Genomic DNA, 138,489 nt, shown 5'->3' with positions numbered 1-138,489 from the left:
TGCTGCTTCTGCTGCTTCTGCTTCTGCTTGTGTCTGGCCGCTGTTGGAGCGTCCAGGCACAGGACTTCTGCTGCTGCTGACTAAATGGCCTCCTTAATTGGATCATTTGAGTAGCCAGCACACCTGTGCAGGTAGGGCATGACATGATAGGCAGCTGCCTTGATAGCGGGTGGGTCCTGAATGTTCCTAATTGACAAAATAAGATTAATGCTTATGAAGAAATATAAAATCTCATCCCTTCCCCAATATCGCGCCACACCCCTACCCCTTAATTCCCTGGTTGAACTTGATGGACATATGTCTTTTTTCGACCGTACTAACTATGTAACTATGTAACATAACATGGGGGGGGGGGGGGGTCTCCTGGCTGTTCACACAGGTGTGTCATTGCTGTACATTGACCATGCATTGCTTCTGTGGTATTGCAAAGGCAAAGACAAATGCTTCCAGCCATCCATTGCACTAATGGATTGGTCATCAGCTGTCTGTCTATGTCCCGCATCAATATAGACCAAAGTACAGAGGGTTAGGCTATGCTATTGTGCACCTACCTGATGCATCAGAAGGTGCGAGGCCCTTGCTAAATTCTGTGCACAGACTTTGAGATCTATACTTTAGACTGTATCTAAACCTGCTCCAACATGGACTGACATTCTGGCCTACTTTCAGCCGATGCGACTTGTCTGTCGCTGAACAGTCGCTTTTTATGTATTCAGCACCTATGTATAATGTTGTAAAAATGCTCTAGAAGCTAAAGTCGCAGAAATGTCACACATATTTGGCCTGCAACTTTCTGTGCGACAAATTCAGACAGGAAAAATCAGTATAAATCCTTAGAAAATTATCCCCCAGTGTCTCCATCTGCTGGCGGTATTGAATAAGCATTGCTGCACTGATGGGGTATGCATTAGACGAAAAAAAAGAAGAAAAAGAAGAATAATACGCCCAGAAAAGAGGCGAAAAGGAGAAAAACGTGAAAAAAAAGTAAGAGGAAGAGAAGGGAAAAAAAGGTGGAAATGGGTTTAAAAGTGATTTCGGCGGAGAAATATATATATATATATATATATATATATATATATATATATACGCGCACACACACACATATATATAAACGTATTCTCCGTTGAGATATTGCAGCCGCTGCTGTGTCCAGGCCCAGGAGCCTTAGCACTGTGCTGTGATGTCACTCAATACCACTGACATCACTAGGTGTAAACAACATCTCTCCTTTGCTGTGTATGTGACTATGGAGCTGTTTGGTGATGTCGTCTATTATGGCCTTCATAGAAGCAACAGGAGATTGTTGCATCCATCTAGAACCCTCAGAACTACAGTGCTATGATGTCACTCACTTCCACAGGCCTTGCAGAGTGTAAACAACAACAACCCAGCTTTGTTGTGTATGTAACCATAGGGATTTGTGATGTCACCTAGAACCTTCACAGCAGCGACAGCTTTATGAGGAGCATCAGCACTGCTCTGCCTGAGCAGAACCATCACCGCCATAGGTTGTCAAATAACCCGGGTTTAACCCACACAGGTAAGTCCAATGGGGTGCAGGCATGTCCTTTATGCTTACAGCTTCCCGTGGGTGTTGGTTTGATACCGTTTGGGGACAGCCAAGGAGGCATCTGCAGGCAACAAAGGTAGGTGTGTGCTTGTGTGTGTGTTTCCTATGCAGATCCTCAGCCCAGTGTCACATGCAAGTAGGAGGAGTAAGAAGGGTTCCTGGCAAATCCGGGTTATGGATTGCATTTAAAAAGGCCCCGTGGGAGTGCAATGGGCCCCTGTCTTGCTGCTTAGCAATAATGGTATGGGTTTAGGTTCTGCTGTGTGTACTGGTGGTTGACTGCCCCCCAGCCCAGAGTGTGCATGGAAAATTGTCTGGCAGCCTCCCTGACAGCAAGCAGTGATAGTGCCCATGAAGGGCACCTTGTTGGGCCCGCCCCTTTCACGGTTATCGCTTCTCGGCCTTTTGGCTAAGATCAAGTGTAGTATCTGTTCTTATCAGTTTAATATCTGATACGTCCCCTATCTGGGGACCATATATTAAATGGATTTTTGAGAACGGGGGCCGATTTCGAAGCTTGCTTCCGTCGCCCTATGCATTGACCCGATATGGCAGTATCTTCGGGTACAGTGCACCACCCCCTTACAGGGTTAAAAAGAAAGATTCCTACTTTCATTGCTACCTGCTTGCTGGCTAGCCAGCTAGCCAGCCCTGTGGGCCTTGCTGCTGCTGCAGCCAAAAAACAAAAGGTGGTGCTGCTGCTGCTTCTGCTGCTTCTGCTTCTGCTTGTGTCTGGCCGCTGTTGGAGCGTCCAGGCACAGGACTTCTGCTGCTGCTGACTAAATGGCCTCCTTAATTGGATCATTTGAGTAGCCAGCACACCTGTGCAGGTAGGGCATGACATGATAGGCAGCTGCCTTGATAGCGGGTGGGTGCTGAATGTTCCTAATTGACAAAATAAGATTAATGCTTATGAAGAAATATAAAATCTCATCCCTTCCCCAATATCGCGCCACACCCCTACCCCTTAATTCCCTGGTTGAACTTGATGGACATATGTCTTTTTTCGACCGTACTAACTATGTAACTATGTAACATAACATGGGGGGGGGGGGGTCTCCTGGCTGTTCACACAGGTGTGTCATTGCTGTACATTGACCATGCATTGCTTCTGTGGTATTGCAAAGGCAAAGACAAATGCTTCCAGCCATCCATTGCACTAATGGATTGGTCATCAGCTGGCTGTCTATGTCCCGCATCAATAAAGACCAAAGTACAGAGGGTTAGGCTATGCTATTGTGCACCTACCTGATGCATCAGAAGGTGCGAGGCCCTTGCTAAATTCTGTGCACAGACTTTGAGATCTATACTTTAGACTGTATCTAAACCTGCTCCAACATGGACTGACATTCTGGCCTACTTTCAGCCGATGCGACTTGTCTGTCGCTGAACAGTCGCTTTTTATGTATTCAGCACCTATGTATAATGTTGTAAAAATGCTCTAGAAGCTAAAGTCGCAGAAATGTCACACATATTTGGCCTGCAACTTTCTGTGCGACAAATTCAGACAGGAAAAATCAGTATAAATCCTTAGAAAATTATCCCCCAGTGTCTCCATCTGCTGGCGGTATTGAATAAGCATTGCTGCACTGATGGGGTATGCATTAGACGAAAAAAAAGAAGAAAAAGAAGAATAATACGCCCAGAAAAGAGGCGAAAAGGAGAAAAACGTAAAAAAACGTGAAAAAAAAGTAAGAGGAAGAGAAGGGAAAAAAAGGTGGAAATGGGTTTAAAAGTGATTTCGGCGGAGAAATATATATATATATATATATATGTATATATACGCGCACACACACACATATATATAAACGTATTCTCCGTTGAGATATTGCAGCCGCTGCTGTGTCCAGGCCCAGGAGCCTTAGCACTGTGCTGTGATGTCACTCAATACCACTGACATCACTAGGTGTAAACAACATCTCTCCTTTGCTGTGTATGTGACTATGGAGCTGTTTGGTGATGTCGTCTATTATGGCCTTCATAGAAGCAACAGGAGATTGTTGCATCCATCTAGAACCCTCAGAACTACAGTGCTATGATGTCACTCACTTCCACAGGCCTTGCAGAGTGTAAACAACAACAACCCAGCTTTGTTGTGTATGTAACCATAGGGATTTGTGATGTCACCTAGAACCTTCACAGCAGCGACAGCTTTATGAGGAGCATCAGCACTGCTCTGCCTGAGCAGAACCATCACCGCCATAGGTTGTCAAATAACCCGGGTTTAACCCACACAGGTAAGTCCAATGGGGTGCAGGCATGTCCTCTATGCTTACAGCTTCCCGTGGGTGTTGGTTTGATACCGTTTGGGGACAGCCAAGGAGGCATCTGCAGGCAACAAAGGTAGGTGTGTGCTTGTGTGTGTGTTTCCTATGCAGATCCTAAGCCCAGTGTCACATGCAAGTAGGAGGAGTAAGAAGGGTTCCTGGCAAATCCGGGTTATGGATTGCATTTAAAAAGGCCCCGTGGGAGTGCAATGGGCCCCTGTCTTGCTGCTTAGCAATAATGGTATGGGTTTAGGTTCTGCTGTGTGTACTGGTGGTTGACTGCCCCCCAGCCCAGAGTGTGCATGGAAAATTGTCTGGCAGCCTCCCTGACAGCAAGCAGTGATAGTGCCCATGAAGGGCACCTTCTTGGGCCCGCCCCTTTCACGGTTATTGCTTCTCGGCCTTTTGGCTAAGATCAAGTGTAGTATCTGTTCTTATCAGTTTAATATCTGATACGTCCCCTATCTGGGGACCATATATTAAATGGATTTTTGAGAACGGGGGCCGATTTCGAAGCTTGCTTCCGTCGCCCTATGCATTGACCCGATATGGCAGTATCTTCGGGTACAGTGCACCACCCCCTTACAGGGTTAAAAAGAAAGATTCCTACTTTCATTGCTACCTGCTTGCTGGCTAGCCAGCTAGCCAGCCCTGTGGGCCTTGCTGCTGCTGCAGCCAAAAAACAAAAGGTGGTGCTGCTGCTGCTTCTGCTGCTTCTGCTTCTGCTTGTGTCTGGCCGCTGTTGGAGCGTCCAGGCACAGGACTTCTGCTGCTGCTGACTAAATGGCCTCCTTAATTGGATCATTTGAGTAGCCAGCACACCTGTGCAGGTAGGGCATGACATGATAGGCAGCTGCCTTGATAGCGGGTGGGTGCTGAATGTTCCTAATTGACAAAATAAGATTAATGCTTATGAAGAAATATAAAATCTCATCCCTTCCCCAATATCGCGCCACACCCCTACCCCTTAATTCCCTGGTTGAACTACTTGATGGACATATGTCTTTTTTCGACCGTACTAACTATGTAACTATGTAACATAACATGGGGGGGGGGGGGGGTCTCCTGGCTGTTCACACAGGTGTGTCATTGCTGTACATTGACCATGCATTGCTTCTGTGGTATTGCAAAGGCAAAGACAAATGCTTCCAGCCATCCATTGCACTAATGGATTGGTCATCAGCTGGCTGTCTATGTCCCGCATCAATATAGACCAAAGTACAGAGGGTTAGGCTATGCTATTGTGCACCTACCTGATGCATCAGAAGGTGCGAGGCCCTTGCTAAATTCTGTGCACAGACTTTGAGATCTATACTTTAGACTGTATCTAAACCTGCTCCAACATGGACTGACATTCTGGCCTACTTTCAGCCGATGCGACTTGTCTGTCGCTGAACAGTCGCTTTTTATGTATTCAGCACCTATGTATAATGTTGTAAAAATGCTCTAGAAGCTAAAGTCGCAGAAATGTCACACATATTTGGCCTGCAACTTTCTGTGCGACAAATTCAGACAGGAAAAATCAGTATAAATCCTTAGAAAATTATCCCCCAGTGTCTCCATCTGCTGGCGGTATTGAATAAGCATTGCTGCACTGATGGGGTATGCATTAGACGAAAAAAAAGAAGAAAAAGAAGAATAATACGCCCAGAAAAGAGGCGAAAAGGAGAAAAACGTAAAAAAACGTGAAAAAAAAGTAAGAGGAAGAGAAGGGAAAAAAAGGTGGAAATGGGTTTAAAAGTGATTTCGGCGGAGAAATATATATATATATATATATATATATATATATATATATATATACGCGCACACACACACATATATATAAACGTATTCTCCGTTGAGATATTGCAGCCGCTGCTGTGTCCAGGCCCAGGAGCCTTAGCACTGTGCTGTGATGTCACTCAATACCACTGACATCACTAGGTGTAAACAACATCTCTCCTTTGCTGTGTATGTGACTATGGAGCTGTTTGGTGATGTCGTCTATTATGGCCTTCATAGAAGCAACAGGAGATTGTTGCATCCATCTAGAACCCTCAGAACTACAGTGCTATGATGTCACTCACTTCCACAGGCCTTGCAGAGTGTAAACAACAACAACCCAGCTTTGTTGTGTATGTAACCATAGGGATTTGTGATGTCACCTAGAACCTTCACAGCAGCGACAGCTTTATGAGGAGCATCAGCACTGCTCTGCCTGAGCAGAACCATCACCGCCATAGGTTGTCAAATAACCCGGGTTTAACCCACACAGGTAAGTCCAATGGGGTGCAGGCATGTCCTCTATGCTTACAGCTTCCCGTGGGTGTTGGTTTGATACCGTTTGGGGACAGCCAAGGAGGCATCTGCAGGCAACAAAGGTAGGTGTGTGCTTGTGTGTGTGTTTCCTATGCAGATCCTAAGCCCAGTGTCACATGCAAGTAGGAGGAGTAAGAAGGGTTCCTGGCAAATCCGGGTTATGGATTGCATTTAAAAAGGCCCCGTGGGAGTGCAATGGGCCCCTGTCTTGCTGCTTAGCAATAATGGTATGGGTTTAGGTTCTGCTGTGTGTACTGGTGGTTGACTGCCCCCCAGCCCAGAGTGTGCATGGAAAATTGTCTGGCAGCCTCCCTGACAGCAAGCAGTGATAGTGCCCATGAAGGGCACCTTGTTGGGCCCGCCCCTTTCACGGTTATCGCTTCTCGGCCTTTTGGCTAAGATCAAGTGTAGTATCTGTTCTTATCAGTTTAATATCTGATACGTCCCCTATCTGGGGACCATATATTAAATGGATTTTTGAGAACGGGGGCCGATTTCGAAGCTTGCTTCCGTCGCCCTATGCATTGACCCGATATGGCAGTATCTTCGGGTACAGTGCACCACCCCCTTACAGGGTTAAAAAGAAAGATTCCTACTTTCATTGCTACCTGCTTGCTGGCTAGCCAGCTAGCCAGCCCTGTGGGCCTTGCTGCTGCTGCAGCCAAAAAACAAAAGGTGGTGCTGCTGCTGCTTCTGCTGCTTCTGCTTCTGCTTGTGTCTGGCCGCTGTTGGAGCGTCCAGGCACAGGACTTCTGCTGCTGCTGCTGACTAAATGGCCTCCTTAATTGGATCATTTGAGTAGCCAGCACACCTGTGCAGGTAGGGCATGACATGATAGGCAGCTGCCTTGATAGCGGGTGGGTGCTGAATGTTCCTAATTGACAAAATAAGATTAATGCTTATGAAGAAATATAAAATCTCATCCCTTCCCCAATATCGCGCCACACCCCTACCCCTTAATTCCCTGGTTGAACTTGATGGACATATGTCTTTTTTCGACCGTACTAACTATGTAACTATGTAACATAACATGGGGGGGGGGGGGGTCTCCTGGCTGTTCACACAGGTGTGTCATTGCTGTACATTGACCATGCATTGCTTCTGTGGTATTGCAAAGGCAAAGACAAATGCTTCCAGCCATCCATTGCACTAATGGATTGGTCATCAGCTGGCTGTCTATGTCCCGCATCAATATAGACCAAAGTACAGAGGGTTAGGCTATGCTATTGTGCACCTACCTGATGCATCAGAAGGTGCGAGGCCCTTGCTAAATTCTGTGCACAGACTTTGAGATCTATACTTTAGACTGTATCTAAACCTGCTCCAACATGGACTGACATTCTGGCCTACTTTCAGCCGATGCGACTTGTCTGTCGCTGAACAGTCGCTTTTTATGTATTCAGCACCTATGTATAATGTTGTAAAAATGCTCTAGAAGCTAAAGTCGCAGAAATGTCACACATATTTGGCCTGCAACTTTCTGTGCGACAAATTCAGACAGGAAAAATCAGTATAAATCCTTAGAAAATTATCCCCCAGTGTCTCCATCTGCTGGCGGTATTGAATAAGCATTGCTGCACTGATGGGGTATGCATTAGACGAAAAAAAAGAAGAAAAAGAAGAATAATACGCCCAGAAAAGAGGCGAAAAGGAGAAAAACGTAAAAAAAACGTGAAAAAAAAGTAAGAGGAAGAGAAGGGAAAAAAAGGTGGAAATGGGTTTAAAAGTGATTTCGGCGGAGAAATATATATATATATATATATATATATATATATATATATATACGCGCACACACACACATATATATAAACGTATTCTCCGTTGAGATATTGCAGCCGCTGCTGTGTCCAGGCCCAGGAGCCTTAGCACTGTGCTGTGATGTCACTCAATACCACTGACATCACTAGGTGTAAACAACATCTCTCCTTTGCTGTGTATGTGACTATGGAGCTGTTTGGTGATGTCGTCTATTATGGCCTTCATAGAAGCAACAGGAGATTGTTGCATCCATCTAGAACCCTCAGAACTACAGTGCTATGATGTCACTCACTTCCACAGGCCTTGCAGAGTGTAAACAACAACAACCCAGCTTTGTTGTGTATGTAACCATAGGGATTTGTGATGTCACCTAGAACCTTCACAGCAGCGACAGCTTTATGAGGAGCATCAGCACTGCTCTGCCTGAGCAGAACCATCACCGCCATAGGTTGTCAAATAACCCGGGTTTAACCCACACAGGTAAGTCCAATGGGGTGCAGGCATGTCCTCTATGCTTACAGCTTCCCGTGGGTGTTGGTTTGATACCGTTTGGGGACAGCCAAGGAGGCATCTGCAGGCAACAAAGGTAGGTGTGTGCTTGTGTGTGTGTTTCCTATGCAGATCCTAAGCCCAGTGTCACATGCAAGTAGGAGGAGTAAGAAGGGTTCCTGGCAAATCCGGGTTATGGATTGCATTTAAAAAGGCCCCGTGGGAGTGCAATGGGCCCCTGTCTTGCTGCTTAGCAATAATGGTATGGGTTTAGGTTCTGCTGTGTGTACTGGTGGTTGACTGCCCCCCAGCCCAGAGTGTGCATGGAAAATTGTCTGGCAGCCTCCCTGACAGCAAGCAGTGATAGTGCCCATGAAGGGCACCTTGTTGGGCCCGCCCCTTTCACGGTTATCGCTTCTCGGCCTTTTGGCTAAGATCAAGTGTAGTATCTGTTCTTATCAGTTTAATATCTGATACGTCCCCTATCTGGGGACCATATATTAAATGGATTTTTGAGAACGGGGGCCGATTTCGAAGCTTGCTTCCGTCGCCCTATGCATTGACCCGATATGGCAGTATCTTCGGGTACAGTGCACCACCCCCTTACAGGGTTAAAAAGAAAGATTCCTACTTTCATTGCTACCTGCTTGCTGGCTAGCCAGCTAGCCAGCCCTGTGGGCCTTGCTGCTGCTGCAGCCAAAAAACAAAAGGTGGTGCTGCTGCTGCTTCTGCTGCTTCTGCTTCTGCTTGTGTCTGGCCGCTGTTGGAGCGTCCAGGCACAGGACTTCTGCTGCTGCTGACTAAATGGCCTCCTTAATTGGATCATTTGAGTAGCCAGCACACCTGTGCAGGTAGGGCATGACATGATAGGCAGCTGCCTTGATAGCGGGTGGGTGCTGAATGTTCCTAATTGACAAAATAAGATTAATGCTTATGAAGAAATATAAAATCTCATCCCTTCCCCAATATCGCGCCACACCCCTACCCCTTAATTCCCTGGTTGAACTTGATGGACATATGTCTTTTTTCGACCGTACTAACTATGTAACTATGTAACATAACATGGGGGGGGGGGGGGTCTCCTGGCTGTTCACACAGGTGTGTCATTGCTGTACATTGACCATGCATTGCTTCTGTGGTATTGCAAAGGCAAAGACAAATGCTTCCAGCCATCCATTGCACTAATGGATTGGTCATCAGCTGGCTGTCTATGTCCCGCATCAATATAGACCAAAGTACAGAGGGTTAGGCTATGCTATTGTGCACCTACCTGATGCATCAGAAGGTGCGAGGCCCTTGCTAAATTCTGTGCACAGACTTTGAGATCTATACTTTAGACTGTATCTAAACCTGCTCCAACATGGACTGACATTCTGGCCTACTTTCAGCCGATGCGACTTGTCTGTCGCTGAACAGTCGCTTTTTATGTATTCAGCACCTATGTATAATGTTGTAAAAATGCTCTAGAAGCTAAAGTCGCAGAAATGTCACACATATTTGGCCTGCAACTTTCTGTGCGACAAATTCAGACAGGAAAAATCAGTATAAATCCTTAGAAAATTATCCCCCAGTGTCTCCATCTGCTGGCGGTATTGAATAAGCATTGCTGCACTGATGGGGTATGCATTAGACGAAAAAAAAGAAGAAAAAGAAGAATAATACGCCCAGAAAAGAGGCGAAAAGGAGAAAAACGTTAAAAAACGTGAAAAAAAAGTAAGAGGAAGAGAAGGGAAAAAAAGGTGGAAATGGGTTTAAAAGTGATTTCGGCGGAGAAATATATATATATATATATATATATATATATATATATATATATATACGCGCACACACACACATATATATATAAACGTATTCTCCGTTGAGATATTGCAGCCGCTGCTGTGTCCAGGCCCAGGAGCCTTAGCACTGTGCTGTGATGTCACTCAATACCACTGACATCACTAGGTGTAAACAACATCTCTCCTTTGCTGTGTATGTGACTATGGAGCTGTTTGGTGATGTCGTCTATTATGGCCTTCATAGAAGCAACAGGAGATTGTTGCATCCATCTAGAACCCTCAGAACTACAGTGCTATGATGTCACTCACTTCCACAGGCCTTGCAGAGTGTAAACAACAACAACCCAGCTTTGTTGTGTATGTAACCATAGGGAATTGTGATGTCACCTAGAACCTTCACAGCAGCGACAGCTTTATGAGGAGCATCAGCACTGCTCTGCCTGAGCAGAACCATCACCGCCATAGGTTGTCAAATAACCCGGGTTTAACCCACACAGGTAAGTCCAATGGGGTGCAGGCATGTCCTCTATGCTTACAGCTTCCCGTGGGTGTTGGTTTGATACCGTTTGGGGACAGCCAAGGAGGCATCTGCAGGCAACAAAGGTAGGTGTGTGCTTGTGTGTGTGTTTCCTATGCAGATCCTAAGCCCAGTGTCACATGCAAGTAGGAGGAGTAAGAAGGGTTCCTGGCAAATCCGGGTTATGGATTGCATTTAAAAAGGCCCCGTGGGAGTGCAATGGGCCCCTGTCTTGCTGCTTAGCAATAATGGTATGGGTTTAGGTTCTGCTGTGTGTACTGGTGGTTGACTGCCCCCCAGCCCAGAGTGTGCATGGAAAATTGTCTGGCAGCCTCCCTGACAGCAAGCAGTGATAGTGCCCATGAAGGGCACCTTGTTGGGCCCGCCCCTTTCACGGTTATCGCTTCTCGGCCTTTTGGCTAAGATCAAGTGTAGTATCTGTTCTTATCAGTTTAATATCTGATACGTCCCCTATCTGGGGACCATATATTAAATGGATTTTTGAGAACGGGGGCCGATTTCGAAGCTTGCTTCCGTCGCCCTATGCATTGACCCGATATGGCAGTATCTTCGGGTACAGTGCACCACCCCCTTACAGGGTTAAAAAGAAAGATTCCTACTTTCATTGCTACCTGCTTGCTGGCTAGCCAGCTAGCCAGCCCTGTGGGCCTTGCTGCTGCTGCAGCCAAAAAACAAAAGGTGGTGCTGCTGCTGCTTCTGCTGCTTCTGCTTCTGCTTGTGTCTGGCCGCTGTTGGAGCGTCCAGGCACAGGACTTCTGCTGCTGCTGACTAAATGGCCTCCTTAATTGGATCATTTGAGTAGCCAGCACACCTGTGCAGGTAGGGCATGACATGATAGGCAGCTGCCTTGATAGAGGGTGGGTGCTGAATGTTCCTAATTGACAAAATAAGATTAATGCTTATGAAGAAATATAAAATCTCATCCCTTCCCCAATATCGCGCCACACCCCTACCCCTTAATTCCCTGGTTGAACTTGATGGACATATGTCTTTTTTCGACCGTACTAACTATGTAACTATGTAACATAACATGGGGGGGGGGGGTCTCCTGGCTGTTCACACAGGTGTGTCATTGCTGTACATTGACCATGCATTGCTTCTGTGGTATTGCAAAGGCAAAGACAAATGCTTCCAGCCATCCATTGCACTAATGGATTGGTCATCAGCTGGCTGTCTATGTCCCGCATCAATATAGACCAAAGTACAGAGGGTTAGGCTATGCTATTGTGCACCTACCTGATGCATCAGAAGGTGCGAGGCCCTTGCTAAATTCTGTGCACAGACTTTGAGATCTATACTTTAGACTGTATCTAAACCTGCTCCAACATGGACTGACATTCTGGCCTACTTTCAGCCGATGCGACTTGTCTGTCGCTGAACAGTCGCTTTTTATGTATTCAGCACCTATGTATAATGTTGTAAAAATGCTCTAGAAGCTAAAGTCGCAGAAATGTCACACATATTTGGCCTGCAACTTTCTGTGCGACAAATTCAGACAGGAAAAATCTGTATAAATCCTTAGAAAATTATCCCCCAGTGTCTCCATCTGCTGGCGGTATTGAATAAGCATTGCTGCACTGATGGGGTATGCATTAGACGAAAAAAAAGAAGAAAAAGAAGAATAATACGCCCAGAAAAGAGGCGAAAAGGAGAAAAACGTAAAAAAACGTGAAAAAAAAGTAAGAGGAAGAGAAGGGAAAAAAAGGTGGAAATGGGTTTAAAAGTGATTTCGGCGGAGAAATATATATATATATATATATATATATATATATATATACGCGCACACACACACATATATATAAACGTATTCTCCGTTGAGATATTGCAGCCGCTGCTGTGTCCAGGCCCAGGAGCCTTAGCACTGTGCTGTGATGTCACTCAATACCACTGACATCACTAGGTGTAAACAACATCTCTCCTTTGCTGTGTATGTGACTATGGAGCTGTTTGGTGATGTCGTCTATTATGGCCTTCATAGAAGCAACAGGAGATTGTTGCATCCATCTAGAACCCTCAGAACTACAGTGCTATGATGTCACTCACTTCCACAGGCCTTGCAGACTGTAAACAACAACAACCCAGCTTTGTTGTGTATGTAACCATAGGGATTTGTGATGTCACCTAGAACCTTCACAGCAGCGACAGCTTTATGAGGAGCATCAGCACTGCTCTGCCTGAGCAGAACCATCACCGCCATAGGTTGTCAAATAACCCGGGTTTAACCCACACAGGTAAGTCCAATGGGGTGCAGGCATGTCCTCTATGCTTACAGCTTCCCGTGGGTGTTGGTTTGATACCGTTTGGGGACAGCCAAGGAGGCATCTGCAGGCAACAAAGGTAGGTGTGTGCTTGTGTGTGTGTTTCCTATGCAGATCCTAAGCCCAGTGTCACATGCAAGTAGGAGGAGTAAGAAGGGTTCCTGGCAAATCCGGGTTATGGATTGCATTTAAAAAGGCCCCGTGGGAGTGCAATGGGCCCCTGTCTTGCTGCTTAGCAATAATGGTATGGGTTTAGGTTCTGCTGTGTGTACTGGTGGTTGACTGCCCCCCAGCCCAGAGTGTGCATGGAAAATTGTCTGGTAGCCTCCCTGAGAGCAAGCAGTGATAGTGCCCATGAAGGGCACCTTGTTGGGCCCGCCCCTTTCACGGTTATCGCTTCTCGGCCTTTTGGCTAAGATCAAGTGTAGTATCTGTTCTTATCAGTTTAATATCTGATACGTCCCCTATCTGGGGACCATATATTAAATGGATTTTTGAGAACGGGGGCCGATTTCGAAGCTTGCTTCCGTCGCCCTATGCATTGACCCGATATGGCAGTATCTTCGGGTACAGTGCACCACCCCCTTACAGGGTTAAAAAGAAAGATTCCTACTTTCATTGCTACCTGCTTGCTGGCTAGCCAGCTAGCCAGCCCTGTGGGCCTTGCTGCTGCTGCAGCCAAAAAACAAAAGGTGGTGCTGCTGCTGCTTCTGCTGCTTCTGCTTCTGCTTGTGTCTGGCCGCTGTTGGAGCGTCCAGGCACAGGACTTCTGCTGCTGCTGACTAAATGGCCTCCTTAATTGGATCATTTGAGTAGCCAGCACACCTGTGCAGGTAGGGCATGACATGATAGGCAGCTGCCTTGATAGCGGGTGGGTGCTGAATGTTCCTAATTGACAAAATAAGATTAATGCTTATGAAGAAATATAAAATCTCATCCCTTCCCCAATATCGCGCCACACCCCTACCCCTTAATTCCCTGGTTGAACTTGATGGACATATGTCTTTTTTCGACCGTACTAACTATGTAACTATGTAACATAACATGGGGGGGGGGGGGGGGGGTCTCCTGGCTGTTCACACAGGTGTGTCATTGCTGTACATTGACCATGCATTGCTTCTGTGGTATTGCAAAGGCAAAGACAAATGCTTCCAGCCATCCATTGCACTAATGGATTGGTCATCAGCTGGCTGTCTATGTCCCGCATCAATATAGACCAAAGTACAGAGGGTTAGGCTATGCTATTGTGCACCTACCTGATGCATCAGAAGGTGCGAGGCCCTTGCTAAATTCTGTGCACAGACTTTGAGATCTATACTTTAGACTGTATCTAAACCTGCTCCAACATGGACTGACATTCTGGCCTACTTTCAGCCGATGCGACTTGTCTGTCGCTGAACAGTCGCTTTTTATGTATTCAGCACCTATGTATAATGTTGTAAAAATGCTCTAGAAGCTAAAGTCGCAGAAATGTCACACATATTTGGCCTGCAACTTTCTGTGCGACAAATTCAGACAGGAAAAATCTGTATAAATCCTTAGAAAATTATCCCCCAGTGTCTCCATCTGCTGGCGGTATTGAATAAGCATTGCTGCACTGATGGGGTATGCATTAGACGAAAAAAAAGAAGAAAAAGAAGAATAATACGCCCAGAAAAGAGGCGAAAAGGAGAAAAACGTAAAAAAACGTGAAAAAAAAGTAAGAGGAAGAGAAGGGAAAAAAAGGTGGAAATGGGTTTAAAAGTGATTTCGGCGGAGAAATATATATATATATATATATATATATATATATATATATATATACGCGCACACACACACATATATATAAACGTATTCTCCGTTGAGATATTGCAGCCACTGCTGTGTCCAGGCCCAGGAGCCTTAGCACTGTGCTGTGATGTCACTCAATACCACTGACATCACTAGGTGTAAACAACATCTCTCCTTTGCTGTGTATGTGACTATGGAGCTGTTTGGTGATGTCGTCTATTATGGCCTTCATAGAAGCAACATGAGATTGTTGCATCCATCTAGAACCCTCAGAACTACAGTGCTATGATGTCACTCACTTCCACAGGCCTTGCAGAGTGTAAACAACAACAACCCAGCTTTGTTGTGTATGTAACCATAGGGATTTGTGATGTCACCTAGAACCTTCACAGCAGCGACAGCTTTATGAGGAGCATCAGCACTGCTCTGCCTGAGCAGAACCATCACCGCCATAGGTTGTCAAATAACCCGGGTTTAACCCACACAGGTAAGTCCAATGGGGTGCAGGCATGTCCTCTATGCTTACAGCTTCCCGTGGGTGTTGGTTTGATACCGTTTGGGGACAGCCAAGGAGGCATCTGCAGGCAACAAAGGTAGGTGTGTGCTTGTGTGTGTGTTTCCTATGCAGATCCTAAGCCCAGTGTCACATGCAAGTAGGAGGAGTAAGAAGGGTTCCTGGCAAATCCGGGTTATGGATTGCATTTAAAAAGGCCCCGTGGGAGTGCAATGGGCCCCTGTCTTGCTGCTTAGCAATAATGGTATGGGTTTAGGTTCTGCTGTGTGTACTGGTGGTTGACTGCCCCCCAGCCCAGAGTGTGCATGGAAAATTGTCTGGCAGCCTCCCTGACAGCAAGCAGTGATAGTGCCCATGAAGGGCACCTTGTTGGGCCCGCCCCTTTCACGGTTATCGCTTCTCGGCCTTTTGGCTAAGATCAAGTGTAGTATCTGTTCTTATCAGTTTAATATCTGATACGTCCCCTATCTGGGGACCATATATTAAATGGATTTTTGAGAACGGGGGCCGATTTCGAAGCTTGCTTCCGTCGCCCTATGCATTGACCCGATATGGCAGTATCTTCGGGTACAGTGCACCACCCCCTTACCGGGTTAAAAAGAAAGATTCCTACTTTCATTGCTACCTGCTTGCTGGCTAGCCAGCTAGCCAGCCCTGTGGGCCTTGCTGCTGCTGCAGCCAAAAAGCAAAAGGTGGTGCTGCTGCTGCTTCTGCTGCTTCTGCTTCTGCTTGTGTCTGGCTGCTGTTGGAGCGTCCAGGCACAGGACTTCTGCTGCTGCTGACTAAATGGCCTCCTTAATTGGATCATTTGAGTAGCCAGCACACCTGTGCAGGTAGGGCATGACATGATAGGCAGCTGCCTTGATAGCGGGTGGGTGCTGAATGTTCCTAATTGACAAAATAAGATTAATGCTTATGAAGAAATATAAAATCTCATCCCTTCCCCAATATCGCGCCACACCCCTACCCCTTAATTCCCTGGTTGAACTTGATGGACATATGTCTTTTTTCGACCGTACTAACTATATAACTATGTAACATAACATGGGGGGGGGGGGGGGTCTCCTGGCTGTTCACACAGGTGTGTCATTGCTGTACATTGACCATGCATTGCTTCTGTGGTATTGCAAAGGCAAAGACAAATGCTTCCAGCCATCCATTGCACTAATGGATTGGTCATCAGCTGGCTGTCTATGTCCCGCATCAATATAGACCAAAGTACAGAGGGTTAGGCTATGCTATTGTGCACCTACCTGATGCATCAGAAGGTGCGAGGCCCTTGCTAAATTCTGTGCACAGACTTTGAGATCTATACTTTAGACTGTATCTAAACCTGCTCCAACATGGACTGACATTCTGGCCTACTTTCAGCCGATGCGACTTGTCTGTCGCTGAACAGTCGCTTTTTATGTATTCAGCACCTATGTATAATGTTGTAAAAATGCTCTAGAAGCTAAAGTCGCAGAAATGTCACACATATTTGGCCTGCAACTTTCTGTGCGACAAATTCAGACAGGAAAAATCAGTATAAATCCTTAGAAAATTATCCCCCAGTGTCTCCATCTGCTGGCGGTATTGAATAAGCATTGCTGCACTGATGGGGTATGCATTAGACGAAAAAAAAGAAGAAAAAGAAGAATAATACGCCCAGAAAAGAGGCGAAAAGGAGAAAAACGTAAAAAAACGTGAAAAAAAAGTAAGAGGAAGAGAAGGGAAAAAAAGGTGGAAATGGGTTTAAAAGTGATTTCGGCGGAGAATATATATATATATATATATATATATATATATATATATATATATATGCGCACACACACACATATATATAAACGTATTCTCCGTTGAGATATTGCAGCCGCTGCTGTGTCCAGGCCCAGGAGCCTTAGCACTGTGCTGTGATGTCACTCAATACCACTGACATCACTAGGTGTAAACAACATCTCTCCTTTGCTGTGTATGTGACTATGGAGCTGTTTGGTGATGTCGTCTATTATGGCCTTCATAGAAGCAACAGGAGATTGTTGCATCCATCTAGAACCCTCAGAACTACAGTGCTATGATGTCACTCACTTCCACAGGCCTTGCAGAGTGTAAACAACAACAACCCAGCTTTGTTGTGTATGTAACCATAGGGATTTGTGATGTCACCTAGAACCTTCACAGCAGCGACAGCTTTATGAGGAGCATCAGCACTGCTCTGCCTGAGCAGAACCATCACCGCCATAGGTTGTCAAATAACCCGGGTTTAACCCACACAGGTAAGTCCAATGGGGTGCAGGCATGTCCTCTATGCTTACAGCTTCCCGTGGGTGTTGGTTTGATACCGTTTGGGGACAGCCAAGGAGGCATCTGCAGGCAACAAAGGTAGGTGTGTGCTTGTGTGTGTGTTTCCTATGCAGATCCTAAGCCCAGTGTCACATGCAAGTAGGAGGAGTAAGAAGGGTTCCTGGCAAATCCGGGTTATGGATTGCATTTAAAAAGGCCCCGTGGGAGTGCAATGGGCCCCTGTCTTGCTGCTTAGCAATAATGGTATGGGTTTAGGTTCTGCTGTGTGTACTGGTGGTTGACTGCCCCCCAGCCCAGAGTGTGCATGGAAAATTGTCTGGCAGCCTTCCTGACAGCAAGCAGTGATAGTGCCCATGAAGGGCACCTTGTTGGGCCCGCCCCTTTCACGGTTATCGCTTCTCGGCCTTTTGGCTAAGATCAAGTGTAGTATCTGTTCTTATCAGTTCAATATCTGATACGTCCCCTATCTGGGGACCATATATTAAATGGATTTTTGAGAACGGGGGCCGATTTCGAAGCTTGCTTCCGTCGCCCTATGCATTGACCCGATATGGCAGTATCTTCGGGTACAGTGCACCACCCCCTTACAGGGTTAAAAAGAAAGATTCCTACTTTCATTGCTACCTGCTTGCTGGCTAGCCAGCTAGCCAGCCCTGTGGGCCTTGCTGCTGCTGCAGCCAAAAAACAAAAGGTGGTGCTGCTGCTGCTTCTGCTGCTTCTGCTTCTGCTTGTGTCTGGCCGCTGTTGGAGCGTCCAGGCACAGGACTTCTGCTGCTGCTGACTAAATGGCCTCCTTAATTGGATCATTTGAGTAGCCAGCACACCTGTGCAGGTAGGGCATGACATGATAGGCAGCTGCCTTGATAGCGGGTGGGTGCTGAATGTTCCTAATTGACAAAATAAGATTAATGCTTATGAAGAAATATGAAATCTCATCCCTTCCCCAATATCGCGCCACACCCCTACCCCTTAATTCCCTGGTTGAACTTGATGGACATATGTCTTTTTTCGACCGTACTAACTATGTAACTATGTAACATAACATGGGGGGGGGGGGGTCTCCTGGCTGTTCACACAGGTGTGTCATTGCTGTACATTGACCATGCATTGCTTCTGTGGTATTGCAAAGGCAAAGACAAATTCTTCCAGCCATCCATTGCACTAATGGATTGGTCATCAGCTGGCTGTCTATGTCCCGTATCAATATAAACCAAAGTACAGAGGGTTAGGCTATGCTATTGTGCACCTACCTGATGCATCAGAAGGTGCGAGGCCCTTGCTAAATTCTGTGCACAGACTTTGAGATCTATACTTTAGACTGTATCTAAACCTGCTCCAACATGGACTGACATTCTGGCCTACTTTCAGCCGATGCGACTTGTCTGTCGCTGAACAGTCGCTTTTTATGTATTCAGCACCTATGTATAATGTTGTAAAAATGCTCTAGAAGCTAAAGTCGCAGAAATGTCACACATATTTGGCCTGCAACTTTCTGTGCGACAAATTCAGACAGGAAAAATCAGTATAAATCCATAGAAAATTATCCCCCAGTGTCTCCATCTGCTGGCGGTATTGAATAAGCATTGCTGCACTGATGGGGTATGCATTAGACGAAAAAAAAGAAGAAAAAGAAGAATAATACGCCCAGAAAAGAGGCGAAAAGGAGAAAAACGTAAAAAAACGTGAAAAAAAAGTAAGAGGAAGAGAAGGGAAAAAAAGGTGGAAATGGGTTTAAAAGTGATTTCGGCGGAGAAATATATATATATATATATATATATATATATATATATATATATACGCGCACACACACACATATATATAAACGTATTCTCCGTTGAGATATTGCAGCCGCTGCTGTGTCCAGGCCCAGGAGCCTTAGCACTGTGCTGTGATGTCACTCAATACCACTGACATCACTAGGTGTAAACAACATCTCTCCTTTGCTGTGTATGTGACTATGGAGCTGTTTGGTGATGTCGTCTATTATGGCCTTCATAGAAGCAACAGGAGATTGTTGCATCCATCTAGAACCCTCAGAACTACAGTGCTATGATGTCACTCACTTCCACAGGCCTTGCAGAGTGTAAACAACAACAACCCAGCTTTGTTGTGTATGTAACCATAGGGATTTGTGATGTCACCTAGAACCTTCACAGCAGCGACAGCTTTATGAGGAGCATCAGCACTGCTCTGCCTGAGCAGAACCATCACCGCCATAGGTTGTCAAATAACCCGGGTTTAACCCACACAGGTAAGTCCAATGGGGTGCAGGCATGTCCTCTATGCTTACAGCTTCCCGTGGGTGTTGGTTTGATACCGTTTGGGGACAGCCAAGGAGGCATCTGCAGGCAACAAAGGTAGGTGTGTGCTTGTGTGTGTGTTTCCTATGCAGATCCTAAGCCCAGTGTCACATGCAAGTAGGAGGAGTAAGAAGGGTTCCTGGCAAATCCGGGTTATGGATTGCATTTAAAAAGGCCCCGTGGGAGTGCAATGGGCCCCTGTCTTGCTGCTTAGCAATAATGGTATGGGTTTAGGTTCTGCTGTGTGTACTGGTGGTTGACTGCCCCCCAGCCCAGAGTGTGCATGGAAAATTGTCTGGCAGCCTCCCTGACAGCAAGCAGTGATAGTGCCCATGAAGGGCACCTTGTTGGGCCCGCCCCTTTCACGGTTATCGCTTCTCGGCCTTTTGGCTAAGATCAAGTGTAGTATCTGTTCTTATCAGTTTTCATGCTGGTGGGGATGGGTGCTGCATGGAGGATGCAGGTGTACCAGGGCTTTCCGGGGCTGGTTCTGAGGAATCAGCTCGACGGCTGCCCCGATGTGACCTGTTCCCTCCGGGTCTCGCCATGAGGCTGAGAGGGTCTAGAGCCGAGGTACTTTTGTGCCTCGGGGAGTGGTGACCCCGAGGTGCCGAAACTCACTGGGAGAATAGGCTCACTGAGTTGAAGCACGGGCACCATAATCTCTTCACCTTGTGGCACTCACCTCTTGATTCCCGGCCTTCTGGCTAGGATCAGAGAAATTTTTATAGATCCGGCCGGATGTCCGGGCAGTATATCTGCACACATTCACTTATTTATTTCTTTTTTGTCTCACTGTGTCACTTTTTGCGTGTTGTGTGTTCACAGGATTTGTCAGGATGCGGTAGCCCTTCTGGGTGTCCCTCCTGGCGGTCTAGGGGAGGTGTGTGTGGCCATTAGGTTCCGCACCTCCCTGCAAACACCCCGGGTACTCCTGCTTTGGCAGGGTACCTACCGTAATCGGCTCTGCGGGCAGATACCTTGGCCAACGCCAAGGGGGATGCCGGGAGCATTTGTGGGGTCCCCTAGTAGCTTCGGCGAAAAGGGACATCGAACCTGGAACCTCGCAGGTACCTTTTGGTCCGGAGGTGAAGGGTAAGGTTTGTTGGGGGGCCTCTCTCCTATCGGAGAAGGGCTTGCGATAGACCGCATCCTTTGTGCACGTTTTTTTTTAGTGTAACACGTTTGCACTTTTTCTTGCACTTTGGGTGAATCGAAAGCACGTTCCTCGGCTTTAGATAAAAAAAAAAAAAAAAAAATCTGTTCTTATCAGTTTAATATCTGATACGTCCCCTATCTGGGGACCATATATTAAATGGATTTTTGAGAACGGGGGCCGATTTCGAAGCTTGCTTCCGTCGCCCTATGCATTGACCCGATATGGCAGTATCTTCGGGTACAGTGCACCACCCCCTTACAGGGTTAAAAAGAAAGATTCCTACTTTCATTGCTACCTGCTTGCTGGCTAGCCAGCTAGCCAGCCCTGTGGGCCTTGCTGCTGCTGCAGCCAAAAAACAAAAGGTGGTGCTGCTGCTGCTTCTGCTTCTGCTTGTGTCTGGCCGCTGTTGGAGCGTCCAGGCACAGGACTTCTGCTGCTGCTGACTAAATGGCCTCCTTAATTGGATCATTTGAGTAGCCAGCACACCTGTGCAGGTAGGGCATGACATGATAGGCAGCTGCCTTGATAGCGGGTGGGTGCTGAATGTTCCTAATTGACAAAATAAGATTAATGCTTATGAAGAAATATAAAATCTCATCCCTTCCCCAATATCGCGCCACACCCCTACCCCTTAATTCCCTGGTTGAACTTGATGGACATATGTCTTTTTTCGACCGTACTAACTATGTAACTATGTAACATAACATGGGGGGGGGGGGGTCTCCTGGCTGTTCACACAGGTGTGTCATTGCTGTACATTGACCATGCATTGCTTCTGTGGTATTGCAAAGGCAAAGACAAATGCTTCCAGCCATCCATTGCACTAATGGATTGGTCATCAGCTGGCTGTCTATGTCCCGCATCAATATAGACCAAAGTACAGAGGGTTAGGCTATGCTATTGTGCACCTACCTGATGCATCAGAAGGTGCGAGGCCCTTGCTAAATTCTGTGCACAGACTTTGAGATCTATACTTTAGACTGTATCTAAACCTGCTCCAACATGGACTGACATTCTGGCCTACTTTCAGCCGATGCGACTTGTCTGTCGCTGAACAGTCGCTTTTTATGTATTCAGCACCTATGTATAATGTTGTAAAAATGCTCTAGAAGCTAAAGTCGCAGAAATGTCACACATATTTGGCCTGCAACTTTCTGTGCGACAAATTCAGACAGGAAAAATCAGTATAAATCCTTAGAAAATTATCCCCCAGTGTCTCCATCTGCTGGCGGTATTGAATAAGCATTGCTGCACTGATGGGGTATGCATTAGACGAAAAAAAAGAAGAAAAAGAAGAATAATACGCCCAGAAAAGAGGCGAAAAGGAGAAAAACGTAAAAAAACGTGAAAAAAAAGTAAGAGGAAGAGAAGGGAAAAAAAGGTGGAAATGGGTTTAAAAGTGATTTCGGCGGAGAAATATATATATATATATATATATATATATATATATATATATATACGCGCACACACACACATATATATAAACGTATTCTCCGTTGAGATATTGCAGCCGCTGCTGTATCCAGGCCCAGGAGCCTTAGCACTGTGCTGTGATGTCACTCAATACCACTGACATCACTAGGTGTAAACAACATCTCTCCTTTGCTGTGTATGTGACTATGGAGCTGTTTGGTGATGTCGTCTATTATGGCCTTCATAGAAGCAACAGGAGATTGTTGCATCCATCTAGAACCCTCAGAACTACAGTGCTATGATGTCACTCACTTCCACAGGCCTTGCAGAGTGTAAACAACAACAACCCAGCTTTGTTGTGTATGTAACCATAGGGATTTGTGATGTCACCTAGAACCTTCACAGCAGCGACAGCTTTATGAGGAGCATCAGCACTGCTCTGCCTGAGCAGAACCATCACCGCCATAGGTTGTCAAATAACCCGGGTTTAACCCACACAGGTAAGTCCAATGGGGTGCAGGCATGTCCTCTATGCTTACAGCTTCCCGTGGGTGTTGGTTTGATACCGTTTGGGGACAGCCAAGGAGGCATCTGCAGGCAACAAAGGTAGGTGTGTGCTTGTGTGTGTGTTTCCTATGCAGATCCTAAGCCCAGTGTCACATGCAAGTAGGAGGAGTAAGAAGGGTTCCTGGCAAATCCGGGTTATGGATTGCATTTAAAAAGGCCCCGTGGGAGTGCAATGGGCCCCTGTCTTGCTGCTTAGCAATAATGGTATGGGTTTAGGTTCTGCTGTGTGTACTGGTGGTTGACTGCCCCCCAGCCCAGAGTGTGCATGGAAAATTGTCTGGCAGCCTCCCTGACAGCAAGCAGTGATAGTGCCCATGAAGGGCACCTTGTTGGGCCCGCCCCTTTCACGGTTATCGCTTCTCGGCCTTTTGGCTAAGATCAAGTGTAGTATCTGTTCTTATCAGTTTAATATCTGATACGTCCCCTATCTGGGGACCATATATTAAATGGATTTTTGAGAACGGGGGCCGATTTCGAAGCTTGCTTCCGTCGCCCTATGCATTGACCCGATATGGCAGTATCTTCGGGTACAGTGCACCACCCCCTTACAGGGTTAAAAAGAAAGATTCCTACTTTCATTGCTACCTGCTTGCTGGCTAGCCAGCTAGCCAGCCCTGTGGGCCTTGCTGCTGCTGCAGCCAAAAAACAAAAGGTGGTGCTGCTGCTGCTTCTGCTGCTTCTGCTTCTGCTTGTGTCTGGCCGCTGTTGGAGCGTCCAGGCACAGGACTTCTGCTGCTGCTGACTAAATGGCCTCCTTAATTGGATCATTTGAGTAGCCAGCACACCTGTGCAGGTAGGGCATGACATGATAGGCAGCTGCCTTGATAGCGGGTGGGTGCTGAATGTTCCTAATTGACAAAATAAGATTAATGCTTATGAAGAAATATAAAATCTCATCCCTTCCCCAATATCGCGCCACACCCCTACCCCTTAATTCCCTGGTTGAACTTGATGGACATATGTCTTTTTTCGACCGTACTAACTATGTAACTATGTAACATAACATGGGGGGGGGGGGGGGTCTCCTGGCTGTTCACACAGGTGTGTCATTGCTGTACATTGACCATGCATTGCTTCTGTGGTATTGCAAAGGCAAAGACAAATGCTTCCAGCCATCCATTGCACTAATGGATTGGTCATCAGCTGGCTGTCTATGTCCCGCATCAATATAGACCAAAGTACAGAGGGTTAGGCTATGCTATTGTGCACCTACCTGATGCATCAGAAGGTGCGAGGCCCTTGCTAAATTCTGTGCACAGACTTTGAGATCTATACTTTAGACTGTATCTAAACCTGCTCCAACATGGACTGACATTCTGGCCTACTTTCAGCCGATGCGACTTGTCTGTCGCTGAACAGTCGCTTTTTATGTATTCAGCACCTATGTATAATGTTGTAAAAATGCTCTAGAAGCTAAAGTCGCAGAAATGTCACACATATTTGGCCTGCAACTTTCTGTGCGACAAATTCAGACAGGAAAAATCAGTATAAATCCTTAGAAAATTATCCCCCAGTGTCTCCATCTGCTGGCGGTATTGAATAAGCATTGCTGCACTGATGGGGTATGCATTAGACGAAAAAAAAGAAGAAAAAGAAGAATAATACGCCCAGAAAAGAGGCGAAAAGGAGAAAAACGTAAAAAAACGTGAAAAAAAAGTAAGAGGAAGAGAAGGGAAAAAAAGGTGGAAATGGGTTTAAAAGTGATTTCGGCGGAGAAATATATATATATATATATATATATATATATATATATATATATACGCGCACACACACACATATATATAAACGTATTCTCCGTTGAGATATTGCAGCCGCTGCTGTGTCCAGGCCCAGGAGCCTTAGCACTGTGCTGTGATGTCACTCAATACCACTGACATCACTAGGTGTAAACAACATCTCTCCTTTGCTGTGTATGTGACTATGGAGCTGTTTGGTGATGTCGTCTATTATGGCCTTCATAGAAGCAACAGGAGATTGTTGCATCCATCTAGAACCCTCAGAACTACAGTGCTATGATGTCACTCACTTCCACAGGCCTTGCAGAGTGTAAACAACAACAACCCAGCTTTGTTGTGTATGTAACCATAGGGATTTGTGATGTCACCTAGAACCTTCACAGCAGCGACAGCTTCATGAGGAGCATCAGCACTGCTCTGCCTGAGCAGAACCATCACCGCCATAGGTTGTCAAATAACCCGGGTTTAACCCACACAGGTAAGTCCAATGGGGTGCAGGCATGTCCTCTATGCTTACAGCTTCCCGTGGGTGTTGGTTTGATACCGTTTGGGGACAGCCAAGGAGGCATCTGCAGGCAACAAAGGTAGGTGTGTGCTTGTGTGTGTGTTTCCTATGCAGATCCTAAGCCCAGTGTCACATGCAAGTAGGAGGAGTAAGAAGGGTTCCTGGCAAATCCGGGTTATGGATTGCATTTAAAAAGGCCCCGTGGGAGTGCAATGGGCCCCTGTCTTGCTGCTTAGCAATAATGGTATGGGTTTAGGTTCTGCTGTGTGTACTGGTGGTTGACTGCCCCCCAGCCCAGAGTGTGCATGGAAAATTGTCTGGCAGCCTCCCTGACAGCAAGCAGTGATAGTGCCCATGAAGGGCACCTTGTTGGGCCCGCCCCTTTCACGGTTATCGCTTCTCGGCCTTTTGGCTAAGATCAAGTGTAGTATCTGTTCTTATCAGTTTAATATCTGATACGTCCCCTATCTGGGGACCATATATTAAATGGATTTTTGAGAACGGGGGCCGATTTCGAAGCTTGCTTCCGTCGCCCTATGCATTGACCCGATATGGCAGAATCTTCGGGTACAGTGCACCACCCCCTTACAGGGTTAAAAAGAAAGATTCCTACTTTCATTGCTACCTGCTTGCTGGCTAGCCAGCTAGCCAGCCCTGTGGGCCTTGCTGCTGCTGCAGCCAAAAAACAAAAGGTGGTGCTGCTGCTGCTTCTGCTGCTTCTGCTTCTGCTTGTGTCTGGCCGCTGTTGGAGCGTCCAGGCACAGGACTTCTGCTGCTGCTGACTAAATGGCCTCCTTAATTGGATCATTTGAGTAGCCAGCACACCTGTGCAGGTAGGGCATGACATGATAGGCAGCTGCCTTGATAGCGGGTGGGTGCTGAATGTTCCTAATTGACAAAATAAGATTAATGCTTATGAAGAAATATAAAATCTCATCCCTTCCCCAATATCGCGCCACACCCCTACCCCTTAATTCCCTGGTTGAACTTGATGGACATATGTCTTTTTTCGACCGTACTAACTATGTAACTATGTAACATAACATGGGGGGGGGGGGGGGGTCTCCTGGCTGTTCACACAGGTGTGTCATTGCTGTACATTGACCATGCATTGCTTCTGTGGTATTGCAAAGGCAAAGACAAATGCTTCCAGCCATCCATTGCACTAATGGATTGGTCATCAGCTGGCTGTCTATGTCCCGCATCAATATAGACCAAAGTACAGAGGGTTAGGCTATGCTATTGTGCACCTACCTGATGCATCAGAAGGTGCGAGGCCCTTGCTAAATTCTGTGCACAGACTTTGAGATCTATACTTTAGACTGTATCTAAACCTGCTCCAACATGGACTGACATTCTGGCCTACTTTCAGCCGATGCGACTTGTCTGTCGCTGAACAGTCGCTTTTTATGTATTCAGCACCTATGTATAATGTTGTAAAAATGCTCTAGAAGCTAAAGTCGCAGAAATGTCACACATATTTGGCCTGCAACTTTCTGTGCGACAAATTCAGACAGGAAAAATCAGTATAAATCCTTAGAAAATTATCCCCCAGTGTCTCCATCTGCTGGCGGTATTGAATAAGCATTGCTGCACTGATGGGGTATGCATTAGACGAAAAAAAGAAGAAAAAGAAGAATAATACGCCCAGAAAAGAGGCGAAAAGGAGAAAAACGTAAAAAAACGTGAAAAAAAAGTAAGAGGAAGAGAAGGGAAAAAAAGGTGGAAATGGGTTTAAAAGTGATTTCGGCGGAGAAATATATATATATATATATATATATATATATATATATATATACGCGCACACACACACATATATATAAACGTATTCTCCGTTGAAATATTGCAGCCGCTGCTGTGTCCAGGCCCAGGAGCCTTAGCACTGTGCTGTGATGTCACACAATACCACTGACATCACTAGGTGTAAACAACATCTCTCCTTTGCTGTGTATGTGACTATGGAGCTGTTTGGTGATGTCGTCTATTATGGCCTTCATAGAAGCAACAGGAGATTGTTGCATCCATCTAGAACCCTCAGAACTACAGTGCTATGATGTCACTCACTTCCACAGGCCTTGCAGAGTGTAAACAACAACAACCCAGCTTTGTTGTGTATGTAACCATAGGGATTTGTGATGTCACCTAGAACCTTCACAGCAGCGACAGCTTTATGAGGAGCATCAGCACTGCTCTGCCTGAGCAGAACCATCACCGCCATAGGTTGTCAAATAACCCGGGTTTAACCCACACAGGTAAGTCCAATGGGGTGCAGGCATGTCCTCTATGCTTACAGCTTCCCGTGGGTGTTGGTTTGATACCGTTTGGGGACAGCCAAGGAGGCATCTGCAGGCAACAAAGGTAGGTGTGTGCTTGTGTGTGTGTTTCCTATGCAGATCCTAAGCCCAGTGTCACATGCAAGTAGGAGGAGTAAGAAGGGTTCCTGGCAAATCCGGGTTATGGATTGCATTTAAAAAGGCCCCGTGGGAGTGCAATGGGCCCCTGTCTTGCTGCTTAGCAATAATGGTATGGGTTTAGGTTCTGCTGTGTGTACTGGTGGTTGACTGCCCCCCAGCCCAGAGTGTGCATGGAAAATTGTCTGGCAGCCTCCCTGACAGCAAGCAGTGATAGTGCCCATGAAGGGCACCTTGTTGGGCCCGCCCCTTTCACGGTTATCGCTTCTCGGCCTTTTGGCTAAGATCAAGTGTAGTATCTGTTCTTATCAGTTTAATATCTGATACGTCCCCTATCTGGGGACCATATATTAAATGGATTTTTGAGAACGGGGGCCGATTTCGAAGCTTGCTTCCGTCGCCCTATGCATTGACCCGATATGGCAGTATCTTCGGGTACAGTGCACCACCCCCTTACAGGGTTAAAAAGAAAGATTCCTACTTTCATTGCTACCTGCTTGCTGGCTAGCCAGCTAGCCAGCCCTGTGGGCCTTGCTGCTGCTGCAGCCAAAAAACAAAAGGTGGTGCTGCTGCTGCTTCTGCTGCTTCTGCTTCTGCTTGTGTCTGGCCGCTGTTGGAGCGTCCAGGCACAGGACTTCTGCTGCTGCTGACTAAATGGCCTCCTTAATTGGATCATTTGAGTAGCCAGCACACCTGTGCAGGTAGGGCATGACATGATAGGCAGCTGCCTTGATAGCGGGTGGGTGCTGAATGTTCCTAATTGACAAAATAAGATTAATGCTTATGAAGAAATATAAAATCTCATCCCTTCCCCAATATCGCGCCACACCCCTACCCCTTAATTCCCTGGTTGAACTTGATGGACATATGTCTTTTTTCGACCGTACTAACTATGTAACTATGTAACATAACATGGGGGGGGGGGGGGGGGTCTCCTGGCTGTTCACACAGGTGTGTCATTGCTGTACATTGACCATGCATTGCTTCTGTGGTATTGCAAAGGCAAAGACAAATGCTTCCAGCCATCCATTGCACTAATGGATTGGTCATCAGCTGGCTGTCTATGTCCCGCATCAATATAGACCAAAGTACAGAGGGTTAGGCTATGCTATTGTGCACCTACCTGATGCATCAGAAGGTGCGAGGCCCTTGCTAAATTCTGTGCACAGACTTTGAGATCTATACTTTAGACTGTATCTAAACCTGCTCCAACATGGACTGACATTCTGGCCTACTTTCAGCCGATGCGACTTGTCTGTCGCTGAACAGTCGCTTTTTATGTATTCAGCACCTATGTATAATGTTGTAAAAATGCTCTAGAAGCTAAAGTCGCAGAAATGTCACACATATTTGGCCTGCAACTTTCTGTGCGACAAATTCAGACAGGAAAAATCAGTATAAATCCTTAGAAAATTATCCCCCAGTGTCTCCATCTGCTGGCGGTATTGAATAAGCATTGCTGCACTGATGGGGTATGCATTAGACGAAAAAAAAGAAGAAAAAGAAGAATAATACGCCCAGAAAAGAGGCGAAAAGGAGAAAAACGTAAAAAAACGTGAAAAAAAAGTAAGAGGAAGAGAAGGGAAAAAAAGGTGGAAATGGGTTTAAAAGTGATTTCGGCGGAGAAATATATATATATATATATATATATATATATATATATATATATATATATATATATACGCGCACACACACACATATATATAAACGTATTCTCCGTTGAGATATTGCAGCCGCTGCTGTGTCCAGGCCCAGGAGCCTTAGCACTGTGCTGTGATGTCACTCAATACCACTGACATCACTAGGTGTAAACAACATCTCTCCTTTGCTGTGTATGTGACTATGGAGCTGTTTGGTGATGTCGTCTATTATGGCCTTCATAGAAGCAACAGGAGATTGTTGCATCCATCTAGAACCCTCAGAACTACAGTGCTATGATGTCACTCACTTCCACAGGCCTTGCAGACTGTAAACAACAACAACCCAGCTTTGTTGTGTATGTAACCATAGGGATTTGTGATGTCACCTAGAACCTTCACAGCAGCGACAGCTTTATGAGGAGCATCAGCACTGCTCTGCCTGAGCAGAACCATCACCGCCATAGGTTGTCAAATAACCCGGGTTTAACCCACACAGGTAAGTCCAATGGGGTGCAGGCATGTCCTCTATGCTTACAGCTTCCCGTGGGTGTTGGTTTGATACCGTTTGGGGACAGCCAAGGAGGCATCTGCAGGCAACAAAGGTAGGTGTGTGCTTGTGTGTGTGTTTCCTATGCAGATCCTAAGCCCAGTGTCACATGCAAGTAGGAGGAGTAAGAAGGGTTCCTGGCAAGTCCGGGTTATGGATTGCATTTAAAAAGGCCCCGTGGGAGTGCAATGGGCCCCTGTCTTGCTGCTTAGCAATAATGGTATGGGTTTAGGTTCTGCTGTGTGTACTGGTGGTTGACTGCCCCCCAGCCCAGAGTGTGCATGGAAAATTGTCTGGCAGCCTCCCTGACAGCAAGCAGTGATAGTGCCCATGAAGGGCACCTTGTTGGGCCCGCCCCTTTCACGGTTATCGCTTCTCGGCCTTTTGGCTAAGATCAAGTGTAGTATCTGTTCTTATCAGTTTTTCATGCCGGTGGATAGTAACGCCGGTATGGGGCTGGTGGGGATGGGTGCTGCATGGAGGATGCAGGTGTACCAGGGCTTTCCGGGGCTGGTTCTGAGGAATCAGCTCGACGGCTGCCCCGATGTGACCTGTTCCCTCCGGGTCTCGCCATGAGGCTGAGAGGGTCTAGAGCCGAGGTACTTTTGTGCCTCGGGGAGTGGTGACCCCGAGGTGCCGAAACTCACTGGGAGGATAGACTCACTGAGTTGAAGCACGGGCACCATAATCTCTTCACCTTGTGGCACTCACCTCTTGATTCCCGGCCTTCTGGCTAGGATCAGAGAAATTTTTATAGATCCGGCCGGATGTCCGGGCAGTATATCTGCACACATTCACTTATTTATTTCTTTTTTGTCTCACTGTGTCACTTTTTGCGTGTTGTGTGTTCACAGGATTGGTCAGGATGCGGTAGCCCTTCTGGGTGTCCCTCCTGGCGGTCTAGGGGAGGTGTGTGTGGCCATTAGGTTCCGCACCTCCCTGCAAACACCCCGGGTACTCCTGCTTTGGCAGGGTACCTACCGTAATCGGCTCTGCGGGCAGATACCTTGGCTAACGCCAAGGGGGATGCCGGGAGCATTTGTGGTCCCCTAGTAGCTTCGGCGAAAAGGGACATCGAACCTGGAACCTCGCAGGTACCTTTTGGTCCGGAGGCGAAGGGTAAGGTTTGTTGGGGGGCCTCTCTCCTATCGGAGAAGGGCTTGCGATAGACCGCATCCTTTGTGCACGTTTTTTTAGTGTAACACGTTTGCACTTTTTCTTGCACTTTGGGTGAATCGAAAGCACGTTCCTCGGCTTTAGATAAAAAAAAAAAAAAAAAAATCTGTTCTTATCAGTTTAATATCTGATACGTCCCCTATCTGGGGACCATATATTAAATGGATTTTTGAGAACGGGGGCCGATTTCGAAGCTTGCTTCCGTCGCCCTATGCATTGACCCGATATGGCAGTATCTTCGGGTACAGTGCACCACCCCCTTACAGGGTTAAAAAGAAAGATTCCTACTTTCATTGCTACCTGCTTGCTGGCTAGCCAGCTAGCCAGCCCTGTGGGCCTTGCTGCTGCTGCAGCCAAAAAACAAAAGGTGGTGCTGCTGCTGCTTCTGCTGCTTCTGCTTCTGCTTGTGTCTGGCCGCTGTTGGAGCGTCCAGGCACAGGACTTCTGCTGCTGCTGACTAAATGGCCTCCTTAATTGGATCATTTGAGTAGCCAGCACACCTGTGCAGGTAGGGCATGACATGATAGGCAGCTGCCTTGATAGCGGGTGGGTGCTGAATGTTCCTAATTGACAAAATAAGATTAATGCTTATGAAGAAATATAAAATCTCATCCCTTCCCCAATATCGCGCCACACCCCTACCCCTTAATTCCCTGGTTGAACTTGATGGACATATGTCTTTTTTCGACCGTACTAACTATGTAACTATGTAACATAACATGGGGGGGGGAGGGGGGGGGTCTCCTGGCTGTTCACACAGGTGTGTCATTGCTGTACATTGACCATGCATTGCTTCTGTGGTATTGCAAAGGCAAAGACAAATGCTTCCAGCCATCCATTGCACTAATGGATTGGTCATCAGCTGGCTGTCTATGTCCCGCATCAATATAGACCAAAGTACAGAGGGTTAGGCTATGCTATTGTGCACCTACCTGATGCATCAGAAGGTGCGAGGCCCTTGCTAAATTCTGTGCACAGACTTTGAGATCTATACTTTAGACTGTATCTAAACCTGCTCCAACATGGACTGACATTCTGGCCTACTTTCAGCCGATGCGACTTGTCTGTCGCTGAACAGTCGCTTTTTATGTATTCAGCACCTATGTATAATGTTGTAAAAATGCTCTAGAAGCTAAAGTCGCAGAAATGTCACACATATTTGGCCTGCAACTTTCTGTGCGACAAATTCAGACAGGAAAAATCAGTATAAATCCTTAGAAAATTATCCCCCAGTGTCTCCATCTGCTGGCGGTATTGAATAAGCATTGCTGCACTGATGGGGTATGCATTAGACGAAAAAAAAGAAGAAAAAGAAGAATAATACGCCCAGAAAAGAGGCGAAAAGGAGAAAAACGTAAAAAAACGTGAAAAAAAAGTAAGAGGAAGAGAAGGGAAAAAAAGGTGGAAATGGGTTTAAAAGTGATTTCGGCGGAGAAATATATATATATATATATATATATATATATATATATATACGCGCACACACACACATATATATAAACGTATTCTCTGTTGAGATATTGCAGCCGCTGCTGTGTCCAGGCCCAGGAGCCTTAGCACTGTGCTGTGATGTCACTCAATACCACTGACATCACTAGGTGTAAACAACATCTCTCCTTTGCTGTGTATGTGACTATGGAGCTGTTTGGTGATGTCGTCTATTATGGCCTTCATAGAAGCAACAGGAGATTGTTGCATCCATCTAGAACCCTCAGAACTACAGTGCTATGATGTCACTCACTTCCACAGGCCTTGCAGAGTGTAAACAACAACAACCCAGCTTTGTTGTGTATGTAACCATAGGGATTTGTGATGTCACCTAGAACCTTCACAGCAGCGACAGCTTTATGAGGAGCATCAGCACTGCTCTGCCTGAGCAGAACCATCACCGCCATAGGTTGTCAAATAACCCGGGTTTAACCCACACAGGTAAGTCCAATGGGGTGCAGGCATGTCCTCTATGCTTACAGCTTCCCGTGGGTGTTGGTTTGATACCGTTTGAGGACAGCCAAGGAGGCATCTGCAGGCAACAAAGGTAGGTGTGTGCTTGTGTGTGTGTTTCCTATGCAGATCCTAAGCCCAGTGTCACATGCAAGTAGGAGGAGTAAGAAGGGTTCCTGGCAAATCCGGGTTATGGATTGCATTTAAAAAGGCCCCGTGGGAGTGCAATGGGCCCCTGTCTTGCTGCTTAGCAATAATGGTATGGGTTTAGGTTCTGCTGTGTGTACTGGTGGTTGACTGCCCCCCAGCCCAGAGTGTGCATGGAAAATTGTCTGGCAGCCTCCCTGACAGCAAGCAGTGATAGTGCCCATGAAGGGCACCTTGTTGGGCCCGCCCCTTTCACGGTTATCGCTTCTCGGCCTTTTGGCTAAGATCAAGTGTAGTATCTGTTCTTATCAGTTTAATATCTGATACGTCCCCTATCTGGGGACCATATATTAAATGGATTTTTGAGAACGGGGGCCGATTTCGAAGCTTGCTTCCGTCGCCCTATGCATTGACCCGATATGGCAGTATCTTCGGGTACAGTGCACCACCCCCTTACAGGGTTAAAAAGAAAGATTCCTACTTTCATTGCTACCTGCTTGCTGGCTAGCCAGCTAGCCAGCCCTGTGGGCCTTGCTGCTGCTGCAGCCAAAAAACAAAAGGTGGTGCTGCTGCTGCTTCTGCTGCTTCTGCTGCTTCTGCTTCTGCTTGTGTCTGGCCGCTGTTGGAGCGTCCAGGCACAGGACTTCTGCTGCTGCTGACTAAATGGCCTCCTTAATTGGATCATTTGAGTAGCCAGCACACCTGTGCAGGTAGGGCATGACATGATAGGCAGCTGCCTTGATAGCGGGTGGGTGCTGAATGTTCCTAATTGACAAAATAAGATTAATGCTTATAAAGAAATATAAAATCTCATCCCTTCCCCAATATCGCGCCACACCCCTACCCCTTAATTCCCTGGTTGAACTTGATGGACATATGTCTTTTTTCGACCGTACTAACTATGTAACTATGTAACATAACATGGGGGGGGGGGGGGGGGGGTCTCCTGGCTGTTCACACAGGTGTGTCATTGCTGTACATTGACCATGCATTGCTTCTGTGGTATTGCAAAGGCAAAGACAAATGCTTCCAGCCATCCATTGCACTAATGGATTGGTCATCAGCTGGCTGTCTATGTCCCGCATCAATATAGACCAAAGTACAGAGGGTTAGGCTATGCTATTGTGCACCTACCTGATGCATCAGAAGGTGCGAGGCCCTTGCTAAATTCTGTGCACAGACTTTGAGATCTATACTTTAGACTGTATCTAAACCTGCTCCAACATGGACTGACATTCTGGCCTACTTTCAGCCGATGCGACTTGTCTGTCGCTGAACAGTCGCTTTTTATGTATTCAGCACCTATGTATAATGTTGTAAAAATGCTCTAGAAGCTAAAGTCACAGAAATGTCACACATATTTGGCCTGCAACTTTCTGTGCGACAAATTCAGACAGGAAAAATCAGTATAAATCCTTAGAAAATTATCCCCCAGTGTCTCCATCTGCTGGCGGTATTGAATAAGCATTGCTGCACTGATGGGGTATGCATTAGACGAAAAAAAAGAAGAAAAAGAAGAATAATACGCCCAGAAAAGAGGCGAAAAGGAGAAAAATGTAAAAAAACGTGAAAAAAAAGTAAGAGGAAGAGAAGGGAAAAAAAGGTGGAAATGGGTTTAAAAGTGATTTCGGCGGAGAAATATATATATATATATATATATATATATATATATATATACGCGCACACACACACATATATATAAACGTATTCTCCGTTGAGATATTGCAGCCGCTGCTGTGTCCAGGCCCAGGAGCCTTAGCACTGTGCTGTGATGTCACTCAATACCACTGACATCACTAGGTGTAAACAACATCTCTCCTTTGCTGTGTATGTGACTATGGAGCTGTTTGGTGATGTCGTCTATTATGGCCTTCATAGAAGCAACAGGAGATTGTTGCATCCATCTAGAACCCTCAGAACTACAGTGCTATGATGTCACTCACTTCCACAGGCCTTGCAGACTGTAAACAACAACAACCCAGCTTTGTTGTGTATGTAACCATAGGGATTTGTGATGTCACCTAGAACCTTCACAGCAGCGACAGCTTTATGAGGAGCATCAGCACTGCTCTGCCTGAGCAGAACCATCACCGCCATAGGTTGTCAAATAACCCGGATTTAACCCACACAGGTAAGTCCAATGGGGTGCAGGCATGTCCTCTATGCTTACAGCTTCCCGTGGGTGTTGGTTTGATACCGTTTGGGGACAGCCAAGGAGGCATCTGCAGGCAACAAAGGTAGGTGTGTGCTTGTGTGTGTGTTTCCTATGCAGATCCTAAGCCCAGTGTCACATGCAAGTAGGAGGAGTAAGAAGGGTTCCTGGCAAATCCGGGTTATGGATTGCATTTAAAAAGGCCCCGTGGGAGTGCAATGGGCCCCTGTCTTGCTGCTTAGCAATAATGGTATGGGTTTAGGTTCTGCTGTGTGTACTGGTGGTTGACTGCCCCCCAGCCCAGAGTGTGCATGGAAAATTGTCTGGCAGCCTCCCTGACAGCAAGCAGTGATAGTGCCCATGAAGGGCACCTTGTTGGGCCCGCCCCTTTCACGGTTATCGCTTCTCGGCCTTTTGGCTAAGATCAAGTGTAGTATCTGTTCTTATCAGTTTAATATTTAATACTTACCTGGCAGGGGAGATACCATGATCGCTACGGTCTGAAGAACTCCAAGCATTGTGGTAGAGATTTTGCGTAGTACGATTGCAGTACTTTTCGTTCTTATTAGAACCGCATTTCTCTAGAGCATACCACCTGAAGATCGTCTCCTGCCTGCCTCGGAACATCTGAAGAAGGAGAAGATCTTGAAGACTGCAGCTCCGGAAGAAGCCGACGAAGAACCTGGAAGAAGGGAATCGGCGGTGAATTCCGGAACAGCGGCGAAGAGGAAGGCGGCGCAGAATCTTTTCGAAGAAACTCGCTGCCTCTGGAGAAGGATTTGCATAGCTCCTCCCACCGGGACCGGATCTGCATAGCTCCTCCCACCCGGGAAAGAAGACTTTGCGAAGCCTCTCTCCACAAGTAAGCAAGGAAGCGGAAAAGAGCCTGCTGGAAGAAGCCATGGCCTCAACCAGCAAGTCCACCCAGGAGGCTGCAGGGCAAGGCCTGGAGGTCCAGCCCCAACCACAGCAAGCTTCAACCTCCACCACGGCAAGGCAGAAGGGCGGCAGAATTCCTAACCTGGAAGCTCCAACCCTGGAGCCCTGGATGAGGCAGACTGTTGCCTTGAAGCTCAAGCCCGTGGATGGAAGGGTGCCGGACATGTCCCACGACGTGTTCTGCAAGAAGATGCTGGCGGATCAAGGCTTCCCCACGGCTGACACCCTGGGAATAGCAACCTTCTTTTCGGGAATCTTCTACATCACCTTTGCCACCATTGGGACCTGTAGAAGATACTGGGAGGTGGTGAAAGCGGCGAGTCCCGAATCCCCTTTCTCTCGCTTTGTGGGCAACTGCCTTATTCAAAGAGAGGAGAGGCGGGTGACGGTCTCAATGCGGAACCCACACACCCCAGGCACGGACATCTCGACCTTCCTGAAGCGCTTCTGCACCGTGGTGAGGGAGCCCACCCGCATCCTGAACTCACTCGGATACTGGACCTGCAAGTGGTCTGTGGTCGTCAGACTCAACAAGAACCCTGCTTCTCCAGACGGACTACAGCACCTGCCAACGACATTTTCCTTGGGCAACTCCACAGGACTTATCTTCTACCCGGACATGCCGCAGACCTGCAGGAGATGCGGCAAGATGGGCCACGAGGGCAAGGACTGTACGGAGGATGCCTGCAGGTATTGCCGTGTGACAGGTCACACGACCAAGGACTGCCCCAAGAGCAAGACCTGCAACCTCTGCGGACTGGCAGCCCACAGCTACAAGGACTGCCCCCAGAGGGAGAGAACATGGGCATCTGTGGCAGCGAGAGCACCGAAGCCAGCCCCAGCTCCGGAGCCAACACCACGGATGGCCAAGCCGACCAAGGAGGGTAAGAAGGCGAAAGCCACCACCCCTGCCCCATCCCCCCCCTCCCCTGCCCCTCCCGCCCCATCCCCTGCCCCTCCCGCCCCATCTCCTGCCCCATCCCGCCCCACCCCTGCCCCATCCCGTCCCACCCCTGCCCCATCCCGTCCCACCCCTCCCCCTCCTGCCCCATCCCGTCCCACCCCTGCCCCTCCTACCCCATCCCGTCCCACCCCTGCCCCTCCTGCCCCATCCCGCCCCACCCCTGCCCCCCGTACCCCACCCCGGCCCACCCCTGCCCCGTCCTCCCCTGCCCGGCCCACCCCTGCCCCGTCCTCCCCTGCCCGGCCCACCCCTGCCCCGTCCTCCCCTGCCCGGGCACTCTCTCCTGCCCCCCGCCCCACCCAGCCTCCTTTCTCTCCTGGCCCAGCAGCACCTAACCCCCCTCCAGCTGCTGGTGCCCGCCCTTCGGAGGACTTTCCTGTGCTTCCTCCCCCAGGTACCATACAGAGGAAGAGGAAAGGAAGGGACAACGTATCAGAAGAGTCCCACAAAAGAAAGATAATCGAGACCTGCGAGACCCCTCAAGCTTCAGATGAGGAGGAGGAGATGGAGCAGGTCTGCGAGAGCCTTGAGGCTTCAGAAGGAGAGGAGGTGATGGAGCAGGCCCAAGTGGAGCAGGTCCAAGCAGAGCCAGTCCAAGCTCAATCTATGGAGGAGCTGCTGCAGGACCCAGAGGTTAAGAAAATCCTAGACACTCCGTCCAACACGGTCTACGACGAGTTCTTGGAAGGGCGCTACGAGAAGCCACAGGAGCCGACAGGCGCCAGAGAAGAGGACCCGTCCGACCAGACTGGTAACTAGTATCAGAACTAACCTCTCTTTTTATTCCCATGGCTGATCTCAACATCTTCTGCATTAATGTGAGGAGTATTAGAGCTTGGTTCAGATTTCAGACTGTTCTTACGTTCTTAGATTCCCAGAGGTGTGATGTTTACATGTTGCAGGAATGTGCTTTGTCTGCTTCTAGGTCTTACAACCATCTGGCCAGGCAGTGGCCTCACGGCCCTTCCTACTGGTCTGGTGGGGGCGACAATAGGTCTGCGGGGGTGGCCATCCTGATCAGGGGAGGTAACTTTGCACTTGATTCCGTCCGGGAGCTCGTCTGTGGCAGACTTCTTGTCGCAGACGGTTCCTGGGCGGGTGAGCCCGTGCGGCTCATCAACGTGTATGCCTCCCCTGAGAGGGATGTCCGACTGGAGGTTCTCCAGGCCCTGCGGGCTGAACTCGCCACCACTAGAGCAGTAGTGTTGGGTGGTGACTTCAACTGCCCCATTGAGGTGGAAGGGCGCAGTTCTGGCACATCCGCCAACCTGGACGTGACGTCTAAACTGCTGATTGAGATGGTGACGGAGGCATCCTTGCAGGACGTTGTCGGGTCCATCGGGAACGGCTCCGTAAACTATACGTGGAGCCGCCCCGATGGCTCGCTCCGTTCTCGGATAGACTTCATCTTCACTTCGAGAACAGTCAGAAAGGTGTCGTACTCTATGGTCCCCTGCTTCTTCTCTGACCACAGGGCCATTCGATTCCGGGGGACTCTGGGCCATGGATTCCCACCTGGCCCGGGCTCCTGGAAGTTGAATTGTGCCCTGTTGGAGCAGAGGGAGGTCATGGAGGAACTTAGGGATGCTTACCTTGTATGGCGAAATGACAAATGTCTGTTCAAGTGCATCAGCGATTGGTGGGAATATGTTAAAGTCGAATTCCGTTGTTTCTTTCAGGCAAAAGGCAGACAACAGGCGTGTGCGAAGAAGTGGGACTTGAGGAAACTGCAGCGCGAGCTGCGGTCCCTGCAGGACCTGCTCCAGTGTGGCTGGGACGTCAGGGAGGAGCTGGAGGAGACCAAAAAGAGCTTGAAAAGGCACTTTGAGGAGGAATCCAAGCGAATCGTCTTTCGTTCCAAGGTGGAGAACCTGGAGAAGGGTGAGAAATGTAACTCTTTCTTTTTCAGGAAGCTCCATGCCGGCCACACGCCCCTGACTGAGCTACGAGATGAGACCGGACACATGAGGAGCGGCAAGGAGGAAGTGGTGGGGGTCGTCCACGACTTCTACAGCAACCTCTACGCCCCCAAGTCATCCGACCCCGAAGCCGCCGAGAGGTTCCTGTCAGGTGTCACTAACGTTGTTGATCCCGCAGGTGCGGCGGCTATGGACGATCCCTTGACGGTGGGGGAGCTGCTCTCTGCCGCTAAATCCTTTAAGCCCGGCAGGACCCCGGGCAGTGACGGTCTCCCGGCCGAGCTCTACGTAGCGCTGGGTGACCTGATCTGTCCGGACCTGTTGGAGGTGTACGAGGAGATGGTGGTGGGGGGCAGAATGCCTCCGTCGTTGAGGGAAGGGATGATCACGATCTTGTATAAGCGGAAGGGGGAGAGATGTGACCTGAAAAACTGGCGTCCCATCTCTCTCCTGAACGTGGACTACAAGATCCTCGCCAAGGTGCTGGCCAACAGGCTGAAACCTGTCATGGGGCAGATCGTCCATCCGGACCAGACCTGCAGCATTCCTGGCCGCAGGATTGCCGACAGCCTTGCCCTTGTGAGAGACACGGTCCATTACATCCAGGACCGCGGGGGCCGCGCCGCCCTGGTCAGCTTAGATCAGGAGAAGGCGTTCGACCGTGTCTCCCACGCATTCATGGACAGGGTTTTGCGCAGGCTGGGTCTGGGGAAGATGTTTTGCTCTTTTGTTAACGTTATGTATTTTGACATTTACAGCACGGTGTTGGTGAACGGCTGGAAGACTGACCCCTTTCCTATTCTTTCAGGGGTTAGACAAGGCTGCCCTCTTTCACCTCTCCTTTTTGTTTGTGTTATAGAGCTCTTCGCTGAGACTATCCGGCAGAATGGAGAGATCAGAGGGATCACCGCACCAGGACCAGATCGCCACGAGGTCAAGTGCTCGCTCTACATGGACGACGTGACCGTCTTCTGCGCTGACCAGCGTTCGGTGACTGCACTCGTCCAGACCTGCGAGGACTTCGGCAGAGCTTCGGGGGCAAAAGTCAACTGCGGGAAGTCGGAGGCCATGCTCTTCGGGAAGTGGCACATGGCTTCTTCCGCCCCCTTCCCCTTTGCCGTTAAGCCGGACTTCATTCAAATTCTTGGAGTCTGGTTCGGGAAGGAAGGAGCGGCCCTTAAGTCTTGGCAAGACCGACTAGGAAGGATAAACTCAAAGATCGGACTGTGGAGCTCCAGAAAGCTCACGATGGAAGGCAAGGCACTTGTCCTGCGGAGTGAAGTTTTGCCTGTGCTCCAATATACCGCACAGGCCTGGCCTCCCCATACCACCGTTTGCAAGGCCATCACCCGGACAGTGTTTGGCTTCGTCTGGGGCAAAATGGACAGAGTCAAGAGGACCGTGATGTACAAGGAACCCCGCAAGGGTGGGAAGGGAATACCCGACATCCCCGCTCTGCTGAGGGCCTCCTTTGCATGTGTCACGGTGCAGCGGACTCTTGTTGAAAAGACTGGCTCAGCGGGCAGGTCCATGTCTCGCTTGCTTCTCATGCCCCTCTGGAGACAGCTGGGCTGGGACAAGTGGGACAGCTCCATCCCTTACAACTGGAACACTCCCTGGTTCTATGGGGATGTTGTCCGGTTTGTGAGGGAGCACCAGCTGGAAGGACTGAAACCAGACCTATGGAAGCCAAAGACAATCCACAAGCTCATCCGAGCTAAGGACTCGACCGAGCTGGTTCCGGGACTCCCCGCAGCCACTGCAGAGACAGTTTGGAACAATGTGGCCTCAAAGCGGCTTACCAATGGACACAAGGACTTGTCGTGGATGGCCGTCATGGGAGGTCTCTCTCTCAGGTCATTCATGCATGCCCGCAACCTGTGCAAGACCCGGTACTGCCCCCGTTGCCCCTACGTGGAGGAAACATCTTTCCACGTGTTTTGGCAGTGCCCCTTTGCACAGGGTCTGTTGGACGCCCTAGAACAGGAACTCAGAGACTCAGTGCCCAGGAGCTGCCTATCGTACCATTCGGTGCTTTACGGCCTGTTCCCTGGGACCCACGACGTGGAGGCCATCCAGGAGGCCTGGCGCCTTATGAACTGTTTTAAGGACGCAGTGTGGCTTGCCAGGAACCGCCTCGTGATCAACAGGGAAAACATGTCCGTCCGGGACTGCCGCAGGTTCATCAAGAACCTGCTTAGAGACTATTACATCTTGGACAGCTCGGCCGTTGATGAGGAAGAAGAGGAGTGAAGACCCCTCTCCTTCTCCCATGTCTCCCTGAAGATACAGCCCAACAGTTTGGCCCTGTGATCCGCCCCCTCCCTACCCCCACATAGTCGCCCACACCCCTACCCCGATCACAGATTGTATTATTTGGTTTTTGTTTGATCTCTTGTGCTTTTCTATTGCAGGATTGAGCTGAATGTTAGAGTAGCATGGTGTGCGATGTATAGCTTAGGGAACCTTTGCTGTGTATTGTACTATCATGCTTTGTGTGACTGTAATTTATTGTACGACTTGTAATGACTGAACGGAATATATATACGCGCACACACACACATATATATAAACGTATTCTCCGTTGAGATATTGCAGCCGCTGCTGTGTCCAGGCCCAGGAGCCTTAGCACTGTGCTGTGATGTCACTCAATACCACTGACATCACTAGGTGTAAACAACATCTCTCCTTTGCTGTGTATGTGACTATGGAGCTGTTTGGTGATGTCGTCTATTATGGCCTTCATAGAAGCAACAGGAGATTGTTGCATCCATCTAGAACCCTCAGAACTACAGTGCTATGATGTCACTCACTTCCACAGGCCTTGCAGACTGTAAACAACAACAACCCAGCTTTGTTGTGTATGTAACCATAGGGATTTGTGATGTCACCTAGAACCTTCACAGCAGCGACAGCTTTATGAGGAGCATCAGCACTGCTCTGCCTGAGCAGAACCATCACCGCCATAGGTTGTCAAATAACCCGGGTTTAACCCACACAGGTAAGTCCAATGGGGTGCAGGCATGTCCTCTATGCTTACAGCTTCCCGTGGGTGTTGGTTTGATACCGTTTGGGGACAGCCAAGGAGGCATCTGCAGGCAACAAAGGTAGGTGTGTGCTTGTGTGTGTGTTTCCTATGCAGATCCTAAGCCCAGTGTCACATGCAAGTAGGAGGAGTAAGAAGGGTTCCTGGCAAATCCGGGTTATGGATTGCATTTAAAAAGGCCCCGTGGGAGTGCAATGGGCCCCTGTCTTGCTGCTTAGCAATAATGGTATGGGTTTAGGTTCTGCTGTGTGTACTGGTGGTTGACTGCCCCCCAGCCCAGAGAGTGCATGGAAAATTGTCTGGTAGCCTCCCTGACAGCAAGCAGTGATAGTGCCCATGAAGGGCACCTTGTTGGGCCCGCCCCTTTCACGGTTATCGCTTCTCGGCCTTTTGGCTAAGATCAAGTGTAGTATCTGTTCTTATCAGTTTAATATCTGATACGTCCCCTATCTGGGGACCATATATTAAATGGATTTTTGAGAACGGGGGCCGATTTCGAAGCTTGCTTCCGTCGCCCTATGCATTGACCCGATATGGCAGTATCTTCGGGTACAGTGCACCACCCCCTTACAGGGTTAAAAAGAAAGATTCCTACTTTCATTGCTACCTGCTTGCTGGCTAGCCAGCTAGCCCGCCCTGTGGGCCTTGCTGCTGCTGCAGCCAAAAAACAAAAGGTGGTGCTGCTGCTGCTTCTGCTGCTTCTGCTTCTGCTTGTGTCTGGCCGCTGTTGGAGCGTCCAGGCACAGGACTTCTGCTGCTGCTGACTAAATGGCCTCCTTAATTGGATCATTTGAGTAGCCAGCACACCTGTGCAGGTAGGGCATGACATGATAGGCAGCTGCCTTGATAGCGGGTGGGTGCTGAATGTTCCTAATTGACAAAATAAGATTAATGCTTATGAAGAAATATAAAATCTCATCCCTTCCCCAATATCGCGCCACACCCCTACCCCTTAATTCCCTGCTTGAACTTGATGGACATATGTCTTTTTTCGACCGTACTAACTATGTAACTATGTAACATAACATGGGGGGGGGGGGGGGGTCTCCTGGCTGTTCACACAGGTGTGTCATTGCTGTACATTGACCATGCATTGCTTCTGTGGTATTGCAAAGGCAAAGACAAATGCTTCCAGCCATCCATTGCACTAATGGATTGGTCATCAGCTGGCTGTCTATGTCCCGCATCAATATAGACCAAAGTACAGAGGGTTAGGCTATGCTATTGTGCACCTACCTGATGCATCAGAAGGTGCGAGGCCCTTGCTAAATTCTGTGCACAGACTTTGAGATCTATACTTTAGACTGTATCTAAACCTGCTCCAACATGGACTGACATTCTGGCCTACTTTCAGCCGATGCGACTTGTCTGTCGCTGAACAGTCGCTTTTTATGTATTCAGCACCTATGTATAATGTTGTAAAAATGCTCTAGAAGCTAAAGTCGCAGAAATGTCACACATATTTGGCCTGCAACTTTCTGTGCGACAAATTCAGACAGGAAAAATCAGTATAAATCCTTAGAAAATTATCCCCCAGTGTCTCCATCTGCTGGCGGTATTGAATAAGCATTGCTGCACTGATGGGGTATGCATTAGACGAAAAAAAAGAAGAAAAAGAAGAATAATACGCCCAGAAAAGAGGCGAAAAGGAGAAAAACGTAAAAAAACGTGAAAAAAAAGTAAGAGGAAGAGAAGGGAAAAAAAGGTGGAAATGGGTTTAAAAGTGATTTCGGCGGAGATATATATATATATATATATATATATATATATATATATATATATATATATATTATACGCGCACACACACACATATATATAAACGTATTCTCCGTTGAGATATTGCAGCCGCTGCTGTGTCCAGGCCCAGGAGCCTTAGCACTGTGCTGTGATGTCACTCAATACCACTGACATCACTAGGTGTAAACAACATCTCTCCTTTGCTGTGTATGTGACTATGGAGCTGTTTGGTGATGTCGTCTATTATGGCCTTCATAGAAGCAACAGGAGATTGTTGCATCCATCTAGAACCCTCAGAACTACAGTGCTATGATGTCACTCACTTCCACAGGCCTTGCAGAGTGTAAACAACAACAACCCAGCTTTGTTGTGTATGTAACCATAGGGATTTGTGATGTCACCTAGAACCTTCACAGCAGCGACAGCTTTATGAGGAGCATCAGCACTGCTCTGCCTGAGCAGAACCATCACCGCCATAGGTTGTCAAATAACCCGGGTTTAACCCACACAGGTAAGTCCAATGGGGTGCAGGCATGTCCTCTATGCTTACAGCTTCCCGTGGGTGTTGGTTTGATACCGTTTGGGGACAGCCAAGGAGGCATCTGCAGGCAACAAAGGTAGGTGTGTGCTTGTGTGTGTGTTTCCTATGCAGATCCTAAGCCCAGTGTCACATGCAAGTAGGAGGAGTAAGAAGGGTTCCTGGCAAATCCGGGTTATGGATTGCATTTAAAAAGGCCCCGTGGGAGTGCAATGGGCCCCTGTCTTGCTGCTTAGCAATAATGGTATGGGTTTAGGTTCTGCTGTGTGTACTGGTGGTTGACTGCCCCCCAGCCCAGAGTGTGCATGGAAAATTGTCTGGCAGCCTCCCTGACAGCAAGCAGTGATAGTGCCCATGAAGGGCACCTTGTTGGGCCCGCCCCTTTCACGGTTATCGCTTCTCGGCCTTTTGGCTAAGATCAAGTGTAGTATCTGTTCTTATCAGTTTAATATCTGATACGTCCCCTATCTGGGGACCATATATTAAATGGATTTTTGAGAACGGGGGCCGATTTCGAAGCTTGCTTCCGTCGCCCTATGCATTGACCCGATATGGCAGTATCTTCGGGTACAGTGCACCACCCCCTTACAGGGTTAAAAAGAAAGATTCCTACTTTCATTGCTACCTGCTTGCTGGCTAGCCAGCTAGCCAGCCCTGTGGGCCTTGCTGCTGCTGCAGCCAAAAAACAAAAGGTGGTGCTGCTGCTGCTTCTGCTTCTGCTTGTGTCTGGCCGCTGTTGGAGCGTCCAGGCACAGGACTTCTGCTGCTGCTGACTAAATGGCCTCCTTAATTGGATCATTTGAGTAGCCAGCACACCTGTGCAGGTAGGGCATGACATGATAGGCAGCTGCCTTGATAGCGGGTGGGTGCTGAATGTTCCTAATTGACAAAATAAGATTAATGCTTATGAAGAAATATAAAATCTCATCCCTTCCCCAATATCGCGCCACACCCCTACCCCTTAATTCCCTGGTTGAACTTGATGGACATATGTCTTTTTTCGACCGTACTAACTATGTAACTATGTAACATAACATGGGGGGGGGGTCTCCTGGCTGTTCACACAGGTGTGTCATTGCTGTACATTGACCATGCATTGCTTCTGTGGTATTGCAAAGGCAAAGACAAATGCTTCCAGCCATCCATTGCACTAATGGATTGGTCATCAGCTGGCTGTCTATGTCCCGCATCAATATAGACCAAAGTACAGAGGGTTAGGCTATGCTATTGTGCACCTACCTGATGCATCAGAAGGTGCGAGGCCCTTGCTAAATTCTGTGCACAGACTTTGAGATCTATACTTTAGACTGTATCTAAACCTGCTCCAACATGGACTGACATTCTGGCCTACTTTCAGCCGATGCGACTTGTCTGTCGCTGAACAGTCGCTTTTTATGTATTCAGCACCTATGTATAATGTTGTAAAAATGCTCTAGAAGCTAAAGTCGCAGAAATGTCACACATATTTGGCCTGCAACTTTCTGTGCGACAAATTCAGACAGGAAAAATCAGTATAAATCCTTAGAAAATTATCCCCCAGTGTCTCCATCTGCTGGCGGTATTGAATAAGCATTGCTGCACTGATGGGGTATGCATTAGACGAAAAAAAAGAAGAAAAAGAAGAATAATACGCCCAGAAAAGAGGCGAAAAGGAGAAAAACGTAAAAAAACGTGAAAAAAAAGTAAGAGGAAGAGAAGGGAAAAAAAGGTGGAAATGGGTTTAAAAGTGATTTCGGCGGAGAAATATATATATATATATATATATATATATATATATATATATATACGCGCACACACACACATATATATAAACGTATTCTCCGTTGAGATATTGCAGCCGCTGCTGTGTCCAGGCCCAGGAGCCTTAGCACTGTGCTGTGATGTCACTCAATACCACTGACATCACTAGGTGTAAACAACATCTCTCCTTTGCTGTGTATGTGACTATGGAGCTGTTTGGTGATGTCGTCTATTATGGCCTTCATAGAAGCAACAGGAGATTGTTGCATCCATCTAGAACCCTCAGAACTACAGTGCTATGATGTCACTCACTTCCACAGGCCTTGCAGAGTGTAAACAACAACAACCCAGCTTTGTTGTGTATGTAACCATAGGGATTTGTGATGTCACCTAGAACCTTCACAGCAGCGACAGCTTTATGAGGAGCATCAGCACTGCTCTGCCTGAGCAGAACCATCACCGCCATAGGTTGTCAAATAACCCGGGTTTAACCCACACAGGTAAGTCCAATGGGGTGCAGGCATGTCCTCTATGCTTACAGCTTCCCGTGGGTGTTGGTTTGATACCGTTTGGGGACAGCCAAGGAGGCATCTGCAGGCAACAAAGGTAGGTGTGTGCTTGTGTGTGTGTTTCCTATGCAGATCCTAAGCCCAGTGTCACATGCAAGTAGGAGGAGTAAGAAGGGTTCCTGGCAAATCCGGGTTATGGATTGCATTTAAAAAGGCCCCGTGGGAGTGCAATGGGCCCCTGTCTTGCTGCTTAGCAATAATGGTATGGGTTTAGGTTCTGCTGTGTGTACTGGTGGTTGACTGCCCCCCAGCCCAGAGTGTGCATGGAAAATTGTCTGGCAGCCTCCCTGACAGCAAGCAGTGATAGTGCCCATGAAGGGCACCTTGTTGGGCCCGCCCCTTTCACGGTTATCGCTTCTCGGCCTTTTGGCTAAGATCAAGTGTAGTATCTGTTCTTATCAGTTTAATATCTGATACGTCCCCTATCTGGGGACCATATATTAAATGGATTTTTGAGAACGGGGGCCGATTTCGAAGCTTGCTTCCGTCGCCCTATGCATTGACCCGATATGGCAGTATCTTCGGGTACAGTGCACCACCCCCTTACAGGGTTAAAAAGAAAGATTCCTACTTTCATTGCTACCTGCTTGCTGGCTAGCCAGCTAGCCAGCCCTGTGGGCCTTGCTGCTGCTGCAGCCAAAAAACAAAAGGTGGTGCTGCTGCTGCTTCTGCTGCTTCTGCTTCTGCTTGTGTCTGGCCGCTGTTGGAGCGTCCAGGCACAGGACTTCTGCTGCTGCTGACTAAATGGCCTCCTTAATTGGATCATTTGAGTAGCCAGCACACCTGTGCAGGTAGGGCATGACATGATAGGCAGCTGCCTTGATAGCGGGTGGGTGCTGAATGTTCCTAATTGACAAAATAAGATTAATGCTTATGAAGAAATATAAAATCTCATCCCTTCCCCAATATCGCGCCACACCCCTACCCCTTAATTCCCTGGTTGAACTTGATGGACATATGTCTTTTTTCGACCGTACTAACTATGTAACTATGTAACATAACATGGGGGGGGGAGGGGGGGGTCTCCTGGCTGTTCACACAGGTGTGTCATTGCTGTACATTGACCATGCATTGCTTCTGTGGTATTGCAAAGGCAAAGACAAATGCTTCCAGCCATCCATTGCACTAATGGATTGGTCATCAGCTGGCTGTCTATGTCCCGCATCAATATAGACCAAAGTACAGAGGGTTAGGCTATGCTATTGTGCACCTACCTGATGCATCAGAAGGTGCGAGGCCCTTGCTAAATTCTGTGCACAGACTTTGAGATCTATACTTTAGACTGTATCTAAACCTGCTCCAACATGGACTGACATTCTGGCCTACTTTCAGCCGATGCGACTTGTCTGTCGCTGAACAGTCGCTTTTTATGTATTCAGCACCTATGTATAATGTTGTAAAAATGCTCTAGAAGCTAAAGTCGCAGAAATGTCACACATATTTGGCCTGCAACTTTCTGTGCGACAAATTCAGACAGGAAAAATCAGTATAAATCCTTAGAAAATTATCCCCCAGTGTCTCCATCTGCTGGCGGTATTGAATAAGCATTGCTGCACTGATGGGGTATGCATTAGACGAAAAAAAAGAAGAAAAAGAAGAATAATACGCCCAGAAAAGAGGCGAAAAGGAGAAAAACGTAAAAAAACGTGAAAAAAAAGTAAGAGGAAGAGAAGGGAAAAAAAGGTGGAAATGGGTTTAAAAGTGATTTCGGCGGAGAAATATATATATATATATATATATATATATATATATATATATATACGCGCACACACACACATATATATAAACGTATTCTCCGTTGAGATATTGCAGCCGCTGCTGTGTCCAGGCCCAGGAGCCTTAGCACTGTGCTGTGATGTCACTTAATACCACTGACATCACTAGGTGTAAACAACATCTCTCCTTTGCTGTGTATGTGACTATGGAGCTGTTTGGTGATGTCGTCTATTATGGCCTTCATAGAAGCAACAGGAGATTGTTGCATCCATCTAGAACCCTCAGAACTACAGTGCTATGATGTCACTCACTTCCACAGGCCTTGCAGACTGTAAACAACAACAACCCAGCTTTGTTGTGTATGTAACCATAGGGATTTGTGATGTCACCTAGAACCTTCACAGCAGCGACAGCTTTATGAGGAGCATCAGCACTGCTCTGCCTGAGCAGAACCATCACCGCCATAGGTTGTCAAATAACCCGGGTTTAACCCACACAGGTAAGTCCAATGGGGTGCAGGCATGTCCTCTATGCTTACAGCTTCCCGTGGGTGTTGGTTTGATACCGTTTGGGGACAGCCAAGGAGGCATCTGCAGGCAACAAAGGTAGGTGTGTGCTTGTGTGTGTGTTTCCTATGCAGATCCTAAGCCCAGTGTCACATGCAAGTAGGAGGAGTAAGAAGGGTTCCTGGCAAATCCGGGTTATGGATTGCATTTAAAAAGGCCCCGTGGGAGTGCAATGGGCCCCTGTCTTGCTGCTTAGCAATAATGGTATGGGTTTAGGTTCTGCTGTGTGTACTGGTGGTTGACTGCCCCCCAGCCCAGAGTGTGCATGGAAAATTGTCTGGCAGCCTCCCTGACAGCAAGCAGTGATAGTGCCCATGAAGGGCACCTTGTTGGGCCCGCCCCTTTCACGGTTATCGCTTCTCGGCCTTTTGGCTAAGATCAAGTGTAGTATCTGTTCTTATCAGTTTAATATCTGATACGTCCCCTATCTGGGGACCATATATTAAATGGATTTTTGAGAACGGGGGCCGATTTCGAAGCTTGCTTCCGTCGCCCTATGCATTGACCCGATATGGCAGTATCTTCGGGTACAGTGCACCACCCCCTTACAGGGTTAAAAAGAAAGATTCCTACTTTCATTGCTACCTGCTTGCTGGCTAGCCAGCTAGCCAGCCCTGTGGGCCTTGCTGCTGCTGCAGCCAAAAAACAAAAGGTGGTGCTGCTGCTGCTTCTGCTGCTTCTGCTTCTGCTTCTGCTTGTGTCTGGCCGCTGTTGGAGCGTCCAGGCACAGGACTTCTGCTGCTGCTGACTAAATGGCCTCCTTAATTGGATCATTTGAGTAGCCAGCACACCTGTGCAGGTAGGGCATGACATGATAGGCAGCTGCCTTGATAGCGGGTGGGTGCTGAATGTTCCTAATTGACAAAATAAGATTAATGCTTATGAAGAAATATAAAATCTCATCCCTTCCCCAATATCGCGCCACACCCCTACCCCTTAATTCCCTGGTTGAACTTGATGGACATATGTCTTTTTTCGACCGTACTAACTATGTAACTATGTAACATAACATGGGGGGGGGGGGGGGTCTCCTGGCTGTTCACACAGGTGTGTCATTGCTGTACATTGACCATGCATTGCTTCTGTGGTATTGCAAAGGCAAAGACAAATGCTTCCAGCCATCCATTGCACTAATGGATTGGTCATCAGCTGGCTGTCTATGTCCCGCATCAATATAGACCAAAGTACAGAGGGTTAGGCTATGCTATTGTGCACCTACCTGATGCATCAGAAGGTGCGAGGCCCTTGCTAAATTCTGTGCACAGACTTTGAGATCTATACTTTAGACTGTATCTAAACCTGCTCCAACATGGACTGACATTCTGGCCTACTTTCAGCCGATGCGACTTGTCTGTCGCTGAACAGTCGCTTTTTATGTATTCAGCACCTATGTATAATGTTGTAAAAATGCTCTAGAAGCTAAAGTCGCAGAAATGTCACACATATTTGGCCTGCAACTTTCTGTGCGACAAATTCAGACAGGAAAAATCAGTATAAATCCTTAGAAAATTATCCCCCAGTGTCTCCATCTGCTGGCGGTATTGAATAAGCATTGCTGCACTGATGGGGTATGCATTAGACGAAAAAAAAGAAGAAAAAGAAGAATAATACGCCCAGAAAAGAGGCGAAAAGGAGAAAAACGTAAAAAAACGTGAAAAAAAAGTAAGAGGAAGAGAAGGGAAAAAAAGGTGGAAATGGGTTTAAAAGTGATTTCGGCGGAGAAATATATATATATATATATATATATATATATATATATATATATATACGCGCACACACACACATATATATAAACGTATTCTCCGTTGAGATATTGCAGCCGCTGCTGTGTCCAGGCCCAGGAGCCTTAGCACTGTGCTGTGATGTCACTCAATACCACTGACATCACTAGGTGTAAACAACATCTCTCCTTTGCTGTGTATGTGACTATGGAGCTGTTTGGTGATGTCGTCTATTATGGCCTTCATAGAAGCAACAGGAGATTGTTGCATCCATCTAGAACCCTCAGAACTACAGTGCTATGATGTCACTCACTTCCACAGGCCTTGCAGAGTGTAAACAACAACAACCCAGCTTTGTTGTGTATGTAACCATAGGGATTTGTGATGTCACCTAGAACCTTCACAGCAGCGACAGCTTTATGAGGAGCATCAGCACTGCTCTGCCTGAGCAGAACCATCACCGCCATAGGTTGTCAAATAACCCGGGTTTAACCCACACAGGTAAGTCCAATGGGGTGCAGGCATGTCCTCTATGCTTACAGCTTCCCGTGGGTGTTGGTTTGATACCGTTTGGGGACAGCCAAGGAGGCATCTGCAGGCAACAAAGGTAGGTGTGTGCTTGTGTGTGTGTTTCCTATGCAGATCCTAAGCCCAGTGTCACATGCAAGTAGGAGGAGTAAGAAGGGTTCCTGGCAAATCCGGGTTATGGATTGCATTTAAAAAGGCCCCGTGGGAGTGCAATGGGCCCCTGTCTTGCTGCTTAGCAATAATGGTATGGGTTTAGGTTCTGCTGTGTGTACTGGTGGTTGACTGCCCCCCAGCCCAGAGTGTGCATGGAAAATTGTCTGGCAGCCTCCCTGACAGCAAGCAGTGATAGTGCCCATGAAGGGCACCTTGTTGGGCCCGCCCCTTTCACGGTTATCGCTTCTCGGCCTTTTGGCTAAGATCAAGTGTAGTATCTGTTCTTATCAGTTTAATATCTGATACGTCCCCTATCTGGGGACCATATATTAAATGGATTTTTGAGAACGGGGGCCGATTTCGAAGCTTGCTTCCGTCGCCCTATGCATTGACCCGATATGGCAGTATCTTCGGGTACAGTGCACCACCCCCTTACAGGGTTAAAAAGAAAGATTCCTACTTTCATTGCTACCTGCTTGCTGGCTAGCCAGCTAGCCAGCCCTGTGGGCCTTGCTGCTGCTGCAGCCAAAAAACAAAAGGTGCTGCTGCTGCTTCTGCTGCTTCTGCTTCTGCTTCTGCTTGTGTCTGGCCGCTGTTGGAGCGTCCAGGCACAGGACTTCTGCTGCTGCTGACTAAATGGCCTCCTTAATTGGATCATTTGAGTAGCCAGCACACCTGTGCAGGTAGGGCATGACATGATAGGCAGCTGCCTTGATAGCGGGTGGGTGCTGAATGTTCCTAATTGACAAAATAAGATTAATGCTTATGAAGAAATATAAAATCTCATCCCTTCCCCAATATCGCGCCACACCCCTACCCCTTAATTCCCTGGTTGAACTTGATGGACATATGTCTTTTTTCGACCGTACTAACTATGTAACTATGTAACATAACATGGGGGGGGGGGGGGTCTCCTGGCTGTTCACACAGGTGTGTCATTGCTGTACATTGACCATGCATTGCTTCTGTGGTATTGCAAAGGCAAAGACAAATGCTTCCAGCCATCCATTGCACTAATGGATTGGTCATCAGCTGGCTGTCTATGTCCCGCATCAGTATAGACCAAAGTACAGAGGGTTAGGCTATGCTATTGTGCACCTACCTGATGCATCAGAAGGTGCGAGGCCCTTGCTAAATTCTGTGCACAGACTTTGAGATCTATACTTTAGACTGTATCTAAACCTGCTCCAACATGGACTGACATTCTGGCCTACTTTCAGCCGATGCGACTTGTCTGTCGCTGAACAGTCGCTTTTTATGTATTCAGCACCTATGTATAATGTTGTAAAAATGCTCTAGAAGCTAAAGTCGCAGAAATGTCACACATATTTGGCCTGCAACTTTCTGTGCGACAAATTCAGACAGGAAAAATCAGTATAAATCCTTAGAAAATTATCCCCCAGTGTCTCCATCTGCTGGCGGTATTGAATAAGCATTGCTGCACTGATGGGGTATGCATTAGACGAAAAAAAAGAAGAAAAAGAAGAATAATACGCCCAGAAAAGAGGCGAAAAGGAGAAAAACGTAAAAAAACGTGAAAAAAAAGTAAGAGGAAGAGAAGGGAAAAAAAGGTGGAAATGGGTTTAAAAGTGATTTCGGCGGAGAAATATATATATATATATATATATATATATATATATATATATATATATACGCGCACACACACACATATATATAAACGTATTCTCCGTTGAGATATTGCAGCCGCTGCTGTGTCCAGGCCCAGGAGCCTTAGCACTGTGCTGTGATGTCACTCAATACCACTGACATCACTAGGTGTAAACAACATCTCTCCTTTGCTGTGTATGTGACTATGGAGCTGTTTGGTGATGTCGTCTATTATGGCCTTCATAGAAGCAACAGGAGATTGTTGCATCCATCTAGAACCCTCAGAACTACAGTGCTATGATGTCACTCACTTCCACAGGCCTTGCAGAGTGTAAACAACAACAACCCAGCTTTGTTGTGTATGTAACCATAGGGATTTGTGATGTCACCTAGAACCTTCACAGCAGCGACAGCTTTATGAGGAGCATCAGCACTGCTCTGCCTGAGCAGAACCATCACCGCCATAGGTTGTCAAATAACCCGGGTTTAACCCACACAGGTAAGTCCAATGGGGTGCAGGCATGTCCTCTATGCTTACAGCTTCCCGTGGGTGTTGGTTTGATACCGTTTGGGGACAGCCAAGGAGGCATCTGCAGGCAACAAAGGTAGGTGTGTGCTTGTGTGTGTGTTTCCTATGCAGATCCTAAGCCCAGTGTCACATGCAAGTAGGAGGAGTAAGAAGGGTTCCTGGCAAGTCCGGGTTATGGATTGCATTTAAAAAGGCCCCGTGGGAGTGCAATGGGCCCCTGTCTTGCTGCTTAGCAATAATGGTATGGGTTTAGGTTCTGCTGTGTGTACTGGTGGTTGACTGCCCCCCAGCCCAGAGTGTGCATGGAAAATTGTCTGGCAGCCTCCCTGACAGCAAGCAGTGATAGTGCCCATGAAGGGCACCTTGTTGGGCCCGCCCCTTTCACGGTTATCGCTTCTCGGCCTTTTGGCTAAGATCAAGTGTAGTATCTGTTCTTATCAGTTTAATATCTGATACGTCCCCTATCTGGGGACCATATATTAAATGGATTTTTGAGAACGGGGGCCGATTTCGAAGCTTGCTTCCGTCGCCCTATGCATTGACCCGATATGGCAGTATCTTCGGGTACAGTGCACCACCCCCTTACAGGGTTAAAAAGAAAGATTCCTACTTTCATTGCTACCTGCTTGCTGGCTAGCCAGCTAGCCAGCCCTGTGGGCCTTGCTGCTGCTGCAGCCAAAAAACAAAAGGTGGTGCTGCTGCTGCTTCTGCTGCTTCTGCTTCTGCTTCTGCTTGTGTCTGGCCGCTGTTGGAGCGTCCAGGCACAGGACTTCTGCTGCTGCTGACTAAATGGCCTCCTTAATTGGATCATTTGAGTAGCCAGCACACCTGTGCAGGTAGGGCATGACATGATAGGCAGCTGCCTTGATAGCGGGTGGGTGCTGAATGTTCCTAATTGACAAAATAAGATTAATGCTTATGAAGAAATATAAAATCTCATCCCTTCCCCAATATCGCGCCACACCCCTACCCCTTAATTCCCTGGTTGAACTTGATGGACATATGTCTTTTTTCGACCGTACTAACTATGTAACTATGTAACATAACATGGGGGGGGGGGGGTCTCCTGGCTGTTCACACAGGTGTGTCATTGCTGTACATTGACCATGCATTGCTTCTGTGGTATTGCAAAGGCAAAGACAAATGCTTCCAGCCATCCATTGCACTAATGGATTGGTCATCAGCTGGCTGTCTATGTCCCGCATCAATATAGACCAAAGTACAGAGGGTTAGGCTATGCTATTGTGCACCTACCTGATGCATCAGAAGGTGCGAGGCCCTTGCTAAATTCTGTGCACAGACTTTGAGATCTATACTTTAGACTGTATCTAAACCTGCTCCAACATGGACTGACATTCTGGCCTACTTTCAGCCGATGCGACTTGTCTGTCGCTGAACAGTCGCTTTTTATGTATTCAGCACCTATGTATAATGTTGTAAAAATGCTCTAGAAGCTAAAGTCGCAGAAATGTCACACATATTTGGCCTGCAACTTTCTGTGCGACAAATTCAGACAGGAAAAATCAGTATAAATCCTTAGAAAATTATCCCCCAGTGTCTCCATCTGCTGGCAGTATTGAATAAGCATTGCTGCACTGATGGGGTATGCATTAGACGAAAAAAAAGAAGAAAAAGAAGAATAATACGCCCAGAAAAGAGGCGAAAAGGAGAAAAACGTAAAAAAACGTGAAAAAAAAGTAAGAGGAAGAGAAGGGAAAAAAAGGTGGAAATGGGTTTAAAAGTGATTTCGGCGGAGAAATATATATATATATATATATATATATATATATATATATATATACGCGCACACACACACATATATATAAACGTATTCTCCGTTGAGATATTGCAGCCGCTGCTGTGTCCAGGCCCAGGAGCCTTAGCACTGTGCTGTGATGTCACTCAATACCACTGACATCACTAGGTGTAAACAACATCTCTCCTTTGCTGTGTATGTGACTATGGAGCTGTTTGGTGATGTCGTCTATTATGGCCTTCATAGAAGCAACAGGAGATTGTTGCATCCATCTAGAACCCTCAGAACTACAGTGCTATGATGTCACTCACTTCCACAGGCCTTGCAGAGTGTAAACAACAACAACCCAGCTTTGTTGTGTATGTAACCATAGGGATTTGTGATGTCACCTAGAACCTTCACAGCAGCGACAGCTTTATGAGGAGCATCAGCACTGCTCTGCCTGAGCAGAACCATCACCGCCATAGGTTGTCAAATAACCCGGGTTTAACCCACACAGGTAAGTCCAATGGGGTGCAGGCATGTCCTCTATGCTTACAGCTTCCCGTGGGTGTTGGTTTGATACCGTTTGGGGACAGCCAAGGAGGCATCTGCAGGCAACAAAGGTAGGTGTGTGCTTGTGTGTGTGTTTCCTATGCAGATCCTAAGCCCAGTGTCACATGCAAGTAGGAGGAGTAAGAAGGGTTCCTGGCAAGTCCGGGTTATGGATTGCATTTAAAAAGGCCCCGTGGGAGTGCAATGGGCCCCTGTCTTGCTGCTTAGCAATAATGGTATGGGTTTAGGTTCTGCTGTGTGTACTGGTGGTTGACTGCCCCCCAGCCCAGAGTGTGCATGGAAAATTGTCTGGCAGTCTCCCTGACAGCAAGCAGTGATAGTGCCCATGAAGGGCACCTTGTTGGGCCCGCCCCTTTCACGGTTATCGCTTCTCGGCCTTTTGGCTAAGATCCTGTGCGGTTTACCGGGCAGGGTAGGAGTCGGAAGGGGTGGTGATCGGGGCCCTCTTTTGCGGGGGGGCCCTGGATTGTTACTGGGTTGCGATAGTGGGTATCTTAACCTGCAAAAATGAGCGGAGAGAGGACTCGAGGACTCGAGGATACGGTGCGGATTTACGTTCCTGGCGAACACCGGGGGACGATTGGATTGGATCAAGTTGTGCTGGAGATTCTTCGCAAGCTCCAGTACCTTCAGGTATGGCATGTAATCGCTATGCAAGACTTCCCTAGGCAAGGGATTTACGATATAACCTTTTATGATTCTGAGGTTTGCCAGAGGGTCTACATGGACTTAGAAGTGATGAAGAGGAGGAATGAGCCAGCTATAATGAGTAAGGTGAAAGTGGAGCCATTATTCATGAATATGTCTAAGGTTGTTATAGTCCATATGTACAACCCGAAGGTTTCGGATGAGATGGTGACCAATTTTTTGTACCGATATTGTGATGAAGTTAAATTTCTTGGAAGACTCAAGAACAGACATGGGTACTTTAATTGTAAAAGGAAATTTGTTGTAAAATTTAAAAAGGACGAAGGAATGGAAGAGGGAAGGAAGAGTATACCACAGGTATTTTCTATTGGAGGAGAAAGAGGTTTTTGTTTTTATGAAGGACAGTTGCAGTACTGTAGACGTTGTCACGCTTATGGACATGTACAGGAGTCTTGCCCTGAGCAAGGAGTATGCTGCAGGAATTGTGGGAAATCAGGTCACAACTCGGGTGAATGTACTGAGAAGAAAACGTGTGATATCTGTGGTAGTGAGGAGCATTTGGCTAGAGGATGCAGTTTATGGTATAGAAAGAAAATGAGCTATGCTGACGCAGCAGGAAATAGAAGAGAGGAAAGAGGAGAAAGGCCATTTCCACGTGTTTTTGGTGTGAATGCTGAGGTGACTCAGGTGATTGACGAGAACTCTGTAAAAGGGAGTGCAGCAGGTGTGACAGTGCAGCACATGAATACTCAGGAAAAATCTGGAAAAGGGGAGGAGGGTGACTCCACTGGTGTGCATTGTGAGGAGACTGGTGTTGGTGAAGAGTTTACTGAGGTCAGTAAGAAGAAAGCACGTAAAGGGAAAAAAGAGAAAGTGGTGGAGAGTGTGGAGACTGTGTGTAGGGAGGTTCCCCCATGTGAAGAAACAATTGAGGATTTTGAATGCCCAAACCCAGTGGTGGGGGAGGAGGAGGGGATGGAGTTTCAGGAGAATGAGAGTGAGAGATCCCTAACACCTGGGCAGAGGGTGATTAGTGGGGAGGAGAATGTAACATCTGAAGAGGAGGAGAAGGAGGAGGAGGAGGGGGAAGATGAAGATGAAGATGCAAATGGAGGCTTTCAAGGTAAAAGTAAAAGGTGTAAGAAAGGGAGTTGGTCAGGGGATCAGACGGATCCTGTGTATGGAGGTGAGAAAATGATGGACAGGGACTCTCAAGTGGGGTCGCCTGATTGCTATGGGATGCTGCTAAGGAAGGTTGAAGGTCAGAATACTAACTTCTAGTTAAAATGGATGTTAAGAAAATGGATTGCCTTCTTTCCTTTTTAATGGCATTGGTTGTGGCTACTCTTAATGTTCGGAGTATAGGAACAACCATCAGAAGAGCAGCAGTTTTTGATTTTTTGGAGAATGTGAAGGGAGATATATTTTGTTTACAGGAGTGTGCAATTAAGTCTGCACCTTATGTAGATGAATGGAAGAGAGGGCAGTCTTTTTGGTCTACATGCACAGAGAATAAAAATGAAGGTGTGGGGATTTTATTGTGTAACAGGGACATTAAAGTTTTAAATTGCCAAGTTTTAGTACCAGGTCGTTGTATGGTTTTAAATTTTCAGTTTTTAGGCCAGAGAATGAGAGTTTTTAATGTATATGCGCCAGCAGAAAAACAGGCACGTGTGTTATTTTTAGAGTCTCTTAAACTTTTTATTCCTGGTCGTGATGGTACTATTATTGTTGGTGATTTTAACTGCATTAGATCCGTCAATGATCGTGAGAGCTCTGCTAAGGTTAGAACTGATATTACTTCAAATGTTTTAAACCAAATTATTCAAGACTTACATTATTCTGATGTTGGACTGATGGTTAGCACTGATGAAAGATACACCTATATATCAGATAGTGGCCGCTGTAAATCCCGGATTGATTACATTCTTGTCTCTGAGGGGATTAAGGTGGTCCGGTGCAATCAAATGATGTCAACTTTCTCAGATCATAAGATGGTGTCGGCAGAAATAAGTATTGCAGAGTCCTTTCATTTTGGTAGAGGGCTCTGGAAATTAAATGTAAGTCTATTAGAAGATGAAGAAGTAATGGCCGGTTTTAAAGATTTTTTTTTATCTTGTACTTCTAAACAATCTGTTTTTAGTAATGTTTTAGCTTGGTGGGATTGGGCAAAAAGTGAGTTTGCTAAGTATTTTAAGTTCATTTGCATAAGGAGGGCACAAGAAAAGAGGAGGGGTTATGAAAGGCTTATCTCACGTTTAGAAACTCTCTTTAAGTTTAAACATGTTGGTGTGGAGGTGGAGGAGGAAATTGAGAAGGTGAAAATTGAGATGAAGAACAGGTTGTTGGAAAGAGGTAGAAATATTGTTTTTAAATCCAAAGTTCAACATTTGGAGGAAAATGAACAATGTACAAGATATTTCTTTAAAAAATGTTTTAATGCTAGGGGTGTTTTTAAGTCTGTTTTAACTCCTACAGGGGAAGTTGTTGGTGATGAGATGGTGAAGGAGATTGGCAGATTTTATGAAACACTTTTTAGTAATAAGAGCAGAGCCAGTGAGACGGAGATGAATGATTATTGTAATATTTTAGAGAATAATGTCCCTGAAGGAAAAAGTGCATTTTTAATTGAGGAAGTTTGTGAAGGGGAGATCAAGCAGGCTCTGGACAAGACAGCGAAAGGGAAGACACCGGGCTGTGATGGCCTCCCCTTTGAGTTTTATTCAGTTTTTTGGCATATTTTAAAGCAAGATTTTACACGGGTGGTGCAATATGTTTTTAACTCAGGTATTTTAGCGGAGTCTATGAAGAAAGGAGTTATTACCTTGATACATAAGAAAGGTGATGAAAGAGATTTGAAAAACTGGAGGCCGATCACATTATTGAATACAGATTATAAGATCATTGCAAAGATTGTGGCGAACAGGATGAGTGACATAGTTGAGCACCTTGTTGGAGAATACCAAGTTTGTGCAGTGCCAAATAGGAGAATAACTGATAATTTATTAGTTTTAAGAGACTCTATTTATTATAGTAATTTTAATAAGAATGCACTTTTTGTGGAATCCATTGATTTTGAAAAAGCTTATGACAGAGTTGCTCATGATTTTTTGTTTATGGTTTTAAAGCATATGGGTATTCCTGAGAAGCTACTGTTTGTGATTAAAAGTTTTTATTATGGGGCAACAAGTCAGATTTTAGTCAATGGACATGTGGGGCCGGGTTTTAATATTTTATCAGGAGTACGACAGGGATGCCCACTCTCCCCAATTTTATTCATTTGTGTCATTGAGGCCTTGCTCAAAAATGTACAGAAGGACAAATGTGTGAGTGGTGTTTTTATCCCGGGAAGTAATGGAAGGAATTTGAAGGTTTTAAGTTACATGGATGATGTGGTTTTTACTTGCACTTCCCAAGCTGATCTTAATAGAGTGAATTTGCATGTAAAGATTTTTTGTTGTATTGCTGGTATGAAAGTCAATTGGGGGAAGTGCCAATTGAGTAATTTTGGAAAGCAAGGAAAAGTGGTGGTGGATGGCGTGGATGAGAAGGAAGATATTGAAGTGTTAGGGGTTGTTTTTGAAAAAAATCTAAAAGGAGGGAAAAGTTATGAGAAGTTGGAGGAGAAGATAGAGAAGAAATTATCTTTTTGGAAATTGAGAAACTTGTCCCTTAAAGGTAAAGTTCTGATTTTAAAGGCAGTAATTTTGCCACTACTATTATATACTGCAATGGTTTTCCCACCCGGCAAATTATGGACCAGAAGGATGACAAGGAAGTTGTTTATTTTTTTCTGGGGTTCAAAGATGGAAAAGATGAAGAGGGAGGAAGTGATGAAGAGCGTGAAGAAAGGCGGATATAATTTCCCGGATATTAATCTGTTTTTAAAGACTCATTACTTTCTTTTAATTTATAAAGTGTCTCAGTGCAATAATTGGGTGGCAGACATGAGCAGGTATTTGGCAGGATGGTTGTTTTCCAAATGGGGCTGGTGTGAGAAGGATCTGAGGAGACCAATAGCGCAAGTTATACCTACCTTCTATGTGGTTCTCAGATCTTTCAGTGATCAATTTGGTTTGAGTTCCCTGGGAAAACCTGAGAAAAAGAAAATTGAAAATGAAATAAGAAAAAATGAGAGATTATATGAAGTACCATTCTGCACTACTGCTCAGTCTGTGAAGATCTGGAATCTTTTTAATGTTAGAGGATTATCCAATAGACAGAGAGATGTAAACTGGATGACTTTTCATGGCTGCCTCCCAACCAGAGCTTTCCTGAATGGACGAGGAATAAGAGTGAGCGAGAAATGTCCAAGAGAGGGTTGTGGAGGCAGGGAGGATACAGTGCACTTATTTTGGAACTGTTTTTATGCAAGAGAATTTTTTATGCTTCTACAGAGGTTTTTTTCTGCAATCACGGGATATGTTGATTTTAATTTTGAGAAGATTTTTATTGGTCAGGATTTTAGCAGGAGAGAGGACACACGTGAAAGCTGGATTGTATTTTCTGTTTTTAAAGAAGTTTTATGGGATTCTAGAAACCTGCTTGTTTTTAAAAATGTGTGTATTTCTCCAAGGGAGTTGAAGAGACTTTTTTTTGGAAGGTTGTTTATTATTTTTCTATTTGACAAGAAGAGAATGGGAGAGGAAGAGGCTGAAAAGATTTGGAGATACAAGGAATGGAGAAAGTTGTAAGTATCCTGATCAAGGTTTTGAATTTGTGCTTCTCTTATAGTTTTCTTATTGAGATATTTTTCCGCATGATGTTTTTTCAGACTTTGTTTAGAAGTGATGAGTTTTGGTAGGTGACCTGATGATCGCTTGAACAATAGTCTGTAACTGAGGAAAAAAAAAAAAAAAAAATCTGTTCTTATCAGTTTAATATCTGATACGTCCCCTATCTGGGGACCATATATTAAATGGATTTTTGAGAACGGGGGCCGATTTCGAAGCTTGCTTCCGTCGCCCTATGCATTGACCCGATATGGCAGTATCTTCGGGTACAGTGCACCACCCCCTTACAGGGTTAAAAAGAAAGATTCCTACTTTCATTGCTACCTGCTTGCTGGCTAGCCAGCTAGCCAGCCCTGTTGGCCTTGCTGCTGCTGCAGCCAAAAAACAAAAGGTGGTGCTGCTGCTGCTTCTGCTGCTTCTGCTTCTGCTTGTGTCTGGCCGCTGTTGGAGCGTCCAGGCACAGGACTTCTGCTGCTGCTGACTAAATGGCCTCCTTAATTGGATCATTTGAGTAGCCAGCACACCTGTGCAGGTAGGGCATGACATGATAGGCAGCTGCCTTGATAGCGGGTGGGTGCTGAATGTTCCTAATTGACAAAATAAGATTAATGCTTATGAAGAAATATAAAATCTCATCCCTTCCCCAATATCGCGCCACACCCCTACCCCTTAATTCCCTGGTTGAACTTGATGGACATATGTCTTTTTTCGACCGTACTAACTATGTAACTATGTAACATAACATGGGGGGGGGGGGGGGTCTCCTGGCTGTTCACACAGGTGTGTCATTGCTGTACATTGACCATGCATTGCTTCTGTGGTATTGCAAAGGCAAAGACAAATGCTTCCAGCCATCCATTGCACTAATGGATTGGTCATCAGCTGGCTGTCTATGTCCCGCATCAATATAGACCAAAGTACAGAGGGTTAGGCTATGCTATTGTGCACCTACCTGATGCATCAGAAGGTGCGAGGCCCTTGCTAAATTCTGTGCACAGACTTTGAGATCTATACTTTAGACTGTATCTAAACCTGCTCCAACATGGACTGACATTCTGGCCTACTTTCAGCCGATGCGACTTGTCTGTCGCTGAACAGTCGCTTTTTATGTATTCAGCACCTATGTATAATGTTGTAAAAATGCTCTAGAAGCTAAAGTCGCAGAAATGTCACACATATTTGGCCTGCAACTTTCTGTGCGACAAATTCAGACAGGAAAAATCAGTATAAATCCTTAGAAAATTATCCCCCAGTGTCTCCATCTGCTGGCGGTATTGAATAAGCATTGCTGCACTGATGGGGTATGCATTAGACGAAAAAAAAGAAGAAAAAGAAGAATAATACGCCCAGAAAAGAGGCGAAAAGGAGAAAAACGTAAAAAAACGTGAAAAAAAAGTAAGAGGAAGAGAAGGGAAAAAAAGGTGGAAATGGGTTTAAAAGTGATTTCGGCGGAGAAATATATATATATATATATATATATATATATATATATATATATATACGCGCACACACACACATATATATAAACGTATTCTCCGTTGAGATATTGCAGCCGCTGCTGTGTCCAGGCCCAGGAGCCTTAGCACTGTGCTGTGATGTCACTCAATACCACTGACATCACTAGGTGTAAACAACATCTCTCCTTTGCTGTGTATGTGACTATGGAGCTGTTTGGTGATGTCGTCTATTATGGCCTTCATAGAAGCAACAGGAGATTGTTGCATCCATCTAGAACCCTCAGAACTACAGTGCTATGATGTCACTCACTTCCACAGGCCTTGCAGAGTGTAAACAACAACAACCCAGCTTTGTTGTGTATGTAACCATAGGGATTTGTGATGTCACCTAGAACCTTCACAGCAGCGACAGCTTTATGAGGAGCATCAGCACTGCTCTGCCTGAGCAGAACCATCACCGCCATAGGTTGTCAAATAACCCGGGTTTAACCCACACAGGTAAGTCCAATGGGGTGCAGGCATGTCCTCTATGCTTACAGCTTCCCGTGGGTGTTGGTTTGATACCGTTTGGGGACAGCCAAGGAGGCATCTGCAGGCAACAAAGGTAGGTGTGTGCTTGTGTGTGTGTTTCCTATGCAGATCCTAAGCCCGGTGTCACATGCAAGTAGGAGGAGTAAGAAGGGTTCCTGGCAAATCCGGGTTATGGATTGCATTTAAAAAGGCCCCGTGGGAGTGCAATGGGCCCCTGTCTTGCTGCTTAGCAATAATGGTATGGGTTTAGGTTCTGCTGTGTGTACTGGTGGTTGACTGCCCCCCAGCCCAGAGTGTGCATGGAAAATTGTCTGGCAGCCTCCCTGACAGCAAGCAGTGATAGTGCCCATGAAGGGCACCTTGTTGGGCCCGCCCCTTTCACGGTTATCGCTTCTCGGCCTTTTGGCTAAGATCAAGTGTAGTATCTGTTCTTATCAGTTTAATATCTGATACGTCCCCTATCTGGGGACCATATATTAAATGGATTTTTGAGAACGGGGGCCGATTTCGAAGCTTGCTTCCGTCGCCCTATGCATTGACCCGATATGGCAGTATCTTCGGGTACAGTGCACCACCCCCTTACAGGGTTAAAAAGAAAGATTCCTACTTTCATTGCTACCTGCTTGCTGGCTAGCCAGCTAGCCAGCCCTGTGGGCCTTGCTGCTGCTGCAGCCAAAAAACAAAAGGTGGTGCTGCTGCTGCTTCTGCTTCTGCTTGTGTCTGGCCGCTGTTGGAGCGTCCAGGCACAGGACTTCTGCTGCTGCTGACTAAATGGCCTCCTTAATTGGATCATTTGAGTAGCCAGCACACCTGTGCAGGTAGGGCATGACATGATAGGCAGCTGCCTTGATAGCGGGTGGGTGCTGAATGTTCCTAATTGACAAAATAAGATTAATGCTTATAAAGAAATATAAAATCTCATCCCTTCCCCAATATCGCGCCACACCCCTACCCCTTAATTCCCTGGTTGAACTTGATGGACATATGTCTTTTTTCGACCGTACTAACTATGTAACTATGTAACATAACATGGGGGGGGGGGGGGGGTCTCCTGGCTGTTCACACAGGTGTGTCATTGCTGTACATTGACCATGCATTGCTTCTGTGGTATTGCAAAGGCAAAGACAAATGCTTCCAGCCATCCATTGCACTAATGGATTGGTCATCAGCTGGCTGTCTATGTCCCGCATCAATATAGACCAAAGTACAGAGGGTTAGGCTATGCTATTGTGCACCTACCTGATGCATCAGAAGGTGCGAGGCCCTTGCTAAATTCTGTGCACAGACTTTGAGATCTATACTTTAGACTGTATCTAAACCTGCTCCAACATGGACTGACATTCTGGCCTACTTTCAGCCGATGCGACTTGTCTGTCGCTGAACAGTCGCTTTTTATGTATTCAGCACCTATGTATAATGTTGTAAAAATGCTCTAGAAGCTAAAGTCGCAGAAATGTCACACATATTTGGCCTGCAACTTTCTGTGCGACAAATTCAGACAGGAAAAATCAGTATAAATCCTTAGAAAATTATCCCCCAGTGTCTCCATCTGCTGGCGGTATTGAATAAGCATTGCTGCACTGATGGGGTATGCATTAGACGAAAAAAAAGAAGAAAAAGAAGAATAATACGCCCAGAAAAGAGGCGAAAAGGAGAAAAACGTAAAAAAACGTGAAAAAAAAGTAAGAGGAAGAGAAGGGAAAAAAAGGTGGAAATGGGTTTAAAAGTGATTTCGGCGGAGAAATATATATATATATATATATATATATATATATATATATATATATACGCGCACACACACACATATATATAAACGTATTCTCCGTTGAGATATTGCAGCCGCTGCTGTGTCCAGGCCCAGGAGCCTTAGCACTGTGCTGTGATGTCACTCAATACCACTGACATCACTAGGTGTAAACAACATCTCTCCTTTGCTGTGTATGTGACTATGGAGCTGTTTGGTGATGTCGTCTATTATGGCCTTCATAGAAGCAACAGGAGATTGTTGCATCCATCTAGAACCCTCAGAACTACAGTGCTATGATGTCACTCACTTCCACAGGCCTTGCAGAGTGTAAACAACAACAACCCAGCTTTGTTGTGTATGTAACCATAGGGATTTGTGATGTCACCTAGAACCTTCACAGCAGCGACAGCTTTATGAGGAGCATCAGCACTGCTCTGCCTGAGCAGAACCATCACCGCCATAGGTTGTCAAATAACCCGGGTTTAACCCACACAGGTAAGTCCAATGGGGTGCAGGCATGTCCTCTATGCTTACAGCTTCCCGTGGGTGTTGGTTTGATACCGTTTGGGGACAGCCAAGGAGGCATCTGCAGGCAACAAAGGTAGGTGTGTGCTTGTGTGTGTGTTTCCTATGCAGATCCTAAGCCCGGTGTCACATGCAAGTAGGAGGAGTAAGAAGGGTTCCTGGCAAATCCGGGTTATGGATTGCATTTAAAAAGGCCCCGTGGGAGTGCAATGGGCCCCTGTCTTGCTGCTTAGCAATAATGGTATGGGTTTAGGTTCTGCTGTGTGTACTGGTGGTTGACTGCCCCCCAGCCCAGAGTGTGCATGGAAAATTGTCTGGCAGCCTCCCTGACAGCAAGCAGTGATAGTGCCCATGAAGGGCACCTTGTTGGGCCCGCCCCTTTCACGGTTATCGCTTCTCGGCCTTTTGGCTAAGATCAAGTGTAGTATCTGTTCTTATCAGTTTAATATCTGATACGTCCCCTATCTGGGGACCATATATTAAATGGATTTTTGAGAACGGGGGCCGATTTCGAAGCTTGCTTCCGTCGCCCTATGCATTGACCCGATATGGCAGTATCTTCGGGTACAGTGCACCACCCCCTTACAGGGTTAAAAAGAAAGATTCCTACTTTCATTGCTACCTGCTTGCTGGCTAGCCAGCTAGCCAGCCCTGTGGGCCTTGCTGCTGCTGCAGCCAAAAAACAAAAGGTGGTGCTGCTGCTGCTTCTGCTGCTTCTGCTGCTTCTGCTTCTGCTTGTGTCTGGCCGCTGTTGGAGCGTCCAGGCACAGGACTTCTGCTGCTGCTGACTAAATGGCCTCCTTAATTGGATCATTTGAGTAGCCAGCACACCTGTGCAGGTAGGGCATGACATGATAGGCAGCTGCCTTGATAGCGGGTGGGTGCTGAATGTTCCTAATTGACAAAATAAGATTAATGCTTATAAAGAAATATAAAATCTCATCCCTTCCCCAATATCGCGCCACACCCCTACCCCTTAATTCCCTGGTTGAACTTGATGGACATATGTCTTTTTTCGACCGTACTAACTATGTAACTATGTAACATAACATGGGGGGGGGGGGGGGTCTCCTGGCTGTTCACACAGGTGTGTCATTGCTGTACATTGACCATGCATTGCTTCTGTGGTATTGCAAAGGCAAAGACAAATGCTTCCAGCCATCCATTGCACTAATGGATTGGTCATCAGCTGGCTGTCTATGTCCCGCATCAATATAGACCAAAGTACAGAGGGTTAGGCTATGCTATTGTGCACCTACCTGATGCATCAGAAGGTGCGAGGCCCTTGCTAAATTCTGTGCACAGACTTTGAGATCTATACTTTAGACTGTATCTAAACCTGCTCCAACATGGACTGACATTCTGGCCTACTTTCAGCCGATGCGACTTGTCTGTCGCTGAACAGTCGCTTTTTATGTATTCAGCACCTATGTATAATGTTGTAAAAATGCTCTAGAAGCTAAAGTCGCAGAAATGTCACACATATTTGGCCTGCAACTTTCTGTGCGACAAATTCAGACAGGAAAAATCAGTATAAATCCTTAGAAAATTATCCCCCAGTGTCTTCATCTGCTGGCGGTATTGAATAAGCATTGCTGCACTGATGGGGTATGCATTAGACGAAAAAAAAGAAGAAAAAGAAGAATAATACGCCCAGAAAAGAGGCGAAAAGGAGAAAAACGTAAAAAAACGTGAAAAAAAAGTAAGAGGAAGAGAAGGGAAAAAAAGGTGGAAATGGGTTTAAAAGTGATTTCGGCGGAGAAATATATATATATATATATATATATATATATATATATACGCGCACACACACACATATATATAAACGTATTCTCCGTTGAGATATTGCAGCCGCTGCTGTGTCCAGGCCCAGGAGCCTTAGCACTGTGCTGTGATGTCACTCAATACCACTGACATCACTAGGTGTAAACAACATCTCTCCTTTGCTGTGTATGTGACTATGGAGCTGTTTGGTGATCTCGTCTATTATGGCCTTCATAGAAGCAACAGGAGATTGTTGCATCCATCTAGAACCCTCAGAACTACAGTGCTATGATGTCACTCACTTCCACAGGCCTTGCAGACTGTAAACAACAACAACCCAGCTTTGTTGTGTATGTAACCATAGGGATTTGTGATGTCACCTAGAACCTTCACAGCAGCGACAGCTTTATGAGGAGCATCAGCACTGCTCTGCCTGAGCAGAACCATCACCGCCATAGGTTGTCAAATAACCCGGGTTTAACCCACACAGGTAAGTCCAATGGGGTGCAGGCATGTCCTCTATGCTTACAGCTTCCCGTGGGTGTTGGTTTGATACCGTTTGGGGACAGCCAAGGAGGCATCTGCAGGCAACAAAGGTAGGTGTGTGCTTGTGTGTGTGTTTCCTATGCAGATCCTAAGCCCAGTGTCACATGCAAGTAGGAGGAGTAAGAAGGGTTCCTGGCAAATCCGGGTTATGGATTGCATTTAAAAAGGCCCCGTGGGAGTGCAATGGGCCCCTGTCTTGCTGCTTAGCAATAATGGTATGGGTTTAGGTTCTGCTGTGTGTACTGGTGGTTGACTGCCCCCCAGCCCAGAGTGTGCATGGAAAATTGTCTGGCAGCCTCCCTGACAGCAAGCAGTGATAGTGCCCATGAAGGGCACCTTGTTGGGCCCGCCCCTTTCACGGTTATCGCTTCTCGGCCTTTTGGCTAAGATCAAGTGTAGTATCTGTTCTTATCAGTTTAATATCTGATACGTCCCCTATCTGGGGACCATATATTAAATGGATTTTTGAGAACGGGGGCCGATTTCGAAGCTTGCTTCCGTCGCCCTATGCATTGACCCGATATGGCAGTATCTTCGGGTACAGTGCACCACCCCCTTACAGGGTTAAAAAGAAAGATTCCTACTTTCATTGCTACCTGCTTGCTGGCTAGCCAGCTAGCCAGCCCTGTGGGCCTTGCTGCTGCTGCAGCCAAAAAACAAAAGGTGGTGCTGCTGCTGCTTCTGCTGCTTCTGCTTCTGCTTGTGTCTGGCCGCTGTTGGAGCGTCCAGGCACAGGACTTCTGCTGCTGCTGACTAAATGGCCTCCTTAATTGGATCATTTGAGTAGCCAGCACACCTGTGCAGGTAGGGCATGACATGATAGGCAGCTGCCTTGATAGCGGGTGGGTGCTGAATGTTCCTAATTGACAAAATAAGATTAATGCTTATGAAGAAATATAAAATCTCATCCCTTCCCCAATATCGCGCCACACCCCTACCCCTTAATTCCCTGGTTGAACTTGATGGACATATGTCTTTTTTCGACCGTACTAACTATGTAACTATGTAACATAACATGGGGGGGGGGGGGTCTCCTGGCTGTTCACACAGGTGTGTCATTGCTGTACATTGACCATGCATTGCTTCTGTGGTATTGCAAAGGCAAAGACAAATGCTTCCAGCCATCCATTGCACTAATGGATTGGTCATCAGCTGGCTGTCTATGTCCCGCATCAATATAGACCAAAGTACAGAGGGTTAGGCTATGCTATTGTGCACCTACCTGATGCATCAGAAGGTGCGAGGCCCTTGCTAAATTCTGTGCACAGACTTTGAGATCTATACTTTAGACTGTATCTAAACCTGCTCCAACATGGACTGACATTCTGGCCTACTTTCAGCCGATGCGACTTGTCTGTCGCTGAACAGTCGCTTTTTATGTATTCAGCACCTATGTATAATGTTGTAAAAATGCTCTAGAAGCTAAAGTCGCAGAAATGTCACACATATTTGGCCTGCAACTTTCTGTGCGACAAATTCAGACAGGAAAAATCAGTATAAATCCTTAGAAAATTATCCCCCAGTGTCTCCATCTGCTGGCGGTATTGAATAAGCATTGCTGCACTGATGGGGTATGCATTAGACGAAAAAAAAGAAGAAAAAGAAGAATAATACGCCCAGAAAAGAGGCGAAAAGGAGAAAAACGTAAAAAAACGTGAAAAAAAAGTAAGAGGAAGAGAAGGGAAAAAAAGGTGGAAATGGGTTTAAAAGTGATTTCGGCGGAGAAATATATATATATATATATATATATATATATATATATATATACGCGCACACACACACATATATATAAACGTATTCTCCGTTGAGATATTGCAGCCGCTGCTGTGTCCAGGCCCAGGAGCCTTAGCACTGTGCTGTGATGTCACTCAATACCACTGACATCACTAGGTGTAAACAACATCTCTCCTTTGCTGTGTATGTGACTATGGAGCTGTTTGGTGATGTCGTCTATTATGGCCTTCATAGAAGCAACAGGAGATTGTTGCATCCATCTAGAACCCTCAGAACTACAGTGCTATGATGTCACTCACTTCCACAGGCCTTGCAGAGTGTAAACAACAACAACCCAGCTTTGTTGTGTATGTAACCATAGGGATTTGTGATGTCACCTAGAACCTTCACAGCAGCGACAGCTTTATGAGGAGCATCAGCACTGCTCTGCCTGAGCAGAACCATCACCGCCATAGGTTGTCAAATAACCCGGGTTTAACCCACACAGGTAAGTCCAATGGGGTGCAGGCATGTCCTCTATGCTTACAGCTTCCCGTGGGTGTTGGTTTGATACCGTTTGGGGACAGCCAAGGAGGCATCTGCAGGCAACAAAGGTAGGTGTGTGCTTGTGTGTGTGTTTCCTATGCAGATCCTAAGCCCAGTGTCACATGCAAGTAGGAGGAGTAAGAAGGGTTCCTGGCAAATCCGGGTTATGGATTGCATTTAAAAAGGCCCCGTGGGAGTGCAATGGGCCCCTGTCTTGCTGCTTAGCAATAATGGTATGGGTTTAGGTTCTGCTGTGTGTACTGGTGGTTGACTGCCCCCCAGCCCAGAGTGTGCATGGAAAATTGTCTGGCAGCCTCCCTGACAGCAAGCAGTGATAGTGCCCATGAAGGGCACCTTGTTGGGCCCGCCCCTTTCACGGTTATCGCTTCTCGGCCTTTTGGCTAAGATCACGTGTGGATTTCTGTGCGTGGTTTGGGTTGAAAGGAGTGGTGATCGGGGCCCTCTTTACGGGGGGCCCTGGATTGTTGCTGAGCTGCGATCGTGGGTTTTACCTGCAAAAATGAGCGAGAAGGCGCGTGGACTTGAGGACACGGTGCGGATCTACGTTCCTGGCGAGCACCGGGGGACGATCGGACTTGACCAAATCGTTGTGGAGATTCTTCGCAAGCTTGATTACCTACAGGTATGGAATGTATTGGCTATACAGGATTTTCCTAGGCAAGGAATTTATGATATTACTTTTTGTGGTTCTGAGATTTGCCAGAGAGTCTATATGGATCTTGAAGAAATGAAGAGGAAAAGTGAGCCTGCTATAATGAAGAAGATTAAAGTGGAACCGTTATTTATGAATACAACAAAGGTAGTAATTGTCCACATGTATAATCCTAAGGTTTCTGATGAAATGGTTACAAACTTTTTGTTCCGGTATTGCGAGGAAGTGAAATTTATAGGAAGACTTAAGAACAAGTTTGGGTACTTTAATTGTAAGAGAAAGTTTATTGTAAAATTTAAAAAAGATGAAGGAATGCAAGATGGAAGGAAGAGCATACCACAGGTGTTTTCTATCGGAGGAGAGAGAGGTTTCTGCTTTTATGAAGGCCAGTTGCAATATTGTAGAAAGTGCCATGCCTATGGCCATGTGCAGGATTATTGCTCTGAGAAAGGAGAATGTTGCAGAAATTGTGGGAAAACTGGTCATGAAGCAAGTATCTGTACAGAGAAGAAGACATGTGATATCTGTGGAAGTGAGGAACATTTGGCAAGAGGCTGTGATATGTGGTATAAAAAGAAGAGAAGTTATGCTGATGCAGCTGGGAATAGAGGAGAACAAAGAGAAAAAGGGGGAGGGAGGTTTGTTCCTGGAGTTGGTGAGAGTGTGAGTGTGAGTGTTAATGTGGCACAGGTGGCTGAGGAAAGTTCTGTGATAGTGGAGCACATTAGCACTCAGGAGAGGTCAGGGGAGGAGGGTGTTTCCACTGCTGTGACTGGTGAGGAGACAGGTGTGGGAGGTGAATTTACCTTGGTGAAAAAGAAAAAAGCAAAAAAAGTGAAAGTGGTGGAGAAAATTGAGACAGTGTATGGTGATGTTCTTTCTAGTGAAGAGGCTATGGATGATATTGAATGTCCAAACCCAATTGTGGGGGAGGAGGAGGGAATGGAAGTTGTTGGGTCATCTCAGAGATCTCTAACACCTGGTCAGAGAGTTTCTCGCAGTAAGGAAGAAGAGGAGGAGGAAGATGAGGATGTGCAGGTTGTGAATAAAAGGTGTAAGACAGGGAGCTGGTCTGAGGATCAGGAAGCCCTTGTTCTTGGTAGTGATAATGAAATAGACAGGGACTCTAACATAGGGTCGCCTGATTGTTTTGCAAGTTTACATAGGAAAGTTGAAGGCCAAAATGTTAATTTCTAAGTTAAGATGGATTTTAAAGCATTTGGTTTTCTTTTCCTAGTTATTATGACTTTGGTTGTAACAACTATTAATGTAAGAAGTATTGAGTCTGAAATTAGGAGAGCTGCAATTTTTGATATTCTTGAGAATGTTAGAAGTGATGTGATATGTTTACAGGAGTGTGCAATAAAGTCAGCACCTTATGCAAATGAGTGGAAGTGTGGGCAGTCCTTCTGGTCCACATGTGCAGAAAACAAAAATGAAGGTGTTGGGATTTTATTGCGAAACAGGGACATTAAAGTTTTAAATTGCCAAACTTTAGTACCTGGTCGTTGTATGGTTTTAATTTTTGAGGTTTTGGGCCAGAGGATGAGAATTTTTAATGTGTATGCTCCAGCAGAAAAACAAGCACGTTTGTCTTTTTTAGAGTCCCTTAAGTTTTTTATCCCTGGTCGTGAAGATACTATTATTGTTGGCGATTTTAACTGCATTAGATCCGTCAATGATCGTGAGAGCTCTGCTGAGGTTAGAACTGATATTACTTCCAATGTTTTAAATCAAATTATTCAAGACTTGCATTTTACTGATGTTGGACTGATGGTTAGCACTGATGAAAGATATACGTACATATCAGATAGTGGCCGCTGTAAATCCCGGATCGATTACATCCTGGTCTCTGATGGGATTAAGGTGGTCCGGTGCAATCAAATGATGTCAACTTTCTCAGACCACAAGATGGTGTCGGCTGAGATAAGTGTCACAGAGTCCCTTCATTTTGGGAGGGGGCTCTGGAAATTAAATGTAAGTCTATTGGAAGATGAGGAAGTAATGGCTGGTTTTAATCATGTGTTTTTATCCTGTGTTTCTAAACAACCTGATTTTAGTAATGTCTTAGTGTGGTGGGAATGGGCTAAAGGAGAGTTTTCTAATTTCTTTAAGATGTTTTGCATAAAGAGAGCACAAGAGAAGAGGAGGAGTGATGAAAGGCTTGTATCCCGGTTAGAGACTCTCTATAAGTTTAAACGTGTTGGTGTGGAGGTGGAGGATGAGATTGTTAAGGTGAAGGGGGAGATGAAAAAAAGGTTGTTGGAAAAGGGAAGGAATATTGTATATAAGTCTAAAGTGCAGCACCTAGAAGAAAATGAGCAGTGTACACGGTATTTCTTTAAAAAATGTTTTAATGCTAAAGGTGTTTTTAAATCTGTTTTTACCCCTACGGGGGAAGTTTTTGGAGAGGAGATGGTGAAGGAGATTGGCAGATTTTATGAGACACTCTTTAGTAATAAGAGCAGAGCCAGTGAGACGGAGATGAATGATTATTGTAATATTTTGGAGAATAATGTTCCTGTTGAAAAAGTAGATTTTTTGATTGATGATGTTAGTGAAGGGGAGATCAAGCAGGCCCTGGATAAGATGGCCAAAGGGAAGACACCAGGCTGTGATGGTCTCCCCGCTGAGTTTTATTCCGCGTTCTGGAATATTTTAAGTAAAGAGTTTACACGGGTGGTGCAATATGTTTTTAACTCAGGTGTTTTAGCTGAATCTATGAAGAAAGGGGTCATAACATTAATTCATAAAAAAGGTGATGGCAGAGATCTTAAAAATTGGAGACCTATAACTTTATTAAATTGTGACTACAAGATAATTGCTAAGATTGTGGCTAATAGACTGAGTGATGTAGTGGACCACCTTGTGGGAGAATACCAAGTTTGTGCAGTACCGAAAAGAAAAATAACAGATAATTTATTGCTTTTAAGAGACTCTATTTATTACAGTAACTTTAACAAGAATGCACTGTTTGTTGAGTCCATAGATTTCGAAAAGGCTTATGATAAGGTTGCACATGATTTTATGTTCATTGCTTTAAAACACTTAGGTATTCCAGAAAAGTTATTATCTGTTATTATGAGTTTTTATCATGGGGTGACAAGTCAGATTTTAGTAAATGGGCATGTGGGGCCTGCTTTTAATGTCTTGTCTGGAGTCAGACAGGGATGCCCACTCTCCCCAATTCTGTTTATATGCGTTATAGAGGGCCTGTTGAAGAATGTGCAGAAAGATAAATGTGTGAGTGGTGTTTTTATTCCAGGTAGTGATGGTAGTAAGTTAAAGGTTTTAAGTTATATGGACGATGTGGTTTTTACTTGTACATCCCAAGCAGATCTCAACAGAGTAAATTTGCATGTGAGGATTTTTTGTTGTGTGGCTGGGATGAATGTGAACTGGGGGAAGTGCCAATTATGCAGTTTTGGGAACCAAGAGAATATAGTAGTGGATGGTGTTAAGGAAAAAGAAGACATTGAAGTGCTGGGAGTGATATTTGATAAAGACCTCAAAGGAAAGAAAAGTTATGAGACTTTGGACAGTAAAATTGAGAAGAAGCTATCCTTCTGGAGGTTAAGGAACTTGTCACTTAAAGGGAAAGTTCTTATCATTAAGTCTGTAATCCTACCGCTTCTCTTGTATACGGCTATGGTGCTTCCTCCAGGGAAGTTATGGACTAGGAGAGTCACAAGGAAGCTTTTTGTGTTCTTCTGGGGGTCTAAGATGGAGAAAATGAGAAGAGAAGAAGTGATGAAGAGTATGAATTTGGGCGGATATAACTTTCCAAACATTGATCTGTTTTTAAAGGTGCACTATTTTCTTTTAATTTTTAAATTGATACAGTGCAATAATAGGGCGGCAGACATGAGTAAATACCTTGCAGGATGGTTGTTTTCCAAATGGGGCTGGTGTGAGAGGGATTTGAGGAGACCCATAGCACATGTGATACCTACCTTCTATGTGCTCCTCAGGTCTTTCAATGATCAATTTGGTTTGAGCTCTTTAGGTGAACCTGATAAAAAGAAAATAGAACAAGAAATAAGGAAAAATGAGAGATTATATGAAGTACCATTCTCCACTAATGCTCAGTCTGTGAAGATTTGGAAGTTTTTTAAAGTTATTGGACTATCAAACAGACAAAAAGACGTTAGTTGGATGTCCTTTCATGGCTGCCTCCCAACCCGATCTTTTTTAAATGGAAGAGGTTTGAGAATAAGTGACAGATGCCCAAGAGAGGGTTGTGGAGGTAGAGAAGACTTAGTGCACCTTTATTGGGACTGTTTTTATGCAAAAGAATTTTTTATGTTTTTAAAGAAGTTTTTAATCCAACTCACTGGATATAACAGTTTTTCTTTTGAGAAAGTTTTTATTGGTCAAGATCTTAGTAAAAAGGAAGATACACGTACTAATTGGATTCTTTTTTCTGTTTTTAAAGAGGTTTTATGGGACTCACGCAATTTGCTTGTTTTTAAAAATGTTGTTATTTCTCCGAGGGAATTGAAAAGATTGTTTTTAGGAAGGATTTTTACTATCTTTCTACTGGACAAAAAGAGAATTGGTGAAGAAGAAGCGGAGAAAATCTGGATGCATACACGATGGAAAAATTTATAAGAAGTACGTAAAGGAGAAAGCTGTAAGTTTTTGACCAATTTCTGTGATTGTTTTTGACATGTTTTTTTGTTTTGTTGTTTGGTCACTTTTTCTTGGCACTCGGTTCCCTTAGTTAGTTTTTTCCGTATGATGTTTTTTCAGATATTGTTTTAAGTGACGAGTCTTGGTAGGTGACCTGATGATCGTCCAAACAATAGTCTGTAACTGAGGAAAAAAAAAAAAAAAAAAAAAAAAAAAAAAAATCTGTTCTTATCAGTTTAATATCTGATACGTCCCCTATCTGGGGACCATATATTAAATGGATTTTTGAGAACGGGGGCCGATTTCGAAGCTTGCTTCCGTCGCCCTATGCATTGACCCGATATGGCAGTATCTTCGGGTACAGTGCACCACCCCCTTACAGGGTTAAAAAGAAAGATTCCTACTTTCATTGCTACCTGCTTGCTGGCTAGCCAGCTAGCCAGCCCTGTGGGCCTTGCTGCTGCTGCAGCCAAAAAACAAAAGGTGGTGCTGCTGCTGCTTCTGCTGCTTCTGCTTCTGCTTGTGTCTGGCCGCTGTTGGAGCGTCCAGGCACAGGACTTCTGCTGCTGCTGACTAAATGGCCTCCTTAATTGGATCATTTGAGTAGCCAGCACACCTGTGCAGGTAGGGCATGACATGATAGGCAGCTGCCTTGATAGCGGGTGGGTGCTGAATGTTCCTAATTGACAAAATAAGATTAATGCTTATGAAGAAATATAAAATCTCATCCCTTCCCCAATATCGCGCCACACCCCTACCCCTTAATTCCCTGGTTGAACTTGATGGACATATGTCTTTTTTCGACCGTACTAACTATGTAACTATGTAACATAACATGGGGGGGGGAGGGGGGGGGTCTCCTGGCTGTTCACACAGGTGTGTCATTGCTGTACATTGACCATGCATTGCTTCTGTGGTATTGCAAAGGCAAAGACAAATGCTTCCAGCCATCCATTGCACTAATGGATTGGTCATCAGCTGGCTGTCTATGTCCCGCATCAATATAGACCAAAGTACAGAGGGTTAGGCTATGCTATTGTGCACCTACCTGATGCATCAGAAGGTGCGAGGCCCTTGCTAAATTCTGTGCACAGACTTTGAGATCTATACTTTAGACTGTATCTAAACCTGCTCCAACATGGACTGACATTCTGGCCTACTTTCAGCCGATGCGACTTGTCTGTCGCTGAACAGTCGCTTTTTATGTATTCAGCACCTATGTATAATGTTGTAAAAATGCTCTAGAAGCTAAAGTCGCAGAAATGTCACACATATTTGGCCTGCAACTTTCTGTGCGACAAATTCAGACAGGAAAAATCAGTATAAATCCTTAGAAAATTATCCCCCAGTGTCTCCATCTGCTGGCGGTATTGAATAAGCATTGCTGCACTGATGGGGTATGCATTAGACGAAAAAAAAGAAGAAAAAGAAGAATAATACGCCCAGAAAAGAGGCGAAAAGGAGAAAAACGTAAAAAAACGTGAAAAAAATGTAAGAGGAAGAGAAGGGAGAAAAAGGTGGAAATGGGTTTAAAAGTGATTTCGGCGGAGAAATATATATATATATATATATATATATATATATATATATATATATATATATAAATTTATACGCGCACACACACACATATATATAAACGTATTCTCCGTTGAGATATTGCAGCCGCTGCTGTGTCCAGGCCCAGGAGCCTTAGCACTGTGCTGTGATGTCACTCAATACCACTGACATCACTAGGTGTAAACAACATCTCTCCTTTGCTGTGTATGTGACTATGGAGCTGTTTGGTGATGTCGTCTATTATGGCCTTCATAGAAGCAACAGGAGATTGTTGCATCCATCTAGAACCCTCAGAACTACAGTGCTATGATGTCACTCACTTCCACAGGCCTTGCAGAGTGTAAACAACAACAACCCAGCTTTGTTGTGTATGTAACCATAGGGATTTGTGATGTCACCTAGAACCTTCACAGCAGCGACAGCTTTATGAGGAGCATCAGCACTGCTCTGCCTGAGCAGAACCATCACCGCCATAGGTTGTCAAATAACCCGGGTTTAACCCACACAGGTAAGTCCAATGGGGTGCAGGCATGTCCTCTATGCTTACAGCTTCCCGTGGGTGTTGGTTTGATACCGTTTGGGGACAGCCAAGGAGGCATCTGCAGGCAACAAAGGTAGGTGTGTGCTTGTGTGTGTGTTTCCTATGCAGATCCTAAGCCCAGTGTCACATGCAAGTAGGAGGAGTAAGAAGGGTTCCTGGCAAATCCGGGTTATGGATTGCATTTAAAAAGGCCCCGTGGGAGTGCAATGGGCCCCTGTCTTGCTGCTTAGCAATAATGGTATGGGTTTAGGTTCTGCTGTGTGTACTGGTGGTTGACTGCCCCCCAGCCCAGAGTGTGCATGGAAAATTGTCTGGCAGCCTCCCTGACAGCAAGCAGTGATAGTGCCCATGAAGGGCACCTTGTTGGGCCCGCCCCTTTCACGGTTATCGCTTCTCGGCCTTTTGGCTAAGATCAAGTGTAGTATCTGTTCTTATCAGTTTAATATCTGATACGTCCCCTTTCTGGGGACCATATATTAAATGGATTTTTGAGAACGGGGGCCGATTTCGAAGCTTGCTTCCGTCGCCCTATGCATTGACCCGATATGGCAGTATCTTCGGGTACAGTGCACCACCCCCTTACAGGGTTAAAAAGAAAGATTCCTACTTTCATTGCTACCTGCTTGCTGGCTAGCCAGCTAGCCAGCCCTGTGGGCCTTGCTGCTGCTGCAGCCAAAAAACAAAAGGTGGTGCTGCTGCTGCTTCTGCTGCTTCTGCTTCTGCTTGTGTCTGGCCGCTGTTGGAGCGTCCAGGCACAGGACTTCTGCTGCTGCTGACTAAATGGCCTCCTTAATTGGATCATTTGAGTAGCCAGCACACCTGTGCAGGTAGGGCATGACATGATAGGCAGCTGCCTTGATAGCGGGTGGGTGCTGAATGTTCCTAATTGACAAAATAAGATTAATGCTTATGAAGAAATATAAAATCTCATCCCTTCCCCAATATCGCGCCACACCCCTACCCCTTAATTCCCTGGTTGAACTTGATGGACATATGTCTTTTTTCGACCGTACTAACTATGTAACTATGTAACATAACATGGGGGGGGGGGTCTCCTGGCTGTTCACACAGGTGTGTCATTGCTGTACATTGACCATGCATTGCTTCTGTGGTATTGCAAAGGCAAAGACAAATGCTTCCAGCCATCCATTGCACTAATGGATTGGTCATCAGCTGGCTGTCTATGTCCCGCATCAATATAGACCAAAGTACAGAGGGTTAGGCTATGCTATTGTGCACCTACCTGATGCATCAGAAGGTGCGAGGCCCTTGCTAAATTCTGTGCACAGACTTTGAGATCTATACTTTAGACTGTATCTAAACCTGCTCCAACATGGACTGACATTCTGGCCTACTTTCAGCCGATGCGACTTGTCTGTCGCTGAACAGTCGCTTTTTATGTATTCAGCACCTATGTATAATGTTGTAAAAATGCTCTAGAAGCTAAAGTCGCAGAAATGTCACACATATTTGGCCTGCAACTTTCTGTGCGACAAATTCAGACAGGAAAAATCAGTATAAATCCATAGAAAATTATCCCCCAGTGTCTCCATCTGCTGGCGGTATTGAATAAGCATTGCTGCACTGATGGGGTATGCATTAGACGAAAAAAAAGAAGAATAATACGCCCAGAAAAGAGGCGAAAAGGAGAAAAACGTAAAAAAACGTGAAAAAAAAGTAAGAGGAAGAGAAGGGAAAAAAAGGTGGAAATGGGTTTAAAAGTGATTTCGGCGGAGAAATATATATATATATATATATATATATATATATATATATATATATATACGCGCACACACACACATATATATAAACGTATTCTCCGTTGAGATATTGCAGCCGCTGCTGTGTCCAGGCCCAGGAGCCTTAGCACTGTGCTGTGATGTCACTCAATACCACTGACATCACTAGGTGTAAACAACATCTCTCCTTTGCTGTGTATGTGACTATGGAGCTGTTTGGTGATGTCGTCTATTATGGCCTTCATAGAAGCAACAGGAGATTGTTGCATCCATCTAGAACCCTCAGAACTACAGTGCTATGATGTCACTCACTTCCACAGGCCTTGCAGAGTGTAAACAACAACAACCCAGCTTTGTTGTGTATGTAACCATAGGGATTTGTGATGTCACCTAGAACCTTCACAGCAGCGACAGCTTTATGAGGAGCATCAGCACTGCTCTGCCTGAGCAGAACCATCACCGCCATAGGTTGTCAAATAACCCGGGTTTAACCCACACAGGTAAGTCCAATGGGGTGCAGGCATGTCCTCTATGCTTACAGCTTCCCGTGGGTGTTGGTTTGATACCGTTTGGGGACAGCCAAGGAGGCATCTGCAGGCAACAAAGGTAGGTGTGTGCTTGTGTGTGTGTTTCCTATGCAGATCCTAAGCCCAGTGTCACATGCAAGTAGGAGGAGTAAGAAGGGTTCCTGGCAAATCCGGGTTATGGATTGCATTTAAAAAGGCCCCGTGGGAGTGCAATGGGCCCCTGTCTTGCTGCTTAGCAATAATGGTATGGGTTTAGGTTCTGCTGTGTGTACTGGTGGTTGACTGCCCCCCAGCCCAGAGTGTGCATGGAAAATTGTCTGGCAGCCTCCCTGACAGCAAGCAGTGATAGTGCCCATGAAGGGCACCTTGTTGGGCCCGCCCCTTTCACGGTTATCGCTTCTCGGCCTTTTGGCTAAGATCAAGTGTAGTATCTGTTCTTATCAGTTTTCATGCTGGTGGGGATGGGTGCTGCATGGAGGATGCAGGTGTACCAGGGCTTTCCGGGGCTGGTTCTGAGGAATCAGCTCGACGGCTGCCCCGATGTGACCTGTTCCCTCCGGGTCTCGCCATGAGGCTGAGAGGGTCTAGAGCCGAGGTACTTTTGTGCCTCGGGGAGTGGTGACCCCGAGGTGCCGAAACTCACTGGGAGAATAGGCTCACTGAGTTGAAGCACGGGCACCATAATCTCTTCACCTTGTGGCACTCACCTCTTGATTCCCGGCCTTCTGGCTAGGATCAGAGAAATTTTTATAGATCCGGCCGGATGTCCGGGCAGTATATCTGCACACATTCACTTATTTATTTCTTTTTTGTCTCACTGTGTCACTTTTTGCGTGTTGTGTGTTCACAGGATTTGTCAGGATGCGGTAGCCCTTCTGGGTGTCCCTCCTGGCGGTCTAGGGGAGGTGTGTGTGGCCATTAGGTTCCGCACCTCCCTGCAAACACCCCGGGTACTCCTGCTTTGGCAGGGTACCTACCGTAATTGGCTCTGCGGGCAGATACCTTGGCTAACGCCAAGGGGGATGCCGGGAGCATTTGTGGTCCCCTAGTAGCTTCGGCGAAAAGGGACATCGAACCTGGAACCTCGCAGGTACCTTTTGGTCCGGAGGCGAAGGGTAAGGTTTGTTGGGGGGCCTCTCTCCTATCGGAGAAGGGCTTGCGATAGACCGCATCCTTTGTGCACGTTTTTTTAGTGTAACACGTTTGCACTTTTTCTTGCACTTTGGGTGAATCGAAAGCACGTTCCTCGGCTTTAGATAAAAAAAAAAAAAAAAATCTGTTCTTATCAGTTTAATATCTGATACGTCCCCTATCTGGGGACCATATATTAAATGGATTTTTGAGAACGGGGGCCGATTTCGAAGCTTGCTTCCGTCGCCCTATGCATTGACCCGATATGGCAGTATCTTCGGGTACAGTGCACCACCCCCTTACAGGGTTAAAAAGAAAGATTCCTACTTTCATTGCTACCTGCTTGCTGGCTAGCCAGCTAGCCAGCCCTGTGGGCCTTGCTGCTGCTGCAGCCAAAAAACAAAAGGTGGTGCTGCTGCTGCTTCTGCTGCTTCTGCTTCTGCTTGTGTCTGGCCGCTGTTGGAGCGTCCAGGCACAGGACTTCTGCTGCTGCTGACTAAATGGCCTCCTTAATTGGATCATTTGAGTAGCCAGCACACCTGTGCAGGTAGGGCATGACATGATAGGCAGCTGCCTTGATAGCGGGTGGGTGCTGAATGTTCCTAATTGACAAAATAAGATTAATGCTTATGAAGAAATATAAAATCTCATCCCTTCCCCAATATCGCGCCACACCCCTACCCCTTAATTCCCTGGTTGAACTTGATGGACATATGTCTTTTTTCGACCGTACTAACTATGTAACTATGTAACATAACATGGGGGGGGGGGGGGGTCTCCTGGCTGTTCACACAGGTGTGTCATTGCTGTACATTGACCATGCATTGCTTCTGTGGTATTGCAAAGGCAAAGACAAATGCTTCCAGCCATCCATTGCACTAATGGATTGGTCATCAGCTGGCTGTCTATGTCCCGCATCAATATAGACCAAAGTACAGAGGGTTAGGCTATGCTATTGTGCACCTACCTGATGCATCAGAAGGTGCGAGGCCCTTGCTAAATTCTGTGCACAGACTTTGAGATCTATACTTTAGACTGTATCTAAACCTGCTCCAACATGGACTGACATTCTGGCCTACTTTCAGCCGATGCGACTTGTCTGTCGCTGAACAGTCGCTTTTTATGTATTCAGCACCTATGTATAATGTTGTAAAAATGCTCTAGAAGCTAAAGTCGCAGAAATGTCACACATATTTGGCCTGCAACTTTCTGTGCGACAAATTCAGACAGGAAAAATCAGTATAAATCCTTAGAAAATTATCCCCCAGTGTCTCCATCTGCTGGCGGTATTGAATAAGCATTGCTGCACTGATGGGGTATGCATTAGACGAAAAAAAAGAAGAAAAAGAAGAATAATACGCCCAGAAAAGAGGCGAAAAGGAGAAAAACGTAAAAAAACGTGAAAAAAAAGTAAGAGGAAGAGAAGGGAAAAAAAGGTGGAAATGGGTTTAAAAGTGATTTCGGCGGAGAAATATATATATATATATATATATATATATATATATATACGCGCACACACACACATATATATAAACGTATTCTCCGTTGAGATATTGCAGCCGCTGCTGTGTCCAGGCCCAGGAGCCTTAGCACTGTGCTGTGATGTCACTCAATACCACTGACATCACTAGGTGTAAACAACATCTCTCCTTTGCTGTGTATGTGACTATGGAGCTGTTTGGTGATGTCGTCTATTATGGCCTTCATAGAAGCAACAGGAGATTGTTGCATCCATCTAGAACCCTCAGAACTACAGTGCTATGATGTCACTCACTTCCACAGGCCTTGCAGAGTGTAAACAACAACAACCCAGCTTTGTTGTGTATGTAACCATAGGGATTTGTGATGTCACCTAGAACCTTCACAGCAGCGACAGCTTTATGAGGAGCATCAGCACTGCTCTGCCTGAGCAGAACCATCACCGCCATAGGTTGTCAAATAACCCGGGTTTAACCCACACAGGTAAGTCCAATGGGGTGCAGGCATGTCCTCTATGCTTACAGCTTCCCGTGGGTGTTGGTTTGATACCGTTTGGGGACAGCCAAGGAGGCATCTGCAGGCAACAAAGGTAGGTGTGTGCTTGTGTGTGTGTTTCCTATGCAGATCCTAAGCCCAGTGTCACATGCAAGTAGGAGGAGTAAGAAGGGTTCCTGGCAAATCCGGGTTATGGATTGCATTTAAAAAGGCCCCGTGGGAGTGCAATGGGCCCCTGTCTTGCTGCTTAGCAATAATGGTATGGGTTTAGGTTCTGCTGTGTGTACTGGTGGTTGACTGCCCCCCAGCCCAGAGTGTGCATGGAAAATTGTCTGGCAGCCTCCCTGACAGCAAGCAGTGATAGTGCCCATGAAGGGCACCTTGTTGGGCCCGCCCCTTTCACGGTTATCGCTTCTCGGCCTTTTGGCTAAGATCAAGTGTAGTATCTGTTCTTATCAGTTTAATATCTGATACGTCCCCTATATGGGGACCATATATTAAATGGATTTTTGAGAACGGGGGCCGATTTCGAAGCTTGCTTCCGTCGCCCTATGCATTGACCCGATATGGCAGTATCTTCGGGTACAGTGCACCACCCCCTTACAGGGTTAAAAAGAAAGATTCCTACTTTCATTGCTACCTGCTTGCTGGCTAGCCAGCTAGCCAGCCCTGTGGGCCTTGCTGCTGCTGCAGCCAAAAAACAAAAGGTGGTGCTGCTGCTGCTTCTGCTGCTTCTGCTTCTGCTTGTGTCTGGCCGCTGTTGGAGCGTCCAGGCACAGGACTTCTGCTGCTGCTGACTAAATGGCCTCCTTAATTGGATCATTTGAGTAGCCAGCACACCTGTGCAGGTAGGGCATGACATGATAGGCAGCTGCCTTGATAGCGGGTGGGTGCTGAATGTTCCTAATTGACAAAATAAGATTAATGCTTATGAAGAAATATAAAATCTCATCCCTTCCCCAATATCGCGCCACACCCCTACCCCTTAATTCCCTGGTTGAACTTGATGGACATATGTCTTTTTTCGACCGTACTAACTATGTAACTATGTAACATAACATGGGGGGGGGGGGGGTCTCCTGGCTGTTCACACAGGTGTGTCATTGCTGTACATTGACCATGCATTGCTTCTGTGGTATTGCAAAGGCAAAGACAAATGCTTCCAGCCATCCATTGCACTAATGGATTGGTCATCAGCTGGCTGTCTATGTCCCGCATCAATATAGACCAAAGTACAGAGGGTTAGGCTATGCTATTGTGCACCTACCTGATGCATCAGAAGGTGCGAGGCCCTTGCTAAATTCTGTGCACAGACTTTGAGATCTATACTTTAGACTGTATCTAAACCTGCTCCAACATGGACTGACATTCTGGCCTACTTTCAGCCGATGCGACTTGTCTGTCGCTGAACAGTCGCTTTTTATGTATTCAGCACCTATGTATAATGTTGTAAAAATGCTCTAGAAGCTAAAGTCGCAGAAATGTCACACATATTTGGCCTGCAACTTTCTGTGCGACAAATTCAGACAGGAAAAATCAGTATAAATCCTTAGAAAATTATCCCCCAGTGTCTCCATCTGCTGGCGGTATTGAATAAGCATTGCTGCACTGATGGGGTATGCATTAGACGAAAAAAAAGAAGAAAAAGAAGAATAATACGCCCAGAAAAGAGGCGAAAAGGAGAAAAACGTAAAAAAACGTGAAAAAAAAGTAAGAGGAAGAGAAGGGAAAAAAAGGTGGAAATGGGTTTAAAAGTGATTTCGGCGGAGAAATATATATATATATATATATATATATATATATATATATACGCGCACACACACACATATATATAAACGTATTCTCCGTTGAGATATTGCAGCCGCTGCTGTGTCCAGGCCCAGGAGCCTTAGCACTGTGCTGTGATGTCACTCAATACCACTGACATCACTAGGTGTAAACAACATCTCTCCTTTGCTGTGTATGTGACTATGGAGCTGTTTGGTGATGTCGTCTATTATGGCCTTCATAGAAGCAACAGGAGATTGTTGCATCCATCTAGAACCCTCAGAACTACAGTGCTATGATGTCACTCACTTCCACAGGCCTTGCAGAGTGTAAACAACAACAACCCAGCTTTGTTGTGTATGTAACCATAGGGATTTGTGATGTCACCTAGAACCTTCACAGCAGCGACAGCTTTATGAGGAGCATCAGCACTGCTCTGCCTGAGCAGAACCATCACCGCCATAGGTTGTCAAATAACCCGGGTTTAACCCACACAGGTAAGTCCAATGGGGTGCAGGCATGTCCTCTATGCTTACAGCTTCCCGTGGGTGTTGGTTTGATACCGTTTGGGGACAGCCAAGGAGGCATCTGCAGGCAACAAAGGTAGGTGTGTGCTTGTGTGTGTGTTTCCTATGCAGATCCTAAGCCCAGTGTCACATGCAAGTAGGAGGAGTAAGAAGGGTTCCTGGCAAATCCGGGTTATGGATTGCATTTAAAAAGGCCCCGTGGGAGTGCAATGGGCCCCTGTCTTGCTGCTTAGCAATAATGGTATGGGTTTAGGTTCTGCTGTGTGTACTGGTGGTTGACTGCCCCCCAGCCCAGAGTGTGCATGGAAAATTGTCTGGCAGCCTCCCTGACAGCAAGCAGTGATAGTGCCCATGAAGGGCACCTTGTTGGGCCCGCCCCTTTCACGGTTATCGCTTCTCGGCCTTTTGGCTAAGATCAAGTGTAGTATCTGTTCTTATCAGTTTAATATCTGATACGTCCCCTATCTGGGGACCATATATTAAATGGATTTTTGAGAACGGGGGCCGATTTCGAAGCTTGCTTCCGTCGCCCTATGCATTGACCCGATATGGCAGTATCTTCGGGTACAGTGCACCACCCCCTTACAGGGTTAAAAAGAAAGATTCCTACTTTCATTGCTACCTGCTTGCTGGCTAGCCAGCTAGCCCGCCCTGTGGGCCTTGCTGCTGCTGCAGCCAAAAAACAAAAGGTGGTGCTGCTGCTGCTTCTGCTGCTTCTGCTTCTGCTTGTGTCTGGCCGCTGTTGGAGCGTCCAGGCACAGGACTTCTGCTGCTGCTGACTAAATGGCCTCCTTAATTGGATCATTTGAGTAGCCAGCACACCTGTGCAGGTAGGGCATGACATGATAGGCAGCTGCCTTGATAGCGGGTGGGTGCTGAATGTTCCTAATTGACAAAATAAGATTAATGCTTATGAAGAAATATAAAATCTCATCCCTTCCCCAATATCGCGCCACACCCCTACCCCTTAATTCCCTGGTTGAACTTGATGGACATATGTCTTTTTTCGACCGTACTAACTATGTAACTATGTAACATAACATGGGGGGGGGGGGGGTCTCCTGGCTGTTCACACAGGTGTGTCATTGCTGTACATTGACCATGCATTGCTTCTGTGGTATTGCAAAGGCAAAGACAAATGCTTCCAGCCATCCATTGCACTAATGGATTGGTCATCAGCTGGCTGTCTATGTCCCGCATCAATATAGACCAAAGTACAGAGGGTTAGGCTATGCTATTGTGCACCTACCTGATGCATCAGAAGGTGCGAGGCCCTTGCTAAATTCTGTGCACAGACTTTGAGATCTATACTTTAGACTGTATCTAAACCTGCTCCAACATGGACTGACATTCTGGCCTACTTTCAGCCGATGCGACTTGTCTGTCACTGAACAGTCGCTTTTTATGTATTCAGCACCTATGTATAATGTTGTAAAAATGCTCTAGAAGCTAAAGTCGCAGAAATGTCACACATATTTGGCCTGCAACTTTCTGTGCGACAAATTCAGACAGGAAAAATCAGTATAAATCCTTAGAAAATTATCCCCCAGTGTCTCCATCTGCTGGCGGTATTGAATAAGCATTGCTGCACTGATGGGGTATGCATTAGACGAAAAAAAAGAAGAAAAAGAAGAATAATACGCCCAGAAAAGAGGCGAAAAGGAGAAAAACGTAAAAAAACGTGAAAAAAAAGTAAGAGGAAGAGAAGGGAAAAAAAGGTGGAAATGGGTTTAAAAGTGATTTCGGCGGAGAAATATATATATATATATATATATATATATATATATATATATATATACGCGCACACACACACATATATATAAACGTATTCTCCGTTGAGATATTGCAGCCGCTGCTGTGTCCAGGCCCAGGAGCCTTAGCACTGTGCTGTGATGTCACTCAATACCACTGACATCACTAGGTGTAAACAACATCTCTCCTTTGCTGTGTATGTGACTATGGAGCTGTTTGGTGATGTCGTCTATTATGGCCTTCATAGAAGCAACAGGAGATTGTTGCATCCATCTAGAACCCTCAGAACTACAGTGCTATGATGTCACTCACTTCCACAGGCCTTGCAGAGTGTAAACAACAACAACCCAGCTTTGTTGTGTATGTAACCATAGGGATTTGTGATGTCACCTAGAACCTTCACAGCAGCGACAGCTTTATGAGGAGCATCAGCACTGCTCTGCCTGAGCAGAACCATCACCGCCATAGGTTGTCAAATAACCCGGGTTTAACCCACACAGGTAAGTCCAATGGGGTGCAGGCATGTCCTCTATGCTTACAGCTTCCCGTGGGTGTTGGTTTGATACCGTTTGGGGACAGCCAAGGAGGCATCTGCAGGCAACAAAGGTAGGTGTGTGCTTGTGTGTGTGTTTCCTATGCAGATCCTAAGCCCAGTGTCACATGCAAGTAGGAGGAGTAAGAAGGGTTCCTGGCAAATCCGGGTTATGGATTGCATTTAAAAAGGCCCCGTGGGAGTGCAATGGGCCCCTGTCTTGCTGCTTAGCAATAATGGTATGGGTTTAGGTTCTGCTGTGTGTACTGGTGGTTGACTGCCCCCCAGCCCAGAGTGTGCATGGAAAATTGTCTGGCAGCCTCCCTGACAGCAAGCAGTGATAGTGCCCATGAAGGGCACCTTGTTGGGCCCGCCCCTTTCACGGTTATCGCTTCTCGGCCTTTTGGCTAAGATGAAGTGTAGTATCTGTTCTTATCAGTTTAATATCTGATACGTCCCCTATCTGGGGACCATATATTAAATGGATTTTTGAGAACGGGGGCCGATTTCGAAGCTTGCTTCCGTCGCCCTATGCATTGACCCGATATGGCAGTATCTTCGGGTACAGTGCACCACCCCCTTACAGGGTTAAAAAGAAAGATTCCTACTTTCATTGCTACCTGCTTGCTGGCTAGCCAGCTAGCCAGCCCTGTGGGCCTTGCTGCTGCTGCAGCCAAAAAACAAAAGGTGGTGCTGCTGCTGCTTCTGCTGCTTCTGCTTCTGCTTGTGTCTGGCCGCTGTTGGAGCGTCCAGGCACAGGACTTCTGCTGCTGCTGACTAAATGGCCTCCTTAATTGGATCATTTGAGTAGCCAGCACACCTGTGCAGGTAGGGCATGACATGATAGGCAGCTGCCTTGATAGCGGGTGGGTGCTGAATGTTCCTAATTGACAAAATAAGATTAATGCTTATGAAGAAATATAAAATCTCATCCCTTCCCCAATATCGCGCCACACCCCTACCCCTTAATTCCCTGGTTGAACTTGATGGACATATGTCTTTTTTCGACCGTACTAACTATGTAACTATGTAACATAACATGGGGGGGGTCTCCTGGCTGTTCACACAGGTGTGTCATTGCTGTACATTGACCATGCATTGCTTCTGTGGTATTGCAAAGGCAAAGACAAATGCTTCCAGCCATCCATTGCACTAATGGATTGGTCATCAGCTGGCTGACTATGTCCCGCATCAATATAGACCAAAGTACAGAGGGTTAGGCTATGCTATTGTGCACCTACCTGATGCATCAGAAGGTGCGAGGCCCTTGCTAAATTCTGTGCACAGACTTTGAGATCTATACTTTAGACTGTATCTAAACCTGCTCCAACATGGACTGACATTCTGGCCTACTTTCAGCCGATGCGACTTGTCTGTCGCTGAACAGTCGCTTTTTATGTATTCAGCACCTATGTATAATGTTGTAAAAATGCTCTAGAAGCTAAAGTCGCAGAAATGTCACACATATTTGGCCTGCAACTTTCTGTGCGACAAATTCAGACAGGAATAATCAGTATAAATCCTTAGAAAATTATCCCCCAGTGTCTCCATCTGCTGGCGGTATTGAATAAGCATTGCTGCACTGATGGGGTATGCATTAGACGAAAAAAAAGAAGAAAAAGAAGAATAATACGCCCAGAAAAGAGGCGAAAAGGAGAAAAACGTAAAAAAACGTGAAAAAAAAGTAAGAGGAAGAGAAGGGAAAAAAAGGTGGAAATGGGTTTAAAAGTGATTTCGGCGGAGAAATATATATATATATATATATATATATATATATATATATATATATATACGCGCACACACACACATATATATAAACGTATTCTCCGTTGAGATATTGCAGCCGCTGCTGTGTCCAGGCCCAGGAGCCTTAGCACTGTGCTGTGATGTCACTCAATACCACTGACATCACTAGGTGTAAACAACATCTCTCCTTTGCTGTGTATGTGACTATGGAGCTGTTTGGTGATGTCGTCTATTATGGCCTTCATAGAAGCAACAGGAGATTGTTGCATCCATCTAGAACCCTCAGAACTACAGTGCTATGATGTCACTCACTTCCACAGGCCTTGCAGAGTGTAAACAACAACAACCCAGCTTTGTTGTGTATGTAACCATAGGGATTTGTGATGTCACCTAGAACCTTCACAGCAGCGACAGCTTTATGAGGAGCATCAGCACTGCTCTGCCTGAGCAGAACCATCACCGCCATAGGTTGTCAAATAACCCGGGTTTAACCCACACAGGTAAGTCCAATGGGGTGCAGGCATGTCCTCTATGCTTACAGCTTCCCGTGGGTGTTGGTTTGATACCGTTTGGGGACAGCCAAGGAGGCATCTGCAGGCAACAAAGGTAGGTGTGTGCTTGTGTGTGTGTTTCCTATGCAGATCCTAAGCCCAGTGTCACATGCAAGTAGGAGGAGTAAGAAGGGTTCCTGGCAAATCCGGGTTATGGATTGCATTTAAAAAGGCCCCGTGGGAGTGCAATGGGCCCCTGTCTTGCTGCTTAGCAATAATGGTATGGGTTTAGGTTCTGCTGTGTGTACTGGTGGTTGACTGCCCCCCAGCCCAGAGTGTGCATGGAAAATTGTCTGGCAGCCTCCCTGACAGCAAGCAGTGATAGTGCCCATGAAGGGCACCTTGTTGGGCCCGCCCCTTTCACGGTTATCGCTTCTCGGCCTTTTGGCTAAGATGAAGTGTAGTATCTGTTCTGATCAGTTTAATATCTGATACGTCCCCTATCTGGGGACCATATATTAAATGGATTTTTGAGAACGGGGGCCGATTTCGAAGCTTGCTTCCGTCGCCCTATGCATTGACCCGATATGGCAGTATCTTCGGGTACAGTGCACCACCCCCTTACAGGGTTAAAAAGAAAGATTCCTACTTTCATTGCTACCTGCTTGCTGGCTAGCCAGCTAGCCAGCCCTGTGGGCCTTGCTGCTGCTGCAGCCAAAAAACAAAAGGTGGTGCTGCTGCTGCTTCTGCTGCTTCTGCTTCTGCTTGTGTCTGGCCGCTGTTGGAGCGTCCAGGCACAGGACTTCTGCTGCTGCTGACTAAATGGCCTCCTTAATTGGATCATTTGAGTAGCCAGCACACCTGTGCAGGTAGGGCATGACATGATAGGCAGCTGCCTTGATAGCGGGTGGGTGCTGAATGTTCCTAATTGACAAAATAAGATTAATGCTTATGAAGAAATATAAAATCTCATCCCTTCCCCAATATCGCGCCACACCCCTACCCCTTAATTCCCTGGTTGAACTTGATGGACATATGTCTTTTTTCGACCGTACTAACTATGTAACTATGTAACATAACATGGGGGGGGGGGGGGGGGGGTCTCCTGGCTGTTCACACAGGTGTGTCATTGCTGTACATTGACCATGCATTGCTTCTGTGGTATTGCAAAGGCAAAGACAAATGCTTCCAGCCATCCATTGCACTAATGGATTGGTCATCAGCTGGCTGTCTATGTCCCGCATCAATATAGACCAAAGTACAGAGGGTTAGGCTATGCTATTGTGCACCTACCTGATGCATCAGAAGGTGCGAGGCCCTTGCTAAATTCTGTGCACAGACTTTGAGATCTATACTTTAGACTGTATCTAAACCTGCTCCAACATGGACTGACATTCTGGCCTACTTTCAGCCGATGCGACTTGTCTGTCGCTGAACAGTCGCTTTTTATGTATTCAGCACCTATGTATAATGTTGTAAAAATGCTCTAGAAGCTAAAGTCGCAGAAATGTCACACATATTTGGCCTGCAACTTTCTGTGCGACAAATTCAGACAGGAAAAATCAGTATAAATCCTTAGAAAATTATCCCCCAGTGTCTCCATCTGCTGGCGGTATTGAATAAGCATTGCTGCACTGATGGGGTATGCATTAGATGAAGAAAAAGAAGAATAATACGCCCAGAAAAGAGGCGAAAAGGAGAAAAACGTAAAAAAACGTGAAAAAAAAGTAAGAGGAAGAGAAGGGAAAAAAAGGTGGAAATGGGTTTAAAAGTGATTTCGGCGGAGAAATATATATATATATATATATATATATATATATATATATACGCGCACACACACACATATATATAAACGTATTCTCCGTTGAGATATTGCAGCCGCTGCTGTGTCCAGGCCCAGGAGCCTTAGCACTGTGCTGTGATGTCACTCAATACCACTGACATCACTAGGTGTAAACAACATCTCTCCTTTGCTGTGTATGTGACTATGGAGCTGTTTGGTGATGTCGTCTATTATGGCCTTCATAGAAGCAACAGGAGATTGTTGCATCCATCTAGAACCCTCAGAACTACAGTGCTATGATGTCACTCACTTCCACAGGCCTTGCAGAGTGTAAACAACAACAACCCAGCTTTGTTGTGTATGTAACCATAGGGATTTGTGATGTCACCTAGAACCTTCACAGCAGCGACAGCTTTATGAGGAGCATCAGCACTGCTCTGCCTGAGCAGAACCATCACCGCCATAGGTTGTCAAATAACCCGGGTTTAACCCACACAGGTAAGTCCAATGGGGTGCAGGCATGTCCTCTATGCTTACAGCTTCCCGTGGGTGTTGGTTTGATACCGTTTGGGGACAGCCAAGGAGGCATCTGCAGGCAACAAAGGTAGGTGTGTGCTTGTGTGTGTGTTTCCTATGCAGATCCTAAGCCCAGTGTCACATGCAAGTAGGAGGAGTAAGAAGGGTTCCTGGCAAATCCGGGTTATGGATTGCATTTAAAAAGGCCCCGTGGGAGTGCAATGGGCCCCTGTCTTGCTGCTTAGCAATAATGGTATGGGTTTAGGTTCTGCTGTGTGTACTGGTGGTTGACTGCCCCCCAGCCCAGAGTGTGCATGGAAAATTGTCTGGCAGCCTCCCTGACAGCAAGCAGTGATAGTGCCCATGAAGGGCACCTTGTTGGGCCCGCCCCTTTCACGGTTATCGCTTCTCGGCCTTTTGGCTAAGATCAAGTGTAGTATCTGTTCTTATCAGTTTAATATCTGATACGTCCCCTATCTGGGGACCATATATTAAATGGATTTTTGAGAACGGGGGCCGATTTCGAAGCTTGCTTCCGTCGCCCTATGCATTGACCCGATATGGCAGTATCTTCGGGTACAGTGCACCACCCCCTTACAGGGTTAAAAAGAAAGATTCCTACTTTCATTGCTACCTGCTTGCTGGCTAGCCAGCTAGCCAGCCCTGTGGGCCTTGCTGCTGCTGCAGCCAAAAAACAAAAGGTGGTGCTGCTGCTGCTGCTTCTGCTTCTGCTTGTGTCTGGCCGCTGTTGGAGCGTCCAGGCACAGGACTTCTGCTGCTGCTGACTAAATGGCCTCCTTAATTGGATCATTTGAGTAGCCAGCACACCTGTGCAGGTAGGGCATGACATGATAGGCAGCTGCCTTGATAGCGGGTGGGTGCTGAATGTTCCTAATTGACAAAATAAGATTAATGCTTATGAAGAAATATAAAATCTCATCCCTTCCCCAATATCGCGCCACACCCCTACCCCTTAATTCCCTGGTTGAACTTGATGGACATATGTCTTTTTTCGACCGTACTAACTATGTAACTATGTAACATAACATGGGGGGGGGGGGGGTCTCCTGGCTGTTCACACAGGTGTGTCATTGCTGTACATTGACCATGCATTGCTTCTGTGGTATTGCAAAGGCAAAGACAAATGCTTCCAGCCATCCATTGCACTAATGGATTGGTCATCAGCTGGCTGTCTATGTCCCGCATCAATATAGACCAAAGTACAGAGGGTTAGGCTATGCTATTGTGCACCTACCTGATGCATCAGAAGGTGCGAGGCCCTTGCTAAATTCTGTGCACAGACTTTGAGATCTATACTTTAGACTGTATCTAAACCTGCTCCAACATGGACTGACATTCTGGCCTACTTTCAGCCGATGCGACTTGTCTGTCGCTGAACAGTCGCTTTTTATGTATTCAGCACCTATGTATAATGTTGTAAAAATGCTCTAGAAGCTAAAGTCGCAGAAATGTCACACATATTTGGCCTGCAACTTTCTGTGCGACAAATTCAGACAGGAAAAATCAGTATAAATCCTTAGAAAATTATCCCCCAGTGTCTCCATCTGCTGGCGGTATTGAATAAGCATTGCTGCACTGATGGGGTATGCATTAAATGAAAAAAAAGAAGAAAAAGAAGAATAATACGCCCAGAAAAGAGGCGAAAAGGAGAAAAACGTAAAAAAACGTGAAAAAAAAGTAAGAGGAAGAGAAGGGAAAAAAAGGTGGAAATGGGTTTAAAAGTGATTTCGGCGGAGAAATATATATATATATATATATATATATATATATATATATATATATATATACGCGCACACACACACATATATATAAACGTATTCTCCGTTGAGATATTGCAGCCGCTGCTGTGTCCAGGCCCAGGAGCCTTAGCACTGTGCTGTGATGTCACTCAATACCACTGACATCACTAGGTGTAAACAACATCTCTCCTTTGCTGTGTATGTGACTATGGAGCTGTTTGGTGATGTCGTCTATTATGGCCTTCATAGAAGCAACAGGAGATTGTTGCATCCATCTAGAACCCTCAGAACTACAGTGCTATGATGTCACTCACTTCCACAGGCCTTGCAGAGTGTAAACAACAACAACCCAGCTTTGTTGTGTATGTAACCATAGGGATTTGTGATGTCACCTAGAACCTTCACAGCAGCGACAGCTTTATGAGGAGCATCAGCACTGCTCTGCCTGAGCAGAACCATCACCGCCATAGGTTGTCAAATAACCCGGGTTTAACCCACACAGGTAAGTCCAATGGGGTGCAGGCATGTCCTCTATGCTTACAGCTTCCCGTGGGTGTTGGTTTGATACCGTTTGGGGACAGCCAAGGAGGCATCTGCAGGCAACAAAGGTAGGTGTGTGCTTGTGTGTGTGTTTCCTATGCAGATCCTAAGCCCAGTGTCACATGCAAGTAGGAGGAGTAAGAAGGGTTCCTGGCAAATCCGGGTAATGGATTGCATTTAAAAAGGCCCCGTGGGAGTGCAATGGGCCCCTGTCTTGCTGCTTAGCAATAATGGTATGGGTTTAGGTTCTGCTGTGTGTACTGGTGGTTGACTGCCCCCCAGCCCAGAGTGTGCATGGAAAATTGTCTGGCAGCCTCCCTGACAGCAAGCAGTGATAGTGCCCATGAAGGGCACCTTGTTGGGCCCGCCCCTTTCACGGTTATCGCTTCTCGGCCTTTTGGCTAAGATCAAGTGTAGTATCTGTTCTTATCAGTTTAATATCTGATACGTCCCCTATCTGGGGACCATATATTAAATGGATTTTTGAGAACGGGGGCCGATTTCGAAGCTTGCTTCCGTCGCCCTATGCATTGACCCGATATGGCAGTATCTTCGGGTACAGTGCACCACCCCCTTACAGGGTTAAAAAGAAAGATTCCTACTTTCATTGCTACCTGCTTGCTGGCTAGCCAGCTAGCCAGCCCTGTGGGCCTTGCTGCTGCTGCAGCCAAAAAACAAAAGGTGGTGCTGCTGCTGCTTCTGCTTCTGCTTGTGTCTGGCCGCTGTTGGAGCGTCCAGGCACAGGACTTCTGCTGCTGCTGACTAAATGGCCTCCTTAATTGGATCATTTGAGTAGCCAGCACACCTGTGCAGGTAGGGCATGACATGATAGGCAGCTGCCTTGATAGCGGGTGGGTGCTGAATGTTCCTAATTGACAAAATAAGATTAATGCTTATGAAGAAATATAAAATCTCATCCCTTCCCCAATATCGCGCCACACCCCTACCCCTTAATTCCCTGGTTGAACTTGATGGACATATGTCTTTTTTCGACCGTACTAACTATGTAACTATGTAACATAACATGGGGGGGGGGGGTTCTCCTGGCTGTTCACACAGGTGTGTCATTGCTGTACATTGACCATGCATTGCTTCTGTGGTATTGCAAAGGCAAAGACAAATGCTTCCAGCCATCCATTGCACTAATGGATTGGTCATCAGCTGGCTGTCTATGTCCCGCATCAATATAGACCAAAGTACAGAGGGTTAGGCTATGCTATTGTGCACCTACCTGATGCATCAGAAGGTGCGAGGCCCTTGCTAAATTCTGTGCACAGACTTTGAGATCTATACTTTAGACTGTATCTAAACCTGCTCCAACATGGACTGACATTCTGGCCTACTTTCAGCCGATGCGACTTGTCTGTCGCTGAACAGTCGCTTTTTATGTATTCAGCACCTATGTATAATGTTGTAAAAATGCTCTAGAAGCTAAAGTCGCAGAAATGTCACACATATTTGGCCTGCAACTTTCTGTGCGACAAATTCAGACAGGAAAAATCAGTATAAATCCTTAGAAAATTATCCCCCAGTGTCTCCATCTGCTGGCGGTATTGAATAAGCATTGCTGCACTGATGGGGTATGCATTAGACGAAAAAAAAGAAGAAAAAGAAGAATAATACGCCCAGAAAAGAGGCGAAAAGGAGAAAAACGTAAAAAAACGTGAAAAAAAAGTAAGAGGAAGAGAAGGGAAAAAAAGGTGGAAATGGGTTTAAAAGTGATTTCGGCGGAGAAATATATATATATATATATATATATATATATATATATATATATATATATATATATATATACGCGCACACACACACATATATATAAACGTATTCTCCGTTGAGATATTGCAGCCGCTGCTGTGTCCAGGCCCAGGAGCCTTAGCACTGTGCTGTGATGTCACTCAATACCACTGACATCACTAGGTGTAAACAACATCTCTCCTTTGCTGTGTATGTGACTATGGAGCTGTTTGGTGATGTCGTCTATTATGGCCTTCATAGAAGCAACAGGAGATTGTTGCATCCATCTAGAACCCTCAGAACTACAGTGCTATGATGTCACTCACTTCCACAGGCCTTGCAGAGTGTAAACAACAACAACCCAGCTTTGTTGTGTATGTAACCATAGGGATTTGTGATGTCACCTAGAACCTTCACAGCAGCGACAGCTTTATGAGGAGCATCAGCACTGCTCTGCCTGAGCAGAACCATCACCGCCATAGGTTGTCAAATAACCCGGGTTTAACCCACACAGGTAAGTCCAATGGGGTGCAGGCATGTCCTCTATGCTTACAGCTTCCCGTGGGTGTTGGTTTGATACCGTTTGGGGACAGCCAAGGAGGCATCTGCAGGCAACAAAGGTAGGTGTGTGCTTGTGTGTGTGTTTCCTATGCAGATCCTAAGCCCAGTGTCACATGCAAGTAGGAGGAGTAAGAAGGGTTCCTGGCAAATCCGGGTTATGGATTGCATTTAAAAAGGCCCCGTGGGAGTGCAATGGGCCCCTGTCTTGCTGCTTAGCAATAATGGTATGGGTTTAGGTTCTGCTGTGTGTACTGGTGGTTGACTGCCCCCCAGCCCAGAGTGTGCATGGAAAATTGTCTGGCAGCCTCCCTGACAGCAAGCAGTGATAGTGCCCATGAAGGGCACCTTGTTGGGCCCGCCCCTTTCACGGTTATCGCTTCTCGGCCTTTTGGCTAAGATCAAGTGTAGTATCTGTTCTTATCAGTTTAATATCTGATACGTCCCCTATCTGGGGACCATATATTAAATGGATTTTTGAGAACGGGGGCCGATTTCGAAGCTTGCTTCCGTCGCCCTATGCATTGACCCGATATGGCAGTATCTTCGGGTACAGTGCACCACCCCCTTACAGGGTTAAAAAGAAAGATTCCTACTTTCATTGCTACCTGCTTGCTGGCTAGCCAGCTAGCCAGCCCTGTGGGCGTTGCTGCTGCTGCAGCCAAAAAACAAAAGGTGGTGCTGCTGCTGCTTCTGCTGCTTCTGCTTCTGCTTGTGTCTGGCCGCTGTTGGAGCGTCCAGGCACAGGACTTCTGCTGCTGCTGACTAAATGGCCTCCTTAATTGGATCATTTGAGTAGCCAGCACACCTGTGCAGGTAGGGCATGACATGATAGGCAGCTGCCTTGATAGCGGGTGGGTGCTGAATGTTCCTAATTGACAAAATAAGATTAATGCTTATGAAGAAATATAAAATCTCATCCCTTCCCCAATATCGCGCCACACCCCTACCCCTTAATTCCCTGGTTGAACTTGATGGACATATGTCTTTTTTCGACCGTACTAACTATGTAACTATGTAACATAACATGGGGGGGGGGGGGGGGTCTCCTGGCTGTTCACACAGGTGTGTCATTGCTGTACATTGACCATGCATTGCTTCTGTGGTATTGCAAAGGCAAAGACAAATGCTTCCAGCCATCCATTGCACTAATGGATTGGTCATCAGCTGGCTGTCTATGTCCCGCATCAATATAGACCAAAGTACAGAGGGTTAGGCTATGCTATTGTGCACCTACCTGATGCATCAGAAGGTGCGAGGCCCTTGCTAAATTCTGTGCACAGACTTTGAGATCTATACTTTAGACTGTATCTAAACCTGCTCCAACATGGACTGACATTCTGGCCTACTTTCAGCCGATGCGACTTGTCTGTCGCTGAACAGTCGCTTTTTATGTATTCAGCACCTATGTATAATGTTGTAAAAATGCTCTAGAAGCTAAAGTCGCAGAAATGTCACACATATTTGGCCTGCAACTTTCTGTGCGACAAATTCAGACAGGAAAAATCAGTATAAATCCTTAGAAAATTATCCCCCAGTGTCTCCATCTGCTGGCGGTATTGAATAAGCATTGCTGCACTGATGGGGTATGCATTAGACGAAAAAAAAGAAGAAAAAGAAGAATAATACGCCCAGAAAAGAGACGAAAAGGAGAAAAACGTAAAAAAACGCGAAAAAAAAGTAAGAGGAAGAGAAGGGAAAAAAAGGTGGAAATGGGTTTAAAAGTGATTTCGGCGGAGAAATATATATATATATATATATATATATATATATATATATATATATATATACGCGCACACACACACATATATATAAACGTATTCTCCGTTGAGATATTGCAGCCGCTGCTGTGTCCAGGCCCAGGAGCCTTAGCACTGTGCTGTGATGTCACTCAATACCACTGACATCACTAGGTGTAAACAACATCTCTCCTTTGCTGTGTATGTGACTATGGAGCTGTTTGGTGATGTCGTCTATTATGGCCTTCATAGAAGCAACAGGAGATTGTTGCATCCATCTAGAACCCTCTGAACTACAGTGCTATGATGTCACTCACTTCCACAGGCCTTGCAGAGTGTAAACAACAACAACCCAGCTTTGTTGTGTATGTAACCATAGGGATTTGTGATGTCACCTAGAACCTTCACAGCAGCGACAGCTTTATGAGGAGCATCAGCACTGCTCTGCCTGAGCAGAACCATCACCGCCATAGGTTGTCAAATAACCCGGGTTTAACCCACACAGGTAAGTCCAATGGGGTGCAGGCATGTCCTCTATGCTTACAGCTTCCCGTGGGTGTTGGTTTGATACCGTTTGGGGACAGCCAAGGAGGCATCTGCAGGCAACAAAGGTAGGTGTGTGCTTGTGTGTGTGTTTCCTATGCAGATCCTAAGCCCAGTGTCACATGCAAGTAGGAGGAGTAAGAAGGGTTCCTGGCAAATCCGGGTTATGGATTGCATTTAAAAAGGCCCCGTGGGAGTGCAATGGGCCCCTGTCTTGCTGCTTAGCAATAATGGTATGGGTTTAGGTTCTGCTGTGTGTACTGGTGGTTGACTGCCCCCCAGCCCAGAGTGTGCATGGAAAATTGTCTGGCAGCCTCCCTGACAGCAAGCAGTGATAGTGCCCATGAAGGGCACCTTGTTGGGCCCGCCCCTTTCACGGTTATCGCTTCTCGGCCTTTTGGCTAAGATCAAGTGTAGTATCTGTTCTTATCAGTTTAATATCTGATACGTCCCCTATCTGGGGACCATATATTAAATGGATTTTTGAGAACGGGGGCCGATTTCGAAGCTTGCTTCCGTCGCCCTATGCATTGACCCGATATGGCAGTATCTTCGGGTACAGTGCACCACCCCCTTACAGGGTTAAAAAGAAAGATTCCTACTTTCATTGCTACCTGCTTGCTGGCTAGCCAGCTAGCCAGCCCTGTGGGCCTTGCTGCTGCTGCAGCCAAAAAACAAAAGGTGGTGCTGCTGCTGCTTCTGCTGCTTCTGCTTCTGCTTGTGTCTGGCCGCTGTTGGAGCGTCCAGGCACAGGACTTCTGCTGCTGCTGACTAAATTGCCTCCTTAATTGGATCATTTGAGTAGCCAGCACACCTGTGCAGGTAGGGCATGACATGATAGGCAGCTGCCTTGATAGCGGGTGGGTGCTGAATGTTCCTAATTGACAAAATAAGATTAATGCTTATGAAGAAATATAAAATCTCATCCCTTCCCCAATATCGCGCCACACCCCTACCCCTTAATTCCCTGGTTGAACTTGATGGACATATGTCTTTTTTCGACCGTACTAACTATGTAACTATGTAACATAACATGGGGGGGGGGGGGTCTCCTGGCTGTTCACACAGGTGTGTCATTGCTGTACATTGACCATGCATTGCTTCTGTGGTATTGCAAAGGCAAAGACAAATGCTTCCAGCCATCCATTGCACTAATGGATTGGTCATCAGCTGGCTGTCTATGTCCCGCATCAATATAGACCAAAGTACAGAGGGTTAGGCTATGCTATTGTGCACCTACCTGATGCATCAGAAGGTGCGAGGCCCTTGCTAAATTCTGTGCACAGACTTTGAGATCTATACTTTAGACTGTATCTAAACCTGCTCCAACATGGACTGACATTCTGGCCTACTTTCAGCCGATGCGACTTGTCTGTCGCTGAACAGTCGCTTTTTATGTATTCAGCACCTATGTATAATGTTGTAAAAATGCTCTAGAAGCTAAAGTCGCAGAAATGTCACACATATTTGGCCTGCAACTTTCTGTGCGACAAATTCAGACAGGAAAAATCAGTATAAATCCTTAGAAAATTATCCCCCAGTGTCTCCATCTGCTGGCGGTATTGAATAAGCATTGCTGCACTGATGGGGTATGCATTAGACGAAAAAAAAGAAGAAAAAGAAGAATAATACGCCCAGAAAAGAGGCGAAAAGGAGAAAAACGTAAAAAAACGTGAAAAAAAAGTAAGAGGAAGAGAAGGGAAAAAAAGGTGGAAATGGGTTTAAAAGTGATTTCGGCGGAGAAATATATATATATATATATATATATATATATATATATATACGCGCACACACACACATATATATAAACGTATTCTCCGTTGAGATATTGCAGCCGCTGCTGTGTCCAGGCCCAGGAGCCTTAGCACTGTGCTGTGATGTCACTCAATACCACTGACATCACTAGGTGTAAACAACATCTCTCCTTTGCTGTGTATGTGACTATGGAGCTGTTTGGTGATGTCGTCTATTATGGCCTTCATAGAAGCAACAGGAGATTGTTGCATCCATCTAGAACCCTCAGAACTACAGTGCTATGATGTCACTCACTTCCACAGGCCTTGCAGAGTGTAAACAACAACAACCCAGCTTTGTTGTGTATGTAACCATAGGGATTTGTGATGTCACCTAGAACCTTCACAGCAGCGACAGCTTTATGAGGAGCATCAGCACTGCTCTGCCTGAGCAGAACCATCACCGCCATAGGTTGTCAAATAACCCGGGTTTAACCCACACAGGTAAGTCCAATGGGGTGCAGGCATGTCCTCTATGCTTACAGCTTCCCGTGGGTGTTGGTTTGATACCGTTTGGGGACAGCCAAGGAGGCATCTGCAGGCAACAAAGGTAGGTGTGTGCTTGTGTGTGTGTTTCCTATGCAGATCCTAAGCCCAGTGTCACATGCAAGTAGGAGGAGTAAGAAGGGTTCCTGGCAAATCCGGGTTATGGATTGCATTTAAAAAGGCCCCGTGGGAGTGCAATGGGCCCCTGTCTTGCTGCTTAGCAATAATGGTATGGGTTTAGGTTCTGCTGTGTGTACTGGTGGTTGACTGCCCCCCAGCCCAGAGTGTGCATGGAAAATTGTCTGGCAGCCTCCCTGACAGCAAGCAGTGATAGTGCCCATGAAGGGCACCTTGTTGGGCCCGCCCCTTTCACGGTTATCGCTTCTCGGCCTTTTGGCTAAGATCAAGTGTAGTATCTGTTCTTATCAGTTTAATATCTGATACGTCCCCTATCTGGGGACCATATATTAAATGGATTTTTGAGAACGGGGGCCGATTTCGAAGCTTGCTTCCGTCGCCCTATGCATTGACCCAATATGGCAGTATCTTCGGGTACAGTGCACCACCCCCTTACAGGGTTAAAAAGAAAGATTCCTACTTTCATTGCTACCTGCTTGCTGGCTAGCCAGCTAGCCAGCCCTGTGGGCCTTGCTGCTGCTGCAGCCAAAAAACAAAAGGTGGTGCTGCTGCTGCTTCTGCTGCTTCTGCTTCTGCTTGTGTCTGGCCGCTGTTGGAGCGTCCAGGCACAGGACTTCTGCTGCTGCTGACTAAATGGCCTCCTTAATTGGATCATTTGAGTAGCCAGCACACCTGTGCAGGTAGGGCATGACATGATAGGCAGCTGCCTTGATAGCGGGTGGGTGCTGAATGTTCCTAATTGACAAAATAAGATTAATGCTTATGAAGAAATATAAAATCTCATCCCTTCCCCAATATCGCGCCACACCCCTACCCCTTAATTCCCTGGTTGAACTTGATGGACATATGTCTTTTTTCGACCGTACTAACTATGTAACTATGTAACATAACATGGGGGGGGGGGGGGGGGGGGGTCTCCAGGCTGTTCACACAGGTGTGTCATTGCTGTACATTGACCATGCATTGCTTCTGTGGTATTGCAAAGGCAAAGACAAATGCTTCCAGCCATCCATTGCACTAATGGATTGGTCATCAGCTGGCTGTCTATGTCCCGCATCAATATAGACCAAAGTACAGAGGGTTAGGCTATGCTATTGTGCACCTACCTGATGCATCAGAAGGTGCGAGGCCCTTGCTAAATTCTGTGCACAGACTTTGAGATCTATACTTTAGACTGTATCTAAACCTGCTCCAACATGGACTGACATTCTGGCCTACTTTCAGCCGATGCGACTTGTCTGTCGCTGAACAGTCGCTTTTTATGTATTCAGCACCTATGTATAATGTTGTAAAAATGCTCTAGAAGCTAAAGTCGCAGAAATGTCACACATATTTGGCCTGCAACTTTCTGTGCGACAAATTCAGACAGGAAAAATCAGTATAAATCCTTAGAAAATTATCCCCCAGTGTCTCCATCTGCTGGCGGTATTGAATAAGCATTGCTGCACTGATGGGGTATGCATTAGACGAAAAAAAAGAAGAAAAAGAAGAATAATACGCCCAGAAAAGAGACGAAAAGGAGAAAAACGTAAAAAAACGCGAAAAAAAAGTAAGAGGAAGAGAAGGGAAAAAAAGGTGGAAATGGGTTTAAAAGTGATTTCGGCGGAGAAATATATATATATATATATATATATATATATATATATATATATATATACGCGCACACACACACATATATATAAACGTATTCTCCGTTGAGATATTGCAGCCGCTGCTGTGTCCAGGCCCAGGAGCCTTAGCACTGTGCTGTGATGTCACTCAATACCACTGACATCACTAGGTGTAAACAACATCTCTCCTTTGCTGTGTATGTGACTATGGAGCTGTTTGGTGATGTCGTCTATTATGGCCTTCATAGAAGCAACAGGAGATTGTTGCATCCATCTAGAACCCTCAGAACTACAGTGCTATGATGTCACTCACTTCCACAGGCCTTGCAGAGTGTAAACAACAACAACCCAGCTTTGTTGTGTATGTAACCATAGGGATTTGTGATGTCACCTAGAACCTTCACAGCAGCGACAGCTTTATGAGGAGCATCAGCACTGCTCTGCCTGAGCAGAACCATCACCGCCATAGGTTGTCAAATAACCCGGGTTTAACCCACACAGGTAAGTCCAATGGGGTGCAGGCATGTCCTCTATGCTTACAGCTTCCCGTGGGTGTTGGTTTGATACCGTTTGGGGACAGCCAAGGAGGCATCTGCAGGCAACAAAGGTAGGTGTGTGCTTGTGTGTGTGTTTCCTATGCAGATCCTAAGCCCAGTGTCACATGCAAGTAGGAGGAGTAAGAAGGGTTCCTGGCAAATCCGGGTTATGGATTGCATTTAAAAAGGCCCCGTGGGAGTGCAATGGGCCCCTGTCTTGCTGCTTAGCAATAATGGTATGGGTTTAGGTTCTGCTGTGTGTACTGGTGGTTGACTGCCCCCCAGCCCAGAGTGTGCATGGAAAATTGTCTGGCAGCCTCCCTGACAGCAAGCAGTGATAGTGCCCATGAAGGGCACCTTGTTGGGCCCGCCCCTTTCACGGTTATCGCTTCTCGGCCTTTTGGCTAAGATCAAGTGTAGTATCTGTTCTTATCAGTTTAATATCTGATACATCCCCTATCTGGGGACCATATATTAAATGGATTTTTGAGAACGGGGGCCGATTTCGAAGCTTGCTTCCGTCGCCCTATGCATTGACCCGATATGGCAGTATCTTCGGGTACAGTGCACCACCCCCTTACAGGGTTAAAAAGAAAGATTCCTACTTTCATTGCTACCTGCTTGCTGGCTAGCCAGCTAGCCAGCCCTGTGGGCCTTGCTGCTGCTGCAGCCAAAAAACAAAAGGTGCTGCTGCTGCTGCTTCTGCTGCTTCTGCTTGTGTCTGGCCGCTGTTGGAGCGTCCAGGCACAGGACTTCTGCTGCTGCTGACTAAATGGCCTCCTTAATTGGATCATTTGAGTAGCCAGCACACCTGTGCAGGTAGGGCATGACATGATAGGCAGCTGCCTTGATAGCGGGTGGGTGCTGAATGTTCCTAATTGACAAAATAAGATTAATGCTTATGAAGAAATATAAAATCTCATCCCTTCCCCAATATCGCGCCACACCCCTACCCCTTAATTCCCTGGTTGAACTTGATGGACATATGTCTTTTTTCGACCGTACTAACTATGTAACTATGTAACATAACATGGGGGGGGGGGGGTCTCCTGGCTGTTCACACAGGTGTGTCATTGCTGTACATTGACCATGCATTGCTTCTGTGGTATTGCAAAGGCAAAGACAAATGCTTCCAGCCATCCATTGCACTAATGGATTGGTCATCAGCTGGCTGTCTATGTCCCGCATCAATATAGACCAAAGTACAGAGGGTTAGGCTATGCTATTGTGCACCTACCTGATGCATCAGAAGGTGCGAGGCCCTTGCTAAATTCTGTGCACAGACTTTGAGATCTATACTTTAGACTGTATCTAAACCTGCTCCAACATGGACTGACATTCTGGCCTACTTTCAGCCGATGCGACTTGTCTGTCGCTGAACAGTCGCTTTTTATGTATTCAGCACCTATGTATAATGTTGTAAAAATGCTCTAGAAGCTAAAGTCGCAGAAATGTCACACATATTTGGCCTGCAACTTTCTGTGCGACAAATTCAGACAGGAAAAATCAGTATAAATCCTTAGAAGATTATCCCCCAGTGTCTCCATCTGCTGGCGGTATTGAATAAGCATTGCTGCACTGATGGGGTATGCATTAGACGAAAAAAAAAGAAGAAAAAGAAGAATAATACGCCCAGAAAAGAGGCGAAAAGGAGAAAAACGTAAAAAAACTTGAAAAAAAAGTAAGAGGAAGAGAAGGGAAAAAAAGGTGGAAATGGGTTTAAAAGTGATTTCGGCGGAGAAATATATATATATATATATATATATATATATATATATATATATATATATATACGCGCACACACACACATATATATAAACGTATTCTCCGTTGAGATATTGCAGCCGCTGCTGTGTCCAGGCCCAGGAGCCTTAGCACTGTGCTGTGATGTCACTCAATACCACTGACATCACTAGGTGTAAACAACATCTCTCCTTTGCTGTGTATGTGACTATGGAGCTGTTTGGTGATGTCGTCTATTATGGCCTTCATAGAAGCAACAGGAGATTGTTGCATCCATCTAGAACCCTCAGAACTACAGTGCTATGATGTCACTCACTTCCACAGGCCTTGCAGAGTGTAAACAACAACAACCCAGCTTTGTTGTGTATGTAACCATAGGGATTTGTGATGTCACCTAGAACCTTCACAGCAGCGACAGCTTTATGAGGAGCATCAGCACTGCTCTGCCTGAGCAGAACCATCACCGCCATAGGTTGTCAAATAACCCGGGTTTAACCCACACAGGTAAGTCCAATGGGGTGCAGGCATGTCCTCTATGCTTACAGCTTCCCGTGGGTGTTGGTTTGATACCGTTTGGGGACAGCCAAGGAGGCATCTGCAGGCAACAAAGGTAGGTGTGTGCTTGTGTGTGTGTTTCCTATGCAGATCCTAAGCCCAGTGTCACATGCAAGTAGGAGGAGTAAGAAGGGTTCCTGGCAAATCCGGGTTATGGATTGCATTTAAAAAGGCCCCGTGGGAGTGCAATGGGCCCCTGTCTTGCTGCTTAGCAATAATGGTATGGGTTTAGGTTCTGCTGTGTGTACTGGTGGTTGACTGCCCCCCAGCCCAGAGTGTGCATGGAAAATTGTCTGGCAGCCTCCCTGACAGCAAGCAGTGATAGTGCCCATGAAGGGCACCTTGTTGGGCCCGCCCCTTTCACGGTTATCGCTTCTCGGCCTTTTGGCTAAGATCAAGTGTAGTATCTGTTCTTATCAGTTTAATATCTGATACGTCCCCTATCTGGGGACCATATATTAAATGGATTTTTGAGAACGGGGGCCGATTTCGAAGCTTGCTTCCGTCGCCCTATGCATTGACCCGATATGGCAGTATCTTCGGGTACAGTGCACCACCCCCTTACAGGGTTAAAAAGAAAGATTCCTACGGGGGGGTCTCCTGGCTGTTCACACAGGTGTGTCATTGCTGTACATTGACCATGCATTGCTTCTGTGGTATTGCAAAGGCAAAGACAAATGCTTCCAGCCATCCATTGCACTAATGGATTGGTCATCAGCTGGCTGTCTATGTCCCGCATCAATATAGACCAAAGTACAGAGGGTTAGGCTATGCTATTGTGCACCTACCTGATGCATCAGAAGGTGCGAGGCCCTTGCTAAATTCTGTGCACAGACTTTGAGATCTATACTTTAGACTGTATCTAAACCTGCTCCAACATGGACTGACATTCTGGCCTACTTTCAGCCGATGCGACTTGTCTGTCGCTGAACAGTCGCTTTTTATGTATTCAGCACCTATGTATAATGTTGTAAAAATGCTCTAGAAGCTAAAGTCGCAGAAATGTCACACATATTTGGCCTGCAACTTTCTGTGCGACAAATTCAGACAGGAAAAATCAGTATAAATCCTTAGAAAATTATCCCCCAGTGTCTCCATCTGCTGGCGGTATTGAATAAGCATTGCTGCACTGATGGGGTATGCATTAGACGAAAAAAAAGAAGAATAATACGCCCAGAAAAGAGGCGAAAAGGAGAAAAACGTAAAAAAACGTGAAAAAAAAGTAAGAGGAAGAGAAGGGAAAAAAAGGTGGAAATGGGTTTAAAAGTGATTTCGGCGGAGAAATATATATATATATATATATATATATATATATATATATATACGCGCACACACACACATATATATAAACGTATTCTCCGTTGAGATATTGCAGCCGCTGCTGTGTCCAGGCCCAGGAGCCTTAGCACTGTGCTGTGATGTCACTCAATACCACTGACATCACTAGGTGTAAACAACATCTCTCCTTTGCTGTGTATGTGACTATGGAGCTGTTTGGTGATGTCGTCTATTATGGCCTTCATAGAAGCAACAGGAGATTGTTGCATCCATCTAGAACCCTCAGAACTACAGTGCTATGATGTCACTCACTTCCACAGGCCTTGCAGAGTGTAAACAACAACAACCCAGCTTTGTTGTGTATGTAACCATAGGGATTTGTGATGTCACCTAGAACCTTCACAGCAGCGACAGCTTTATGAGGAGCATCAGCACTGCTCTGCCTGAGCAGAACCATCACCGCCATAGGTTGTCAAATAACCCGGGTTTAACCCACACAGGTAAGTCCAATGGGGTGCAGGCATGTCCTCTATGCTTACAGCTTCCCGTGGGTGTTGGTTTGATACCGTTTGGGGACAGCCAAGGAGGCATCTGCAGGCAACAAAGGTAGGTGTGTGCTTGTGTGTGTGTTTCCTATGCAGATCCTAAGCCCAGTGTCACATGCAAGTAGGAGGAGTAAGAAGGGTTCCTGGCAAATCCGGGTTATGGATTGCATTTAAAAAGGCCCCGTGGGAGTGCAATGGGCCCCTGTCTTGCTGCTTAGCAATAATGGTATGGGTTTAGGTTCTGCTGTGTGTACTGGTGGTTGACTGCCCCCCAGCCCAGAGTGTGCATGGAAAATTGTCTGGCAGCCTCCCTGACAGCAAGCAGTGATAGTGCCCATGAAGGGCACCTTGTTGGGCCCGCCCCTTTCACGGTTATCGCTTCTCGGCCTTTTGGCTAAGATCAAGTGTAGTTCTGCTCACTTGGTCTGGCCAGAGGGTGTCTGGGGTACCCGGCTCCTTTGCCTGGGGGGATCGTCCTTCTTAACGGAGGGACTTCACCCCCCTGCTGCTATTAGGGAGCCGGCCTAGTCCCCAGACAACGGGAGGCGATCCACACCTACCTGCTTGCGTGGGGGAGGTGCCTGGATACCTTGGAGATGGCTGAAGATCGTGGATCTGCTTCTGAAGGTGTACCATCCTTCGCAAGATTACGGAATGGAGTGCGGATTTCCTTGCAGGATGTGCGGAAAAAGGAGAGAGGCCTGGTATTCGTGGTCGAGGATGTTTTGTTCAAGCTCTTGGAGATCAGGAAGGAACAAATTCTTTCCATGCTGGAATTTCCAAAGAGTGGATACTATGATGTTGTGCTTATGTCAGAAGAGGACTATGATGTATTCTGGAGCCGTTTTCAGCAAAGGAAAGGAAGTTCGGTCCTGGAGGGAGTGGGGATAATTCCACACTTCCCTCGCAGAGAAAGACTGGTGACTGTAAGAATGTACAGCCCATATACACCAGAAGAAGACATTGTTACTTTCCTGTTAAGATTTTGTGATAATGTATTGCCCAAAGGTAAGATTTTGAACCAGTTTGGATTATGGACTACCAAATGGAAGTTTGATGTAAAATTTAAAGAAACGGTGGATGGTAAGCTAATAGTCCCGCCAGGGCGGTTTAAAATTGGAACGGTAAACGGTGACTTGTTTTTCTCCGGCATGCAAGAGTTTTGCCGTAAGTGTAAGCAGTATGGCCATAGTAAGGACGTATGTACATTCCTGTGGTGCTTCAAGTGCCAAGAAGAAGGTCATGAGGCGGAGAATTGTGAGAAGAAGAAGAAGTGCCATCTGTGTGGGAATGAGGGCCATCTTCTTGGCTCTTGTCCCAAGAAAAAGGTTGGGAAAAAAGAGGCGGTTAAAAGAAGCCGAGAGGAAGTAGTTGAAGCAAAAGAGCCTGAGCTAGAACAGGTTCCAATAAGAAGAGCAGCGGAACAGAAGAAAAAGAAAGAGGTGGAAGAGTTTGTGCCGTCACAATATGGTGGTGTGCTTGGAAGTTTATTGGAGAATCTGTCAGAAACAGAAAGACGGACATTTGATAAAGAAATGATTGAGCTAAAAGCAAGATTTAAGTCACGGGAGGAGGAGGTGCGGGACAAAGTTTATTTTTCTTTTAAGGCGGATATGAACCGTTTCATTGAAGCGTATAAAATTCCAGCCTGGTTGGCATCTCAAGCAAAGAGTGATGTGACTAGAGGGAATATCAGTCTAGGTTTGATTGATTTCCTAACGGTGTATGCTTGGAGGAAGGGAATGATTTTCTAATGGAGATTTGTTAATTAGAAAGTAAGGTATGGTTTAGTTATTTTATGAGTTTTTTTCTTTATGTATTGATTTTAAAATGTTTCTTTTTATTTCATTTGGTGTTTAAGAAAAGAAATTAAATTATGTTACCCAAGGATGAACACAATAATTGAGTTTCAAATAAGATCTTGGAACTCTGAGTGAGTTCTGAGGGCAACTTAAAAAAAAAAAATCTGTTCTTATCAGTTTAATATCTGATACGTCCCCTATCTGGGGACCATATATTAAATGGATTTTTGAGAACGGGGGCCGATTTCGAAGCTTGCTTCCGTCGCCCTATGCATTGACCCGATATGGCAGAATCTTCGGGTACAGTGCACCACCCCCTTACAGGGTTAAAAAGAAAGATTCCTACTTTCATTGCTACCTGCTTGCTGGCTAGCCAGCTAGCCAGCCCTGTGGGCCTTGCTGCTGCTGCAGCCAAAAAACAAAAGGTGGTGCTGCTGCTGCTTCTGCTGCTTCTGCTGCTTCTGCTTCTGCTTGTGTCTGGCCGCTGTTGGAGCGTCCAGGCACAGGACTTCTGCTGCTGCTGACTAAATGGCCTCCTTAATTGGATCATTTGAGTAGCCAGCACACCTGTGCAGGTAGGGCATGACATGATAGGCAGCTGCCTTGATAGCGGGTGGGTGCTGAATGTTCCTAATTGACAAAATAAGATTAATGCTTATGAAGAAATATAAAATCTCATCCCTTCCCCAATATCGCGCCACACCCCTACCCCTTAATTCCCTGGTTGAACTTGATGGACATATGTCTTTTTTCGACCGTACTAACTATGTAACTATGTAACATAACATGGGGGGGGGGGGGGGGGTCTCCTGGCTGTTCACACAGGTGTGTCATTGCTGTACATTGACCATGCATTGCTTCTGTGGTATTGCAAAGGCAAAGACAAATGCTTCCAGCCATCCATTGCACTAATGGATTGGTCATCAGCTGGCTGTCTATGTCCCGCATCAATATAGACCAAAGTACAGAGGGTTAGGCTATGCTATTGTGCACCTACCTGATGCATCAGAAGGTGCGAGGCCCTTGCTAAATTCTGTGCACAGACTTTGAGATCTATACTTTAGACTGTATCTAAACCTGCTCCAACATGGACTGACATTCTGGCCTACTTTCAGCCGATGCGACTTGTCTGTCGCTGAACAGTCGCTTTTTATGTATTCAGCACCTATGTATAATGTTGTAAAAATGCTCTAGAAGCTAAAGTCGCAGAAATGTCACACATATTTGGCCTGCAACTTTCTGTGCGACAAATTCAGACAGGAAAAATCAGTATAAATCCTTAGAAAATTATCCCCCAGTGTCTCCATCTGCTGGCGGTATTGAATAAGCATTGCTGCACTGATGGGGTATGCATTAGACGAAAAAAAAGAAGAAAAAGAAGAATAATACGCCCAGAAAAGAGACGAAAAGGAGAAAAACGTAAAAAAACGCGAAAAAAAAGTAAGAGGAAGAGAAGGGAAAAAAAGGTGGAAATGGGTTTAAAAGTGATTTCGGCGGAGAAATATATATATATATATATATATATATATATATATATATATATATACGCGCACACACACACATATATATAAACGTATTCTCCGTTGAGATATTGCAGCCGCTGCTGTGTCCAGGCCCAGGAGCCTTAGCACTGTGCTGTGATGTCACTCAATACCACTGACATCACTAGGTGTAAACAACATCTCTCCTTTGCTGTGTATGTGACTATGGAGCTGTTTGGTGATGTCGTCTATTATGGCCTTCATAGAAGCAACAGGAGATTGTTGCATCCATCTAGAACCCTCAGAACTACAGTGCTATGATGTCACTCACTTCCACAGGCCTTGCAGAGTGTAAACAACAACAACCCAGCTTTGTTGTGTATGTAACCATAGGGATTTGTGATGTCACCTAGAACCTTCACAGCAGCGACAGCTTTATGAGGAGCATCAGCACTGCTCTGCCTGAGCAGAACCATCACCGCCATAGGTTGTCAAATAACCCGGGTTTAACCCACACAGGTAAGTCCAATGGGGTGCAGGCATGTCCTCTATGCTTACAGCTTCCCGTGGGTGTTGGTTTGATACCGTTTGGGGACAGCCAAGGAGGCATCTGCAGGCAACAAAGGTAGGTGTGTGCTTGTGTGTGTGTTTCCTATGCAGATCCTAAGCCCAGTGTCACATGCAAGTAGGAGGAGTAAGAAGGGTTCCTGGCAAATCCGGGTTATGGATTGCATTTAAAAAGGCCCCGTGGGAGTGCAATGGGCCCCTGTCTTGCTGCTTAGCAATAATGGTATGGGTTTAGGTTCTGCTGTGTGTACTGGTGGTTGACTGCCCCCCAGCCCAGAGTGTGCATGGAAAATTGTCTGGCAGCCTCCCTGACAGCAAGCAGTGATAGTGCCCATGAAGGGCACCTTGTTGGGCCCGCCCCTTTCACGGTTATCGCTTCTCGGCCTTTTGGCTAAGATCAAGTGTAGTATCTGTTCTTATCAGTTTAATATCTGATACGTCCCCTATCTGGGGACCATATATTAAATGGATTTTTGAGAACGGGGGCCGATTTCGAAGCTTGCTTCCGTCGCCCTATGCATTGACCCGATATGGCAGTATCTTCGGGTACAGTGCACCACCCCCTTACAGGGTTAAAAAGAAAGATTCCTACTTTCATTGCTACCTGCTTGCTGGCTAGCCAGCTAGCCAGCCCTGTGGGCCTTGCTGCTGCTGCAGCCAAAAAACAAAAGGTGCTGCTGCTGCTGCTTCTGCTTGTGTCTGGCCGCTGTTGGAGCGTCCAGGCACAGGACTTCTGCTGCTGCTGACTAAATGGCCTCCTTAATTGGATCATTTGAGTAGCCAGCACACCTGTGCAGGTAGGGCATGACATGATAGGCAGCTGCCTTGATAGCGGGTGGGTGCTGAATGTTCCTAATTGACAAAATAAGATTAATGCTTATGAAGAAATATAAAATCTCATCCCTTCCCCAATATCGCGCCACACCCCTACCCCTTAATTCCCTGGTTGAACTTGATGGACATATGTCTTTTTTCGACCGTACTAACTATGTAACTATGTAACATAACATGGGGGGGGGGGGTCTCCTGGCTGTTCACACAGGTGTGTCATTGCTGTACATTGACCATGCATTGCTTCTGTGGTATTGCAAAGGCAAAGACAAATGCTTCCAGCCATCCATTGCACTAATGGATTGGTCATCAGCTGGCTGTCTATGTCCCGCATCAATATAGACCAAAGTACAGAGGGTTAGGCTATGCTATTGTGCACCTACCTGATGCATCAGAAGGTGCGAGGCCCTTGCTAAATTCTGTGCACAGACTTTGAGATCTATACTTTAGACTGTATCTAAACCTGCTCCAACATGGACTGACATTCTGGCCTACTTTCAGCCGATGCGACTTGTCTGTCGCTGAACAGTCGCTTTTTATGTATTCAGCACCTATGTATAATGTTGTAAAAATGCTCTAGAAGCTAAAGTCGCAGAAATGTCACACATATTTGGCCTGCAACTTTCTGTGCGACAAATTCAGACAGGAAAAATCAGTATAAATCCTTAGAAGATTATCCCCCAGTGTCTCCATCTGCTGGCGGTATTGAATAAGCATTGCTGCACTGATGGGGTATGCATTAGACGAAAAAAAAAGAAGAAAAAGAAGAATAATACGCCCAGAAAAGAGGCGAAAAGGAGAAAAACGTAAAAAAACTTGAAAAAAAAGTAAGAGGAAGAGAAGGGAAAAAAAGGTGGAAATGGGTTTAAAAGTGATTTCGGCGGAGAAATATATATATATATATATATATATATATATATATATATATATATACGCGCACACACACACATATATATAAACGTATTCTCCGTTGAGATATTGCAGCCGCTGCTGTGTCCAGGCCCAGGAGCCTTAGCACTGTGCTGTGATGTCACTCAATACCACTGACATCACTAGGTGTAAACAACATCTCTCCTTTGCTGTGTATGTGACTATGGAGCTGTTTGGTGATGTCGTCTATTATGGCCTTCATAGAAGCAACAGGAGATTGTTGCATCCATCTAGAACCCTCAGAACTACAGTGCTATGATGTCACTCACTTCCACAGGCCTTGCAGAGTGTAAACAACAACAACCCAGCTTTGTTGTGTATGTAACCATAGGGATTTGTGATGTCACCTAGAACCTTCACAGCAGCGACAGCTTTATGAGGAGCATCAGCACTGCTCTGCCTGAGCAGAACCATCACCGCCATAGGTTGTCAAATAACCCGGGTTTAACCCACACAGGTAAGTCCAATGGGGTGCAGGCATGTCCTCTATGCTTACAGCTTCCCGTGGGTGTTGGTTTGATACCGTTTGGGGACAGCCAAGGAGGCATCTGCAGGCAACAAAGGTAGGTGTGTGCTTGTGTGTGTGTTTCCTATGCAGATCCTAAGCCCAGTGTCACATGCAAGTAGGAGGAGTAAGAAGGGTTCCTGGCAAATCCGGGTTATGGATTGCATTTAAAAAGGCCCCGTGGGAGTGCAATGGGCCCCTGTCTTGCTGCTTAGCAATAATGGTATGGGTTTAGGTTCTGCTGTGTGTACTGGTGGTTGACTGCCCCCCAGCCCAGAGTGTGCATGGAAAATTGTCTGGCAGCCTCCCTGACAGCAAGCAGTGATAGTGCCCATGAAGGGCACCTTGTTGGGCCCGCCCCTTTCACGGTTATCGCTTCTCGGCCTTTTGGCTAAGATCAAGTGTAGTATCTGTTCTTATCAGTTTTTCATGCCGGTGGACAGTAACGCCGGTATGGGGCTGGTGGGGATGGGTGCTGCATGGAGGATGCAGGTGTACCAGGGCTTTCCGGGGCTGGTTCTGAGGAATCAGCTCGACGGCTGCCCCGATGTGACCTGTTCCCTCCGGGTCTCGCCATGAGGCTGAGAGGGTCTAGAGCCGAGGTACTTTGTGCCTCGGGGAGTGGTGACCCCGAGGTGCCGAAACTCACTGGGAGAATAGGCTCACTGAGTTGAAGCACGGGCACCATAATCTCTTCACCTTGTGGCACTCACCTCTTGATTCCCGGCCTTCTGGCTAGGATCAGAGAAATTTTTTATAGATCCGGCCGGATGTCCGGGCAGTATATCTGCACACATTCACTTATTTATTTCTTTTTTGTCTCACTGTGTCACTTTTTGCGTGTTGTGTGTTCACAGGATTGGTCAGGATGCGGTAGCCCTTCTGGGTGTCCCTCCTGGCGGTCTAGGGGAGGTGTGTGTGGCCATTAGGTTCCGCACCTCCCTGCAAACACCCCGGGTACTCCTGCTTTGGCAGGGTACCTACCGTAATCGGCTCTGCGGGCAGATACCTTGGCTAACGCCAAGGGGGATGCCGGGAGCATTTGTGGTCCCCTAGTAGCTTCGGCGAAAAGGGACATCGAACCTGGAACCTCGCAGGTACCTTTTGGTCCGGAGGCGAAGGGTAAGGTTTGTTGGGGGGCCTCTCTCCTATCGGAGAAGGGCTTGCGATAGACCGCATCCTTTGTGCACGTTTTTTTAGTGTAACACGTTTGCACTTTTTCTTGCACTTTGGGTGAATCGAAAGCACGTTCCTCGGCTTTAGATAAAAAAAAAAAAAAAAAAATCTGTTCTTATCAGTTTAATATCTGATACGTCCCCTATCTGGGGACCATATATTAAATGGATTTTTGAGAACGGGGGCCGATTTCGAAGCTTGCTTCCGTCGCCCTATGCATTGACCCGATATGGCAGTATCTTCGGGTACAGTGCACCACCCCCTTACAGGGTTAAAAAGAAAGATTCCTACGGGGGGGTCTCCTGGCTGTTCACACAGGTGTGTCATTGCTGTACATTGACCATGCATTGCTTCTGTGGTATTGCAAAGGCAAAGACAAATGCTTCCAGCCATCCATTGCACTAATGGATTGGTCATCAGCTGGCTGTCTATGTCCCGCATCAATATAGACCAAAGTACAGAGGGTTAGGCTATGCTATTGTGCACCTACCTGATGCATCAGAAGGTGCGAGGCCCTTGCTAAATTCTGTGCACAGACTTTGAGATCTATACTTTAGACTGTATCTAAACCTGCTCCAACATGGACTGACATTCTGGCCTACTTTCAGCCGATGCGACTTGTCTGTCGCTGAACAGTCGCTTTTTATGTATTCAGCACCTATGTATAATGTTGTAAAAATGCTCTAGAAGCTAAAGTCGCAGAAATGTCACACATATTTGGCCTGCAACTTTCTGTGCGACAAATTCAGACAGGAAAAATCAGTATAAATCCTTAGAAAATTATCCCCCAGTGTCTCCATCTGCTGGCGGTATTGAATAAGCATTGCTGCACTGATGGGGTATGCATTAGACGAAAAAAAAGAAGAATAATACGCCCAGAAAAGAGGCGAAAAGGAGAAAAACGTAAAAAAACGTGAAAAAAAAGTAAGAGGAAGAGAAGGGAAAAAAAGGTGGAAATGGGTTTAAAAGTGATTTCGGCGGAGAAATATATATATATATATATATATATATATATACGCGCACACACACACATATATATAAACGTATTCTCCGTTGAGATATTGCAGCCGCTGCTGTGTCCAGGCCCAGGAGCCTTAGCACTGTGCTGTGATGTCACTCAATACCACTGACATCACTAGGTGTAAACAACATCTCTCCTTTGCTGTGTATGTGACTATGGAGCTGTTTGGTGATGTCGTCTATTATGGCCTTCATAGAAGCAACAGGAGATTGTTGCATCCATCTAGAACCCTCAGAACTACAGTGCTATGATGTCACTCACTTCCACAGGCCTTGCAGAGTGTAAACAACAACAACCCAGCTTTGTTGTGTATGTAACCATAGGGATTTGTGATGTCACCTAGAACCTTCACAGCAGCGACAGCTTTATGAGGAGCATCAGCACTGCTCTGCCTGAGCAGAACCATCACCGCCATAGGTTGTCAAATAACCCGGGTTTAACCCACACAGGTAAGTCCAATGGGGTGCAGGCATGTCCTCTATGCTTACAGCTTCCCGTGGGTGTTGGTTTGATACCGTTTGGGGACAGCCAAGGAGGCATCTGCAGGCAACAAAGGTAGGTGTGTGCTTGTGTGTGTGTTTCCTATGCAGATCCTAAGCCCAGTGTCACATGCAAGTAGGAGGAGTAAGAAGGGTTCCTGGCAAATCCGGGTTATGGATTGCATTTAAAAAGGCCCCGTGGGAGTGCAATGGGCCCCTGTCTTGCTGCTTAGCAATAATGGTATGGGTTTAGGTTCTGCTGTGTGTACTGGTGGTTGACTGCCCCCCAGCCCAGAGTGTGCATGGAAAATTGTCTGGCAGCCTCCCTGACAGCAAGCAGTGATAGTGCCCATGAAGGGCACCTTGTTGGGCCCGCCCCTTTCACGGTTATCGCTTCTCGGCCTTTTGGCTAAGATCAAGTGTAGTATCTGTTCTTATCAGTTTAATATCTGATACGTCCCCTATCTGGGGACCATATATTAAATGGATTTTTGAGAACGGGGGCCGATTTCGAAGCTTGCTTCCGTCGCCCTATGCATTGACCCGATATGGCAGTATCTTCGGGTACAGTGCACCACCCCCTTACAGGGTTAAAAAGAAAGATTCCTACTTTCATTGCTACCTGCTTGCTGGCTAGCCAGCTAGCCAGCCCTGTGGGCCTTGCTGCTGCTGCAGCCAAAAAACAAAAGGTGGTGCTGCTGCTGCTGCTGCTGCTGCTTCTGCTTGTGTCTGGCCGCTGTTGGAGCGTCCAGGCACAGGACTTCTGCTGCTGCTGACTAAATGGCCTCCTTAATTGGATCATTTGAGTAGCCAGCACACCTGTGCAGGTAGGGCATGACATGATAGGCAGCTGCCTTGATAGCGGGTGGGTGCTGAATGTTCCTAATTAACAAAATAAGATTAATGCTTATGAAGAAATATAAAATCTCATCCCTTCCCCAATATCGCGCCACACCCCTACCCCTTAATTCCCTGGTTGAACTTGATGGACATATGTCTTTTTTCGACCGTACTAACTATGTAACTATGTAACATAACATGGGGGGGGGGGGGGGGTCTCCTGGCTGTTCACACAGGTGTGTCATTGCTGTACATTGACCATGCATTGCTTCTGTGGTATTGCAAAGGCAAAGACAAATGCTTCCAGCCATCCATTGCACTAATGGATTGGTCATCAGCTGGCTGTCTATGTCCCGCATCAATATAGACCAAAGTACAGAGGGTTAGGCGCTATGCTATTGTGCACCTACCTGATGCATCAGAAGGTGCGAGGCCCTTGCTAAATTCTGTGCACAGACTTTGAGATCTATACTTTAGACTGTATCTAAACCTGCTCCAACATGGACTGACATTCTGGCCTACTTTCAGCCGATGCGACTTGTCTGTCGCTGAACAGTCGCTTTTTATGTATTCAGCACCTATGTATAATGTTGTAAAAATGCTCTAGAAGCTAAAGTCGCAGAAATGTCACACATATTTGGCCTGCAACTTTCTGTGCGACAAATTCAGACAGGAAAAATCAGTATAAATCCTTAGAAAATTATCCCCCAGTGTCTCCATCTGCTGGCGGTATTGAATAAGCATTGCTGCACTGATGGGGTATGCATTAGACGAAAAAAAAAGAAGAAAAAGAAGAATAATACGCCCAGAAAAGAGGCGAAAAGGAGAAAAACGTAAAAAAACGTGAAAAAAAAGTAAGAGGAAGAGAAGGGAAAAAAAGGTGGAAATGGGTTTAAAAGTGATTTCGGCGGAGAAATATATATATATATATATATATATATATATATATATATATACGCGCACACACACACATATATATAAACGTATTCTCCGTTGAGATATTGCAGCCGCTGCTGTGTCCAGGCCCAGGAGCCTTAGCACTGTGCTGTGATGTCACTCAATACCACTGACATCACTAGGTGTAAACAACATCTCTCCTTTGCTGTGTATGTGACTATGGAGCTGTTTGGTGATGTCGTCTATTATGGCCTTCATAGAAGCAACAGGAGATTGTTGCATCCATCTAGAACCCTCAGAACTACAGTGCTATGATGTCACTCACTTCCACAGGCCTTGCAGAGTGTAAACAACAACAACCCAGCTTTGTTGTGTATGTAACCATAGGGATTTGTGATGTCACCTAGAACCTTCACAGCAGCGACAGCTTTATGAGGAGCATCAGCACTGCTCTGCCTGAGCAGAACCATCACCGCCATAGGTTGTCAAATAACCCGGGTTTAACCCACACAGGTAAGTCCAATGGGGTGCAGGCATGTCCTCTATGCTTACAGCTTCCCGTGGGTGTTGGTTTGATACCGTTTGGGGACAGCCAAGGAGGCATCTGCAGGCAACAAAGGTAGGTGTGTGCTTGTGTGTGTGTTTCCTATGCAGATCCTAAGCCCAGTGTCACATGCAAGTAGGAGGAGTAAGAAGGGTTCCTGGCAAATCCGGGTTATGGATTGCATTTAAAAAGGCCCCGTGGGAGTGCAATGGGCCCCTGTCTTGCTGCTTAGCAATAATGGTATGGGTTTAGGTTCTGCTGTGTGTACTGGTGGTTGACTGCCCCCCAGCCCAGAGTGTGCATGGAAAATTGTCTGGCAGCCTCCCTGACAGCAAGCAGTGATAGTGCCCATGAAGGGCACCTTGTTGGGCCCGCCCCTTTCACGGTTATCGCTTCTCGGCCTTTTGGCTAAGATCGGGGTTTATTGCCTCGGTCGGCGCTGAGGGTGCGAGTGAACTGCGCCGCGACTAGCTGCGTAGGTGATCAAGACTGTGGTACTCGTTACCGACAGATTTGGAAAGATGGCTGGATCCAACATGTCTGCAGTGGAGAAGACCGTACGCATCAAGGTGCTAACCACGGATCGTCTAAGAAACAGCATTGAATACATCGGCCATACCATTGTGGAGCGACTGGCAGGATTTTCCTTGAGCGACCTCTTTTGTGTCCAGGAGAACAAGCGCCAAGGTATTTATGACGTGTCCTTCTTATATGATGCTGACTGCCAGAACTTTTATGAGTGCTTAAAACGGAACAGTGGAAGTGAGGTTTTGCGGGATGTGTCCTTTTATCCCCTTTTTGAAATGGGGACAAAGACTTTGTTTATCCACATGTACAATCCGTTTGTTGATGTCTCTATGATTAAGAACTTCTTGAGCATCTATTGTGAGTCTATTGCTGGTGGTACTAAGCAGACAAGCAGCATTGGTGTATTTAATGGCACGTATAAGTTCTTTGTGAAGTTGCGGCTTGATGGAGATTGCATTGGAGGCGTTAAGCACCCTCCGGCGAACTTTACCATTGCTGGTTTCAGAGGTTATCTCTATTACTACGGACAGCCATCTTTCTGTAGAAATTGTCTATTGTTTGGACATGTGAAGGAGGCCTGCCCTGGCAGTAAGAAATGCAGGAACTGTAAGCAACCGGGGCATGAGGCGGGTGCATGTCCACACCCGAGGACCTGTGACCTATGTGGGGAAGCTGGCCATGTGTACAAGAACTGTCCAGTGTTGAAGAGGAGGGAGGAGGAGAGGAGAATGGAAGAGGAAATGGTGGAGAGGAGGAGGGCAGCTGCAGCTGCGGCTGCAGTGGTTCCTGCAAGAGAGAGCGTTATTATTGGAGAGGTACAGAGTCCTGTGGTGGTAGAGGAGCAAGTGAAGGTGGTGGAGGAGCAAGTGGTGGTGGAGGAGGAGCAAATGGCGGTGCAAGTGGAAGAAGGGGAGATTGAGGATGCTCCCAGTCCCCCGGCTGAGGAGTCGCCGCAAATTGAAGAGTGGTCTTCTTCTGAGGGTGAAGACCGTGAGGAGAGACATAGAGAGAGAGAGGATGACTTTGATCTTTTTCGTCCCCCCAAGAAGACGGCCAGGAAGCTTTCTGGTGGACAGATGGAGTCGACGCTGGTGGCTACGGACAATCGGTATCAACCGCTATCTGAGAGCGACATGGATGCGTGCTCTGCGGGAGAAGCTTCTCCCACACCGCTGAGGAAAGCTACCTAAATAACTTTCTTCTTTTCTGTCAAATTCTTCCTTAGGGTTGTTAAGATGGTGGTATGTCTTTTTTAGTCGGTTCTATAAACGTTAGAGTCTTTAGAAGTAAAGTCAGAAGGACAGTAATTTTGGAGGACTTGGCAGGGAAAAAAGCGGACATTATTTGTTTGCAGGAATGTGGGCTAAATGATATTCCGGGGAAGGGAGAATGGGCTTATGGTCCTGCTGTTTGGTCGGTGTCTGGGCATAATAGGAATGATGGGGTAGGGGTGCTTTTTAAGAGCTTTAAGTTTGAAGTTTGTAGTTATGTGGTAATAGAGGAGGGGAGGTGTATCATGGTGGAGGTTAAGGTGCAGGGGGTTAAATTTAGGTTGATAAATGTGTATGCGCCGGTAAGGAGGGAGGAGCGGGTGGGGTTGTTGGAGGTAATTAAGAGGTTTCTGCCGGGTAAAATACCTTTGGTGTGGGTGGGGGATTTCAATTGTGAAATTGAGGGGAATGTGGATGTATCTGGGAATATTCTTAAAAGTATGGTGTGTGACTTTAAGTTAAAGGATGTGGCTGAAGCGTGTGGAGTGTGTCCTTTGTTAGATACATATTATTCTGATAGTGGAAGTCATAGTTCCAGACTTGATATGTGTTTTGTGTCTAAGGGTGTGTTATGTAAGAATTATATGCAAGAAAAAGTAGGATATTCAGATCATGAGTATGTGTGTTGTGAGTTAGTATTGGATGCAGATTGTGTGAGTGGGAGGGGTGTATGGAAATTAAATGTTAAATTGTTGGAAGTGGAAGGAGTGTATGATAGATATGTTAATAAGTATAGGGGTTGGTGTAAGAAAAAGAATGATTTTCCTGATATATTGTGTTGGTGGGAATGGGTTAAGGGTCAAACAAAAGTTTTCTTTAAAAGAGAGGGATATAAGCGGAATGCTGGGAGGAAGAAGAAGTATGAATGGTTGAATAAAAGATTGGTGTTTCTCAATAAGTTAAAGAAGTATGGCTGGAGTGTGGGTGAGCAGATTGAGGTTGTGAAGAGTGATCTAAAAAATTGGTTGAATGAGAAAGGTAAAGAGTTGATGTATCAAGCAAAACTTGATAAGTTAGAGAAAGATGAAAAATGTTCGAGATATTTCTTTAAAAAAGTTATTGGGAAGAGAGAGGATATGGTAAGAGTGTATGATGATGATGGCTGTCTGGTTAAAGGTAAAGCTGTGTTGGGAGTGGTTAAAAATTTTTATGAAGAGTTGTATGCGGTAAAAGATTGTGAAGAGGACTTGCAGGATGAAGTGTTGAGAGTGCTTGATAAGAGAGTGGATGGTAGTGAATATGGGACTCTGATGAGAGAGATTGGAGAGGAGGAAGTGAAGAGGACTGTGGATAGTATGTCAAGAAATAAAACGCCTGGAGAGGATGGGTTGCCTGTTGAATTTTATGCTTGGATTTGGGATGTTGTGAAGGATGATTTGGTGGAAGTGTATAGGTATATGTGGAGGAAGGAGAGAATGGTGGAAAGTATGAAGAGTGGAGTGGTTGTGTTGATTTATAAGAAAGGTGATGTGAATGATGTGAGGAATTGGAGGCCGATAACTTTGTTGAATGTAGATTATAAGGTGTTTGCTAAAATAATTACAAATAGGATGAGAGATGTGGTTGAGCAGGTGATTGGAGAAGAACAAGTGTGTGGAGTGCCTGGGAGAAGAATAAATGAAAATTTGTGTTTGTTGAGAGATTTGTTATGGGATAGTATGAGTAGGAAACAGGAGGTTAGAGTGATGTCGATAGATTTTGAAAAGGCGTTTGATCGTCTGTCACATAGGTTTTTGTTTAGAGTATTAGTGAGAATGGGATTCCCGGGTGATTTTGTAAATGTTGTAAGGATGCTGTATGATGGAGTATATAGTAAGGTTTTGATAAATGGTTGGATGTCTGAGAAGGTGAAAGTATGTTCTGGTGTAAGGCAGGGTTGTCCGTTGTCCCCTATGGCTTTTATATGTGCTATGGAGCCATTATTAGAGATGTTGCGGCGGGATAAGTGTGTTAGAGGGTTAAAAATTCCAGGGAGTGGTGGGAGAGAAGTCAAAGTTTTGGCCTACATGGATGATGTGTGTATTTTGGGAGAGTCTGTGGCTGTTATGAGAAGGGCAAAGTTACTAGTTGGATTGTTTTGTGGAGCATCTGGGTTTAAGGTGAATTGGGACAAAAGTGAGTATAAATGTTTTGGTAGTATGCAAGGAAGTGAGGATGTGGGTATGAAGAATATTGAAGGTGGTATTCAGGTTTTAGGTGTTAAAATGGATGAAAGATTGGATGGGAGAGAAAGTTGGGATGATGTAGAGAAGAGAGTGTCCAAAAAATTGAGTCTTTGGAGGTTGAGAGATTTGTCTATGGTTGGGAAAGTGCTGGTTGTGAAAAGTGTAATATTGCCTATTTTATTGTATGTGGCAATAGTGTTTCCGCCAAGTTACATGGTTTTAAGGAAGTTAAAAAGAATTTTGTTTGTGTTTTTTTGGGGTACAAAAGTGGAAAGAGTGAGGAGAGAAGTTGTGATGAAGGATGGTAGTAAGGGTGGAATGGGATTTCCAAATCTAGATGTGTATTTGGGGGTGAATGTGGTGTTTGCGGTTAGAAGGATGATGAGAGGAGAAAAGAATTTTGCATGTATGTTGAGATATTTAGGTGGGCGTGTGTTATGCAAATTAGGTTGGCTGGAGAGAGATTTGAGAGTGCCTTATGCGTTTGTGTGCCCGAGTTGGTATTTGTATGTGGAAAAGTTTTTGGAGAGTTATAGGTTGATTGGTGTGAGAAAGGAGTTGTTTGAAAGTAAGAAGAATGTGTTTGGGTATGTCGCCGCAAGTGAGGTGGAGTGTCCGATTAATATGGTAAGAGGCCAGGATGTGTCTAAGGTGTGGAAGAGTTTAATGACAGATGGAATATCAAATAGACAGAGAGAGATAGGATGGCAGTGTTTGCATGGAGCGTTACCAGTAAGAGAGTTCCAAAGGAATAGAGGAATTGGAAGGAGTGAAATATGTCCGAGGGAAGATTGTAGTGGGGTTGAAAGTGTGATGCATGTGATTTGGAATTGTGACATGGCTCAGAATGTATGGAGAGGGATAGGTCCGTTGTGTAAGGAGTTGACTGGGATAAATAGGTTGTCATATGAGGTTGTGATGTTTGGTCTTAGTATGATTGGAAGAAAGAATGAAAGGGTGTTGTTTGTGTTGTTGGCGATTGTGAAGGAAGTCTTGTGGGATGTTAGAAATTTATATGTGTTTAAGAGAAAAGATGTGACTGTGGAAGGAAGTTTAAGAATGATTCTGGATAGGTTGTACACCGTTTATTTACGTGATAAAAAGAAATTAGGTGAAATAGATGCAGAGAGGATATGGAAATTTTTGAAGTGGAGACATGTTGTAAGGGTGTAATGGTGATGGTATTTGAATTTGTTTTGAATTTGCTTTGAACAAATAAAGAATGACCTAATGATGAGTTAGACTTCACCATGAGTCAAAAATGACGCGGTATCTAAGTGGTGTTTAGTCTAAACCTGAAGGTTTATAAAAAAAAAAAAAAAAAAAAAATCTGTTCTTATCAGTTTAATATCTGATACGTCCCCTATCTGGGGACCATATATTAAATGGATTTTTGAGAACGGGGGCCGATTTCGAAGCTTGCTTCCGTCGCCCTATGCATTGACCCGATATGGCAGTATCTTCGGGTACAGTGCACCACCCCCTTACAGGGTTAAAAAGAAAGATTCCTACTTTCATTGCTACCTGCTTGCTGGCTAGCCAGCTAGCCAGCCCTGTGGGCCTTGCTGCTGCTGCAGCCAAAAAACAAAAGGTGGTGCTGCTGCTGCTTCTGCTGCTTCTGCTTCTGCTTGTGTCTGGCCGCTGTTGGAGCGTCCAGGCACAGGACTTCTGCTGCTGCTGACTAAATGGCCTCCTTAATTGGATCATTTGAGTAGCCAGCACACCTGTGCAGGTAGGGCATGACATGATAGGCAGCTGCCTTGATAGCGGGTGGGTGCTGAATGTTCCTAATTGACAAAATAAGATTAATGCTTATGAAGAAATATAAAATCTCATCCCTTCCCCAATATCGCGCCACACCCCTACCCCTTAATTCCCTGGTTGAACTTGATGGACATATGTCTTTTTTCGACCGTACTAACTATGTAACTATGTAACATAACATGGGGGGGGGGGGGGTCTCCTGGCTGTTCACACAGGTGTGTCATTGCTGTACATTGACCATGCATTGCTTCTGTGGTATTGCAAAGGCAAAGACAAATGCTTCCAGCCATCCATTGCACTAATGGATTGGTCATCAGCTGGCTGTCTATGTCCCGCATCAATATAGACCAAAGTACAGAGGGTTAGGCTATGCTATTGTGCACCTACCTGATGCATCAGAAGGTGCGAGGCCCTTGCTAAATTCTGTGCACAGACTTTGAGATCTATACTTTAGACTGTATCTAAACCTGCTCCAACATGGACTGACATTCTGGCCTACTTTCAGCCGATGCGACTTGTCTGTCGCTGAACAGTCGCTTTTTATGTATTCAGCACCTATGTATAATGTTGTAAAAATGCTCTAGAAGCTAAAGTTGCAGAAATGTCACACATATTTGGCCTGCAACTTTCTGTGCGACAAATTCAGACAGGAAAAATCAGTATAAATCCTTAGAAAATTATCCCCCAGTGTCTCCATCTGCTGGCGGTATTGAATAAGCATTGCTGCACTGATGGGGTATGCATTAGACGAAAAAAAAGAAGAAAAAGAAGAATAATACGCCCAGAAAAGAGGCGAAAAGGAGAAAAACGTAAAAAAACGTGAAAAAAAAGTAAGAGGAAGAGAAGGGAAAAAAAGGTGGAAATGGGTTTAAAAGTGATTTCGGCGGAGAAATATATATATATATATATATATATATATATATATACGCGCACACACACACATATATATAAACGTATTCTCCGTTGAGATATTGCAGCCGCTGCTGTGTCCAGGCCCAGGAGCCTTAGCACTGTGCTGTGATGTCACTCAATACCACTGACATCACTAGGTGTAAACAACATCTCTCCTTTGCTGTGTATGTGACTATGGAGCTGTTTGGTGATGTCGTCTATTATGGCCTTCATAGAAGCAACAGGAGATTGTTGCATCCATCTAGAACCCTCAGAACTACAGTGCTATGATGTCACTCACTTCCACAGGCCTTGCAGAGTGTAAACAACAACAACCCAGCTTTGTTGTGTATGTAACCATAGGGATTTGTGATGTCACCTAGAACCTTCACAGCAGCGACAGCTTTATGAGGAGCATCAGCACTGCTCTGCCTGAGCAGAACCATCACCGCCATAGGTTGTCAAATAACCCGGGTTTAACCCACACAGGTAAGTCCAATGGGGTGCAGGCATGTCCTCTATGCTTACAGCTTCCCGTGGGTGTTGGTTTGATACCGTTTGGGGACAGCCAAGGAGGCATCTGCAGGCAACAAAGGTAGGTGTGTGCTTGTGTGTGTGTTTCCTATGCAGATCCTAAGCCCAGTGTCACATGCAAGTAGGAGGAGTAAGAAGGGTTCCTGGCAAATCCGGGTTATGGATTGCATTTAAAAAGGCCCCGTAGGAGTGCAATGGGCCCCTGTCTTGCTGCTTAGCAATAATGGTATTGGTTTAGGTTCTGCTGTGTGTACTGGTGGTTGACTGCCCCCCAGCCCAGAGTGTGCATGGAAAATTGTCTGGCAGCCTCCCTGACAGCAAGCAGTGATAGTGCCCATGAAGGGCACCTTGTTGGGCCCGCCCCTTTCACGGTTATCGCTTCTCGGCCTTTTGGCTAAGATCAAGTGTAGTATCTGTTCTTATCAGTTTAATATCTGATACGTCCCCTATCTGGGGACCATATATTAAATGGATTTTTGAGAACGGGGGCCGATTTCGAAGCTTGCTTCCGTCGCCCTATGCATTGACCCGATATGGCAGTATCTTCGGGTACAGTGCACCACCCCCTTACAGGGTTAAAAAGAAAGATTCCTACTTTCATTGCTACCTGCTTGCTGGCTAGCCAGCTAGCCAGCCCTGTGGGCCTTGCTGCTGCTGCAGCCAAAAAACAAAAGGTGGTGCTGCTGCTGCTTCTGCTGCTTCTGCTTCTGCTTGTGTCTGGCCGCTGTTGGAGCGTCCAGGCACAGGACTTCTGCTGCTGCTGACTAAATGGCCTCCTTAATTGGATCATTTGAGTAGCCAGCACACCTGTGCAGGTAGGGCATGACATGATAGGCAGCTGCCTTGATAGCGGGTGGGTGCTGAATGTTCCTAATTGACAAAATAAGATTAATGCTTATGAAGAAATATAAAATCTCATCCCTTCCCCAATATCGCGCCACACCCCTACCCCTTAATTCCCTGGTTGAACTTGATGGACATATGTCTTTTTTCGACCGTACTAACTATGTAACTATGTAACATAACATGGGGGGGGGTCTCCTGGCTGTTCACACAGGTGTGTCATTGCTGTACATTGACCATGCATTGCTTCTGTGGTATTGCAAAGGCAAAGACAAATGCTTCCAGCCATCCATTGCACTAATGGATTGGTCATCAGCTGGCTGTCTATGTCCCGCATCAATATAGACCAAAGTACAGAGGGTTAGGCTATGCTATTGTGCACCTACCTGATGCATCAGAAGGTGCGAGGCCCTTGCTAAATTCTGTGCACAGACTTTGAGATCTATACTTTAGACTGTATCTAAACCTGCTCCAACATGGACTGACATTCTGGCCTACTTTCAGCCGATGCGACTTGTCTGTCGCTGAACAGTCGCTTTTTATGTATTCAGCACCTATGTATAATGTTGTAAAAATGCTCTAGAAGCTAAAGTCGCAGAAATGTCACACATATTTGGCCTGCAACTTTCTGTGCGACAAATTCAGACAGGAAAAATCAGTATAAATCCTTAGAAAATTATCCCCCAGTGTCTCCATCTGCTGGCGGTATTGAATAAGCATTGCTGCACTGATGGGGTATGCATTAGACGAAAAAAAAGAAGAAAAAGAAGAATAATACGCCCAGAAAAGAGGCGAAAAGGAGAAAAACGTAAAAAAACGTGAAAAAAAAGTAAGAGGAAGAGAAGGGAAAAAAAGGTGGAAATGGGTTTAAAAGTGATTTCGGCGGAGAAATATATATTATATATATATATATATATATATATATTATATATATATACGCGCACACACACACACATATATATAAACGTATTCTCCGTTGAGATATTGCAGCCGCTGCTGTGTCCAGGCCCAGGAGCCTTAGCACTGTGCTGTGATGTCACTCAATACCACTGACATCACTAGGTGTAAACAACATCTCTCCTTTGCTGTGTATGTGACTATGGAGCTGTTTGGTGATGTCGTCTATTATGGCCTTCATAGAAGCAACAGGAGATTGTTGCATCCATCTAGAACCCTCAGAACTACAGTGCTATGATGTCACTCACTTCCACAGGCCTTGCAGAGTGTAAACAACAACAACCCAGCTTTGTTGTGTATGTAACCATAGGGATTTGTGATGTCACCTAGAACCTTCACAGCAGCGACAGCTTTATGAGGAGCATCAGCACTGCTCTGCCTGAGCAGAACCATCACCGCCATAGGTTGTCAAATAACCCGGGTTTAACCCACACAGGTAAGTCCAATGGGGTGCAGGGCATGTCCTCTATGCTTACAGCTTCCCGTGGGGTGTTGGTTTGATACCGTTTGGGGACAGCCAAGGAGGCATCTGCAGGCATCAAAAGGTAGGTGTGTGCTTGTGTGTGTGTTTCCTATGCAGATCCTAAGCCCAGTGTCACATGCAAGTAGGAGGAGTAAGAAGGGTTCCTGGCAAATCCGGGTTATGGATTGCATTTAAAAAGGCCCCGTAGGAGTGCAATGGGCCCCTGTCTTGCTGCTTAGCAATAATGGTATTGGTTTAGGTTCTGCTGTGTGTACTGGTGGTTGACTGCCCCCCCAGCCCAGAGTCGTGCATGGAAAATTGTCTGGCAGCCTCCTGACAGCAAGCAGTGATAGTGCCCATGAAGGGCACCTTGTTGGGGCCCGCCCCTTTCACGGTTATCGCTTCTCGGGCCTTTTGGCTAAGATCAAGTGTAGTATCTGTTCTTATCAGTTTAATATCTGATACGTCCCCTATCTGGGGACCATATATTAAATGGATTTTTGAGAACGGGGGGCCGATTTCGAAGCTTGCTTCCGTCGCCCTATGCATTGACCCGATATGGCAGTATCTTCGGGTACAGTGCACCACCCCCTTACAGGGTTAAAAAGAAAGATTCCTACTTTCATTGCTACCTGCTTGCTGGCTAGCCAGCTAGCCAGCCCTGTGGGCCTTGCTGCTGCTGCAGCCAAAAAACAAAAGGTGGTGCTGCTGCTGCTTCTGCTGCCTTCTGCTTCTGCTTGTGTCTGGCCGCTGTTGGAGCGTCCAGGCACAGGACTTCTGCTGCTGCTGACTAAATGGCCTCCTTAATTGGATCATTTGAGTAGCCAGCACACCTGTGCAGGTAGGGCATGACATGATAGGCAGCTGCCTTGATAGCGGGTGGGTGCTGAATGTTCCTAATTGACAAAATAAGATTAATGCTTATGAAGAAATATAAAATCTCATCCCTTCCCCAATATCGCGCCACACCCCTACCCCTTAATTCCCTGGTTGAACTTGATGGACATATGTCTTTTTTCGACCGTACTAACTATGTAACTATGTAACATAACATGGGGGGGGGTCTCCTGGCTGTTCACACAGGTGTGTCATTGCTGTACATTGACCATGCATTGCTTCTGTGGTATTGCAAAGGCAAAGACAAATGCTTCCAGCCATCCATTGCACTAATGGATTGGTCATCAGCTGGCTGTCTATGTCCCGCATCAATATAGACCAAAGTACAGAGGGTTAGGCTATGCTATTGTGCACCTACCTGATGCATCAGAAGGTGCGAGGCCCTTGCTAAATTCTGTGCACAGACTTTGAGATCTATACTTTAGACTGTATCTAAACCTGCTCCAACATGGACTGACATTCTGGCCTACTTTCAGCCGATGCGACTTGTCTGTCGCTGAACAGTCGCTTTTTATGTATTCAGCACCTATGTATAATGTTGTAAAAATGCTCTAGAAGCTAAAGTCGCAGAAATGTCACACATATTTGGCCTGCAACTTTCTGTGCGACAAATTCAGACAGGAAAAATCAGTATAAATCCTTAGAAAATTATCCCCCAGTGTCTCCATCTGCTGGCGGTATTGAATAAGCATTGCTGCACTGATGGGGTATGCATTAGACGAAAAAAAAGAAGAAAAAGAAGAATAATACGCCCAGAAAAGAGGCGAAAAGGAGAAAAACGTAAAAAAACGTGAAAAAAAAGTAAGAGGAAGAGAAGGGAAAAAAAGGTGGAAATGGGTTTAAAAGTGATTTCGGCGGAGAAATATATATATATATATATATATATATATATATATATATATATATATACGCGCACACACACACACATATATATAAACGTATTCTCCGTTGAGATATTGCAGCCGCTGCTGTGTCCAGGCCCAGGAGCCTTAGCACTGTGCTGTGATGTCACTCAATACCACTGACATCACTAGGTGTAAACAACATCTCTCCTTTGCTGTGTATGTGACTATGGAGCTGTTTGGTGATGTCGTCTATTATGGCCTTCATAGAAGCAACAGGAGATTGTTGCATCCATCTAGAACCCTCAGAACTACAGTGCTATGATGTCACTCACTTCCACAGGCCTTGCAGAGTGTAAACAACAACAACCCAGCTTTGTTGTGTATGTAACCATAGGGATTTGTGATGTCACCTAGAACCTTCACAGCAGCGACAGCTTTATGAGGAGCATCAGCACTGCTCTGCCTGAGCAGAACCATCACCGCCATAGGTTGTCAAATAACCCGGGTTTAACCCACACAGGTAAGTCCAATGGGGTGCAGGCATGTCCTCTATGCTTACAGCTTCCCGTGGGTGTTGGTTTGATACCGTTTGGGGACAGCCAAGGAGGCATCTGCAGGCAACAAAGGTAGGTGTGTGCTTGTGTGTGTGTTTCCTATGCAGATCCTAAGCCCAGTGTCACATGCAAGTAGGAGGAGTAAGAAGGGTTCCTGGCAAATCCGGGTTATGGATTGCATTTAAAAAGGCCCCGTGGGAGTGCAATGGGCCCCTGTCTTGCTGCTTAGCAATAATGGTATGGGTTTAGGTTCTGCTGTGTGTACTGGTGGTTGACTGCCCCCCAGCCCAGAGTGTGCATGGAAAATTGTCTGGCAGCCTCCCTGACAGCAAGCAGTGATAGTGCCCATGAAGGGCACCTTGTTGGGCCCGCCCCTTTCACGGTTATCGCTTCTCGGCCTTTTGGCTAAGATCAAGTGTAGTATCTGTTCTTATCAGTTTAATATCTGATACGTCCCCTATCTGGGGACCATATATTAAATGGATTTTTGAGAACGGGGGCCGATTTCGAAGCTTGCTTCCGTCGCCCTATGCATTGACCCGATATGGCAGTATCTTCGGGTACAGTGCACCACCCCCTTACAGGGTTAAAAAGAAAGATTCCTACTTTCATTGCTACCTGCTTGCTGGCTAGCCAGCTAGCCAGCCCTGTGGGCCTTGCTGCTGCTGCAGCCAAAAAACAAAAGGTGGTGCTGCTGCTGCTTCTGCTGCTTCTGCTTCTGCTTGTGTCTGGCCGCTGTTGGAGCGTCCAGGCACAGGACTTCTGCTGCTGCTGACTAAATGGCCTCCTTAATTGGATCATTTGAGTAGCCAGCACACCTGTGCAGGTAGGGCATGACATGATAGGCAGCTGCCTTGATAGCGGGTGGGTGCTGAATGTTCCTAATTGACAAAATAAGATTAATGCTTATGAAGAAATATAAAATCTCATCCCTTCCCCAATATCGCGCCACACCCCTACCCCTTAATTCCCTGGTTGAACTTGATGGACATATGTCTTTTTTCGACCGTACTAACTATGTAACTATGTAACATAACATGGGGGGGGGGGGGTCTCCTGGCTGTTCACACAGGTGTGTCATTGCTGTACATTGACCATGCATTGCTTCTGTGGTATTGCAAAGGCAAAGACAAATGCTTCCAGCCATCCATTGCACTAATGGATTGGTCATCAGCTGGCTGTCTATGTCCCGCATCAATATAGACCAAAGTACAGAGGGTTAGGCTATGCTATTGTGCACCTACCTGATGCATCAGAAGGTGCGAGGCCCTTGCTAAATTCTGTGCACAGACTTTGAGATCTATACTTTAGACTGTATCTAAACCTGCTCCAACATGGACTGACATTCTGGCCTACTTTCAGCCGATGCGACTTGTCTGTCGCTGAACAGTCGCTTTTTATGTATTCAGCACCTATGTATAATGTTGTAAAAATGCTCTAGAAGCTAAAGTCGCAGAAATGTCACACATATTTGGCCTGCAACTTTCTGTGCGACAAATTCAGACAGGAAAAATCAGTATAAATCCTTAGAAAATTATCCCCCAGTGTCTCCATCTGCTGGCGGTATTGAATAAGCATTGCTGCACTGATGGGGTATGCATTAGACGAAAAAAAAGAAGAAAAAGAAGAATAATACGCCCAGAAAAGAGGCGAAAAGGAGAAAAACGTTAAAAAACGTGAAAAAAAAGTAAGAGGAAGAGAAGGGAAAAAAAGGTGGAAATGGGTTTAAAAGTGATTTCGGCGGAGAAATATATATATATATATATATATATATATATATATATATATATATACGCGCACACACACACATATATATAAACGTATTCTCAGTTGAGATATTGCAGCCGCTGCTGTGTCCAGGCCCAGGAGCCTTAGCACTGTGCTGTGATGTCACTCAATACCACTGACATCACTAGGTGTAAACAACATCTCTCCTTTGCTGTGTATGTGACTATGGAGCTGTTTGGTGATGTCGTCTATTATGGCCTTCATAGAAGCAACAGGAGATTGTTGCATCCATCTAGAACCCTCAGAACTACAGTGCTATGATGTCACTCACTTCCACAGGCCTTGCAGAGTGTAAACAACAACAACCCAGCTTTGTTGTGTATGTAACCATAGGGATTTGTGATGTCACCTAGAACCTTCACAGCAGCGACAGCTTTATGAGGAGCATCAGCACTGCTCTGCCTGAGCAGAACCATCACCGCCATAGGTTGTCAAATAACCCGGGTTTAACCCACACAGGTAAGTCCAATGGGGTGCAGGCATGTCCTCTATGCTTACAGCTTCCCGTGGGTGTTGGTTTGATACCGTTTGGGGACAGCCAAGGAGGCATCTGCAGGCAACAAAGGTAGGTGTGTGCTTGTGTGTGTGTTTCCTATGCAGATCCTAAGCCCAGTGTCACATGCAAGTAGGAGGAGTAAGAAGGGTTCCTGGCAAATCCGGGTTATGGATTGCATTTAAAAAGGCCCCGTGGGAGTGCAATGGGCCCCTGTCTTGCTGCTTAGCAATAATGGTATGGGTTTAGGTTCTGCTGTGTGTACTGGTGGTTGACTGCCCCCCAGCCCAGAGTGTGCATGGAAAATTGTCTGGCAGCCTCCCTGACAGCAAGCAGTGATAGTGCCCATGAAGGGCACCTTGTTGGGCCCGCCCCTTTCACGGTTATCGCTTCTCGGCCTTTTGGCTAAGATCAAGTGTAGTATCTGTTCTTATCAGTTTAATATCTGATACGTCCCCTATCTGGGGACCATATATTAAATGGATTTTTGAGAACGGGGGCCGATTTCGAAGCTTGCTTCCGTCGCCCTATGCATTGACCCGATATGGCAGTATCTTCGGGTACAGTGCACCACCCCCTTACAGGGTTAAAAAGAAAGATTCCTACTTTCATTGCTACCTGCTTGCTGGCTAGCCAGCTAGCCAGCCCTGTGGGCCTTGCTGCTGCTGCAGCCAAAAAACAAAAGGTGGTGCTGCTGCTGCTTCTGCTGCTTCTGCTTCTGCTTCTGCTTGTGTCTGGCCGCTGTTGGAGCGTCCAGGCACAGGACTTCTGCTGCTGCTGACTAAATGGCCTCCTTAATTGGATCATTTGAGTAGCCAGCACACCTGTGCAGGTAGGGCATGACATGATAGGCAGCTGCCTTGATAGCGGGTGGGTGCTGAATGTTCCTAATTGACAAAATAAGATTAATGCTTATGAAGAAATATAAAATCTCATCCCTTCCCCAATATCGCGCCACACCCCTACCCCTTAATTCCCTGGTTGAACTTGATGGACATATGTCTTTTTTCGACCGTACTAACTATGTAACTATGTAACATAACATGGGGGGGGGTCTCCTGGCTGTTCACACAGGTGTGTCATTGCTGTACATTGACCATGCATTGCTTCTGTGGTATTGCAAAGGCAAAGACAAATGCTTCCAGCCATCCATTGCACTAATGGATTGGTCATCAGCTGGCTGTCTATGTCCCGCATCAATATAGACCAAAGTACAGAGGGTTAGGCTATGCTATTGTGCACCTACCTGATGCATCAGAAGGTGCGAGGCCCTTGCTAAATTCTGTGCACAGACTTTGAGATCTATACTTTAGACTGTATCTAAACCTGCTCCAACATGGACTGACATTCTGGCCTACTTTCAGCCGATGCGACTTGTCTGTCGCTGAACAGTCGCTTTTTATGTATTCAGCACCTATGTATAATGTTGTAAAAATGCTCTAGAAGCTAAAGTCGCAGAAATGTCACACATATTTGGCCTGCAACTTTCTGTGCGACAAATTCAGACAGGAAAAATCAGTATAAATCCTTAGAAAATTATCCCCCAGTGTCTCCATCTGCTGGCGGTATTGAATAAGCATTGCTGCACTGATGGGGTATGCATTAGACGAAAAAAAAGAAGAAAAAGAAGAATAATACGCCCAGAAAAGAGGCGAAAAGGAGAAAAACGTAAAAAAACGTGAAAAAAAAGTAAGAGGAAGAGAAGGGAAAAAAAGGTGGAAATGGGTTTAAAAGTGATTTCGGCGGAGAAATATATATATATATATATATATATATATATATATATATATATATATACGCGCACACACACACACATATATATAAACGTATTCTCCGTTGAGATATTGCAGCCGCTGCTGTGTCCAGGCCCAGGAGCCTTAGCACTGTGCTGTGATGTCACTCAATACCACTGACATCACTAGGTGTAAACAACATCTCTCCTTTGCTGTGTATGTGACTATGGAGCTGTTTGGTGATGTCGTCTATTATGGCCTTCATAGAAGCAACAGGAGATTGTTGCATCCATCTAGAACCCTCAGAACTACAGTGCTATGATGTCACTCACTTCCACAGGCCTTGCAGAGTGTAAACAACAACAACCCAGCTTTGTTGTGTATGTAACCATAGGGATTTGTGATGTCACCTAGAACCTTCACAGCAGCGACAGCTTTATGAGGAGCATCAGCACTGCTCTGCCTGAGCAGAACCATCACCGCCATAGGTTGTCAAATAACCCGGGTTTAACCCACACAGGTAAGTCCAATGGGGTGCAGGCATGTCCTCTATGCTTACAGCTTCCCGTGGGTGTTGGTTTGATACCGTTTGGGGACAGCCAAGGAGGCATCTGCAGGCAACAAAGGTAGGTGTGTGCTTGTGTGTGTGTTTCCTATGCAGATCCTAAGCCCAGTGTCACATGCAAGTAGGAGGAGTAAGAAGGGTTCCTGGCAAATCCGGGTTATGGATTGCATTTAAAAAGGCCCCGTGGGAGTGCAATGGGCCCCTGTCTTGCTGCTTAGCAATAATGGTATGGGTTTAGGTTCTGCTGTGTGTACTGGTGGTTGACTGCCCCCCAGCCCAGAGTGTGCATGGAAAATTGTCTGGCAGCCTCCCTGACAGCAAGCAGTGATAGTGCCCATGAAGGGCACCTTGTTGGGCCCGCCCCTTTCACGGTTATCGCTTCTCCGGCCTTTTGGCTAAGATCAAGTGTAGTATCTGTTCTTATCAGTTTAATATCTGATACGTCCCCTATCTGGGGACCATATATTAAATGGATTTTTGAGAACGGGGGCCGATTTCGAAGCTTGCTTCCGTCGCCCTATGCATTGACCCGATATGGCAGTATCTTCGGGTACAGTGCACCACCCCCTTACAGGGTTAAAAAGAAAGATTCCTACTTTCATTGCTACCTGCTTGCTGGCTAGCCAGCTAGCCAGCCCTGTGGGCCTTGCTGCTGCTGCAGCCAAAAAACAAAAGGTGGTGCTGCTGCTGCTCTCTGCTGCTTCTGCTTCTGCTTGTGTCTGGCCGCTGTTGGAGCGTCCAGGCACAGGACTTCTGCTGCTGCTGACTAAATGGCCTCCTTAATTGGATCATTTGAGTAGCCAGCACACCTGTGCAGGTAGGGCATGACATGATAGGCAGCTGCCTTGATAGCGGGTGGGTGCTGAATGTTCCTAATTGACAAAATAAGATTAATGCTTATGAAGAAATATAAAATCTCATCCCTTCCCCAATATCGCGCCACACCCCTACCCCTTAATTCCCTGGTTGAACTTGATGGACATATGTCTTTTTTCGACCGTACTAACTATGTAACTATGTAACATAACATGGGGGGGGGGGGGGGTCTCCTGGCTGTTCACACAGGTGTGTCATTGCTGTACATTGACCATGCATTGCTTCTGTGGTATTGCAAAGGCAAAGACAAATGCTTCCAGCCATCCATTGCACTAATGGATTGGTCATCAGCTGGCTGTCTATGTCCCGCATCAATATAGACCAAAGTACAGAGGGTTAGGCTATGCTATTGTGCACCTACCTGATGCATCAGAAGGTGCGAGGCCCTTGCTAAATTCTGTGCACAGACTTTGAGATCTATACTTTAGACTGTATCTAAACCTGCTCCAACATGGACTGACATTCTGGCCTACTTTCAGCCGATGCGACTTGTCTGTCGCTGAACAGTCGCTTTTTATGTATTCAGCACCTATGTATAATGTTGTAAAAATGCTCTAGAAGCTAAAGTCGCAGAAATGTCACACATATTTGGCCTGCAACTTTCTGTGCGACAAATTCAGACAGGAAAAATCAGTATTAAATCCTTAGAAAATTATCCCCCAGTGTCTCCATCTGCTGGCGGTATTGAATAAGCATTGCCTGCACTGATGGGGTATGCATTAGACGAAAAAAAAGAAGAAAAAGAAGAATAATACGCCCAGAAAAGAGGCGAAAAGGAGAAAAACGTAAAAAAACGTGAAAAAAAAGTAAGAGGAAGAGAAGGGAAAAAAAGGTGGAAATGGGTTTAAAAGTGATTTCGGCGGAGAAATATATATATATATATATATAGTATATATATATATATATACGCGCACACACACACACATATATATAAACGTATTCTCCGTTGAGATATTGCAGCCGCTGCTGTGTCCAGGCCCAGGAGCCTTAGCACTGTGCTGTGATGTCACTCAATACCACTGACATCACTAGGTGTAAACAACATCTCTCCTTTGCTGTGTATGTGACTATGGAGCTGTTTGGTGATGTCGTCTATTATGGCCTTCATAGAAGCAACAGGAGATTGTTGCATCCATCTAGAACCCTCAGAACTACAGTGCTATGATGTCACTCACTTCCACAGGCCTTGCAGAGTGTAAACAACAACAACCCAGCTTTGTTGTGTATGTAACCATAGGGATTTGTGATGTCACCTAGAACCTTCACAGCAGCGACAGCTTTATGAGGAGCATCAGCACTGCTCTGCCTGAGCAGAACCATCACCGCCATAGGTTGTCAAATAACCCGGGTTTAACCCACACAGGTAAGTCCAATGGGGTGCAGGCATGTCCTCTATGCTTACAGCTTCCCGTGGGTGTTGGTTTGATACCGTTTGGGGACAGCCAAGGAGGCATCTGCAGGCAACAAAGGTAGGTGTGTGCTTGTGTGTGTGTTTCCTATGCAGATCCTAAGCCCAGTGTCACATGCAAGTAGGAGGAGTAAGAAGGGTTCCTGGCAAATCCGGGTTATGGATTGCATTTAAAAAGGCCCCGTGGGAGTGCAATGGGCCCCTGTCTTGCTGCTTAGCAATAATGGTATGGGTTTAGGTTCTGCTGTGTGTACTGGTGGTTGACTGCCCCCCAGCCCAGAGTAGTGCATGGAAAATTGTCTGGCAGCCTCCCTGACAGCAAGCAGTGATAGTGCCCATGAAGGGCACCTTGTTGGGCCCGCCCCTTTCACGGTTATCGCTTCTCGGGCCTTTTGGCTAAGATCAAGTGTAGTATCTGTTCTTATCAGTTTAATATCTGATACGTCCCCTATCTGGGGACCATATATTAAATGGGATTTTTGAGAACGGGGGCCGATTTCGAAGCTTGCTTCCGTCGCCCTATGCATTGACCCGATATGGCAGTATCTTCGGGTACAGTGCACCACCCCCTTACAGGGTTAAAAAGAAAGATTCCTACTTTCATTGCTACCTGCTTGCTGGCTAGCCAGCTAGCCAGCCCTGTGGGCCTTGCTGCTGCTGCAGCCAAAAAACAAAAGGTGGTGCTGCTGCTGCTTCTGCTGCTTCTGCTTCTGCTTGTGTCTGGCCGCTGTTGGAGCGTCCAGGCACAGGACTTCTGCTGCTGCTGACTAAATGGCCCTCCTAATTGGATCATTTGAGTAGCCAGCACACCTGTGCAGGTAGGGCATGACATGATAGGCAGCTGCCTTGATAGCGGGTGGGTGCTGAATGTTCCTAATTGACAAAATAAGATTAATGCTTATGAAGAAATATAAAATCTCATCCCTTCCCCAATATCGCGCCACACCCCTACCCCTTAATTCCCTGGTTGAACTTGATGGACATATGTCTTTTTTCGACCGTACTAACTATGTAACTATGTAACATAACATGGGGGGGGGGAGGGGGGGGGGGTCTCCTGGCTGTTCACACCAGGTGTGTCATTGCTGTACATTGACCATGCATTGCTTCTGTGGTATTGCAAAGGCAAAGACAAATGCTTCCGGCCATCCATTGCACTAATGGATTGGTCATCAGCTGGCTGTCTATGTCCCGCATCAATATAGACCAAAGTACAGAGGGTTAGGGCTATGCTATTGTGCACCTACCTGATGCATCAGAAGGTGCGAGGCCCTTGCTAAATTCTGTGCACAGACTTTGAGATCTATACTTTAGACTGTATCTAAACCTGCTCCAACATGGACTGACATTCTGGCCTACTTTCAGCCGATGCGACTTGTCTGTC

General features: G+C 46.0%; 49 non-coding genes and 5 pseudogenes across 49 annotated transcripts; all 54 read left to right on the top strand.

Moving 5' to 3' along the window:
• Positions 1-1,959: 1,959 nt before the first annotated feature.
• LOC130348071 (U2 spliceosomal RNA) lies at positions 1,960-2,150 on the top strand. The gene has a single exon (XR_008885867.1). It is a non-coding gene; the product is annotated as a U2 spliceosomal RNA (small nuclear RNA).
• A 2,076-nt stretch (positions 2,151-4,226) lies between these two features.
• LOC130348078 (U2 spliceosomal RNA) lies at positions 4,227-4,417 on the top strand. Its single transcript, XR_008885873.1, has one exon. It is a non-coding gene; the product is annotated as a U2 spliceosomal RNA (small nuclear RNA).
• Positions 4,418-6,510: 2,093 nt separating this feature from the next.
• Positions 6,511-6,701, top strand: LOC130348070 (U2 spliceosomal RNA). The gene has a single exon (XR_008885866.1). It is a non-coding gene; the product is annotated as a U2 spliceosomal RNA (small nuclear RNA).
• A 2,091-nt stretch (positions 6,702-8,792) lies between these two features.
• LOC130348069 (U2 spliceosomal RNA) lies at positions 8,793-8,983 on the top strand. The gene has a single exon (XR_008885865.1). It is a non-coding gene; the product is annotated as a U2 spliceosomal RNA (small nuclear RNA).
• Positions 8,984-11,076: 2,093 nt separating this feature from the next.
• On the top strand, positions 11,077-11,267 carry LOC130348068 (U2 spliceosomal RNA). Its single transcript, XR_008885864.1, has one exon. It is a non-coding gene; the product is annotated as a U2 spliceosomal RNA (small nuclear RNA).
• A 2,081-nt stretch (positions 11,268-13,348) lies between these two features.
• LOC130348066 (U2 spliceosomal RNA) lies at positions 13,349-13,539 on the top strand. The gene has a single exon (XR_008885862.1). It is a non-coding gene; the product is annotated as a U2 spliceosomal RNA (small nuclear RNA).
• Positions 13,540-15,632: 2,093 nt separating this feature from the next.
• LOC130348065 (U2 spliceosomal RNA) lies at positions 15,633-15,823 on the top strand. The gene has a single exon (XR_008885861.1). It is a non-coding gene; the product is annotated as a U2 spliceosomal RNA (small nuclear RNA).
• A 2,091-nt stretch (positions 15,824-17,914) lies between these two features.
• LOC130348085 (U2 spliceosomal RNA) lies at positions 17,915-18,105 on the top strand. The gene has a single exon (XR_008885879.1). It is a non-coding gene; the product is annotated as a U2 spliceosomal RNA (small nuclear RNA).
• A 2,088-nt stretch (positions 18,106-20,193) lies between these two features.
• LOC130348041 (U2 spliceosomal RNA) lies at positions 20,194-20,353 on the top strand (annotated as a pseudogene).
• A 697-nt stretch (positions 20,354-21,050) lies between these two features.
• On the top strand, positions 21,051-21,235 carry LOC130348033 (U2 spliceosomal RNA). The gene has a single exon (XR_008885838.1). It is a non-coding gene; the product is annotated as a U2 spliceosomal RNA (small nuclear RNA).
• Positions 21,236-23,314: 2,079 nt separating this feature from the next.
• On the top strand, positions 23,315-23,505 carry LOC130348064 (U2 spliceosomal RNA). The gene has a single exon (XR_008885860.1). It is a non-coding gene; the product is annotated as a U2 spliceosomal RNA (small nuclear RNA).
• Positions 23,506-25,595: 2,090 nt separating this feature from the next.
• LOC130348082 (U2 spliceosomal RNA) lies at positions 25,596-25,786 on the top strand. The gene has a single exon (XR_008885877.1). It is a non-coding gene; the product is annotated as a U2 spliceosomal RNA (small nuclear RNA).
• A 2,088-nt stretch (positions 25,787-27,874) lies between these two features.
• On the top strand, positions 27,875-28,065 carry LOC130348063 (U2 spliceosomal RNA). The gene has a single exon (XR_008885859.1). It is a non-coding gene; the product is annotated as a U2 spliceosomal RNA (small nuclear RNA).
• A 2,104-nt stretch (positions 28,066-30,169) lies between these two features.
• Positions 30,170-30,357, top strand: LOC130348043 (U2 spliceosomal RNA). The gene has a single exon (XR_008885841.1). It is a non-coding gene; the product is annotated as a U2 spliceosomal RNA (small nuclear RNA).
• A 693-nt stretch (positions 30,358-31,050) lies between these two features.
• Positions 31,051-31,235, top strand: LOC130348032 (U2 spliceosomal RNA). Its single transcript, XR_008885837.1, has one exon. It is a non-coding gene; the product is annotated as a U2 spliceosomal RNA (small nuclear RNA).
• A 2,090-nt stretch (positions 31,236-33,325) lies between these two features.
• Positions 33,326-33,516, top strand: LOC130348062 (U2 spliceosomal RNA). The gene has a single exon (XR_008885858.1). It is a non-coding gene; the product is annotated as a U2 spliceosomal RNA (small nuclear RNA).
• A 2,099-nt stretch (positions 33,517-35,615) lies between these two features.
• LOC130348038 (U2 spliceosomal RNA) lies at positions 35,616-35,794 on the top strand (annotated as a pseudogene).
• A 6,665-nt stretch (positions 35,795-42,459) lies between these two features.
• On the top strand, positions 42,460-42,650 carry LOC130348060 (U2 spliceosomal RNA). The gene has a single exon (XR_008885857.1). It is a non-coding gene; the product is annotated as a U2 spliceosomal RNA (small nuclear RNA).
• A 2,102-nt stretch (positions 42,651-44,752) lies between these two features.
• LOC130348059 (U2 spliceosomal RNA) lies at positions 44,753-44,943 on the top strand. The gene has a single exon (XR_008885856.1). It is a non-coding gene; the product is annotated as a U2 spliceosomal RNA (small nuclear RNA).
• Positions 44,944-47,019: 2,076 nt separating this feature from the next.
• LOC130348058 (U2 spliceosomal RNA) lies at positions 47,020-47,210 on the top strand. The gene has a single exon (XR_008885855.1). It is a non-coding gene; the product is annotated as a U2 spliceosomal RNA (small nuclear RNA).
• A 2,093-nt stretch (positions 47,211-49,303) lies between these two features.
• Positions 49,304-49,494, top strand: LOC130348057 (U2 spliceosomal RNA). The gene has a single exon (XR_008885854.1). It is a non-coding gene; the product is annotated as a U2 spliceosomal RNA (small nuclear RNA).
• A 2,098-nt stretch (positions 49,495-51,592) lies between these two features.
• LOC130348056 (U2 spliceosomal RNA) lies at positions 51,593-51,783 on the top strand. The gene has a single exon (XR_008885853.1). It is a non-coding gene; the product is annotated as a U2 spliceosomal RNA (small nuclear RNA).
• Positions 51,784-53,879: 2,096 nt separating this feature from the next.
• On the top strand, positions 53,880-54,070 carry LOC130348054 (U2 spliceosomal RNA). The gene has a single exon (XR_008885851.1). It is a non-coding gene; the product is annotated as a U2 spliceosomal RNA (small nuclear RNA).
• A 7,194-nt stretch (positions 54,071-61,264) lies between these two features.
• LOC130348093 (U2 spliceosomal RNA) lies at positions 61,265-61,464 on the top strand. The gene has a single exon (XR_008885887.1). It is a non-coding gene; the product is annotated as a U2 spliceosomal RNA (small nuclear RNA).
• A 2,092-nt stretch (positions 61,465-63,556) lies between these two features.
• Positions 63,557-63,747, top strand: LOC130348053 (U2 spliceosomal RNA). Its single transcript, XR_008885850.1, has one exon. It is a non-coding gene; the product is annotated as a U2 spliceosomal RNA (small nuclear RNA).
• Positions 63,748-65,831: 2,084 nt separating this feature from the next.
• Positions 65,832-66,022, top strand: LOC130348052 (U2 spliceosomal RNA). The gene has a single exon (XR_008885849.1). It is a non-coding gene; the product is annotated as a U2 spliceosomal RNA (small nuclear RNA).
• A 2,093-nt stretch (positions 66,023-68,115) lies between these two features.
• On the top strand, positions 68,116-68,306 carry LOC130348051 (U2 spliceosomal RNA). Its single transcript, XR_008885848.1, has one exon. It is a non-coding gene; the product is annotated as a U2 spliceosomal RNA (small nuclear RNA).
• Positions 68,307-75,488: 7,182 nt separating this feature from the next.
• Positions 75,489-75,690, top strand: LOC130348034 (U2 spliceosomal RNA; annotated as a pseudogene).
• A 2,110-nt stretch (positions 75,691-77,800) lies between these two features.
• On the top strand, positions 77,801-77,991 carry LOC130348081 (U2 spliceosomal RNA). The gene has a single exon (XR_008885876.1). It is a non-coding gene; the product is annotated as a U2 spliceosomal RNA (small nuclear RNA).
• Positions 77,992-80,072: 2,081 nt separating this feature from the next.
• LOC130348040 (U2 spliceosomal RNA) lies at positions 80,073-80,232 on the top strand (annotated as a pseudogene).
• Positions 80,233-80,925: 693 nt separating this feature from the next.
• On the top strand, positions 80,926-81,108 carry LOC130348096 (U2 spliceosomal RNA). The gene has a single exon (XR_008885888.1). It is a non-coding gene; the product is annotated as a U2 spliceosomal RNA (small nuclear RNA).
• A 2,084-nt stretch (positions 81,109-83,192) lies between these two features.
• On the top strand, positions 83,193-83,383 carry LOC130348077 (U2 spliceosomal RNA). Its single transcript, XR_008885872.1, has one exon. It is a non-coding gene; the product is annotated as a U2 spliceosomal RNA (small nuclear RNA).
• Positions 83,384-85,468: 2,085 nt separating this feature from the next.
• LOC130348049 (U2 spliceosomal RNA) lies at positions 85,469-85,659 on the top strand. The gene has a single exon (XR_008885847.1). It is a non-coding gene; the product is annotated as a U2 spliceosomal RNA (small nuclear RNA).
• Positions 85,660-87,750: 2,091 nt separating this feature from the next.
• On the top strand, positions 87,751-87,941 carry LOC130348088 (U2 spliceosomal RNA). Its single transcript, XR_008885882.1, has one exon. It is a non-coding gene; the product is annotated as a U2 spliceosomal RNA (small nuclear RNA).
• Positions 87,942-90,028: 2,087 nt separating this feature from the next.
• LOC130348092 (U2 spliceosomal RNA) lies at positions 90,029-90,219 on the top strand. The gene has a single exon (XR_008885886.1). It is a non-coding gene; the product is annotated as a U2 spliceosomal RNA (small nuclear RNA).
• Positions 90,220-92,300: 2,081 nt separating this feature from the next.
• On the top strand, positions 92,301-92,491 carry LOC130348048 (U2 spliceosomal RNA). The gene has a single exon (XR_008885846.1). It is a non-coding gene; the product is annotated as a U2 spliceosomal RNA (small nuclear RNA).
• A 2,089-nt stretch (positions 92,492-94,580) lies between these two features.
• On the top strand, positions 94,581-94,771 carry LOC130348047 (U2 spliceosomal RNA). The gene has a single exon (XR_008885845.1). It is a non-coding gene; the product is annotated as a U2 spliceosomal RNA (small nuclear RNA).
• Positions 94,772-96,866: 2,095 nt separating this feature from the next.
• On the top strand, positions 96,867-97,057 carry LOC130348046 (U2 spliceosomal RNA). Its single transcript, XR_008885844.1, has one exon. It is a non-coding gene; the product is annotated as a U2 spliceosomal RNA (small nuclear RNA).
• A 2,097-nt stretch (positions 97,058-99,154) lies between these two features.
• LOC130348045 (U2 spliceosomal RNA) lies at positions 99,155-99,345 on the top strand. Its single transcript, XR_008885843.1, has one exon. It is a non-coding gene; the product is annotated as a U2 spliceosomal RNA (small nuclear RNA).
• Positions 99,346-101,429: 2,084 nt separating this feature from the next.
• Positions 101,430-101,620, top strand: LOC130348087 (U2 spliceosomal RNA). The gene has a single exon (XR_008885881.1). It is a non-coding gene; the product is annotated as a U2 spliceosomal RNA (small nuclear RNA).
• A 2,100-nt stretch (positions 101,621-103,720) lies between these two features.
• LOC130348084 (U2 spliceosomal RNA) lies at positions 103,721-103,911 on the top strand. The gene has a single exon (XR_008885878.1). It is a non-coding gene; the product is annotated as a U2 spliceosomal RNA (small nuclear RNA).
• A 2,091-nt stretch (positions 103,912-106,002) lies between these two features.
• On the top strand, positions 106,003-106,193 carry LOC130348037 (U2 spliceosomal RNA). Its single transcript, XR_008885840.1, has one exon. It is a non-coding gene; the product is annotated as a U2 spliceosomal RNA (small nuclear RNA).
• Positions 106,194-109,403: 3,210 nt separating this feature from the next.
• On the top strand, positions 109,404-109,575 carry LOC130348036 (U2 spliceosomal RNA; annotated as a pseudogene).
• Positions 109,576-111,678: 2,103 nt separating this feature from the next.
• On the top strand, positions 111,679-111,869 carry LOC130348091 (U2 spliceosomal RNA). The gene has a single exon (XR_008885885.1). It is a non-coding gene; the product is annotated as a U2 spliceosomal RNA (small nuclear RNA).
• A 2,075-nt stretch (positions 111,870-113,944) lies between these two features.
• On the top strand, positions 113,945-114,132 carry LOC130348044 (U2 spliceosomal RNA). Its single transcript, XR_008885842.1, has one exon. It is a non-coding gene; the product is annotated as a U2 spliceosomal RNA (small nuclear RNA).
• A 693-nt stretch (positions 114,133-114,825) lies between these two features.
• Positions 114,826-115,010, top strand: LOC130348097 (U2 spliceosomal RNA). The gene has a single exon (XR_008885889.1). It is a non-coding gene; the product is annotated as a U2 spliceosomal RNA (small nuclear RNA).
• Positions 115,011-116,638: 1,628 nt separating this feature from the next.
• LOC130348079 (U2 spliceosomal RNA) lies at positions 116,639-116,829 on the top strand. Its single transcript, XR_008885874.1, has one exon. It is a non-coding gene; the product is annotated as a U2 spliceosomal RNA (small nuclear RNA).
• Positions 116,830-123,792: 6,963 nt separating this feature from the next.
• LOC130348035 (U2 spliceosomal RNA) lies at positions 123,793-123,976 on the top strand. The gene has a single exon (XR_008885839.1). It is a non-coding gene; the product is annotated as a U2 spliceosomal RNA (small nuclear RNA).
• Positions 123,977-126,057: 2,081 nt separating this feature from the next.
• Positions 126,058-126,248, top strand: LOC130348067 (U2 spliceosomal RNA). Its single transcript, XR_008885863.1, has one exon. It is a non-coding gene; the product is annotated as a U2 spliceosomal RNA (small nuclear RNA).
• A 2,095-nt stretch (positions 126,249-128,343) lies between these two features.
• Positions 128,344-128,536, top strand: LOC130348089 (U2 spliceosomal RNA). Its single transcript, XR_008885883.1, has one exon. It is a non-coding gene; the product is annotated as a U2 spliceosomal RNA (small nuclear RNA).
• Positions 128,537-130,627: 2,091 nt separating this feature from the next.
• On the top strand, positions 130,628-130,818 carry LOC130348055 (U2 spliceosomal RNA). Its single transcript, XR_008885852.1, has one exon. It is a non-coding gene; the product is annotated as a U2 spliceosomal RNA (small nuclear RNA).
• Positions 130,819-132,908: 2,090 nt separating this feature from the next.
• Positions 132,909-133,099, top strand: LOC130348031 (U2 spliceosomal RNA). Its single transcript, XR_008885836.1, has one exon. It is a non-coding gene; the product is annotated as a U2 spliceosomal RNA (small nuclear RNA).
• Positions 133,100-135,195: 2,096 nt separating this feature from the next.
• Positions 135,196-135,387, top strand: LOC130348086 (U2 spliceosomal RNA). The gene has a single exon (XR_008885880.1). It is a non-coding gene; the product is annotated as a U2 spliceosomal RNA (small nuclear RNA).
• A 2,093-nt stretch (positions 135,388-137,480) lies between these two features.
• LOC130348090 (U2 spliceosomal RNA) lies at positions 137,481-137,673 on the top strand. Its single transcript, XR_008885884.1, has one exon. It is a non-coding gene; the product is annotated as a U2 spliceosomal RNA (small nuclear RNA).
• The last annotated feature ends 816 nt before the right edge of the window (positions 137,674-138,489 follow it).

Source organism: Hyla sarda, unplaced genomic scaffold, assembly GCF_029499605.1.
Source record: "Hyla sarda isolate aHylSar1 unplaced genomic scaffold, aHylSar1.hap1 scaffold_864, whole genome shotgun sequence".
NCBI lineage: Eukaryota > Metazoa > Chordata > Amphibia > Anura > Hylidae > Hyla > Hyla sarda.
Note: the sequence above shows the minus strand (reverse complement) of the source record. Positions and strands in the feature narration are given on the sequence as shown.